Below are 144,179 nucleotides of genomic sequence, written 5' to 3'. Positions count from 1 at the left end.
TCATTGGCTTCATAACTCTGTCTCCTATCCACCAATAAGCTGGTGTGTGATGGGCGTTCTGGCGCAATATGGCTGCCATCGCATCATCCAGGTGGATGCTACACATTGGTGGTGGATGAGGAGATCCCCCCCTTATGTAAAGTGCCTTGAGTGTCAAGAAAAGCGCTATATAAATGTAATGAATTATTATTATTATTTGTTTGCTACCTGCCCTGAACTCTGCTTGTCTTTGGACTTTGTACGTTTGCTGCCTGCCCATTTCTGTTTATGCTGTTGTCTCGTCCTCGCTACTGTCATTGCTGTAGACTGCACCTTTACTGCGTAACTCTGATTTTCAATTTTTGTTAGGTAAATTAAGATATGCATTATACAAGTTAAAAATAGTTTAAAGCTTGAGGTTAATAGTTTAAATTTAAAATTCAGCTGCCAGTCAACTGCAACTTGATCGTACAGAATTAGTCAATTACAGGCCTCGAATCTACCCTTTCTGTCAAAGATACTAGAAAAGGCGGTATCCTCACAACTATGTTCCTTTTTAGAAAGAAATGATATTTGCGAGGATTTTCAGTCAGGATTTAGACCATACCATAGTACTGAGACAGCTCTCATTAGAGTTAGAAATAATTTGCTCTTATCATCCGATCGTGGTTGTATCTCGCTATTAGTGTTACTCGATCTTGGTGCTGCATTTGATACTATTGACCACAACATTCTTTTAAATAGACTCGAAAATTATGTTGGCATTAGTGGAATTGCATTAGCATGGTTTAAATCATACTTATCTGACCGTTATCAGTTTGTAGCAGTAAATGAAGAGATGTCTCATCAATCACAAGTTCAGTATGGCGTACCACAAGGCTCAATACTAGGACTGTTGCCTTTCACTCTGTACATGCCACCCTTGGGAGATATCATTAGGAAGCATGGAATTAGTTTTCACTGTTATGCTGATGATACTCAGCTCTATATTTCTTCACGCCCTGACGAAACTTACCAATTCACAAAATTTACGGAATGCATAGCTGAATAAAAAAGTTGGATGACTAGTAATTTCCTACTACTTAATTCGGAAAAAAAGAGATTCTAATTATTGGACAAAAAAACATGCTCATGTAATAACCTCGAAGAATACTGTCTAACACTTGATGGCTGCTCTGTCAAGTCTTCGTCGTCGGTTAGGAACCGGGGTGCTTTTTGATACCAATCTTTCATTTGAAAGTCACGTGTCTAGTATCTGTAAAACCGCATTTTTCCATCTTAAAAATATATCTAAATTACACCATATGCTCTCATTGACAAATGCGGAACAATTAGTTCATGCGTTCATGACCTCAAGGCTAGATTATTATAATGCTCTACTGGGTGGTTGCCCTGCATGCTTAATAAACAAACTACAGCTAGTTCAAAATGCAGCAGCTCGAGTTCTTACCAGAACCAGGAAGTATGACCATATTAGTCCGGTTCTGTCAACACTGCAAATGCTGGTAGTAAAATACCATGCCAAGGAAAGATTTGATTCTCCGGAGAGAAGGCGTGCACTCATCGTCCTCCATGAGGTCTCGTACTGTCATTTTGGTGATGACCTCCACTTTGGCAGGATCGACGGCCACACCCTCACCATTAATGACATGTCCAAGGAATCCGACTTGTTCTCGAAGCAGATAGCACTTCTTCGGAGCCAGTTTCAAATTATTCTCTCGCAACCTCTGGAATACTGTGCGGAGTCTGGACAGGGCCTCGTCCTCTGACGATGCAAAAACAAGAAGATCGTCAAGATAACACAGGAGTTTTGTGAAGTTCATGTCCCCAAAGATCCCAATCATCATTCTCATGAAGGACGCTGGACTGTTGCACAGTCCCTGTGGCATGCGATTATATTCATGCAGTCCAAGGGGGGTTGTGAAAGCTGTGTACTTCTTGTCGTCTTCGTGCATTGGGATGTTGAAAAAGCCAGAGGTGAGGTCCATCGTACTAAAGAGGCAATTGCCACCAAGAGCAGCCAGACAGTCAGACTGATGCGGTAAGGGATGGGCGTCCTTTAAGGTTCGGGCATTCAGCCACCTGAAATCCGTGCAGATCCGCAACCCACCGTCTTTCTTCCACACCATCACTAATGGCGAAGCATACTCGCTTGAGGACTTCCTGATAATCCCCTTTTCCTCCATATCATTGAGAACCTGCCTCAACTTCTGATAGTGGGCAGGAGGGACTCTCCTGTACGGCAAGCGAAAAGGGCGATTGTCGGTGAGATGAATGCGGTGTGTGTATCCCTTGACCTCACCACAGTCCAATGAATGCTTGGAGAAGATGTCATGATATTCAATTAATAGCTGTGTGAGCCTAGACTTACAGTCTCTACTGACCTGACATGCATCTATGTCAACATCACTTAAGCCCAACTCTGACAGGCTTTTGGCCATCTGATCAGCTAAATAGGCACTGGGCGATGTGTCAGGTTGCTGTTGCAGTATGTCATGTACTTGTTTCTCCGTATGAGATTGCTGTATCTCAATGTCAGGTTGTTTGTTGCCTGCGTCTGTTTTTTTCTCTGAAGCCACATGTAAACCCTGAGAAGCAGCTAGATCCTCGATTGCCAAGCATGGAAACACATCAGCCAATTTGCAATTTCTCTTCAGTGTGACAGCTTTGTCAGATGGGTTAACAACTGTCATTGGCACCCATCTATCACCCCAGAGAGGTGTGACAAGACGGCCCACTAGAACACCTCGTGGCATGGCTTTGGAGTTGGTTGGCTCTACGACAACGGTGCTTCCAGGTGACATCGGCACGCTAGCAGGGAGTCTACCCCAAACCAAGTGTTCATGCCTGGGTAGAAGTATCACTGCTTGGGTGAGCTTGACGGTGCCTATTTTGTCAGGAACCTCACTCCCTCTCCAGCGCTCGACATTGGTGAACATCGATAAGAACTGTTCAACATCTGGATCAGACTGATGCTCAGGTCTGGAAGCCATGCTCCAATAGTCATTATCACCCTTCAGAACACGAATCACGTGTTTGATGACATTGGAGCCCAAGATGAGATCATCATGCTGACCAGGCACAACCAAGGTAGGTACAACACAGCGAGCACCATAAATCTGCATCTCCAAGTCATAAAAACCCTCAGGTCGAGTCTGCAGACCACCACAGCCAATCAAAACGATATTTTCTTCAGGATGCTGCTTCTCGGGCAAAACACCAGCAGAACTGAGTTTCTCTACCGCATGTTCGCTGATGCTACATGCCATAGAGCCAGAGTCCAACATGCCTTTAAGCTGCACACTGTGATTGACAAGGGCAGTAGCATAAAACAACTCACTGAATGCTTCGATCTTCTGTGTGGCTTGAATGACTATTTGGGTCCCTTTAGGTGCTTTGGCACAGTAGTCCTCATATAAGCGAGCTGGGTCGTGTGTATCAGAGAGGGATTTATCCACAATACCCACACCGCCCCTCCCAGGGTGTGGGTTTTCTAGTTTAACTGTTGGTCCTGTCCACCAGCGCTGTTGGCAGGTTGAGAGCGGCGCTGGTTGGTCTGATCAGGGCAGTCCCTCTTCCAGTGGCCAGGCGATAAGCACTTCAAACACCTGTTCTCTCGCCTGCAGTGAGACAATGTGGAATGATCAGAAGCCCTACAAACCCTGCACACCTTTTGAGAAGAGTGAGGCACTGCGGCTTGAGCTCTGGGGTTAGCTGGCACTTGTGTATGCTGTGTAACCAGTCGGTCCAACAAGTTCACCAAACTCCTCATGCAGACATTGTCAACACTCGCAGTAGTCATGGGCACCGGAGATGGCACCGACGGTACAGTGGTGTTTGGGGCTGGTGTATTATCAGCCATAGGCACATGACACTGGGAATGGACTTTGTGCTCTGTTGTGCTCAGCTTAAGTGGCCTACCAGTTGCAGCTTGAGCTTTCTGTCCCTGCATGTGCTCATCAAGCCTCTCTTGGATCTCACATGCCGACCATTTCTCCGCAGACTTGAACTTGAAAACACTTGCAAGAGACTGGTCTGGGCAGTGTTTGATAAACATCATACTGACTTCATGGCCTGGGTCATCAATGCTTCGGCCTTGCCTTTTCAGATACTCATCCGCTACATCAACTGTTTTGTTCAGCCTTATCCAATATTCCATAGCATCTTCACCTGGCATGGGCAATGTATTGTAGAAATCTGCTAAAGGCATGCTTGAGTAAGTCAGTTCGCTAAAGTGTTGTTTCAAGATATCAAAAATCACATGGGGATTTGCAGCATGGTCAATAGATGTGTTGTTACGCAGCTTTATCCTCACCACATCCCCCGCTTTGCCCATTAGCTTTGCCAGGACTTCCTGTGAATGCTCATGAACTGGAATAGCTCGCTTCTTTAGATACAGAGTCATAAGATTTTCCCACTCATGAACTGTGAATTTGTCTGAGCTATCACCCCTGAATATAGGAGGCTCTCTTACATCTGACTGCATGACAACCTTGACATTAGGCAATGTCATCTCTGAGGGCTGTACAGGAGTACTGGTGTTGTGTGTGCACCTGTCAGATTGTAGCTTAGCTGTAATGGACTCACCTAGCTTCTCAGCTAACTGTGTAATGAGTGAGCCTAAATCTGGATTCTGCTCGACTTGGCTTGGCATGGCACGATGTACATAACGTGTAGAGGTAAGCTGTGGAGTGTGTAACGCTGTGACACTAGGCCCTGGTATTCTGGACTCTAAGGGTCGAAAGAACAAACCCCTCCCCACACCAAACTGGTCCTCGATAGAGTCACGCTCAGCATTGTTAACTTCATCCTCAACAAAATATGTGTAACCCTCTGCCATATTTCAGTCACTCCATACACAGAAAAAAAATGAGAATAATAAAAAAAATAGCCAATAAAATAAAAACTTAAACCGGAAGAGCACCAAAAAAACAGATCTACATAATCACATCAATCAGCAATCAATTGCACATCAGTAAAGCACTCTCTTAAATGCTGTTATATTGAAGAAGACAAAAAAATAAACATCAGGTTGCAGTCCAAGGGAATACCTGACCACGGTAAAAGGTGAGTGAATGCAGCTTCCCACGGCGAACGAGCTGACGTCGATCTTCAGACCAATCCTTGAAGAGTCACGGCACCATTGTAACGGGCGTGTCTTGTCTTTAACAGTTTTATGTTAGATTGGATGCACGTCCATTAACTCTTGTATGTTCTGCGTTGTGTTCTTGTTGTGAGTGAAGAAAGGACCCGGACCACGACCAACTGCTGGTTGCTCTTTTATTGAAGGCAGAATGATGGATTTGTCTCTGTACAAATCACAAAAATATTCATAAGGCTGTTATACATGCAGTCTCCTCCACACAGATCTCAAGCTCCTCCTCTCAGCTGGCCTAGCGCAGACTGCACATACATACATGACTGATAAAACTTTTAGTATTATCAACAAAAATACTTTTAAATAAAAATGTGAAAATGAATTAAATAAATGATAAAATGCTCAATGTAATTGACATGAATTTCTTTTACATTCTTAATAAAACCAATGTATGCCAGATGAATAATAATGAACATTATACACATACCTGTACAAATCACAAAAATATTCATAAGGCTGTTATACATGCAGGCTCCTCCACACAGATCTCAAGCTCCTGTTAGCAGATAAACACACAGAAAACCCTGTAGACTAGCACGTGGAAACATGTCTAACTTTACTTTAAAGCCTGCAAAAAGTCTGTTTACAAGGTTTATATTCGATTGACACATTAACTGCATGTTCACAACCTCAAAACTAATATTTATACATGAATAAAACAAGGTTTGTATCGTCCAAAAACTGAAATAAGTGTTTATAACTGACGTGCAAAATAATACATTACCTCCTCTCAGCTGGCCTAGCGCAGACTGAAAGAAGCGCATAAATGACGACACAAGGCCTGCGACCTCTTAAAGTGACAGTACAGGTATTAACACCATGGTCTGAATACAACATTCAGGCATAAATACTGGCAATAAAACAGATCTTAAACAAAGAAAACAATGTTCCTCAGGATTTGGTGACATTTCAACTGTAAAAGTAAAGATATCATTTCAACCTGGTTACAATTACAATGGTAAATTGTAAATTTCTTTCTTTGATGCAAATATGCCAATTACACAAGCCTAGCTCTATCTGTTTGCCATCATTATCGTTCAAACAACTGGTTCTTTTCGTTCACGAACGACATGTCCCAGTTCGTTCAACTCGTTCACGAACGAGAAGAGCTCCTCTCGCTCTCGTTCAGATTCAAAAAGCAACTCGGTCACAGTCAGTGAAGGGCGTATTCGTTCACTACATTCAACAAATCACATGCTTTGTCACATCTCATACTCTAAGGCTATTGGCTTGAGGTTTAGTCATTCTTTGACAGATTGAAAAAGTCAGTAGAGCTACCCGGTTCACTGAGCTGCGCATGAGCTGCCAATAGCGTCACGCTGCTGTGGAGGGAGGGATTTCAGTGAACGAGAAATATGAGTCAATGGATTACGTGAACGAGAACGATTCGTTCACCTAAAAGATTCATTCAAAAAGAACTATTTGTTCACGAATGTAACATCACTACTAAAGCTGAACCTATAGCCGTAATACACATGTGAACTTTAGCTGGACAATAACTTTATTCTAGAGCTGCTATAAATCCAAAACAATCTCTGTTACAATGTTAGAAGCGCTATATAAATGAAGATGACTTGACTTGACTTGACAAGTGTGTTAATGATTAGTTAACTTGAAGTGTGCTATTTTGAAACAACTAATTTTGTACTAAGTATATTTTAGTTGTAATTAAATTGTAGTAAAGCATAACTTTAAGTGTATTTAGGGTATTTTTGTGTACTAAATTGGATCAACTTTTTTAAACTAAAAATAAGAAAGTATACTTTCAGTCTACTTTTTATATAGCCTACTTCTCAGAAATATACTTTATGTACTTCTCAGAAATATACTTCAAATTCCACTTAAGTATACTTGACTTATACTGACAGAAAAGTCTAAGTATATTTGGCCTATACTTGTTGATCGAGATATACTTAAAAGTATAATTAAGTATTCTAAGTATTCTTGGCTTGTGCTTGTGTTTACTATTTTGATTGAGTAGCTTATTAAATACTTTTTTAAAAACATAATATTACACACCGTCTTATAAACTAGCCTAACATTTTCAGCTTTATATAGTAACAAACTTTCGGGTGGAAGAGCTTATAGAGCAAATAAAATAAGCATGGAAAATAAGTTTATTCAATTGTTCTATTAGTATACTTTTCAACTAAAAAGAAGAAAGCATACTTTCAGTCTACATTTTATATACTTCTCAAAAATATACTTGATTACACTTACTTTAAGTGTACTTGACTTATACTGAGAGAAAAGTCCAAGTATATTTGGCCTATACTTGTACTCAATCTTTTGATCGAGATATACTTAAAAGTTTAATTATTCAAAGTATACTTGGCTTGTAGTTGTGTTAACTCTTTTGATCGAGTAGCCTATTAAATATACTTTTTTTACATTGTTTTTTATATACAGTCTTATGAAACTTTGTTTGAAAATATTGATTAAAATATTTATATAAAACAGATATGTTTCTAATTCTGCGTATCTGGATTTTAGTCCACTGGTGTACATAGGAATTTACTTTAATTCAACTTTTCCCCACCATTGCCTGAATTTTCCAGCTACCCATGTTTTCACTGGTATACGGGCGCTATGACACATCTTCTAGTACAGAATCTCCGGATCAAAATAAAGGAGAAGAAGAAGCTGAAACAAGCGATAGAAGATTGCTCACTCAAACATTAAACAGCTTGTAAATCAAAACTGCTTAATGTTTCCAAATGAAATGAAGTGTAAACCATGATGGAAAAACGACTGAAGCTGTGGGGGTGTCGGACTCGATCTACTCCATCTGTGTTTTGATCATCGTTCTGAATCTGATCAAGGCGTGTAGTCTTTGACAAAAATGTGATTTTCTCAACTATTTTGTTTAAAATGTTGCCTTTCTTTATGAAACTTACCGACATTCAAGTGTTGATAAAAAGGATGCAAGCTAATAAAATGTTTTTAAAATTAAAGTAGAGTTAAAGGTATTTTTCAAGTATAAAAAATAACATTTGAACATAGTAGTATAGGCCTACTGCAACTGCAAAAATTTTATATAAATAGTAAACTGTAAGTATAATGTTAAGTTCATTTAAAGAAAACTTGTAGTATAAAACTACTAAACTAGTAGTTTACTGAGGGTACACTAAAAGCAAAAATAATATATAAATAGTAAACTATAAGTATGATGTTAAGTTCACTTAAAGAAAACTTGTAGTATAAAACTACTAAACTAGTAGTTAACTGAGAGTACATTAAAAGAAAACTAGTAGTTTACTGAGAGTATACTTCAAAGTTGCTACAAGTATTACAATAGTAAACTACTAGTATACCCATAAGTTCACTTGCAGTACAAATGAGAAACGTAATTATGAACTAGTTGTGCACTTAAAGTTTACTATAGTCCATGAGCCAGGGGGGTCCATCGGTATCAACGGGGGGGGGGGCAAATGCTATCATTGTTTTTTGGCAAGGTATACACCCCTAGTATTAGAAAAATCACGATAGCAGTGCAGCGGTGGTAGCGAAATCACTTTTTTGAGCTCATGAAGTTACTAACCCCCTAAAATAAATTCCGTTTTTGAAATCTGGTGTATATCTGGTTTAGGCTCATGCTAGGGATATTATCAATATTCTATAATATGGTGCTTGGTATCGTTGGAAAGGGGACCTTTTAGGCTTTCATTTAAGCCCAGTACTGAATCTGTCTGACAAACACAGAGGTCACAAGACTTCTTTAAACCAGAAATAACACACATTTTTTCACAATTTCCGCCTAAACTGTATGCTTTCTTTTATCCCTGTGGCATGAAAGAACAACATGGACACAAAACTCAACAACTTCAATACTCAAGGCACTCTGATGACTCAGAAAATGTATAATATACCCATACTATTTATTTGTGAGAGCCTTAAATTAGACTTGTGCAGCCAGCACAAGTCTTCAAAATAGAATAGAGCCAATAGAATGGACAAATAGAATACCCTATTAGTCCAGGGCCAAATGGCCTATTTATTCATGTACAGTTGTAATAAAAAGTAATTGTTTCAATAGTGTAGTCAATGGTGTTGTAAACATAACACTTGTAAATGGTTTAACAAAATGTTTCTATCATGTATTTTGATATTCAGATATGATGTCAGAAAGTAGCTCATGCACGGAATGTTGATGGATTTTGACAGTTTGACGAGGTTTTGTCAGTTTTGTGAAAAGATTGTTGGTTCAGTTGACTGGTTATAACAACACTACCAACTATGTCATCTTCAAACAACTTCCATTGAGTTCCAGGGGTATTAAATGTAAGTACAAAATACTTTTTCTCTTGTGCTTGTGAATTGGTGGGGAATAGTAGAAGTAGCTAATGTAAGCTTGGTGTTTTTAGCAGGCTAGCTATCTAGCAGGCTAGCTAGCTTGCAGGTTAAACAGTGTAACAGTAACTGCTACAGTGCAGTCAGGGCTTTCAAGTGTCACGTGACAGTCACTCATTTCGGTCTTTTGTCACGCCCTCTCGCCACACATTGTATTTCTAACGCAGAAAAACTATTTATAATATATTTAATATGCCGCAGTGCCCAAAATGTCTCTGGCCGCGCCAGTCTCATTATGGAACCGGCAGGAATCAATCGCTGTAAAAATCTATTATTGTCTATCCATTATAAAAGTGCATCTATCCATTATCCATTATAAAAGTGCATCTATCCACTATAAAAGTGCATCTATCCATTATAAAAGTGCATCTATCCATTATAAAAGAGCATCTATCCATCATAAAAGTGCATCTATCCATCATAAAAGAGCATCTATCCATTATCCATTATAAAAGTGCATCTATCCACTATAAAAGTGCATCTATCCATTATAAAAGTGCGTCTATCCATTATCCATTATAAAAGTGCATCTATCCATTATCCATTATAAAAGTGCATCTATCCATTATCCATTATAAAAGTGCATCTATCCACTATAAAAGTGCATCTATCCATTATAAAAGTGCATCTATCCATTATAAAAGAGCATCTATCCATCATAAAAGTGCATCTATCCATCATAAAAGAGCATCTATCCATCATAAAAGTGCATCTATCCATCATAAAAGAGCATCTATCCATTATAAAAGAGCATCTGTCCATCATAAAAGTGCATCTATCCATCATAAAAGAGCATCTATCCATCATAAAAGAGCATCTATCTAGGCCTGTCACGATAACAAATTTTGCTGGACGATAAATTGTCCAAGAAATTATCGCGATAAACGATAATATTGTCGTTCTGAGACCATTTTCATTTAATATAATTATAATGGCATAATAATGCAGGTACACCTTTTCAACGATCTATAAACTTTTATTTCTAAAGAATATTAAACATTGAAAACGGAAAACATTTTAAATATCCAAAAAAATTAACAAAACAACCAAAAACAATAAAAGCAATGGACTCTTAGTGTCTGTTAACAAAATAAATGTCTGTTAATAAATAAAATGGATGTAAACAAAATTGCACTTCAAAAAATATTAAACATTAGGCTTTAGAATTAGGCATAAATAGTGATACATTCCATAACAGGCAAAACTGCCGGTTAGGACCTTTGTAAACAAATTAAAAAAAGCCTCAACAAGCCATATCACACCATTCTGCACTGTCCTCCTGTTACTTTGTCCTCCTGTTACTTTGTCAAGTGATTGTGTACTGTCGGGAAGACGGAGACGCACTTTATTGCGTGTATGCTACGCACTGAAAATACTTGGTTAGGATTAGGGGTGAGGAGTGCGTGCGTATTACACGCCATAAAGAGCGTATCATATGCACGCAAAAACTATTTTTGGCGTATAAATGGCACGAGAAATAACATTCGTGGTATAGATACGCATTTTCATGTGATCGGGCTCGCTGTCGCAACTCACAACTAGCGTCTTCTCTCTCTCCCGGCAGTAGCCGCAAACAGTCCCGCCGGCGCTTTCCCATACGTGACTGACAAGCGCCGCGCGCCGCCTCCCCACACAAAGACCATGCAACTGACAAGAGACGAAGAGAGTTCACTCCTCCTATACGCTAAAGAACCGAGAGTGGTCATCCAGTCTCTTTGGTAGAGAGAGAGAGAGAGACGAGGAAAACAAACAAGCATGCAAATGGAATTATCGCGGCGGGAAAAATTATCGAGCTCATTTTTTTTTTATGTGCGATTAATTGACTTATCGACTATCGCGACAGGCCTACATCTATCCATCAGAAAAGGGCATCTATCCATCATAAAAGTGCATCTATCCATTATAAAAGTGCATCTGTCCATTATAAAAGTCCATCTATCCATTATAAAAGAGCATCTATCCATCAAAAAAGTACATCTATCCATCATAAAAGGGCATCTGTCCATCATAAAAGTGCATCTATCCATTATAAAAGTCCATCTATTCATTATAAAAGTGCATGTATCCATTATAAAAGTCCATCTATTCATTATAAAAGTGCATGTATCCATTCTAAAAGTGCATCTATCCATTATAAAAGTGCATCTGTCCATTATAAAAGTCCATCTATCCATTATAAAAGTGCCTCTATCCATTATAAAAGAGCATCTGTCCATCATAAAAGTGCATCTGTCCATCATAAAAGTGGATCTATCCATTATAAAAGTGCATCTGTCCATTATAAAAGTCCATCTATCCATTATAAAAGTCCATCTATCCATTATAAAAGTCCATCTATCCATTATAAAAGTGCATCTATCCATTATAAAAGTCCATCTATCCATTATAAAAGTGCATCTATCCATTATAAAAGAGCATCTATCCATCAAAAAAGGGCATCTATCCATCATAAAAGTGCATCTATCCATTATAAAAGAGCATCTGTCCATTATAAAAGTCCATCTATCCATTATAAAAGTGCATCTGTCCATTATAAAAGTCCATCTATCCATTATAAAAGTGCATCTATCCATTATAAAAGTCCATCTATTCATTATAAAAGTGCATGTATCCATTATAAAAGTGCATGTATCCATTATAAAAGTGCATCTGTCCATTATAAAAGTCCATCTATCCATTATAAAAGTCCATCTATCCATTATAAAAGTCCATCTATCCATTATAAAAGTGCATGTATCCATTATAAAAGTGCATCTATCCATTATAAAAGTGCATCTATCCATCATAAGTGTATCTATCCATTATAAAAGAGCATCTGTCCATCATAAAAGTGCATCTATCCATTATAAAAGAGCATCTATCCATCAAAAAAGGGCATCTATCCATCATAAAAGTGCATCTATCTATTATAAAAGAGCATCTATCCATCAAAAAAGGGCATCTATCCATCATAACAGTGCATCTATCCATTATAAAAGTGCATCTGTCCATCATAAAAGTACATCTGTCCATCATAAATGTGCATCTATCCATCATAAAAGTGCATCTATCCATCATAAAAGTGCATGTCTTCATGTTCATTTTATGAAGTATACTTAAGTAATTTTCAAGTATATTTTTTAAGTATACTTTATGTTGTAAGTATACTAATAATGTGTACTTGTAGTAAACGTGTGTACTATTTCAATACTGCTTGGGACTAAATTGGCCCACTTTTAGTATTTTTAGTATTTGTAAGAGTAAACTAAGTACACAACTAGTTTTCTCATTTGTAATGCATCTGTACTACAAGTGAACTTATAAGTATACTAGTAGTTTACTATTTTAATACAAGTAGTACATTTTTTATTTTATGAAAGTACAAACTGATGTGTGCTCTCAGTAAACTACTAGTTTCGTAGTTTATACTACAAGTATACTTGTAAGTTTTCTTTAATTGAACATAACATTATACTTATAGTTTACTATTTATATATTATTTTTGCACTTGAAAAATACCTTTAACTGTTCTTTAATTTTAAAAACATTTTATTAGCTTCATGCATCCTTTTTTAATCAACACTTGAATGTCAGTAAGTTTCATAAAGAAAGGCAACATTTTAAACAAAAAAGTAGAATTAGAGTAAATTGCTATACACTACCAGTGGACTAGCCTACACAAAAATGCAGATATGCAGAATTAGAAACATATCTGTTTTATATCAATATTCTAATCAATATTTTCAAACAATGTAAGTTTCATAAGACTGTATATGAAAAACTATGTAAAAAAAGTATATTTAATTGACTACTCAATCAAAAGAGTTAACACAACTACAAGACAAGTATACTTTGAATTCTTAATTATTCTTTTAAGTATATCTGGATCAAAAGATTGAGTTCAAGTACAGGCCAAATATACCTGGGCCCGTATTCATAAAGAATCTAATGCAAAGAGTAGCTCCTAGTGACAAAATTCTAAGAAAATTCTTAGAAATGTGGGCGTTTACTCTTAAAATTAAAGAAAAAATCCCAGTAAAGAAAAAAGTAATTCAGAAAACATCTTAACCCTTAAAAGAAGTCTTAAGGTCAAAATTGTAAGGAGTACGGACGAGGACTTTTCAGAGGCTGAAGAGATTCTTTAGCAGAGGAGAACATGGCAGAAAGACGAAGAGGGAGAAAAAATGTGTTGCAGACAATGGATGACAGTGAGTTAATAAGACGCTATAGATTCGATCGTGCAGGGATCATGTTTGTGACTGATCTTAGAGACGCGCTAACATCTCCGACACAGTGCAGAAATGCCATAGCGCCAGAAATGAAAGTAATCACTACATTACGATATTTGGCAACTGGGAAAATGCAACAATGCAGCAGTGTGTAATGTACACAGTCGCATGTAATTTCAAAGTGAAGGCTTAGAATAGACCCTATACTTTTCACTCTTTTTTTCCTTCTTGGACAACCAGCCAATCACAGTCTTCAAAAGATTGTGTCATACATAGCAACGGGGTCAGCCCCGCCTCCTCACTAAGATGAAAGTTTTTGTCTTTTCCTTGCTCAGAGTTGCTCTCAGATTGGCCCCGAATCGCTCTTAAGCTAAGACTCTTATGTAAAAGTTTTTAAGCTAAATTAAAGGACAAGTTCGGTATTTTACACTTAAAGGCCTGTTTTCAGATCGTTTCTGATGAAATAGAACAGTTAAGATTTCGGTTTAAAATTTTAAAATTTTAAATTTTCGGTTCCCCCCCCCCCCCCCCCCTCCACAATGGCTGCATAGGTTCACTGGAACAATCCTTCCTAAAACGCATTAAACAAAAATTGCAGCAAAAGATGCATAGTGCACCTATGCAGCCATTGTGGAGGTGGGGGGGTGCTACCATAGAAACCGAAAATTCTCGGGACAGCAACATGTGTCCAAATTTCAATCTTAACCATTCTATTTCATCAGAAACGATCTGTAAACAGGGCTTTAAGTGTAAAATACCGAACTTGTCCTTTAAAAGTTTTCTGAGAGGATTCTTAGAATCTTTATGAATACGGGCCCTGGACTTTTCTCTCAGTATAAATCAAGTAGGCCTACACTGAAGTGTAATTTTAAGTCTATTTCTGAGAAGTACATAAAAAGTAGACTGAAAGTATACTTTCTTATTTTAAGGTTAAAAGAAGTATACTAAGTGTGAAAAACACCAAGCTTACATTAGCTACTGCTACTATTCCCAACCAATTCACAAGCACAAGAGAAAAAGTATTTTGTACTTACATTTAATACCCCTGGAACTCAATGGAAGTTGTTTGAAGATCATAGTTGGTAGTGTTGTTATAACCAGTCAACTGAACCAACAATCTTTTCACAAAACTGACAAAACCTCGTCAAACTGTCAAAATCCATCAACATTCCGTGCATGAGCTACTTTCTGACATCATATCTGAATATCAAAATACATGATAGAAACATTTTGTTAAACCACTTACAAGTGTTATGTTTACAACACCATTTACTACACTATTGAAACAATTACTTTTTATTACAACTGTACATGAATAAATAGGCCATTTGGCCCTGGACTAATAGGGTATTCTATTTGTCCATTCTATTGGCTCTATTCTACTGTATTTTGAAGACTTGTGCTGGCTGCACAAGTCTAATTTAAGGCTCTCACAAATAAATAGTATGGGTATATTATACATTTTCAGAGTCATCAGAGTGCCTTGAGTATTGAAGTTGTTGAGTTTTGTGTCCATGTTGTTCTTTCATGCCACAGGGATAAAAGAAAGCATACAGTTTAGGCGGAAATTGTGAAAAAATGTGTGTTATTTCTGGTTTAAAGAAGTCTTGTGACCTCTGTGTTTGTCAGACAGATTCAGTACTGGGCTTAAATGAAAGCCTAAAAGGTCCCCTTTCCAACGATACCAAGCACCATATTATAGAATATTGATAATATCCCTAGCATGAGCCTAAACCAGATATACACCAGATTTCAAAAACGGAATTTATTTTAGGGGGTTAGTAACTTCATGAGCTCAAAAAAGTGATTTCGCTACCACCGCTGCACTGCTATCGTGATTTTTCTAATACTAGGGGTGTATACCTTGCCAAAAAACAATGATAGCATTTGCCCCCCCCCGTTGATACCGATGGACCAAATTTGGGGCCCTGGCTCATGGACTACTACTGTTACACTTATAGTATACTTAAACATATACTTTTATATACTTCAAGTGGGCCAATTTAGTCCCAAGCGGTATTAAAATAGTACACTTACAAGTTTACTACTAGTACATATTGACATTAGTATACTTACTACATAAAGTATACTTAAAAATATACTTGAACATTAAGTATACTTCATAAAATTAACTTGAAGTATACTATTTTTTCGTAAGGGTTAGTATACTGCACTTTAAGTATATGCCTGTGTAGGGGCTAATTAATGACATATATGATTAGTGATATTAAAGTGTACTTTATTTGTGTTATAAGTACATTACAAATTCATTATGAGTGTCTTCGAAACATACAAGCAATATACCATAAGTGTATTTATATATATATATATATATATATATATATATATATATATATATATATATATATATATTTTTTTTTTTTTTTTTTTTTTTTTTTTTAATTAAAAAATATATATATATTTGGCATTTTCACCTTTTGTTAGGATAGGACAGTAGCTAGACAGAAAGTGAGAGGAGGGACAGGATCAGGAAAGATCCACAAGCCGGGACTTGAACTCGGGTCTCCAAAAGCATACATTGGCACACTTGCCCATGAGGCTATCATGGTATGATATGTTTGAGTAAAAAGTATTGGCTCATTAATACCTTTGGCTTATTCCAAATACTACAAATTGCATACTTTGTCTTCAATAACAAATGTACATTATTAGACAAATAAAACTTAGCTATACTTTGTACAAAATATTATTGTAGCTATAATGTATTTTGAAAGTATACTTTCAATGCATTGTTACAATGATCATTTCCAGCACACAGTTAAAATATACCTAAAATATATTTTTAATAAAGTGCAAATAAATACACACACACACACACACACACACACAAATTTTCACTTAAAGTATATTTTTAGAAAAAATATTTTTAGAAAATACACTAAAGTACAATTATTTTAAAGTGTGTTAAAAGTTGTATTGTGAAAATAGGTAAAAGCATGATACTAATATACTTTTAATATATTTATAGAGTAAAATTTGTGTTAGTATATTTGCAATGTACTATTGAAAAAGGGAATAATCAAATACAATAAAGTATACTTTTGGGGGGTTGAAATTAGCGAAAGTTCTTAATTTTCAAACTTTTCAAAACTTTTCATTTTCAAAAGTCTGACAAGTCAAAGTGATCTGAAAGTGATCTGTGATTCAAACGTAAATAAAATAAAACAGAATAGAATAAAATAAAATGTTAATAAAAGTTGAAAATAAATTTGTAATTTTCTTCTTATTTCTGAAATATAAAGTTTAAAACAATCCACATTTAGTAAAATGTGTGGACAGTGGATCTGTAAAATGAAATCTTATGTCAACATCCAAAAAAAAGTAAATAAGAAGGAAATGAACTACACTGCCACCAGCTGACAGGCCCGTGTAAGTGCTTTATGTTAACGAGAAGTAAAAGGCCTTTTAGATTATCTTAGACTGCTATCTGCTGTTAGACTGAGGTACTGCTACCAATTCAATTGAAATCCTGAAATCAGAATACAATCTATAAAATGTATAAACATATTTCACAAATTAAAATATCAGATTAACAGGTTACACAGAAAAACATTGGAATCATTTATTTGTATAGTATTTAAAAAACGTAAACGGCAAATAAATACAAATAATTAACTTAAGCAGTTTAAATTGTAAAACTGTTAACTCCCCATAATACACGTTTTATTTTTCCAAAACGGGCTATTATTCCGCCAATAATTACTGCTAGACTGCTGAACATAAAGTTATTATAAGCAAAATTACAAAAACACTGCTCCAGGTGAGGCTCGAACTCACAACCTCGGCATTGCTCTGCAACGTACTGCTGTATAAGTACCGCGCGCTAACCGATTGCGCCACTGGAGCGTCGCTCACATTGGCTGCAATCAGATATATCATGACAAACATATGTGCCATTCATACATAATATTTAGTTCATTGCGACATGTTTATGCAATAATTATATTCTGATTGTGCCACTGAGCGTTGTTTTTCATGTGTTTTAACTTGCTGTGAAAGTTAGAAACAGCATACTGAAGTGTGAAGATGTGTAGGCTATATGGATTTAGTATTGTAAACGGCAGTTAAAAATGTCATCGATTTTGTGAACGTTTTGTGAAGAATTAAATTATTTCTGTTGAATGCTAGTATCGTGATATTATCAGAGACTAACAGCAGCATTTTGTACTATTGCAGATGCTATAGCAAGACAGTTAACAGCAGTGGCCTTTTCGAAGCACGATGAGATAACATTATTATAAGAAAGCACTATTAAAATATAGGCCTAAATCAAGCTGCATTTCTTCAATTTCACAATTTGTAATAGATAATGCTTTTGCTTCAGTGATAAAAATCTGTCTGTTACCAACATACTACCAAACAACAGTGAATGAGTTGCTCTGTTACGGTCCCAGCAGAGAAATACAATGTCCTCACTGCGCAAAGATTTATATTATATGGCCAGTAATTCAGTTCTGCAAAACTGTTGGTGAATGGTGACCTGTTGTCTGTGTTGTGTTCAGTACACTTGCCACTTACTCAGAACAATTGTAATGATTACAATAATATGACTCCATAGGTCACTTTCTTCCTGTGAATTGTTTCTCGCCAGTGTTACTTGAAAAGTAGTAATGATTCTAAAAGCAATAATAATGTTATAATTAATGTATTAACAATATTGTATTGGTATATGTTATAAAAAGATATGACGAAGGCCTATCAGTAGAAAATGACAAACAGTTTTAACCCAGGGTCACCCTTAAGCCTATACATAAATTATAAAGCATTTCATCAAAACACATGCACATCAGGTCACATCCCTTCCTAATATTTTAATATGGCCTAATATGTTTACACCTTGAATAGGGGAGAGCAGGTATGGTTGTAACATAGCATATTTCTCCAGTCAGGAATGAGCTAGAGAGATGATATTCATATTACTCGTGCTCAGTTAGCCCCCCTTCCTTCCTGGATTAAAGCAGCATGTGAATATTCCTTCTGCAAAAAAATAAATTTCAAGTTAAAAAAGTGTTTGTTTTTTTATGATCAGATTTTTTGTCATACTGTTTAAACTGTTTGTGTGGAGCATTGTAAAGTCGTATTCTAATCAGGGTTTTCTTAGCTTCTAAGGCATAGCTAGCATGTGTCAAAGCTACTGTGTCAAGCTAACAAAGCAAGTTTTATCATGGCTGTCATGCTATTGCAACTCTTATCACAACATTGATGTAAAAAATTATAACATTAAAAAATTATCATTTTAATTATTAAGAAGCAACCCCTGTTAGTAGTCAGGTATCTCCCCTTTTTTATGTAAAGGGGACCTATTATGCAAAATGCACATACATTTGAACAGTTTGTCCGCTCTGGTCAGTACATACATGGATGTTACCCTTGTGTTTGGATTGCCTAAGGTTTATATTAAAGCCTTGTGAGCCTTCATCATCATATCTGTGCCTTTGTCTACCACGTGGCATAACGAATATACTATATATTACATTTAAATTAATCATTTAATTTTTACAATTTTTACATTGTACTTATATTTAAAAAAAAAAAACTGGGCCCCACTTTATATTAAGTGGATTTAAGTAAAATAAGTACAAAAAATAATTATTGTATACTAATACTTACAATGTACTTATTGTGTTCATGTTGTATTGTAAAACACTTTTGCTGCTATTGAGGTGTGATACCGGTAAGGTTAGGGACAGGTGTGGTGGTATGGGTAGGTTTAAGGGTGGGTTAAGGTGTAAGGGAAGGGTCAGTGTAATTACAAATGTAATTACATGCATTAATTACAGCTGTAATTACATGCAGGTATTTTCAAAATATAAATACAATGTAAAAACATGTAGGCTATGAACACAATAAGTCCATTGTATCAAATTATTCATTTCAATGTAAGTACATACTTAAAGCCACTTAATATGACACTTCCTTTGGATACTTTGGAACGCTGCTCGTGCAACTTGTGACACAAGCTCTATATTTGTTTGTTTTGTTCTTTTTTGTAATAACTATTTTCGTAGTTTTAAATTTATTCACGTACCTATTATGAGATGGTTAACTTTTGGGCAATTCTGTCTCTTTGGGTGTCCATTTTGTAACCAGTCTTGGCTATTTGGACAACGCCGACAATGCCGATTGGAGCATGCACGTTAACTGCGAAAAACTTGGTTTATTCGCGGTGACTACTGCTGGATTTACGCCCGTTTGTTTTTATGCCAACTACCGATTCAACACTTTTGAAAAATGTTCCGAGGTGTCTCTTGGTTGGCTTCAGTCGGAAAAAGATCAATGGAAAACGGAGGAAAAGAGGTTTGAGAGGAGGATTTCAAAGGTCTACGGAGAAGAGGTATTATATTGCCTTTACCTGCCATCATTTTATCAAATGTTAGAACGCTAAGGAATTAAAATTGATGAGCTGTCTGGTTGATCAGATATGATAGGGATTATCGTCACACAAGCCTCTTTTGTTTTATTGAGACGTGGTTCACCCAGGAAATAACGCATGTTCATCTGGATGGTTTTACCAGATGGTTTTTCTGGATCCGATTTGATCGAGATGCTCTTAAAACGAAGAAAAATGTTGGTGGGGGGCTTTGTATGGCTGTGAATAACAGATGGGCAACAAACTTTACATTGAGGGAAACCTTAACTGGCTACTCGCTGTCTCAGATGATGACATCTTTTCCTGTCGGGCACTGTAACTTTTGATGGTTGCAATTTGTAACCTCACCACTAGATGCCGCTAAAAATCACACACTGCACTGGTCTCCCACAGGGATGTGTTTTATCCCCAATTCTTTTTTCTATTTATACAAATGAGATGACGTTTAATAAGGACAATTTGATGCTTATAAAATACGCAGACAACATGGCATTGGTCAGATGTATGAAGGATACTCCAATCATTGGATAATTATTTACATTTTGTTAATTTCTTTACAACCTGGACGGAGGAGAGTTCTTTGCAGCTTAATACTAGTAAAACTAAAGAAATGTGCTGTGGGCCTAATAATGCAAGTATATTTTTTGAGACTTTGTCAATTAATGGAAAGGAAGTTTAGCAGGTATAGGATCTTTTAAATAGCTTGATTTCAAGATGGCGCCGGGCTGTTTGCTGGCTTGCCGTCGGATGTCAATGTTATTTGTTTTATATGTATTGCTATGGGCGATTTGTTGGTCGGTGATTGAAACCACTGCTGTACTCACCTACGATCGTCAAGCCCTTCTTTATTTACGTCTCTCTTCGGCGGACTGCTGCGGACGCATCCCTATTGAGGATTATTTCTTCAATTCACGGGCCTCCTCTATCTTTCCTGCGATCAGCTGTCACTCGACGGGCTGCTGTCTGCATCGTAAAAAGCGTGCCAGAAAACGAGGAAAACGCAGTGGACTTCTTGTTAGGCTAAAAAGACGCGGGGCTTCATCGCCACGGATTATCCGCGCCTGGCCTGGAAGCTATTGGTTGCCTGAATATAACAGCGCCTCGGAGTCACAGCTTATTGGTCCTGTTCCAGTCCTCTCGGACTCATGGACCCCCTTTTGCCAATCGTTAAGACAACGCCGCGTCAACAGAGGTGTCGACATTCAGAACCTTCGCACTCTGGAATACGTCAAACCACCGGCTGTGCTTACGGACACCGGACCACAACAGGTGAAACTGGCGCTGGTAAACGCAAGATCCATCTGTAACAAATCATTTATTTTAAACAATTTTTTTACATCTCATGACCTGGACTTCCTATTTTTGACGGAAACCTGGCTCAATGCTGGTGAGCTGGATTCTCTGACTGATTTATCCCCAGTTGATTGTGTCTATTTTAGCTCTCCTAAGCTAGTGGGCCGCGGCGGAGGCGTGGCTACAGTTTTTAAAAAACGCTTTAGATGTAGACTCTTGCCTGCCACCCAATATCATACATTTGAATTGCAACTATTCATAATTCAGCTATCCAGCCCAGTGACTTGTGCCCTTATTTATAGACCACCAAAATATAATAAGGACTTTATGCAGGAATTTGGGACATTTCTTTCTAATATACTCCCTACTGTGGATAAATTGCTAATCCTGGGCGATTTTAATATTCATGTCTGCTGCCCTTCCCATCACCTGGTAAAGGAATTTCTACAACTCATTGACTCATTCGATCTCATCCAACATATTAATGGCCCTACACACGAACACGGACATACCATTGATCTTGTTATAACTTATGGACTCTCAGTATGTAACAGTGATATTGAGCAAAGTTGCCTGTCGGATCATATGTCTGTCATGTTTAATATAATACTGCCATATCTACCTCCTAACGACGAGAAGGATGTACACTTTTCTCGTGTGATAATTCCCTCTACTGTAATTGAGTTTTCTAATGCCTCCACAGAGTCTTTAACAAGGTCTGTTTTGGAAGCCCCATCGCTTAACCTCAATACTGAGGAAATTACCATGTTGTTTAATGAGACATGTACACATATCTTAGATTTGTTTGCACCACTAAAATCAAAGCGCTTTAAACGCAGCTCTCGCCCTTGGTTTAACCATCATACCCGGGCTCTCTAAAGCAGAACGTAAATGGAAAAAAGATAGGCTACATGTCTCATCTGAGATTTTCAAGAACCACCTGTCTACCTATCAATGCGCTGTCAAAGCAGCTAAAATTGAGTACTTCTCAGATTTTATAAAGAAAAATTCACATAATCCTAAAGTACTGTTTAACACTTTTGATAAAGTGGTTAATCCGAAGCCTTCTTCACATCCAGATGCTACCCCTGAGTTGTGTATACAATTTCTTGATTTCTTTAGGAATAAGATTGAGGTTCTATACTCTTGTATCCCCATCTATCATGCCTCTAATTCTTCCAATTCTAGCCCTAATAATGTCCAGCTAACACATTTTAATCCAATTGATCTTATTAAAATGACTGAGTTAATTTTAAAATTGAAACCGACCACCTCACCAGCGGATATTATGCCAACACGTTTTTTTAGAGAGGTGTTAGGTGTGATTGGTCCATCTGTTTTGACTATCATGAATAGTTCATTATGCACAGGCATTATTCCATCCTGTTTTAAGCATACCGTGATTAGGCCATTTTTGAAGAAGCCAAGTCTTGATCCATCTGAGTTTAATAACTTCCGACCTATCTCCACAATACCTTTTCTGTCTAAAGTGTTGGAGAAGATTGTCTTTCTCCAACTCTCTGCATTCTTAACAGACCAAGATCTTCTTGATAAATTTCAATCGGGATTTAGGACCCGTCATAGCACTGAAACCGCCCTCCTTAAAGTGACAAACGACCTTTTGCTCACTTTGGACTCGGGTAGCTCCGCTATTTTAATTTTGCTCGATCTAACCGCCGCCTTTGATACAATCCATCATAATATTCTTTTAGATCGTCTAAAGCAGGAGGTTGGGCTTAGCGGCATGGTCTTACGCTGGTTCTATTAATATCTTTCAAATAGGTCTGTCTCAGTTAAAATTGGTAATTACTCATCACCTTCAGTTCCATTATCATGTGGACTCCCACAAGGGTCCATACTGAGTCCTATTCTATTTTCCTTATATATGTTACCTTTGGGTTCTATTTTCAGGAAATATGAGATCACATATCACTGTTATGCGGACGACACTCAAATGTATGTCCCACTACATCCTCTTGATAAGTCTTGTTCCAATCTTGTAAAGTGTCTCGATGAGGTAAAGTGCTGGATGGCTAAGAATTTTCTCCACTTAAATGAGAGCAAAACTGATGTTGTTGTTTTTGGCCCTTTTGGTTTTTCACCACTTATTTCTACTTATTTGGGACCACTATCCAGAAATGTTCACCCATGTGCAAAAAATCTGGGTGTATTTTTCGACTCTGAATTAAATTTTACAAAACAAGTGAGTGCTGTGGTGAAAAGTAGTTTCTACTACTTAAGATTAATAGCGAAAATGAAACCTATGCTCTCATCGAGGGATTTGGAGACGATCATCCATGCTTTTATATTATCTAGATTGGACTATTGTAACGTGATATATTTGGGACTCTCTCAGTCATTGCTGAACCGATTGCAGCTGGTTCAAAATGCCGCTGCCAGACTATTGACCAATACGAGGAAGAGTGATAGAATCACCACAATTCTAACATCCCTTCAATGGCTACCTATCAAATTTCAGATCGATTTCAAGACTTTAATATTCATTTTTAAAATTTTAAATGATCTCGCACCCTCTTATCTATCTGATCTTATTATTTTGCACCAGCCAGTAAAGAATCTGAGATCGGCAGATAAATTATTGCTCCGGGTACCGCGGTCCCGACTCAAACGGAAAGGTGATCGAGCCTTTTCGATAGCCGGTCCTAGGTTATGGAATTCCTTACCTCTTGCCATCCGCTCCATCCCCACGTTGCATTCTTTTAAAACGGCTTTAAAGAAGCACTTTTATAGTTTGGCATTTAACTCCGACCTTGGAGAGACCTAAATATATTAATTTTATGTTGTTGTGTTTTGTATTCTCTTTGTTTGGTTTTATTGTTGGAATTGTACAGCACTTTGGGCTGCACTTGAGGCAGTAGAAATGTGCTATATAAAAAACTAAACTAAACTAAACTAAACTAAACTAAACTATATCTAGGTACAGAAATTGACCACAAGTTTACATTTGATAAGCATGCAGATAGTGTTTTTAAGAAGGCTTACCAACGTCTAGGCTTGTTAAGGAGTTTTGATACTGAAAAGGACATTCTGATAGTAGTATATAAATCACTAGTTGAATCTGTGTTCTACACCTATTATATATAATCTACAGCTATTATATCCTGGTTTAACTCTCTCTCTGTTAAAGCTGCAGTCCGTAGTTTTTCCTCTTTGTCGCCATCTCTGTTCTAAATCTGCAATTGCAATTATTCGCGGAATTATCAACTTTACGTGGGTTGTGCCTCGGCACGGCACTGCGCAGATGAATCCAGTGTTTTGAGGAGAATGTGCTGCTGTCAGTCACCACACCGGTGTGGATACTGTCATTCAGAATCACAGATTCTAGTTTGTTTAAACTGTATGACCAACATAAGAATTTTCACCGAAAAATTTCATCTGAACAAGTAACATCCACTTTTGTTCTGACCAACTAAGGGGAAAAAAGCATTGCAGTAAATTGCGCTGATTAAATCTAACGATCGCTTATCATATCACGTCAAACCGTGCAAATTATACTTTGATCTCAAATTGTTAATGTTAACAACATCAGCATTGCGTGACTACATTACATCTGCATTACCCTTGCAGTCCCTTTTTTTCTGTAGCCACTCCAAAGTCCAAAGTCTTTTGCATTTTACAACGGGTAAATCTCCAGTTGTCACTGGTGATTGTCGTTTGAACCTTTCTGGATCCGCCATCAAATAAGTTTAATTATATCAAGTGCTGTGAGAAAAGGCTATAAATCTCCACCTCCAACATCCGCACAAGCATTATAGCCTACTAGCCAAGACACCTTCTTTATGTGTACAGATGTGACGTAATGACGCAAAGACATGCTCGAATTTCCCACGGAAATCCACAAGTACCACTTGAATTAAAAACATTATTACAAGCTTACCGTTTTGAATCGAGCTAAGGCAAGCAGATAGTTTTGAACACTGGCTGGTTATGTACTTGCTCAAAAATTAATTTTGGATAATTTTTAACCCAAAAGAGTTACAGACTGGAGCTTTAAGAGTAAAAACAGACTCTTAAAGATTATAAATTTGGCTAGTAAAATAATTGGGGAAAAACAAGGATTTCTTACGGATCATGGTGGCAGTAAAAAGGAAACCCTCTGTTATTGTGACAGATTCTTCTAATCCCCTGAATAGCACGTCAGTTACTTCCTTCTGGCAGACGGTATAAAGTTTGGTGAAAAAGGCCAAATTTAAGAAGACTTTTATTCCAACTGCTATTGGTATTTTAAATGGGATCTTAAGATGAATCTTATGTTTTTCATAATAATTGTGTAGGTTTTGGTTTTAAAAATTGATGTGTTGTTATTGTATTGTTTGTTGAGCCTTTGTCTAAAGACAATTTTCTAACCCTGTGGGGATAGACAATAACGTTTTTGAATTGAATTGAATTGAATTGAATATGTAATTACTACAACTGTAATCATAGGCGTAATTCTATGGGGGGACAGGGGGACACGTCCCCCCCAATATTCAAAGAAGGACAATTTGTCCCCCCCAATACTTGATCATACTGTATGATTATGCGGGCAATATCAATGTGATTGCAAATACGTCTTTCTTTCCAGCTCCGAAAATATAAAATCCCGGCCGGTCCATTTCCCAAATCCATTCGACTGGCCTTACACTATACATTAACAAAACCTATTTCTCCTGAAATCCATGTCATGTTTTCCCTATACCTTTAGTAGCTTGTGCACCGTCAGTGAGTTTGGAAAAACCAAACAGAAGAAGAGTTAGGAGCGTGAAATCTGACCATACCTGTCAACACTCCCGTTTTTCCCGGGTTTCTCCCGTTTTTTAGCCCTATCTCCCGGACCCCTCCCGGTTTGTTATTTCTCCCGGGAAACTCCCATAATTTGCATGGCCCAAACTCCTTTATGAATAATCGGACCAATATGTTTGTCTAATGTTGACCAGTTGCCAGATCTTGTTTTAAATGCATTATATTCACACAATCCACACACCATATACAATTTCAACCCGTTTGTCACCTCAACCTGGCAACCTATAACCCAGTTGCGCAGTCGTGGAAAGTTTAACCCGAAAGCGAGCTGATAGACATGGCAGGTGACGGCGGTGTCCTCACAAAGAAACCGAAGTACAGTTGTAAAGTTTCCATTTATGGATATTGCCAGAGTTTTTCCTGCATAGAGAATTATGAGGCGGCCGCCTCCGTCAAATTTCGTGCCGCCTCCGGCTCTCGACAAAACTCGGACAGACAGTCTTTTATTTTAAATAAATGTTCATTTTAAATCAGCCTATGTCAGTGTTATATGTTACCATATTATCATGCTTAACACTAAGAATTTGAATAATTGTAATGTGATGATCAGATGCAGATATCTAAATCAGAGAATATCATAGGTTCGGGCGGTTTGCGGGTGGATTATTTATTTTTAACAGTGGATTCGGGTGACTCAAAGTGCACCAGATTAATGAACTTACCTTTAAAATGTACAAAATTTTCTTCCGGGGGAGCATGCCCCCGGACCCCCCTAGAGGTACCAAGTACACTTAAAGAGATACTTCAGGATTTAGCATTAAGCTTTGTATTAGTAGAAAAAATGTAGTATTTTCTAATTACCGTGCTTTCCACCCTCATATCCCCCTGAGACAAGAGATTTATGTATTTTTTTGTCTGGAAAAAATCCTCCGATGACTCAAAAATCGTCATATTGCGTCATGGGAGGATTTTTTGGCCAGAGGCTAAAGACTACAGCCAGTAGTAGGGGCTGTTCCGCATGTTTTCAACCCGCCCATAGAGGGTGGGATCTCACTCACAGAATGTACACACAGTGTCAGCCGTCTTTCTTTGGAAGCTAAGCTAGCAGACTCTTGTTCTGTGGAGAAAGCTGAGTAGTAGGATAAAGCTAAATGGGTTACCATCCTCATTTTCTGGCTTTTCTCAGTCTAGAAAGCTCCAAATTCAAAAATTTCTTCACATTTATTCTACATAAATGACCTATTTTAAATACACATTCATTTTTCCAGAGGTGAAGTATCCCTTTAACAGCATGACTGTTGTATGCTGTTAAGTGTTCGGACTCTGACTTTTATTTTATTTTGATTAAAAAAATGTGTGCATGCGCCAACACAAAAAGTCCCACAGCTGTCCCCCCCAATGTGTGATTGACAATTTCGCCCTTGACTGTAATTCATTTCTGTTATTAAATCTATTACACTGTTGATTCTTCCTTTACACCTTAACCATCCCTTACACCTAACCATATGCCACAAAACCTGTCTGTAACATTACCCGTATCACACAATTGCTGCAAAAGTGTTTTTCAATACAATATGAACACAATAAGTACATTGTACCTAACAAATATTATTCTTAATAGTAAGTACATAGTTAAAACGTGACCCAATATTTGTTCAAAGTTTACACTAATTAAAAACAAATCATAATAAAAAAAAAAAGATTCTGCTATGAATCTTTTGTTGATTGTGTTGCTTTTGCGAGAAATCTCTTCTTGTGTTTTTTTAACACTTTTCAGCTGTTTGAGGGCCTCTCTGCTGAAAGTCTCCTCACAGCTTATATAAAATCTTGGCTCTTCAAAGCCCTTCATTTCTGGTTTTAAGTTATTGCCTTAGAAAGGATTTGATATAAAAGATGACTGACAACGTGATCTCTAATGCATTCCCTGCAAATGAGGAATTCATGCATCAGACAGAACTAAGGTCATATCACTTCCTTTTTGTATACAAAGCTACCACTTCACCCTCAGTTTGGTAAGTTTTTTTAATTTTTCATAATTCAAACAGATAATTCTGACACTCCTGTAGTCACAATTGCAATTTTTGAAAAACGTTTTGCTTATTGAATAAGGGTATACCCTTATAAGGGTTTCAGTGGAAATGATATAACTACTGTAGGAAATCTGTAGATCATGCTTTCCTTTTCATTTCACAATCCTTTTCATGAACACCTAACACAGAAATAGATTTTATATTTTCGACTTCGAATGATGCATTAATAATGTGGTATGGTATTCATAAATGCTACCACATGTCATTTTTGTTTTGTTTCATTAATTCAAATACAGTTGGCTGGACAATACAACATAGCTTCTATGAGGAAACAAGAGGTTATGTAATGTTAATGAGGAAGACACCCGGTTTCACTTCCACCTTTTTATATATGGTTCATGAGCCTTTTTTTTTTTATTACATTCTAATGGCAAGGACATTTTTAAACAGCTCGTTAAAGCTACACTTTGTAATATTTTAAGTTGATTTTTAGCAAAAAACATGTTATTTCAAAATTTTACGTTCTCATTAATGTGTAATCACTTCAACCAACAAATTAAGTATTCTCGTAAGTGTATAATCTGCCATTTAGAATACATACGAGCGAGTCGCTCGAATGGCGGATGCCATGTTGCGCATCCATCTTGAAAATACATTAGACAAAGAGGGACATACAAACTTCGCCTTTCGTGTTTTTACACGCAGTTGCACCGTGACGAATGCGAGAGGGAGATTTGCTCGCGTTTGCTGGCAGATTTGAAATAATACAGCCACCGTAGGAGTTAAAACGCCTTCGGAAAGGGAGGAGCTAGAAAGTAATATTCAGTTGGTATAGCAGTGATGCGCGGGTTGATCCAAAATGAGCGGGTGCCTGCGGTCACCCGCGGTTAGCCGCGGTTACGAGTCATCCAAAAATATTTTTAATGATATTCGGGTCGCGGACGGTCGGGTCAAATTTTAAAGGAGTGTCTTGCAACATGTTATCTACTACTAACATGTACAAGTTCAAATAAAGTTTTGACAAAAGAGTTTTTATAAAAAGATAAACCTCGCATATTTCAGCCTTTAAATCATTTTTATAAAAAGAATGAGTCAAAAAAAGATAAATTACTGACATTTACAATGCACATTAGCTTATCTTGTATTATTAATAGTAGAATTCGGTCCGATTTTCCCGTGGCGTCTGTTATTATTTGAAATAACGAACTTGAGCGCGCAAAAGACGCGATATGTGAACGGCCCTTGGCGAGCTATACCTCCAATGAGGCCACGAGCTACTGGTAGCTCGCGAGCGACGTGTTGGAGAAGTGGGAAATCCTTATTTACCTTTTGAATGTTGAGCGTTATTAACTTTTGAATAAATGCTGACGCGGGACAAAATGCCCGATTTCCCAACACGTTGAACTGAGCAATGCCATGGTACCATTTTAATAGGCTACTTTTAAACGCATATAGCTCAGTAATGTCAGTTTTATGTATTTTCTGAGAGGGGGCGGGATTTTTGTTGGGAAAGTCGGGGGAGAGCCCCCCCCGCACCACTAGTTCCTGCATCTATAGCCCAATGACACTACGATGAGCATTTACTACTTTTAAAAAATGCGGGTCAGGAAGCGGGTCAATCAATTCAATCAATCAATTTTTATTTATAAAGCGCTTTACAACAACCAAAGTTGATCAAAGCGCTGGACAGAGACAAAAGTAAAGACGAAAAATAAATGAGTGAAATACAAAACAATACAATAAAATAAAATACAACACATCTATAAAATCATTATGCTAATCAGTTGTCCATCAGGTGTCAAAGGCCGATCTAAAGAGATGGTGCTTCAGCCTGGCCTTGAACAGGGGCAGGTCCATGATGGAGCGTAATTCCAGGGGCAGAGCGTTCCAGAGTTTTGGCCCCGCTACCGCAAAGGCACGATCACCCCACTTTTTGCACCTGGACCGTGGGACCACCAGCAGATGTAGTTCAGAGGAGCGCAGGGCTCTGCTGGGCTGGTAATGGGTCAGCATGTTACACAGATAGAGAGGTGCAAGGCCATGGATGGAGCAGAAAACAAACAGTAGGATCTTAAACTGGATTCTGAACTCGACCGGGAGCCAGTGGAGAGAGTACAGGACAGGAGTGATGTGGTCATGTTTACGGGTGTTGGTAAGAAGCCGGGCTGCTGCATTCTGCACAAGCTGTAGACGGTGCAGAGAGGCCTGATTTAACCCGATGTAGAGGGCATTGCAGTAGTCCAAGCGTGAACTAATAAAAGCGTGGATTGTTTTCTCGAGGTCACTACAGCTGAGGAATGGTTTGACTTTGGCCAACCGGCGAAGCTGGAAGAAACTTGATCTGATCACAGAGTCTACCTGTTTATCGAGCTTCAGACTGCTGTCCAAAATCACTCCAAGATTCCTGACTACAAAACTAAGGTGGGTGGTCAGAGGTGTAAGATCAGGAGCTGCCTTTGTTGAACTAGAGGCATCAAATAGGATAAATTCAGTCTTTGATTGATTTAGACAGAGGAAATTTTGTGACAGCCAATGTTTAATATCATGCAGACATGTCTGGATGGACTGTGTGTCTGGGGAGTTCTGGGCAACTGGCAGAAAGACTTGTACATCGTCTGCATATAGATGGAAAGAGACATTATGCCGGGATATCACAGAACCTAAGGGGAGCATGTACAAGGAAAATAGAGCAGGGCCGAGGATGGAACCCTGTGGCACACCTGAGGAAAATGGGGCTAGAGAGGAAGAGAGATCATTGATCATCACAGAAAAAGTTCTATCTGCTAGATATGACTTGAACCACTGCAGCACGGGTCCTTGAAGGCCCACCTGCTGGGCCAGACGGGTCAGGAGGATAGAATGGTCCACCGTATCAAATGCTGCAGTAAGGTCCAGCATTACCAACAGCACAGGTTTTTTAGCGTCCAAGGATAGCAAGATGTCGTTCTGCACTTTTAACAGTGCAGATTCTGTGCTGTGGCGTGCCCTGAAACCGGATTGAAATTTTTCAAAAATATGGTTTTGATCCAAGAATGATTGAAGTTGTATGAAGACGAGCTTTTCGAGAACTTTAGAGAGAAAAGGCAGATGGGACACTGGTCTGAAATTTGAGAGAACTGATGGGTCAAGATTAGGTTTTTTGATTAGTGGCCTGACCACAGCCTGCTTAAAAACAGTTGGGACAGACCCTGAGCTAAGGCTGGCGTTGAAAAAAGAGAGAAGACATGGTCCTACTGTGTCAAAAACCTGTTTAACCACTCTAGATGGAACAATGTCCAGGGAACAATTGGTAGATCTCAGCTTCTGGACAACTTTGGAGAGCTGAAAGAGTGACACTGGCTCAAACACATCAAAAACAGCAGGAGGAGAAGGAGGTAATAGGTGCACGTATGAACCAACAGCTATACTGCTGTTTACACTCTGTCTAACTGAGGCCACTTTGTCAATAAAGTAATGGAGAAACTCGTCACAGGTTGATTTAGATACATTTTCAAACACGTTAACAGATGGATTTGTAACAGACTGAATTGTACTAAACAAGACTTGGGGCCGATTACAGCTATTGGAAATGACATATGAGAGGTATTTACATTTGGCTTCTTTAACAGCAATTTGATAATCAGAAAGACAGACTCTCAGAATACCCAGGGACACATGCAGCTTGTCCTTTTTCCACCTCCGTTCAGCCTGTCTGCAGCGCCTCCTCAGGGCGCGTGTGGTGTCATTCAACCAGCAATCTGGTTTAGGTTTGATCAGTCCCTCCAGGATTTCGCGATTTTTTTTGTGTGATTTTTTCTGGTAATTTCCAGAAATTTGCGAAAAAATTTGCGATTTTTATATTTTATAATTAGGACATCACATTTACAATAATAGTATTATGTCAGATGCACAATAGTCATACATGACACAAATCACAAACAAAATGCATAAAACTTGTTTATTTTGGTCTAATCAAATTCTCATCAAATTAAAAACTTTTGAAACAACCTATGGGCAATTTTTTTTACCTGACCTATGTAAATATTAACAGCAGGTGTAGTAATCAGGCATGTGATTGGCGAAGGACAAAAAAGCAGGAAAATATACTGAAATTCAATCAGGCAATCATACATTTCACAATTTTATATTTATATATGAATGTCAAGAATTCAGAAGTGTGTATATTTATATAGCCTACACTACACTACACAGAAATAACATACAATTAAATTATGCTTATTTTAAATGTATTGTGCAGGCTAGGTATACAAAAATATAGGCTTTTAATAATCTTTCAGTGCGCAAAACCATGAAAATATGAAACGCTTCAAAACAGAGCGCACAAAGCGCGTATGCGCATCGCGGGCGCAGAATGATGTGCTCAAAGCAACATGGAGTCACAGTGTGCAGCGCTGCACAAATGCGCATTTATAAGTTCACGGCACAAAGCGAAGAAATGTCGAGTGCACAAATCCTAGTGTCTATCTGTCCAACAGTTTATTGATCATTTGTTTCTTCACAGTTTTAAATTCCAGTTATTGTGCGTGTGATGCCGAGTCCTTGTGATGTGTGTGATCTAACAGGCACACGGTAGCGCGAGTCGTTTAAAAACAGCAACAAACTCCAACAAAATAAAGTCATTTTATGCAAATACACAGCCTTTTCTCTACAGATCAAGCATTATAATGTGAATATCATATTGGAGAGAGTTTTACCGTGCATGTATGCTGCTGTAACCGGACGAGGCGCGCGCGATGTTTGAATACTGAATGGAGAATGATTGACAGCCGCAAAGGAGGGAAAACGAGTTTTCGTAAACTTTAATGATGTAAATAGACTTCTGTCCCTCACATTAAGCTATGAAATAGGCTTCAGATGAATTTGTCACCCAAAAAAAAGCGGGAGGGGCCGAAAAGCGCGCTGTTTGCATCCCTGTACTTGGAAAGGAAGGAAAAATGCATCTCTTTGCCATCTGTAACCATGGTGACGTGCCGCCTGGTGTGGCCCTGTTGCACGGGGACGGCGATTGTGGTTTAAATGCGTTTTACATTACAGGCTTCAGTAAATCGAGGAAAAGGAGTTTCCCCTTTCCCCGCAACATCTGTATCCACGTAAAAATGCATTGAAACTTTAATTAAACTAGAGATATTTCAATTGGGTGATTATAATTTAATGTTTTGTGAGGTATTTTTCATTTTTGTGATTATTTTGCGGTTAAATTAGGAATTATGCAGGATCGCAAAAAAATGCGACAATTTGTTGATTTTGCGTTGTATTCAGCGATCGCGGAATCGCGAAAAACTGGAGGGACTGTTTGATGGACCTCAGCTTTAAGGGTGCAACTGAGTCCAAAATTTCTGAACAGGTGGAATAAAAAGAAGAGATGAATTCCTCAGGGCACAGAGGTGGACTTTCGCAAAGGGCATGAAAACCTGAATTCATAAAGGCAGTAGCAAATTCATCAGCTGTAGTAGAAGTGATGATACGGCGGCTACAAGCTGGGGCAAGGGATCTTGCTGGAGGTGAGGGGGGCGTGAAATCAAATATAATGGGGAAGTGGTCTGAAATGCAAGTGTCCAGTATTTCTGTGTTTAATATTGGGAAGCCATGTGAAATTATGAGGTCTAGCGTGTGACCATGTTTGTGTGTGGGAGCATTCACTGACTGAGTTAGATCAAAGGAGGTTAGCAGGTTTTGAAAATCATTAACTAATTGACTGGATGGACAGCAAACATGAATATTAAAGTCCCCACAAATAAGAAAATTATCATATTTTGGCATTACATCAGCAAGAAAATCAGTAAATTCAGAAATGAAATCCTTATTATATTTAGGAGGGCGATATAGAACAGCACACAGTGTAGGGGGTGTCAATTGTATCAGGAATAACTGCAGTTCAAAGCTACTGTAGTTCTTACATGAGATGGAGCGACAGTTTATGTTTTTCTGATTGTACACTGTGGCAAGCCCGCCTCCACGGCTTGTCACTCTCGGTGCATTCAGGAAAGAATAGCCAGGGGGGAGGAGCTCAGAAAAAGCGCTGTTGTCACCTGGTTTAATCCAGGTCTCCGTCAGAAAGAAGACATCTAACTCGCGAGTGGAGATGAAGTCATTCAGGACAAACGTCTTGTTTGTGACTGAGCGAGCGTTCAACAGAGCTGCACGCACCGGTCTGTTGTTTCCAGTCTGGCGAGGAACTGCACGGCTGAGAGGAAGATTCTCTTTCACGCTGCCCTGCCGGTGCATCCGCGCAGGCCGGCGAAGAGGAAGCGGACAGCAGGTGTCTGGGAGAACCGGTGGGAGCCATCGGCAGCTGTACTGTAGAAAGCGATGTAGATGTAGATCAAACCCTCCATAACCTTCGGATATATTCTTGAAGCAGCCGGAAACACCCATGTTGACGGAACAAGATGCCAGGTATTCTTTGATTTTTACATGAAAACCGCCTCTCTTTCCTCGTCTCCTGCGTCTCCTGTTGCGAGGCGACAAACAAATAGGACGCCACAGATAGGCCGGCACGGAAGCTAGGAATGGCGGTAGATTTGAATCTCCGGCAAATCCAGGCAAGTTGGTGGTCATGTTACCGCGTATTTGTAACAGTGTCAGGCGGTCGTACGCAAATATCGATGACACATTGCGGATGAAAACAGGGATTAGCACAATGATCGCTAGCAAAAATAACAGAAAAGGACGGCGTACCAAACACAAACACAGCGGCGCCATCTTGCTTGCATTGTCGGGTACAATATTTTCGTGGTCCGAGTTGCGGGCGGGTTAGTTGAAAACGTCGTTCAGGTGCGGGTTGTTTATACATTGACCCGCGCATCACTGGTTGGTAGTCATATACAATTTCACCGCTAGATGGGAGTAAATCCTACACAGTGTAGCTTTAAGGCTCTGTCGTGAACTAATTAAGGAGTTGTGCCACTGCATCATCATCATGACTGCAACCCCATGGATTCAGTTGCTTGAAACATTCACAGAAATGCCCAGACATTAAAAATGTGCTTGTTTGTTTGATTGATTGTTTGTTTTTTGTCTGATGGTCCAAACAAAAAGTGCAAATTAAAAACTCCTTTCATATTTCTGCAGACCCACTAACATTTGCAAAAAAAACAAAAAACGAATTGTTTGTTTTTGTTTATTTGTTTTCTTTGTTTCCTTTTGTAGTTTTGTTCATGGTTTTGCATCCAGCATAGCTTTAGCTAGCTTTTACCATGTGACAATATGAATTTGCACCAAAATTTGTTTTTTTGATTGGACATATCTTTAAAATCACTTGTTGGTTCAGGTGTGCTTGATTAGGGTTGGAGTTGCAAGCACGCATGTTGTAATTACTATAATTTCAAGATGACAACACATGATGTTCTTCTTGGAGCTACTGTATATGTACATATATACAGATGTAATCGAAATTATTCAACCCCCATTGCAAATCAGGTTTATTGGGAAAATGTACAGACTTTAAGCTGTTTGCAATGAACAAATCAAACAAAAGTAATTAAAATAGCTCAAGACAAATGTTTCAAGTGGTTTCCCCAAATTCAACTGAAAATGCAAATTTGAATGACTTCTGCAGTCTCAAAATTATTCAACCACCTGAATAGAATCCCTCACAACAGCACAAATCTGCAAAACAGATGTTGTCACATGCCCTTGTTTAGTTGCATCAGGTGTGCCTGAGCTAGAACGCATGGAATATCTGAACAGGCTAGGTTTGTTGAGTGTGACATGTTTGACTGCATGTTAGAAATATGACTAAGTCAAAAGAATGGTCGTCCAAAAAGTTAAGAGAAGATATCATCGGCCTTCTCAAACAAGGAACAGGATATAAAAAGATAGCGAAGGCACTAAATGTTCCTAGAGACACCGTTGGAAGCATAACGTTAGTTCGCAAGTTCAAAGTTAAAGGGATAGTTCACCCAAAAATTGTAATTATGTCACAGGTCGGGGTGGGCTCTTAATGGCCGACCGCCCCTGACTTACACACCACCGTGAGGAGCTAAACCGCAGGACACAGCAGACAGGACAACCAAAAGTAAGTACAAAAGTCTCTTTATTTAATTAAAACATCTCTTTAAAACAATTACTGTAGTAGCTTCCGTTAAACTGCTGACCTTTCTTTGGTGTGAATGTAATACCTTTTTATGTTACCCCCAATCAATGCGCGCCCCAATCGCTGTTCCGCTTAAGGCCTATTTATACTTCTGCGTCGAACTGCCGCCGTAGCTACGTCGTAGGCTGTGTGTAGCGCGCGTACCCTTCGGCGTATCCTGACGTGCACCTCTCCAAAAATGTAACAACGCGTCAATTCTACGAGGACGCAAGCGCTGTGATTGGTCTGCCAGAACCCCTCCCTCAGGGTTTCACATCCCTAGGTGCGCGTCAACGCAGACAAAAACGCAGAAGTATAAATTAAAACCAACACGTTGCCTACGGCGTATAGGCTCCGCCGTAGGTCCGACGCAGAAGTATAATGAGGCCTTTACTCTCCTCCCGCATCTGTTCTCAATCTTTCATAATAATCTCCGTCATTGCCCGGTGTACCCGGAACCGGAGTCTTCGCGGGTCCCACACGGGAAGAGCTCCCCATAGGAAACTCCGGCCGGAATCAAAGGTTCCGCCTCTTTCCTAATCGTCACCCGTGACAATTAGCCCATGATTTACTCACCGTGAAGTCATCCTAGGTGTATATGACATTCTTCTTTCAGACGAAAACAATCGGAGTTATATAAAAAAATGTCCTGGCTCTTCCAAGCTTTATAATGCAGTGAATGGCTATATGTCTTTGGAGGTCCATCTATTCATGATTAAAGTGCTCCACGTGTCTCCGGGGGTTAATAAAGTTACGCCAAAAGAGTAACCCTTGAACTTGACGCACAACGTAATGACAGCAATTGACGCCTCTCGCGGTTCAAACAAACATGGCTGGGCAACTGTGTTCGTCAGTACGTTGTGCGTCAGGTCAAGTGTTACTCTTTTGGCATAAAGCAATGCGCCGTCTGCCGGAAGCTAGTTATTTTAGTCGATAAAGTTTTAAATATGGATATTTTTCTTACACGAACACTTCACTTCACTTCAGGAGGTTTCCATGCCAGAACTCCAAGGCATACACCACTACTGACCCAAAAGCACAAGAAAAGTCCCTCAAAATCATATAAATAACAGGGTTTCCGCGGGGCATTAAAAAGCATTAAAAGTCATTAAATGGATTTTGCGATAAATAAGGCCTTAAATGGCATTAAAAAGCATTAAATTGTAATCCTACAGGCATTAAATTTTTTTATTGTTTTGAAGAAAATGTTATATTATCAATTTATTTGAATATAGCCTTCATAATTAATCATTTTTATTTGCTGTCGCAAAATATGTATGTTAGTGTGATAAACACGTGGAACCAGTTTGGTGATTGCCTCCGGCCGGAGCAAAGTTGCGGAGGTGACGCGAGTCATTTTGAACAGCAGGAAAAACAGGAATAAGACTAGACAAGAAAACTGGTAAAGTGCAAGGAAGACAAACAATTTAAAGGGCACCTATTATGCAAAATTCACTTTTACATGGTGTTTGAACATGTGTTGTGTGTTGGCAGTGTGTGTACACAACCACCCTATAATGATAAAAATCCACCCAGTGCTTTTTTAAAATCTTCATAAATCATAAGCACTGTCTAAGAACAAGCCGTTCTCAGATTCGGGGCAATGTGACGTCACTTTGCACTGGGACCGCCCACGACTGTTGATTGACACTGCAGTTTGAGCATAGACCCGCCCTGAGTGAGCTGGACACAGTCCACCAGAGTTTCGATGCTTGAGCAGCTGTAGACAAGAATGTCTCCTAAGCGATTGAGGTGTTTTGTTGTTGGATGTAAGAATGAACATAGCAGTCTTCATTTACTCCGGTTGTTACTCGAGGATGGATCAGTACCAACTGTTCGTGATCCAGCTTTCAGGCTCCAAAGCGACAGGCCTAACGTGATTGATCACGGCAGAAATTAAGTGAGAGCGCGCACTTTATGACAGCTCATTGAGTCTTTTACGGATATAAAGTTTACCAGTTTATTAAGCACCCACTGAAAAGATGTGTATATTTGTTTACTGTTAGTTGTAACGAGTGTTTTGTGTACTTCGCTGTGTGTATGTTCCATGATAATGAAAGGGAGAGAGAGAGAGTTTATGGATAAGACTTTAATGCGCACTATGTTTATTCAGCTCGTACAGTGATTCTCTGGAGTAAAACTGACGCTTCATCTTTTGTGTGATGTACAATAAACTTCATTGAACTCATCAGTATATTTTTGGCCATCATTCGGGCGGGGTCCGCTACAGCTGGCTTGTATTAATAGTGGATAAAAGCAGATGACAAATAAGTTATATCCGTGATTAAACTAAACTATACCTCCATACAGCGTATGTTCTCTGGCTCTGTGGGCATTATTGTCCGACTCGACTCCGGGTCTAAATGAACACCTACTGAGAGTTTCTGTTTTGATACTATCAGATGAGATTATTGTCCTGGCTATGAGCGCGAGCACGCGAGGCTCCGCCCTATGGGCTGCCAGCAGCAGCTCATTTGCATTTAAAGGGATACACACTAAAACGGTGCGTTTTTCTGAGCCCCAAAAAATGACAATTTAAACATGCTGTAAAAAATTATCTGTTGGGTATTTTGAGCTAAAACTTCACATACACACTTTGGGGACATCAGAGACTTATTTTACATCTTGTGAAAAGGGGCATAATAGGTGCCCTTTAAAACATGGTTGCAGGCCGTTGGTGGTCTTTTGGATTACAATTTGGCCGTTGGATTACAATTTTGCAGCGTTTGTAAAAAGGTATTTAAATTGGGTAGCTACACGGGAATCAACGCCGTAAAATCTCATATGCAGTCTGACAGCCACAAATCGACGGTAAAAGGCAGACAGCAATTAACTATGTGTTGTAACTTTCTCTCATCAGCTTGGCATCCGCTATTGAAGCTCACTTTGCGTTTTTTTAACGCGTTAACGCATGAGATTATTTTTGTCCAGTTTAACGCGTTAAAATATTTAACGCAAAACGCAGCATTCTTTAATTTTTGTCATCCTTTAGGTAGCGTTACATATGGTCCCGCTCTTATTCATGTAAATGCTTTTAAACGCGCTGCCTGTGAATGTCCTGTCTATGTGACACACACACACAGAGAAAGATGCACGCCAGTATCGTGCGCACAGACTGCTTGCCAGAAAACGGACCTCTTTCGCGCTTGAACGAACAATAACACACAATTATGCCAAAATGTCTGTTTTGTGAGTATCCTCATAAAATAAGAGCTGTCTTAAATTAGTGAAATAAACTAAAGTCTTAAATGAACGCAAAGAGGTGTGAGACCTGTGAGAGTTGTGAGTTGTGAGAGGCGCGTGTGAGATGTGTCGTGCAGCAGCGGCTGGTTTTAAAGGGACAGCAGCCAATAAAGCTTTCTGTCAGTAAAGTTAATCACAGAACAAAGGCACCAGAGAAAATTACTCACTGCTATTGACTAAAGAGCTCTTGTAGCTTTAATAAGGATTAGTCTATATTTAATCTATAATTTATGCTGTGCAGGCTGTTTGATAACTTCATTCAATTTTTGTATATGTACTACCTGTTAGACAGGAAGGTCAAAGGTAAATATGACATTTATTATAGGTTTATGTGAGGATTGTTTGTTGAGTTCACTTAGGGACTGTTCGTTATTTATTTAAGGGGCCACCGGAGGAGTTTTGAGATCTGTTGTCAAAAAAGACATGACCCTCCCTTCGCCAGCAATAATTTTTTCTATGACCCTCCAAAATGATTGTGAAAAAAGACATGACCCTCCCCGATAATTTATTGATTAGCCTAATTCTGTACTGGTTTGCGCTTGGCAAAGATGTTCAGATAGCCTTTGTTTGTTTGTTTTTTAAACCATAAACTCTTGCTTTCTCATCTGGCTGTAACGATAGACCAAATACGATTCGGTTCGTATCACGATTTTTTATTTTAGATTTGAAAAAAAATCATGTTTTCGGTGCTGATGTGGTGTGACGCGTTCAACATGTGGGTGGCGTTGCGAATAAAGCATCTAAAAGCTGTCACAAAGAACCGGCAAAAGTAATGATTATTAATATGTCATATATAGCTAGACATTTTAATTGTTTTTAATAAACAAGTGTTTTCTGTGTCTACTGCAAAGATGAAGTTGACGATGCGTCGCGATCTTCTCAGGACGCGCCAGAGAGAAATGCACATTTCATAAGGAGAAAGCAGTCTGTTTTCCTTCGTTTTGAATTGTTCTGCATGTTTAAAAGTATACATTTCAAGCTTTCTATTTCTCAGGTCTATGAGGCAAGTAGCATACCTTACGCTGAGTTTCGGTTCATTTATGAGACAAGAGTCCAGTTCACTCGCCCGCGCCTCCGTGTCATGATTATCTATTTTCTACTATATTTAGACTACTTCTTATTTATTAAATCCAGATGAAACATTGATTAAAATTAAGATAAAATTAATAAAAAAATGTAATTCACTTTAAAGAAAGGCTTTGTGCTTTCTGTTTGAGGTCTCTGTGCAATTTTTAAAGTCGCTTCAGAGCAGTCATGTCCGTGCGTAATGGAGAACTGTCACGTCCGTAAATTTTTTTTTTTTTTTTTCACATAAATGCAAACACGAAAAATAAAATAAAAATAATATAAAATTTAATTTTCTGTGGAGGCCGATCTTTATTCATCCGGTGGGTAGGCCTATATATATTTTGGTTTGCACAGTGTAATTTATAGAATTACTAAAAAATATTTTGCCACCTAAAAGTTAAAGATTTTTTTTGTGTCACGTCACATGTGTATTTCCCTCATATTAAATATAAAACGCATGTGTAGACTGATATTTTTCTAATGTCTTGACTCCTTTCAGACGTTTCAAATAAATGCATTTTCTGAGAATTTTTATTTTAAGTTTTGACTGCAAATGTCACGTCCATTCACTGGAATCGCCCAAATTTAACGAATTTATCCTCAACTAGTTTTTGTGGTGTAGGTCTATGTATTTTATGTTAACTTAAATAATAGCCTGATTTAAAGATGTGGTAGCGCTGCGAAGATCGCGAGTCGTCAACTTCATCTGTCTAGCCGACACTGACATAAAAAATAACTGTTTTATTAGTAAACAATTAAAATGTCTCCTGCTATATTGAACATATTTGCCTGTTCCTTACAAAACACTGACAGTGGGATTTTTGACTTTTTTTGTTTTGTTTTTTTTGAGCAGCTGCGGACAAATTATTTCGACACACACACACACACACAATATTGATAAAAAGGATTTTTTGTTGCTTTTTTAATACAATAAAAATTTCATTTAATTTATTGTTTAATAAAATTAAAAGCCTATTATTTTTAGTTTATTAACAGCAACAACAGCTGTAAAGATGAAGTTGACGATCGCCATCTCCGTAGTAGTGAACACGCCTGCGCTGTAAAAAAGAATACATTGATTTTATTGATATCTAATTAATAAAAATGAGGCAACAGATTACAAGCAATATTATTAATTAAATTTAACAAATTAGAATTGAGTAATAATTAATCAAATTAATTCCTTAAAAGTTAACAATTTAAAATGAGTAAAATTTACAAAATATCTTTTATTGCCAACATTGAAGACACCTGGTGTTAACAAGCAGAATCACTGAAGGAGAAAACCATAATTAAAGTCACCATTGTGGAGATCAGTGTGTGTTTTAGTTGGGCTCTTGACCCTTAAATTATTAACTTTAAGTTTTGTTTGGCTGCTGTACATGAGTTATAACAGCCAGATGAACAAATAGAAAAGGTGATCTGATGGTGTTGGTTGTGTTTTAACATAATCATTAATTCACAATCATTAGACCTGAATCACTGAACCTCATATAGAGTCCAATTTATGAGTTAGGTTTACTTTATTAACTATAGCAGCACTGGCCTTGTACGGCATAATATTTTTTAACTTTTACAATGTAAGGCAAATAATTTCTAAAAAGTTTCTCTGACATAAAAAGGAGACACAGACATCAATAATCAGCCTGTGAATCTCAACAATGGTGACAATAATAAAGCATGTTGCAGTGCATTCTGGGTTCCACCAATCAAAACTCATTCATGGCTCCCATCATGCATTGCTGCATGAATAAATAATGAGCTTATGTTCAGAGGTGATCTGTTTGTCACCATTGCTGAGATGCATACGCAAAATCTTGATGTGTGTTTGTGCCAAAAAAAAAAAAAAAAAACATATATATTTATTTATTTTTTATTATTTATTTGATCATTTGGATTTCATTGAAAAGGCTAAACATATTATACTGCTGTAATTAATAAAGTTAACTTAACTCATAAATTGGACTCTATATGAGGTTCAGTGATTCAGGTCAAATAATTGTGAAATAATGATTATGTTAAAACACAACCAACACCATCAGATCACCTTTTCTATTTGTTCATCTGGCTGTTATAATTCATGTACAGCAGCCAAACAAAACTTAAAGTTAATAATTTAAGGTCAAGAGCCCAACTAAAACACACACTGATCTCCACAATGGTAACTTTAATTATGGTTTTCTCCTTCAGTGATTCTGCTTGTTAACACCAGGTGTCTTCAATGTTGGCAATAAAAGATATTTTGTAAATTTTACTCATTTTAAATGGTTAACTTTTAAGGAATTCATTTGATTAATTATTACTCAATTCTAATTTGTTAAATTTAATTAATAATATTGCTTGTAATCTGTTGCCTCATTTTTATTAATTAGATATAAAATCAATGTATTCTTTTTTACAGTGTGTAGAGAGAAATGCACACCATTACATAACCAGAGAGTAGCCTATTTCTTTTCGTTTTAAATTGTTAAAAAGACATTTCAAGCTTTCTTAAGGTATATTTCATGTATGTGAGGCATATGCTGAGTTTCGTTAAGTTAGGATGAGATGCGCTCCTGTTTACGAGCAGTGCAAGTGACCACGCGGGCGCCTCTATGATTGTGTTGTCTGCTATATTTGGTATTTGGCAATTGGTTGATAAAAAAAAATAAAAAAAATAAAATTAAGATACAATTTATACAAAACGAAATTCACTTAAAAAATCGTTTTCTGCAAAACAAAACTTAATTAAGTGGTCAAAATCATGTCTGACCCGCTCCATGTCTCTCGATATTGCGTATACTCGTGTGTGCGGTTCACTTTTCATAATCAACATAGATGAAAAAATAACATTATTATATTTTAACAAAAATGAAACTAAATGAGCTTATTTAATGGTAACAACACAGTAGGCCTACAGACTCTGTATTTGTACAAATTGCTGCACATTCATTTTATTCTGAATTTTGCACACACAAGTTGAAAGGCATTTGTTTGTGCATGCATGTAAAACATATCTGCAACATTTATCAAGTTCACTGATAATTATGCGTGCATTTATTAATTATTATCTTAATGAATAATGTAACAAGGACGAAGCATGTAAACTGTTTGTTTAGAATTTGGATCGATCATCGCAAATAGATCCGAATGAAGAAACGTACAAAACCATAGGCTATAGAAAATGGGTGGGCCCGGACCTAAATGCCCACCCGGGCCCAATGGTAGCGCCGCGGCTGGTGGTAGCCCTACATCTTACACATCGTGGAAACAAAATAAGAATGGAAACTAAAATATGGTAGTATCGCGCTACAGCGCACATTCTATCAGCTGCAGTTCTGGCGCCTCAGTCCCAATACTGTTAAACTCGACGTACGTTCACATCACATGTTAATGCAGCCGGTAGAGTTACTCACAGGACACTGTGCACTTAACAAAAGTTCATTATTTGCTCGTGCTTTAAAGCTTTGCCGGGTAAACATTTCTTTGGCATTCTGTTCTGACATGATGCACTTTTTCTAAGCTCGTACTGAAGCGCACACTGTCAAACAGCGCCAAACTGGATTTTTGTTGGGTCAGACCCATCTGATATCGAAGGGGGGCTGATAACGCGAGATCAACATGGAGCTAAATGGAAAAAAATAGCACCAAACAAGCCACTTTGAAATGTTGCTGTTTTAATGAATATAAAAGTTGGGTGACCCTCCCCCTAGACTAAAAAAAGTTGGATGACCCTCCCCTCAACAAAGAATAAAAAGACATGACCCTCCCCTATTTTCCTCCGGTGGCCCCTTCCATAAATACCGAACGGTCCCTTAAATTAAAAGTTGTCTTTTTTTTTTAAGCCTAATGTTAAAAAATTGATAGCTTTCAATTACACTGTAATGTTGGATGGCTATAATTAATGTTTAAAATTAGGGGGGAGAAATACGTTTTATCCAGATATCAATAGCTGTATTAGTATCAGTGAGACTGGCCTTTATGTTGCCTCTACATTCATTTGTAGATTTGTATATATATACACACACATATATATATACAGTGCTATGCATAAGTTTAGACACCCATGCTAAAGTTGACTAAAAAGAGGAATAAAAAATCATCTTTTGGAAATTGAACTTTAATGCCTTAATTAAAAAAAAATAGGAAAAATCCAACCTTTAAGGACATCAATTTTCTTTGTGAATGAATAATGTATCATAAATAAATAAATGTTCTTCCTTAAAATACAGGGTGCATAAGTTTGGACACCCCTATGTTAAATTTCCATAGAGGCAGGCAGATTTTTATTTTTAAAGGCCAGTTACTTCATGGATCCAGGATACTATGCATCCTGATAAAGTTCCCTTGGCCTTTGGAATTAAAATAGCCCCACATCATCACATAGCCTTCACCATACCTAGAGATTGGCATGGAGTACTTTCCATAATATCATCTCTCAATGCAAATCAAACCAGCTATTAGGCTAACTGAAATAAAACCATGCCAATCTCTAGGTATGGTGAAGGCTATGTGATGATGTGGGGCTATTTTAATTCCAAAGGCCAAGGGAACTTTATCAGGATGCATAGTATCCTGGATCCATGAAGTAACTGGCCTTTAAAAATAAAAATCTGCCTGCCTCTATGGGAATTTAACATGGGGGTGTCCAGACTTATGCACCCTGTATTTTAAGGAAGAACATTTATTTATTTACGATACATTATTCATTCACAAAGAAAATTGGTGTCCTTAAAGGTTGGATTTTTCCTAATTTTTTAATTAAGGCATTAAGTTCAATTTCCAAAAGATTATTTTTTTTTCCACTTTTTAGTCAACTTTAGCATGGGTGTCTAAACTTATGCATAGCACTGTATATATATATATATATATATATATATATATATATATATATATATATATATATATATATATATATATATATGTATGTATATACTTATACATATAATATCCGTGGTTAGTCATGGGTCGTGTATGGCATTAAAAATGAAAAAAATGGCATTAAAAAGGCATTAAATTTAAATTGAAGATACCTGCAGAAACCCTGAATAAGCCACAGAAGTTTTGGGATTCTGTTCTGTAGAGCGATGAAACAAAACTAGAACTTTCCGGCCCTATGGATCAACGTTATGTCTGGAGGAAGAAGAATGAAGCATATGCCGAAAAGAACAGTCTGAATACAGTTAAGCATGGTGGTGGCTCGGTGATGCTCTGGGGCTGCTTTGCATCCTCTGGCACTGGAAGCCTGCGCCATATGGAATATGACAAAATCTACAACATGCTGTATTCAGATCCTACAGTAGGGAATTGTTGAGAATACAGTATTACTGCGAAAACAACAGAAATCATTTACAGTGAACCTATATTAGATAAAGATAAATAGTAAGATAAATTAATTGCGATTAATCACGATTAATCACAGAAAAAAATGTGATTAATTGAGTAGAAAAAAATTCAGTAGAATCGATTCATCAAATGACAGCACAAAAATAATGCAGCAATAATAACGGAGTAACACGTGCTTACTGTACGACTCTTTACCTTGATTACAATTCACACCCACCAAAACTTTAAAGCGAGAAGCTGGCTTGCTTTATCCAGCCTAGAAACGTGGTTTGCGTATAATCTGGCCATACAGCAGTGGTCTTTCTTTTCATTAGAGGTGTTTTGGACTGATTGTTTGAATGCATTTGCTTACTGGATAATTGGACTATAAACTCAGATCAATGAGGCCTATATATCAGTCCGTTTCAAAAATGTACCTTGAAAAAACTTGCAAAATACTATTTTGTGAGAATCACCCTTCAATCTGATGGTTTACTTTGTTGGATATAGCAATGATGACAAAATGAATATTTTAATCAAGATAAATGGTGTATGCTTAGTTTCACGATAAGTGTGCGATTAATCGCAATTAACAAAATTTATCTATTGACAGCGCTATTTGGTTTATTGATTTTTAGTAGTGGGTAGGCTTATCTTTGGCCCAAAATCAAAACTTTATTTATTCACATATGTCAGGTCTTCAATGTCTAATGGTGAGTCATTTAAATGCAAATGTAAATAATTTATATCACATAAAAACCTGTAAAACAATGGTCTCTATTTTGAAATCCAGGTTTATGCTGCAGTGTCCGCACTGAAAGGTTACTGCTGTGTAAACATGGATTTCAACCTCACAGTCACATACTGCATACATGAACACCACCCCTATTACTAATTAACTCAAAGTCATAAATTCTCTGATGTAGTGATCCAAAGCTCAGTTGCTGCCTAACCGGACAGATTAATTCAAGCATCTCGCTGTATTCCCAAATTAGAGAGAAAAATGACCAACCAATCTCTTCATGTAAACATTGACAAGTGGATTGCTGAGAATGAAAGTTCATTTTCACCACCTGTTTGCAACAAATTAATGTAAGTTGAAATGATCTTTGATCAACAAACAAAAAAATATGTTTTTAAATCACATTTACAAACAATAACACCTATCTTTACATGGTTTTCTAGGTTTTTTTATCAGTTGAATATTATGTATGTTGGTGGTCCAAACGTGAGAAAGGATTATCACATTGAGGAAGGGGAAGAGGTAAGGTGCTACATGTACTACCAATTAAATTACAAATTTACATGACATGACAAGACTAGCTGACTTGATTTTCTCTTGATTAAATTATCTGAATTTTGGGAATCAGACTGCACCGAGAATGCTAACAGTTGATAAGAACAGAATTAGCCATGAGATTTACAAAAGGTTAGTGCTTGAGACTCAGAAGAGAAAATGGACAAGGGGGCAAAACTCATAGCTAAAGATGATCTGAATATTGATAATGCTATTTTTGCAGATTTTCTACAATTGCTTTGAAGCTTGATTGCTCTCCACGTTAATTGTTGCTATAGGATTTACAGCACAAACGTGCACTACATTGCATTCTACTAATACTATTCCGGACTGGAATAGTTTTCCAAGTAAACTTTGCATTTTTTTAATGGGGACAATAGTCTAGGTGAAGATGCAATTACCTGCTTTTAAGAGCATGTTTGTACCTAATATATTTTAGTGTCACTCCACACTGTATTGTCTTTCGTGATTTTACCATTTTTGGCTACAACACCCTGAACTATAATTTTGATTTATTTGCAAGTTTTAGGTAACGCCACTATAAAGTACATAACAACCAGCTTATAATAACATTAAGGCACTAAAAGTGAAATATTAAATCACTATGTGTAATATTATGTTGGTGCTGTGAGCGATTATAGGAATTTTGTTTAAAGCGATTATAAAAAATTTAATCTTTAACTATTTTTCTATCTTCACCCACTCATCACCTCTCCAAAGCCCCGCCCTTCAAAGACATGTTAGCCAACCTTATGTCAGCACTTCCTAACACACAAAATGATTTACAAACATTTCTGATTGGCTAGTTTTAAGGGTGGCAAAAAGAGCACCTGACTTGTGTATTATTATTATTGAATTTATTTTTTTATTTTATTTTTTATTTTTTTTTGACAAATCTCAAGACAATCCTATCTCAACTATTTCTATAGAAAACTGTAACTCATTCTTTCACTAATGTCTTAAACCTTCCTTTCATCTTTTATCTCAGCTCTGGTCTACTTCTCTGAGCAATTTTGAAACTTTAAATTTCAGCATTTCTTATGTTTCGTAGGATAAATATACCTAATGGATTTCTCATTTGTAAGTCACTTTGGATAAAAGCATCTGCTAAGTGAAAAGATTTAAATGTGTAAATTGCAAATAATTCCTTAGTATCTTTCAGGAAGTAGAGAAATTTCCTCAATGGCAATTTTTTTTACAGCACCTTTACAGTGGCCAGCTTTCAAATCAAACCATAGCAGGAATTTAATAGAACTGTCTCTTGCTGAGTCCCTTTCAAAAAATGACATAGTTTAGTGAGCAAGTCAGAACTCTGTTCTTTAGTTAATGTTTTAATTTTGATCACCAGAGGTCAGCGCAAACTATCCAGCTGAGCCATGGCTGTATTTTCTCTAGATATTACAGACATGATAAGAGTGTACTTTACCCCTTTATTTCAAATAAAGGCATATGAGGCTAAAAGATTTGTTATCCACAGTTCACAGAACACTAATATTCCTGTTTCACTTGTCTTTGTGTCTCAGCTCTTTTACCAGGTGAGGGGTGACATGGTTTTGAAAGTGATAGAGAATGGCAAGCATAAAGAAGTACATATTCGAGAAGGAGAGGTGAGAATAATCCAGATTTGTCTGTGTGAGCTGCCTCTTAAATGGCTCTGCTATTGTTATTGTCTGACAGGCTGAATTCATGTAACAAAAGCCAATTTAGTCTATAAAGACATTTTATATGCTCAAAAGCCAGCTTATTGCTGCTGTATTCAGATGTTCCTGCTTCCAGCACGGATTCCCCACTCCCCTCAGAGACAGGCAAACACAGTAGGGCTGGTGGTGGAGAGGAGGAGGCTTCGTTCAGAGACAGATGGCCTCAGGTACGGGATACTACTCCCAGTCACATCCATTCTATGTTACGTCTTCCATTCTCCTGTGACCTTATCTGAACCATGATACTAATGGATGCTAGATATAATAATAAATAAAAGATAAAATATGTGTGATATTTCGTTTCCTTTTACTTTACTCTAGGTACTTTGTGGTTAATAGTACAGATGTCTTGTTTGAACGTTGGTTCTACTGTGAGAACCTTGGAACCCAACTAGTTCCCATCATCAAAGAGTAAGTCACCAGTGTTTCTCTCTCTTTTTTTATATATAATAAAAATAAAAATAAAAAAAAGATATAACTTATATTTAACTATATATTAATATATATAACTTATATTTATAACAGTATATGCATCTACTGAAATGGCAAAATTATTTGTTTAAATTATATGAAAAACGTCTCGGATTACGACTGTAACCCTGGTTCCCTGAGAGCAGGGAACGAGACACTGCGACACTAATGGGGAAGGCCTCAACGTGACTGATGACGGAAACACTGTAAAGCACAGAATGACTCTCAAATTGAGAGGAAACCAAGAAGGATATACTTCCTATTTTAATCTAGCAGAGGGGGCTTGAACCAGAAAGGCCCACGTCTCCAGCTACCGCTAAGCTAGATGTGCTATTGTATATAACTAGGACAAAGTAGCAACAGCGGCCCTGTAACAGCTTCACAAGTAATATAGGGGATTGAGGGAACGGAGGCCGACTAGCCCTTTTTAAAAAAAATTTAAAGGAATTGGCCTAACTATGTTCTACCTCCTAAAGGCTAGCTGGAGGAGGCTAAAGAATGCCAACAACTCTTCCACAATAAAACTATGGAGCTACAGGGAACTGAGATCTCTGTAAAACGATTCTCACTACTGGGAGGAGATCTAACAAAGCTCACACCTGTTATTTGGAGAGCGGAAGCCGCAGACATGTGAACTTTCATATTAAGAAGAGGCCTACCACGCATCTGTTATTATGTTGAAAGGCGTGCTTGCTAACAAAAAGCCCAAGCTGGACCGTCAGACATCATTCCAGCCCTTTCTAGGGCCTGATGTTGCGTGAGGAGGGGGAAGGAAGACGAAGAGGCTAGCTGTAATAACCCTCAAAAGGGGAAGGAGGCGATGTTATTTGCCTCTGCTGGATCACTTCCCTGAGGTCCTGCTTCTCATTGCATGAGGAGGCGCACAAGCAGCAGCACTGTCTCTCTGGCCCCACCTTCAGTCATCAGACCGAGACGGGCCAGGGCGTGGTATACAAGATCTAAAGGTAACTGAACACGCCTTAGCCTCTCTGAATTTCCCGACCACTGCCTTGACGGATATGCCAAACAATTCTAAGGGTGAAACTGGGGCATCGATAAGAAAGGCCTTCTCTTTCTCCTCGATGCTCGCCAAGTTCACCCACAGGTGTCTCTCCGTTGCCACCATAGCCGCCATCGATCTCCCGACCACACCGGTAGTCTGCTTGGTGGCCCGGAGAGCCAGGTCTGTGGTGCGGCGCAACTCAGCGATCGTGTCAGGGGAAAGACCTGGACCCTGGTCCAAGTCTCTCAGCAGGTTGGCTTGATATACATTGCTATTGTGTGCAGTGCAGCACCAGCCTGACCCGCTGCCACATATGCCCTGCCATTTATCCGTGATGTAGTCTTAAGTGGCTTAGATGGCAAGGCCGGAGCTTTCTGCATTGATGTCTCACCCAGTGAGAGATAGCTTGCAAACATCTCTTCAATGGGAGGCATTGACTCACACCCATGCTCGCACATTGCCTCGATATTTGCATTGGCATCAGGGCCGTGCACAGACCTTTTGAGGGGCATGTGCTGAAACTGAAAAAGGGCACCCCCCCCCCTCCCTTTTTTTTATTTCAAGATTATTTTGTAAGCCTACATAAAATGAAGAAATGGTCACATCTTCATGACAAATTCAATAACACAAAATAGTCTCAAAAGCTTTAGATTTATTCATGATTAATAACAACCATAATAATAATATAGATAATATAGATAAACAGGGTTTTAAGGGCTTCTTTAAACCTAATTACAACAGCAACCTTCTGTGAGCCAGCAATGAAAAAAAAAAAAAAAATAGTGTGAAAAGTACAGTTGCAGTGAAAAGCATTTCTTAAAGATCACGTGACACTGAAGAGTACTGGACTGGAGTAATGATGCTGAAAATGCAGCTTTGATCACAGAAATAAATTACATTTTAAAATATATTAAAATAGAAAACAGTTATTTTAAATTGTAAAATTATTTCACAATATTACTGTTTTTGCTGTATTTTGGATCAAATAAATTAAGCCTTGGAATGAATTAAATCATGAATTACATTCCGCATGATAAAATATAAAGATTTTCTGTAATCTGTAATCAGTGATCTTCTGTAACGTTTTTTTTTTAGTTACTACTACAACATTACTGTAGTAAAACCATGTTTTACTACATTTTATACATGTGAGGACTAGAGTATAGAATACTGTAGATAAAAAAAATTAGCTAGATGGCGAATACGTGCATGTTAACAGCCTTGAATTAACCATAATTTACTATTATTACCATAACATGATTAGCCTAAATGTTAATAAATTAAGTGTATCAGCAATCATAAATCAAAGAAGAAATTTCTTAGAAATATATGTTACCTAGGTGACGATGCTATTGTGGATCATCGTCGCTTTGCGTAAGTTCCCGTACGAAACAGCGCGGGGGCGCACCAGTTATGATTTTCCGATGGTAAAAACAAATTATATGTTGTTGTATTACTTATCAATATATAGTTTTTGACCAGCGAATGTGTGCAAATGTGCTTTTTTTTTTTTTTTTTTTTTTGTCCGTCATTAAAACGGTGCCGGCATCACATTACATTTTCATCAACTGGTTACTAGTTGTAGCTATATAAGCTGGGCGCTCATTTTTTCCTGTTGTAAAATACATTTGGCCAAAATCGCATTTTATAAAAGATAAAATGCTACTGTATGCACAGGCTATTTAAGTGTAGGCTATGACTAACGTTAGATGGCAAATGCTAGCCTAGACCTCTCTCTCAGGCGACGTCCCACATGTCTCAGTCAGTGAGTCAGACATCAAATAAATAAAATATGAGCCTTTATAGACATAGTGTTTAGTAGTACTTATTCAGACAACAAGATATTTATTTACCCTTCGCAAAACTTTAAAAATTCAGCTGCTGTCTATACTACTGTGCGGCTGCTGTGGAACTTCAGTTGATTCAATGAATATAGAGGGGGCGGAGTTATCAGCTTACTGACAGCTTGAGGATCGAATAAGATTTACACAAGCTCGTTTTAAGAACTTTCATTGGCTAAATATTTGTAAAACAGACAGACAGACGTAAAGGGTGACCAATAGCATTGATTTAAAAAAAAAAAAAAAAAAAAAACTCCACCAAAAAAGGGCACTTCGGAGTGTAAGGGCAAAAAGGGCATGTGCTCTGCACAGGTTGAGCCCTACCTGTGCACATGCCTGATTGGCATGCTGACATCGATGGTTGCAGGCAGAGTACGGGTTCTTCCATACCTTCTCAATCTTGGAATGCAGATCGGGAAGGAATGGAAGGCTCACAGGAGCTGGTGGATTGTGGCCAGAAAGAAACGGCTCATTCAGCCTTCCCCGAGCGGCCTCTTCCATCCCGCGCTGCCATGGCAACTCGAGCCTGGCGGTAGCGTGCTCCGTTACCTCCAAACAGCTCAGCATATATGGGGCAGGAGGGCTTGAAGCCAGAAGAGCACTGGTTGCTGGACCAGAAGTTATGTTTTCATTCTTCGTAGTAGTATGTAATAAAAGCATGTGAAACTTCAATATTCTGTTCCTTAGTTAAAGCAAATATACACACATATTGCAAATATACCTTGCATATAGGGATGTGCCAAATACCTTATAATTACTTAAAAACAAAATAAATTCTAACAAATAATATAAAGAATAAATAAAAAATAAATAAATAAAGTCAATGGAGTCTCTCAGTTGTCCTCTCAGTTTTTTTTCATATGCATATGCATGTAAGCACAAATAATGACTTGCTTTTATTTAAATCAGGTTTATGGATTCCAAACAGCATAAAACAGGAAAACCTGATCCAGGTAAATAGAGTAGATCCCTTTACTGTTTGTTGTGTGTCATGCACGATGAAACAATGTGAAATACCTTTACATTTAACATGCCATTATTGTATAGTGCTATTGTTCAGGGGTCTCCTGATGACTTGTTCTTCTGTATTTCTGAAGGTTTTGTGTAATATTAAAGGGTTAGTTCACCCAAAAATGAAAGTTCTGTCAATTACTCAGCCTTATGTCATTCCAAACCTGTAAGACCTTCATTCATCTTTCTTCTCTTCCATGTCAGTCTCTGACACTGTTCTCATTGCAAACACAGTGCAGCACTTCCAGGTTCTACGTCAGAACGTTGGCTCAGTATTGACATTCGTTGTGGTGCTCACTTGAACAGTGTCAGAGACTCACGTGGAAGAGAAGAAATTGTTGAATAAAGTTGTTATTTTTGTTTGTTTTTGCGCACAGAAAGTATTCTTGTCGCTTCATAAAATTAAGGTTTAACCACTGTAGTCACATGGACTATTTTAACGGTCTTTACTACCTTTCTGGTCCTTGAAAGTGGTGCAGTCTATGGGGTGGGGGTCAGAAAGCTCTCGGATTTAATCAAATTATCTTCATTTGTGTTCACGAAGATGAACGAAGGTCTCACGGGTTTGGAATGACATGTGGGTGAACTATTCAGTGTATTAATGACACAATTTTATTTTGGGGGGTGATATAACACTTTAAGTGATGTTGGTGCCAGGCCTGACTCACATGGTACCTCAAACCAGACCAAACAGAAAAAAAAAAACTGATGTTGTTAATATCAAGTAGCCGCTATACACTGTGGTAACTTATTTCTTGTACTTAATAATTTGGTTTATCCAGTAACTGTTTAATTTTTGCAGCTGAACCCATCAAGCCAGCCCCATACCCACTTAACACTATGGATGTGATGACACCGTTCTGCTTCAGTGAGTGGGTGGAAAAGCAGAAGCCTGCCTTGGCCTATGGTCAGCCAGTTGATATGTTTGGAGCAAAGTTTGAGACTGAGGTGAGGAGAAGGCGGCTAGCTAAACCAATCAGTCTTACTTCCTGCAGGAGTCAGCCAGATGAGATCCTAATCATTAATCAGAGGTCTGACTATGAGCAATTTCTCATCAGAAAGGTATCGACATAAGCATAAGGTAGAGTCAAGTCAAGTCAATTCACATTTATTTACATAGCGCTTTTTACAATACAGATTGTTTCAAAGCAGCTTTACAGAGATAACAGGAAAATAATGCAAAAAAGTTTGTTTCCAGAATAAAATAGCGTCACAGTCCAGCTTAAGTAAGTTCAGTAATGTTTCATTTTTGTTTTAAAAAAGTTATTAATTTAGTTCATTTATATATATATATATATAGCCACTTTGAAGTAAACCGTGATATCATCGTCCAGCTCAGTTCAGTTCTTGTATAATAATGTCAATGCAGGCAGATCAATTTTATTGTTGAATATTAAATTAAATGTTAAATTTAAAGGATTAGTTCACCTCAAAATGAAAATTTCCTAAAAATGTACTCACCCCAATGCTATCCAAATGTTCATGTCTTTATTAATTTTTTTGAGAAAAACATTTCAGGATTTTTCTCCACACAATGGACTTCAATGGTAACCAAATTGTTGAAGTCTAAATCAATGCAGTTTCAAAGGGCTTTGAAGTGCTTCAAAGGGCTCTGCACGATCCCAGCTGAGGAATAGGGTCTTATCTAGCGAAATGATTTGGATGACGTGCATCATCAACATCATCAACATGTATGTTAGACCCTATACTGACTAAGCTACTGAAAGAAATGCTTCCAGAGATCATAGATCATCTTCTTATGATAAGATGATAAGAGCAAATTAATTGTAACTCTAATGAGAGCAATCTCAGTACATGGTACGGTCTAAATCCTGACTGGAAATCCTCGCAGATACCATTTCTTTCTAAAAAGGAACATTGTTGTGAGGATAATGCTTTTTCTTAGCCTGGCTAACGTCAGACCTCTTTCTCATTGAGACGGGGTCTGGGAACCATGTGTTCATTTTCTCGTATTTGAGGCGTGGTTTACGAATGCCCAGAGCCGTTTATTGGGCGCTACGAATGTCTATCAAATGTGCCTGTACGTAGCTCATAGCCAATCGTTTCAATTATACCAGATGACGTATGTAGAGCGGCAGAAATTCGATGAAGAAGACGACGAAATAAACTTGCGTTCTAATCTACTTAGAACACTATCTAAGGCTGCGAAAGGTAACTTCGCATCTGATGCCATGTTGGATCCATAGATATAAACAAACTGCTTTGGTGTGTCGCATTGACGTCGTCATCGTCAAGTCAAGTCAAGTCATCTTCATTTATATAGCGCTTTTAACAATGTAGATTGTTTCAAAGCAGCTTTACAGAGATAAGCGTATAATTTAAGGTAACAGAGATTGTTTCGGCTTTACAGCAGAGTTAAGTTATTTCCATCTAAAGTTAGTTTTGATTTATTTGCTTCCGTCGCAATGATCATTTGTTATTAAATTAGGGGCCGCTAAGACGACACCATTCCCTCTACACAGACTTTAAACGCGAACCTGTGAGAAACACTGATGGCGTTCACATGCGCATTTAGAATGGGTTCTATAGTTATGTGCGTTTGAATATATGCAGGTTTGGAATTCCCTACAAGCCAAGCCTAAACAAAGTACTTGTCTTTCCCTATAAATTTTGATAAAGAATTTTATTTTATTTTGTTGCTTTGGGGTAGGAACGCGAAACGGATTTTCCCGACAACGCCTTATCTGTAGAGTGGTAGTGGGATCCTCCATAGGGAGAGACTAGTTGGCACTTCAGCACTGCGTTGTCATCGGTCCAGGCGAAGGTCCTTCGTCAGATCTGGATACGGCCTGGATCCGGCAGGCTGCAGGAAAACCTCGGGATAAACACAGACACTAAAATTAGCGTAGATGCCATTCTTCTCATGATGTAACGAGTACATCAGGATTTTTGGGAAGTGTTCCCGGTTCCGGCTGACCTAATCTATGCAGCCTAACATTAAATTATAGAAGTCTATAATGTATTATAAGAAAGCTAGGTCAAAGAGATGTGTCTTTAATCTGGCTTTGAACTGACAGAGTGTGTCTGCTTCCCGGACAATGGTAGGAAGACTGTTCCAGAGTTTTGGTGCTAAATAGGAAAAGGATCTACCGCCAGCAGTCGATTTTGATATTCTAGGTATTATCAACTGGCCGGAATTTTGAGATCGCAATAGACGTGACGGACTATAATGCGTTAAGAGCTCGCTCAAGTACTGCGGAGCTAAACCATTTAGTGCTTTGTAAGTGATCAGCAATATTTTAAAATTGATGCGATGTTTAATAGGGAGCCAATGCAGTTTTGACAGAACCGGGCTAATATGGTCATACTTCCTGGTTCTGGTAAGAACTCGAGCTGCTGCGTTTTGAACCAGCTGTAGTTTGTTTATTAAGCGTGCAGGGCAACCACCCAGTAGAGCATTACAATAATCTAGCCTTGAGGTCATGAACGCATGAACTAATTGTTCCGCATTTGTCAATGAGAGCATATGGCGTAATTTAGATATATTTTTAAGATGGAAAAATGCAGTTTTACAGATACTAGACACGTGACTTTCAAATGAAAGATTGGTATCAAATAGCACACCCAGGTTCCTAACCGACGACGAAGACTTAACAGAGCAGCCATCGAGTGTTAGACAGTATTCTATATTATTACGTGAGGAAGTTTTTTTGTCCAATAATTAGAAACTCTGTTTTTTCAGAATTTAGAAGTAGGAAATTACAAGTCATCCAATTTTTTATATCCGCTATGCATTCCGTTAATTTTGTGAATTGATAAGTTTCGTTAGGTTTTGAAGAAATATAGAGCTGAGTATCATCGGCATAACAGTGAAAGCTAATGCCATGTTTCCTAATGATATCTCCTAAGGGTAGCATGTACAGAGTGAACAGCAACGGTCCTAGTACTGAGCCTTGTGGTACGCCATACTGAACTTGTGATCGATGAGACATCTCATCATTTACTGCTACAAACTGATAACGGTCAGATAAGTATGATTTAAACCATGCTAGTGCAATTCCACTAATGCCAACATAATGTTCTAATCTATTTAAAAGAACGTTGTGGTCAATGGTGTCAAATGCAGCACTAAGATCGAGTAACACTAATAGAGAGATACAACCACGATCGGATGATAAGAGCAAATCATTTGTGACTCTAACGAGAGCTGTCTCGGTACTATGGTACGGTCTAAATCCTGACTGGAAATCCTCGCAGATATCATTTCTTTCAAGAAAGGAACACAGTTGTGAGGATACTGCCTTTTCTAATATCTTTGACAGAAAAGGTAGATTCGAGATCGGCCTGTAATTGACTAATTCTGTAGGATCAAGTTGCGTTTTTTTAACAAGCGGTTTAATCATAGCCAGCTTAAAGTTTTTTGGTACGTATCCTAGAGACAAAGACGAATTAATGATATTAAGAAGAGGATCTATGACCTCTGGAAGTATTTCTTTCAGTAGCTCGGTATAGGGTCTAACATACATGTTGTAGATTTAGATGATTTAATGAGTTTAGTAAATTCTTCCTCTCCTATAGCAACGAATGAATCAAATTTTTCCTCAGGGAGACTACAATGCACTGCCTGATGCGATACTGTAGTAGACGGTTGCATAGTTATAATTTTGTCCCTGATATTATCAATCTTATAATTGAAGAAGTTCATAAAGTCATTACTGCTGTGTTGCTTGGAAACTTCTGGGCTTGAAGCTTTATTTTTCGTTAGTTTAGCCACCGTTTCAAATAAATACCTAGGATTATGTTTATTTTCTTCTAATAGGGTTGAAAAATAAGCAGATCTAGCAGCTTTTAAAGCCTCTCTGTAAGCAATATAGCTCTCCTTCCATGAAATGCGAAATACCTCTAGTTTTGTTTTCTTCCAGTTGCGCTCCATTTTTCTAGCTGCTCTCTTAAGGGCCCGAGTGTGCTCATTGTACCACGGCGTTGGACTATTTTCTTTAATCTTCTTTAAGCGCAACGGAGCAACTGTGTCTAAAGTGCTGGAAAAGAGAGAGTTAAACGTTTCTGTTGTAATATCTAGTTCTTCTAAGCTATCTGAGATGCTGAGATGATGAAACTGATTAGGAAGATTATTAATAAAGCAATCTTTAGTAGCAGAAGTGATAGGTCTAACATATTTGTAACACGGAGTCGGCTTTGCAGCTTTGGCTAAATGAAGTTTACACGAGACTAGATAATGATCTGAGATGTCATCGCTCTGCTGCAGAATTTCAACGGCATCAACATCTATTCCGTGTGATAATATTAGATCTAGAGTATGATTACGACGATGAGTAGGTCCTGACACGTGTTGTCTAACTCCAATTGAATTTACAATGTCTTTAAATGCCAATCCCAATGCATCTTTTTCATTATCGATGTGTATATTAAAATCACCAACAATTAGTACTTTATCTGCAGTCAATATTAATTCTGATAGAAAGTCCGCAAATTCTTTGATAAAGTCAGTATGGTGCCCTGGTGGCCTGTATACAGTAGCCAACACAAATCTCAAACGTGATTTATCGTTTACACTATATATTTTTACATTAAGCACCAATGCTTCAAAAGAATTATATTTAAAACTTGATTTCTTAGTGGTTTTGAAACTATTACTATAAATTACAGCAACACCACCCCCTTTGCGTTTCAGACAAGGCTCATGTTTATAACAGTAATCGTGCGGGGTTGATTCATTTAAAGTAATGTAATCGTTTGGTTTTAGCCAGGTTTCTGTCAAACACAGCAAATCTAGGTTATTATCTGAAATCATATCGTTAACAACGAGTGCTTTTGAAGTAAGCGATCGAATATTCAGCAACCCAAGCTTTAGCATTTGCTCATCTGTAATATAGCTGTTTTTTATTTGTTGAACATCAATTAAATTTTTAACCTTAGATGGGTTTAAACGTTTTTTGGATTTCCAAATTCGGGGAACAGACACAGTCTCTATATGATGATAGCTAGGTGAAAGAGGCTCTATGTGATAGGATTTATCTGACCTTGGTGACGCGAGGCCGCTAGCAGACGGTCGGTTTAGCCAGTCTGTCTGCTTCCTGACCTGAGCCCCAGATTGTCATGTTTGAGCTCTAAGACTATGAGCCATATTACTAGAGAGAAGAGCAGCACCATCCCAGGAGGGATGAATACCATCTCTTTTCAACAGGTCAGGTTTGCCCCAAAAACTTTTCCAATTGTCTATGAATTCTATATTATTAAGCGGACACCACCTAGACAGCCAACCGTTAAGCGAACACAATCTACTAACTATCTCATCACTCCTGCGAACAGGAAGGGGGCCAGAGCAAATTACAGTCCTTGACATCGTACTTGCAAGTTCACACACCTCTTTAATATTAATTTTGGTGATCTCCGACTGGCGGAGTCGAACATCATTAGTGCCGACATGAATAATGATCTTAGAGAATTTATGATTAGCATTAGCCAGCACTTTTAAATTTGCTTTGATGTCAGGCGCTCTGGCTCCCGGCAAACATGTGACTATGGTGGTTGGTGTCTCTATTTTCACGTTCCGTGTGATAGAATCGCCAATAACTAGGGCACAATCATTCTCAGTGGGTGTTTCACTGAGCGGGGCAAATCGATTTGTTATGGTAATCGGAACGGAAGAGTGGTTTTTAGATCCGCGACTAGAGCGATCCCTCACTGTCACCCATTTGCCCGGCTGCACGGGCTCTACTTCAGCCGGAACCACGGCATGTAAAGTGTTCTCTATTCTATGCGCATCCAAAACATCTAAAGCACTAGCACTCTTACTATCCTCAATTAAAGTTTGGATGCGTGTTTCTAATTCTGAAATCTTCTCTGTCAACCTAACTGTCTCCTTACATTTATCACATATAAATCCTATATTGTCGACAGAGAAGGCTATACTAAACATGTGACATGAAGTGCAAGTGACAATAACAGGACAAGACATTACTCACCGTGTTTGTTGACTGATTCTTACTCACCTGAGCTTTTATGAACTCAAAGGCGCGGACGCGCGAGAGAAAAAGAAATAAATAAAAATAGCTGAGCGCACGGGTGGCGCGTTAACAGGCTAGCGAATTACTAGCGTTTTGTGCTAGTAGTACTAATAACAAAAGCTAGCGATGTCAGGTTAATCTGAGATGTTGGGTAAAATGTAGTAGTATAAACAACTAGAAATGGTAGTAAAATGATGGTTCAAAACAAAGAAATATAAGGCTAAGACGGAGCTTACAGCACCGAAGCACACAAACACACTCACAGCAGGCAGCGAGGCAGACAGGAGCAATCGATCGGCAGACAGGAGCAATCGATCGGCAGACCTTCGATCGTCTTGCTGCTCCCTCCCCATTCTGTGATTGGTTCCCTTTTTGAGGGGAAAATCTGGTCCATGGTATCCAGGCTGCCTAGCAGCGTGAATAAAACCGCGCTGCGTGCAAGGCAACATGGGGAAACCCAGGCTAGCTTTTTCTAGTATCTTTGACAAAAAGGGTAGATTTGAAATCGGCCTGTAATTAACTAATTCTGTACGATCAAGTTAGGTTTTTTTAATAAAAGGTTCAATAATAGCCAGCTTAAAAGTTTTCAGTACATATCCTAGTGACAAAAATGAATTAATGATATTAAGAAGATGATCTATGACCTCTGGAAGCATTTATTTCAGTAGCTTAGTCAGTATAGGGTCTAACATACATGTTGATGATTTAGATGATTTAACGAGTTTAGACAATTCTTCCTCTCCTATTGCAACAAATGAATGGATTTTTCTTCAGGGACACTACAATGCACTGCCTGATGTGATAATGTAGTAGATGGTTGCATAGTTATAATTTTCTCTCTAATATTATCAATCTTGTAAGTAAATAAGTTCATAAAGTCATTTCTGCTATGCTCTTTGGAAACCTCAGAAGTAGGAGCTTTATTTCTTGTTAATTTAGCCACTGTGTCAAATAAATACCTAGGGTTGTGTTTGTATTCTTCTAAGAGAGTCGAAAAATAAGCAGATCTAGCAGTTTTTAAGGCTTTTCTGTACGCAATCGTGCTCTCTCTCCACGAAATTTGTAAAAATGTCTAGTTTTGTTTTCTTGCAGTTGTGTTCCATTTTTTCTGGCTGCTCTCTTAAGGGCCCGAGTGTGCTGTACCACGGCATTGGACTATTTTCTTTAAAAAAAATCTTCTTTAAGCGCAAAGGAGCAACTGTGTCTAAAGTGCTGGAAAAGAGAGAGTCAAAAGTCGCAATATCGAGTTCTTCTTAGCTATCTGGGATGTTAAGGAGATGAAACTGATCAGGAATATTATAGCCTAGTCGGCTTTTTAACCTTGGCTAAATGGAGTATACATAAGACTAGATAATGATCTGAGATGTCATCGCTCTGCTGCAGAATTTCATTGGCATTAACATTGATTCCATGTGACAATATTAGATCTAAAGTATGATTATGACAGTGAGTGGGTCCTGACACGTTTTGTCTAACTCCAATAGAGTTCAGAATGTCTCTAAATGCCAATCCCAATGTGACTTTTATGTTATCTTTATGTATATTAAAATCACCAACAATTAGTGCTTTTAGTGCTTTTGAAGTAAGGTATTCAGCAACCCAAGCTTTATCATTTGTTCATCTGTATTATATCTATTTTTTATTTGTTGAAAATCGATAAAATGATTACCCTTAAATGGGTTTGGAGGAACAGACACAGTCTCTATATGATGATATCTAGGTGAAAGAGTCTCTATGTGATGGGATTTATCTGACCTCAGTGACGTGAGACAGGTAGCAGATGGTCGGTTTAGCCAGTCTGTCTGCTTCCTGACCTGAGCCCCAATTCATGTTTGAGCTCTAAGACTATGTGCCATATTACTAGAGAGAAGAGCAGCCCCATCCCAGGAGGGATGAATACCATCTCTTTTCAACAGGTCAGGTCTGCCCCAAAAACCTTTCCAATAGTCTATGAACCCTATATTATTTTGCGGACACCACTTAGACAGCCAGCCATTGAGTGAGGACAGTCTACTAAGTATCTCATCACTCTGGCGAACAGGAAGGGGGCCAGAGCAAATTACAGTGCATGACATCGTACTTGCGAGTTCACACACCTCTTTAATGTTAATTTTAGTGATCTCTGACTGGCGAAGTCAAACGTCATTATTGCCGACGTGAATAATAATCTTAGAGAATTTACGATTAGCATTAGCCAGTACTTTTAAATTTACTTTGATGTCAGGTGCTCTGGCTCCTGGCAAACGTGACTATGGTGGCTGGTGTCTCTATTTTCACGTTCCATGTAATAGAATCACCAATAACTAGGGCACTTTCAGCAGGATTCTCAGTGGGTGTTTCACTGAGTGGGGAGAATCTATTTGTTATTGTAATCGGAATGGAAGAGCAGTGTTTTTTCCCGCGACTACAGCGTCTCACGGTCACCCAGTTGCCTTGCTGCAGGGGCTCTACAGCCGTAACCGAACAATGTACAGAGTTCACTAAGCTAGTCGCATCCAAAGCAGTATCCAATGACCTTGCATTCTTACTATCCTCGATTAAAGTTTGGATGTGTGTCTCTAGTTCTGAAATCTTCTCTATCAGCCTGACTATCTCCCTGCATTTATCACATGAAAAGCCGACAGAGAAGGCTATGCTATACATGTGACACGAAGTGCAAGTGACAATAACAGGAAAAGACATTATTCACTGTGTTTGTTGACTGATCCTACTCACCACAGTTGTTTGATGGACTTGTAAAAGGCGCGGGTGCACATGAGACGGCAAGCACGGATGTCAGGTTAACAGGCTAGCGATATACTAGCGTGTTGTGCAAGCGATAACGATTTAGATAAAAGCTAGCGATGTCAGATTAATAATAATCTAATAATCTAATCCCTAATAAACAAAAGTACAACAAGAAGGTAGAGCTGTGGTTCTCATCTACTGTGGTTCTCATCTCACACTCAGAACTCAATAACGTCATCACGCACAGAGCACGTCATGAATGATGTGATCAGTCTCTTAAAGGGCACACCAGGGCCGTTTGAAGGAATTTGGGGGCCCCAAGCAAAATGGACATGGAGGTCCCCCCCCCCCCCAAAAAAAAACATATTATAATATGTAACCATATTCCGTCCGTTCGAAAAAAAAGTTGCACTAACTGTTTGTTACAAGCAGCATTTGCCGTCAGGCAGGTAGCTAACATAAACATATTTTTTCTAGCCTACCTGCTGCAAAATTTCACCATTTGTACAAGACAAGTGGAGCTATTTTATCCAGTGTAATTTATCACTTACCACTATCTTTAGGGGTGTAACAAAATTCACGGTTCGGTTCAATACGATACTCATGTGTTACGGTTTGGTATGTTTTCGATACAGCAAAAAGAAAGAAATGCCAATTTCCTTGATTTATTTATTTTTCTTCTTTTTTTAATTAAAACTAGCATCATAAAATATGATTTCTTTTTACTTTGAGCAATTCTGGAGCTATAATTGACTCTTCTTAGGAGCATATAAAACAAAACAGCTCCTTGGAAAAAATTAAATGTAATTGTATTTATGTATTGTAGTAGTTATAAACAAATGTTTATTTTAGTTAAGATTAACATTTGCATTGTATTTATAATGTCAAAATAAAACCGACGTAATGTTACTTGAAGGCATTATAGCCTACTATTCCTGCCAAAGTATGTGAATGTTTCTCACTAGATCTCGCAGCGATGTTATTACTTCTGTGGCGAATTCAAATGCTTTCTTTACTGGATCTCTTATTAGCGCTGTGTAGTAACAGTGGCGCATGATCACGATCGGCTCGCGCTGGTCCAAACTGATAAACAACGGTCCGTCAACCACACAATAATAACGAGTAGCTCAGTTTCGTTCCGCTTACATTACGTTTGCCATTTGATGTTGGGCAATGTTGTGGTCGCGCCGGCGTCTCTACATTATGAGCGCGCTTGCCACGCGCAACGCGCCTACATTTGAAATAACAAAATTTTGGTCGGCAGGAAAAATGATCCAACGGTTCGGTTTGAAAATGCGTACCGAACACCGAACCGAAAGCATCGTACCGAACGGTTCAATACGAATACGTGTATCGTTACACCCCTACTTACCACTATCTTGTTTTTTCTTATCCTCCTCTTCCTTTCTCTTCATTATTTTCTGGCTTCCTGAAGCATAATTCCGCTTCATGATGACTGCCGAGGAGTTTTTGTATTTAGCCGGCAGCAGAGATCACGTGATTGGCTGGCTGCTGTCAGCGACTACTGAGGGGGGCCCCCTTGAGGGGGATCCCGATAACAGTGTCATTGCACTTTACTGCATTGACTATCAAAGGGGCGCTCACACAGTTTGTCGTTGCATTTTATTCTTAACCAGTCGTTGTCTTGGGGCCCCAGGCCAGCTAGGGGCCCCAAGCAATTGCTTGGTTTGCCTGCCTTGTCGCGACGGGCCTGGGGCACACCGCACAATAATGTGATGCATGTAAATACACAGTTTCGTTCGTTACAGGATGACTCTACCGTTTACTATCTCTATTATAATAAGGTATAGTTGGCACGTTTTGAGTTTGTTTTTGATCTGTTTTTCTGTTCTGTTCATGTCTGTGTTTCTTAGGGTACGTTTACACGACAACGATATGCTTAAAATGGGAAAAAAGTTTTATGTTTTTAGTTGAAAACAGTGTCGTGTTTCAAACAGTGTCAAACAGCCCCTAAATTAGTTTTCTAGTTTGTTTCAGTCATCCTCCGTTCCCTGTCTGTTTGTCACCATAGTTACGGATTGATTTGAGTATTCAGTTCAGGTGTTCCTCGTTTTAGTTACCCTTTGTTTGCTGTGTATATAAGCCCTCAGTTGTAGGGTATGTTTACAATGATATGCTTAAAATGGAGAAGTATTTCCTTTGAGTTGTCAGTGTACAGGTGTGTAGGATTTGAGGGCAAATCAAACACAAATGAATCTTCCAGGTGATTTGTTCAAACATAATTCCAGCACACCACGTGATTGGCCGCCCCAGACATCTGCCCAAGCACGAGGAAGCCACGAACCCGGAAAACCCCTTTTACGCTGACAAAGGGAATCCCAAGGAACGCAAAGACAAAAGTAGCCTCCAGACTCTTAAGCTAAACTGGTGCATTGATATATATTTAATAATCTGTCCAAATCTGTGAAAAAAAATATATTTAATTGATCTGTCAGAATCACACATTTATCTTACATTAAAGCTACGAGTGGTGTCCCTTATGTGTACAGTTTTGAAATGCGCCGACATCTCACGTAATATGATCGTCTGTACGTGCATATTCTTTAAACAGTGTTGAAATGTGGCGACATTTCATGTAACATGCATAACTGTTTACAAACTGCAATTCACATGTTTGCCCACTAGCGTTTGTTTTGTCGCCATAGTTACAATCGTGACACAGAAGTCTTAACCACCGCTTCCGGGTGAACTCTGATCAACGCATGAACAGTGTAAACAAACTGAAACAAACCATATGGCTAAGCTAAGCTAAGCAGTTGTTTACATTGAGGCTATATGCTAAAGCCTTAAGCATTATTTATGGTTATCATTAGTATTAACATCAGTGGTTAAATACACTGTCTGTTTGAACAAACGTTAAAGTGATTTAACCATTTAAACACCTTTACTTTTACACCTGTTGGTCTTTTTGTCACGAGGTGACGAAATTCCAGCTTTTTCCCCTTGCAAGGCGGAACTAATGTTCGCCGAGATTGCCTCCCGCCGGACCCATAACAACGGAACACCGGGCTAGTTCCGGGGTAGCGCAAAATCCCCGCGAATGGGGTGAGTAGCCAAAATCGCTGGCAGCTGTGCACGAGGAGATTGAAGCCCCGCAATTGGGACACGTTGCTATTAGGGGAGGATAAAAGGAAGTATTTTTTGGGACCTTGAGAGGGAGAGGAAGCGTGAGCGGCGGAGAAGAGGAAGCGGGGCTGGCAAACGGGCACGACATTGTGAGTTTGGGAGAAAGAGCACATTGACTCAACCGGAAGGAGGAAATCACTAGGCAGTAAGATCGTTTGTGAGATACTGTGAGTAGTCCAATCGATCTCCATCCTCTCTCTCGTCTATGGGACTCCCCGATGTGAATGCCAGGTCAGGAAATGGGCGACGGCCATTTATATATGTATTTTCCACTGAGTGTTGAATTGCAGTGATGAAGTGATGTGATGCACTGTCTTAATGTGTGAAGTGTGAACTTAAACCCGCTGTATGTCCATCACTTACCTGAGTTTTCTATCATGTTCTAAGACGTAAGAAGGTTAACACTGTTGTACTCCACAGATATTTGAGTGTACTATCTGATAGCCCATTGTGAAGAGGGACACGTAGGTGAATATTCAACTGACTGCTTTGCAGTAAAATCCTCTAGCCGTAAGTTCTCTGTCTGTCATTACTGAAGAGGAGGATTACGTGCCTGTATATTCACCTGTCTGCTTCGCAGCAACTTCTCCCTGTCGTAAGCTCTGTGTCTGCCAGCCCTTCAAGAGGATTTCATACCTGAATATTCATCTGACTGCTTTGCAGTGAAGATCCTCCAGCCGTAAGTTCTCGGTCTGTCATTACTGAAGAGGAGGATTACGTGCCTGTACACTTACCTGTCTGCTTTGCAGTGAAGCCCTTCAGCCGTAAGTTCTCTGTCTGTCGCCTGTAAGAGAGGAGGATTACGTGTCTGTACACTTACCTGTCTGCTTTGCAGTGAAGCCCTTCAGCCGCAAGTTCTCTGTTTGTCATCTGTAGGAGAGGAGGATTACGTACCTGTACACTCACCTGGTCGCTCTACAGTGAAGTTCTCCAGCTGTAAGTTCCCTGCCTGTCATCTGCAGAAGAGTACGTACCCGAAACACGCACCTTAACTGTTCCACCACAGTCCCTCCGGTCGTAAGTCCCGACCCGTCCTCCCCCCTGGGAAGCAGGGAGTACGTCACCCGAAATACGCACCTGAGCGGTCCTACAGGAGCCTCCTCCCAGTCGTGAGCCCCGACTCGTCCCTCCCATCGGAAGACAGCGAAGCTACTCACCAGAGCACCCCCTCTTCATCGTACTCTGTGGGCCTCCGGCGGGTCTGCAGGACGGAACGACCCTGCCCAAAAGACTCACCATTTTAGATTATTTTATCCATTTTTATACTCAATAAAATACTGTGTTACTCGAAGTCTGTTGTCTGTCGTCCTTGCCTGGCTTCTGTCCGACTCCCCAAGGGTGGTACGGGTCTTAGGGGTGGGTGCAGCCTGATTGGCCCGCCCCGACCTGTGACATTTTCTTCTTTCTTATTTTAACTTTCTTATATTTTACTTTACCCATATTTTCCGTGAAAAGGAAAACGTCGGTTTGCAATTATCAATTACTTTACCTGCATTTTACTTGAAAAAGAAAATACTGGTTTACGATTGTCAAATTCTAATTTGATTTAATATATAATTAAATTAAAATATTAAATTAACTGAAATTCTATTTTCTAAACCGGTAATTTCTAATGATTTCTAGATTTATTTTTAATTCTAATTTCATAATTTTCCTAATTTCTAAATTTCTCTTTTAGATCTAATCACTTCAGGTGAATAAGTCGTGAACTTTGAAAATAAGTTAAGTAAACTTATTACACCAACATTTTCCCTATTACAAGTATTGTTAGACTCATAATTGCTCCTTATTGTTATTGCGTTGTATCCTCCTTTTCTCATTTCTTTCAGTTGTGGTTATAAACTTAACCATTCTATTTTACTTATTCATTTACCTCTTTATTTAATTTCCCTTTTTCTTATTTTGTCCATTATCATTTTCTTTCTTCTTTATTACCTTTTCCTGACTTTTTTTTTATTCTAGCTTGGGAGTGACACACCTGAGCCTCAATAGGAGACATTACTATCTCACTACGAGTTTCAAATAAATCAGAGATAATCCTCTTACAAAAGTTTTATTCTTGGGTGTTTAGTTGTTCATCAACTAACAATTCTATACTCGTAGTTCGACTCAAAGGCTTCAGAGCCATTTGAAAGTGAAAGTGAAAGTGAAAGTGACACGTGACGGCCAAGTATGGTAACCCATACTTGGAATTTGACCTCTGCATTTAACCCATCCAAGTTAATGCACACACATTAGGAGCAGAGTAGTGAGTAGTTAACACACACACACACTGCAAACGTGGATACACACCCAGAGCAGCGGGCAGCCTTTGTGTGGCGCCCGGGGAGCGATTAGGGGTTAGGTGCCTTGCTCAAGGGCACCTCAGTCATTTCCCACCAGTTCTGGAATCGAACCAGCAACCTTTGGGTTACCAGTCCAACTCCCTAACCACTAGGCCATGACTGCCCCCTATTTGTGGACCTAATCTCCTTCCTCTCCTTCCTCCTTCACACGTCTTTCCTGTTCTGTCCTGCTTTATTCCATCCCATTCTTCACATTTGTAGGGAACAAACCTGGAGAACCATCAATCGATTCTAAAAGGAAGAGAAAGATAATCTTTCCAAAGAAATCATTAGGTATTTGATTTTTAATCAAACTCTCTCTTGTTCTCCATACTCTCCTGCATCTGTAAATGCAATTTACAATTTGACATCTTATCCAAGATCAATTAACAGAGACAAGTGTTGAGCATCCGTCGCTTCAAAGCATCCCAGCTGTAAGCGGTCCAACTGAATCGCACGTACCTGTGTGGTGTCAATCCTGTCAAACTCAGAAAAGAGGTATCAGCATTATTACTGTATTATTTTTCCTTGTAAACATAAACAATAATATTGTTTACCTTTCTGGAAACAGATTCTCATTGATACGAAGCATTTACGATGAAAAATAATATTTATCCTGGTTAAGAATTTTCTTTCTTGTTTTTCACTGAAATTTAGTTTGAACCTTTTTCTCTCTCTTTCCCTCACTCAGTTGAGTGACGAAGTTTCCACATCACTAGCCTACCTGTCTACACTGAGACCAACACTTAGACATTACGACACTTCACTATTGGTGTACAGTCACTGAAACGACACTTAGCTTCAACCACATATAGGCTTACACCCCACACAGATCTGTGTCAGTCTCTTCACCCCAGCGTGCCAACATGTTGTGGACGACAAACCCCACTGCCCAAAGGGACGACGTGGACGCCTGGCTCAGAGGCATTACAGACTGCCTCACACCAAAGACAATTGAACTGTTATTATTTGTAGTAATAATCATAATTCTGAGAAGATTCCTGACACATGATTCAAGCCAGAACCACAACCACGTGGAACTAACCAAGATTATCTGTTCCCTAAGCAATGCCTTCACAGCCCAGCTGACACTAAGTGACAAGTACATCACCCACCTTCAGGAGGATCTGACTCGTGACCAGAGCCCCATAGACAAGCTCGAAGTGAAAGTCCAGGACGACTTCAAGCGTCAGACCACTGAGTTCCTGAGAGAGCTGATGCACACTCAATGCTGCACAGACCAGCTCAAAGCGAAAGCTCAAGACAAACTCAAAGTGCCTGATGAAGTGGAGCAAGAAACAAAGAAACAAGTTGACAAGCTCCAAGAAGCCCTTGCAGTCACTGAACGTGACAAACAAGAATTAAAGACTGTCCAGAAGCACCTGGTAAACCAACTCCAGTCTGCTGAACATCAGCTAGAGAAAGCTAAAGCTGACATTAAAGACAAGAACTCTAAAATCAATGCTCTGAAAGACCACCTGGAAAGGTGCAGCACTGAAATGGACCATCTGACCCAACAGCGAGATGACACCAACGACGAGCTCTATGCGGTCAGAGATGAACTCCAGCATGTTTTCAAACAGAAACCAGAGGCAAGAAGGGAGAGACCTCCCTCAGCATTACCACTGCTGAGCAGAACAGAGTCCCCCATCTAAGAGCTGCCATACAACAGAAGAGGTGAATGGCCACAACCCAAAACGTCACCAACCTTCACCACAAAACTGCTCACTGCCAACAAACGAAGAGAGCTCATCCAGGCAGACTCCAAAGCTGCACAGGGGATGACCTTTAAAGATCTCGACAAGCTGGTTAAGAATATCACTCAGTTCAACCCGAACTCCATGGAGGGCCACGACATCCAGGCCTACATCTGAGATATCGACTTCCACCTATACTAGAGGTGAGACCGCATGTGACTGACAGAGACAGGTTATACCTCCTCAGATCCACATCCAGTCCAGAGGTACGAAGCTTCCTAGACAGACAACCTGCTCAGGTAAAGTCAAACTACCAGCTACTATGTGAGACACTGATAAAAGAATTCACAGGCCCAGAGTCGGAACATGGTGTGTTAATCGCCTTGGAAACCAAACAAGGTCAACAAGAAACTCCTCAAGCCTACTACCACCATTTTCGACAAGCCTACTTTGGTGCACATAACGAACCTGAACATGAAGAGGATGTGAACTTCAAAACCCTCTTCCTGAGAAACCTGCACCCCGGATTGAGTCATCATCTTGGTGTCATGGCCTGCCCAGACACAATGACAATCCAACAGCTACGTGACCTGACACACAAGGCCTACATCAAACAAAAGATGGCCTCAAAGAAAGGTTTGAAAACATCCACAGTGTCAAACTCCATCAGCCAAGACACAAGCCTTGCACTGGAAGACACCCAGTGGCATGACAACACCACAGTCCTTTGCAAGGTGCACAGAGAACGTGACTCCCATGACAATGATAGCTACCACACCAACCGCATGGAAAAGCCATGGGACCAGCCATGCTTCTCAAGAAACCCACAAGAAGGAAACAACTGGAATCCTAACTGGACATCCAAAGGCTATCAACCAACGCATCCAAAAGCATTCGATGTGAGTAATTGACGAGGAAACCCACCTCGTCACCACTCAGTCAAACACAACACTGAGTGTGCCCAAGAACAAGACAGTTTACCCTCAGAAGACATGGAGCAACTAATGAGGCAACTGAAAGTGTTCCTAGAAAATGAGCTGAACACGGATGACCAACAAGATGAGTCAAATTCGCTATGACTAGCGATGGAACGGAAGACCAGTGATCATCTGGTACACCTTCATGATGAAGATGACGACCACCTGTGCTACAACAACACAGAACAAAGGGGTCTCTCACAGCCAACCACTGACAAACACCCAGAGGTACCAGAAAACACCACACTGGTTTCCCATCACTCACAAAGAAACCATCAAACGAGCTCCAAACTCAAGCACCATGTGTGTGCTACCGTAACCACAGTAAGCACAGAAGGTCAGAAAGTCTGTCACAACCAGAAGGCATCATAAGAGGAATGCAACAACGGAGACAAAGTTTTGCACCACAGCTTCACAGATCCATGCCAAACTGCCTCCCAATGTCTGCCAGAGAACTTCCTGCCTTACTGGACTGACCCCCAGCAGATCACAGATCCCTTTCCTAAGGCAAAGATGCAACAAGCCAATCTTCATCTAAGCTCATCAAAGCTAAGCCAACAGTATAGCAACAGCAACAGTAGTTATAAGCCATACCAGGCACACTCAACTGCTTTGTTTTGTTTTACCTCTTCCTTGCCTTTCCTTCTTCTTTTATTAGTTAAAATGCCTGTGTACCCCATAAGGGTCAAGGTCATGATATTAGGATTGACGCACCACGCCTTATACTTGTAAGCCACCTTAAAATGTATGTGAGCCAGAGAGCTCCATGCATGACGGGTCACATAATTTTTAACACAAATTATGTCACCAGAAAATGAAAGGTAAAACGTCTTAACCTAGAACAACTTAGAAGAGAAGATAACAAACAAAACAAACGTAATCACAGAATTTGATCAAAGAATCACCATACCGAAACAAATTAGAATAACAATACCAAAATTTGAACTATATTCAATGTAATAGACTATATTGAGAGAATGAACTTGAACTTTTAATACTTAAGTAATCTAATGCACTGCACCAGTACAGTGGCCAGTCATGGAGGTGTTGTCTTGTTGTTTGCTGTGTATGTGTCTGCTTCTTCTACCCGTGTTTCTCCAGTGTTTACCGATGTCTTCATCTCAACACATCGCCGAACAAAGGGGGGATATGTAAGATTTGAGTGCAAATCAAACACAAATGAATCTTCCAGGTGATTTGTTCAAACATAATTCCACACAGAACTCAACATTCCTGACCCTAAATCACCAATCCAGAACCATAAAAGAAGGCTCCAGCCAGTCTACCTAAGAACTTTTACGGCCATGCAAACAGAAGAACTTATCAATGTTAGATGGTTTTGAAAAGACTGATTGGTTCAGAGATGGCACAGCTTGGTGCTCGATCAAGATAACAGCAGAAGTTGCTCGAGCCCACGACAGATATACAAAACAGACCCCCTTCTTCTTAAGGACCTCTGAATGACCCAGGGTAAAATCTCTTCAAGCCACAGAGAACTGAGATTGTACCTATAACAATACATAAAATCATCCCAGAACAATTTTCGATGGACTTATAATCAAACATCATGCAACTACATAATTCTATATTGTGTCTACCACTTATGTGTGTGTCTAATATGCTTAGATCCCATATATAAGTCATGATTTGTTATAACTGTTAGATGTTTGAATGAAAGTGTGTCGTGTTTCCTATCAGTATAATAATGTAGGGGTGTAACCCCGGCATCCTGGCCAAATTTGCCCCTTGGCCTCTGTCCATCATGGCCTCCTAATCATCCCCATATACTGATTGACTTCATCACTGTCTCCTCTCCACCAGTAAGCTGGTGTGTGGTGGGCGTTCTGGCGCAATATGGCTGCCGTCGCATCATCCAAGTGGATGCTACACATTGGTGGTGGTTGAGGAGATTCCCCCTTTCATGTAAAGCGCTTTGAGTACCTAGAAAAGCGCTATATAAATGTAATGAATTATTATTATTATTATTAATCGTATGTTCTTGATTCAAAATATGGCTTGATTGAAATCTGTGTAAAATGTTTTGTATTCTTAAAATAGTAATAATGTCTAAACTGTGGCCTCTTTTCTCTCTGCTAGTGCTGGAGAATAAGGGGATCACAGATAAGCATGATTTACGATAAGAAGTGAAGAGAACGCCACCTCCTAAATTAAGCCAGTGTCTAATTGGTCAGATCTCTCCTAGGAGGTTGGACAAACATTTGAGTTTAAAATCTTAGACCTGAACAAAGCTTTGTGACAACAAGGTTAAAAAAGTGCGCGAAGGGAGAAGAAACCAGACAGACTAGCAACTATGTAGACGCGCAGAGACGAAAGAACCCAAATCAAGATCAGAAGACCGGGTTAAACAGCTTCATTCAAGTCATCTAACTACTCTTGTCTCAATTTTCTTTCTTTTCTGAATTTTCCTTTATTTTCCGTTGTGAGTCTCAGTTCTAAGTTAAGTTTTGCAGCAAAGTTTCGGTCCACGATTCGACTGCAAAGCCAGCTTCAAACAAAGACTTTCCATCCATCCGCCAGCACACCATGTGATTGGCCGCCCCAGACATCTATCCAAGCACGAGGAAGACGCCAGCCACGAACCCGGAAAACCCCTTTTACGCCAACAAAGGGAATCCCGAAAAGGAACGCAAAGACAAGCAAGTAGCCTCCAGACTCTTAAGCTGAACTGGTGCATTGATATATATTTAATAACCCGCCTAAGAAACGAGAGAAGGGTTCAATTAATGAGTCATGGTTCGTTAAGGTCAGGTCTTATAAGTGCATATAGAAACTTGGGATTTCATCATCTCACTCTTAAAACTCATTCTTTCCTCACTCTCTCTTTTTTTCTGCAACTCGTATGAATGTGTGTGCGTGTGTTTGTGTTAGATATTAGTTTTATGTGTTAAAATAATCAATAAAGTATTGTTTGTATTTTAAAGAGAAGTGTTACTTGTGTTATGTGCTTATGAATTTAATGTCTTAAACTGCTGATCTAAGTTACCTTGCTAACAAATAGTATTTAACTATAGTTTGGATATTTATATCCGCTGCAGAGCTGATAGCTACAGCCGATTCAAATCATTCGAGTCATTTGCACGGTTGTAATAAGTGATTCTTCAAATTCCCTATAAAATTAATTCATAATTCCTTTGAGCTAAATTGATCTGTCAGAATCACACATTTATCTTACAGGTGACACCATTGTCAAAACGATCCCAATCCACACGGATCCACGAAAACGACTAAAAACGCTGTATTCTGCTGCCAGGCCATTAGATGGCGATTAAACACTATAGACTTAATCTCTGAAGACGAAGACATCAAGTCTATAGTGTTTAATCGCCATCTAATGGCCATCTAACTAAAAACATAATAAATGTTATGCGTTTTTGCTGTTTACATGGAGACCGTTTTCAAAAACTTGCACTTTGAAAGTGTACTTGTACTTTTCAGGCACCCAAAACGCCATTGTCATGTAAATGAACAGCCAAAACGCATAACATTTATTATGTTTTTAGTTGAAAACGGTGTCGTGCAAACAGCCCCTGAGTTAGTTATTGGTTCTCTTATTAGTCTAGGTTAAATGCTATATAGTCTGTTTGATGCTGGGCTGCCTGGGTTTTCCTGAGTTTCTTGGTTTTGAATTTAAAATAAAAGTTTTTCCTCGGTTCTGCACTCCTTCATCAAGAGACTCTTTAAGATGCAACATGAAAATAACAATATAAAGGTTTGGTCAAGAATCAAGCAATGGCAGTGCTGCATATGCTGACTTAGATTTTCTCTCTGTTAGACGCTACTCTTTGGTCCTGGGATATCTGAATCCTCTAGAAGACGAACTGATGGCTGGATTTGGCAGCTGGTAACATCTATTCTTTATATTGTTACAGAATTTCTTCATTACATTTTTTTTTTGTTTAATCTTTATGTTCCCTCTGTTTTATATTTATTTTAGATTTATACTTTTATTCTCTTTTCCTACTTTGGATTGTGTTTTATTTAGGAGGGGTCCTCCAATGTCTTCATGAATGGCAAGGAGTACATCCTGTCTGCAAGGGATTGTCTTCTTATTTTTGGAGAGACAGAGTAAGTGTGATGAGCATTTGTGTTACTGTTGTGTGTAAAAGAGGTCATAAAATGCAGTTTCAGATTTTGCACCAAAAGCGGTCCATTATTTGTAAAAAAAAATATATAATTTTCCATCCTTATTTACACTCTCTGGGAAAGGGGCGTTACCTCAGCAGAAACGGAAGTAAATGCCGAGTGCTGTGATTGCATCATATCCATGCCAAAAGACAATAGAACCATTATAATCTGTGATGCTGTCAACACTGGATGCACTCGACAGTAAACTGATGCCTCGTTCAATTTCTGACGTACTCCAAGCTGACTGAACAATGACTGAGTTTGATGGTCTTACTCCAAAGTTGACCCAATAATAAATAAATGCATAAATAAATATATGAAGAAAAAAAAAAAAAAAAATACATAAATATATATACGTAGATAAATATTTAAAGAAATGTATAAATAAATAAATGTGTATTTAAACTTTTATTTCCTTATTTATGTATAATTGTATTCATTTATTTTTTTCATTTATTTATTTCCACATTTATTTATGTGTCTTTGCATTTGTCTACATTTATTTATTTATACATTTCTTTGTCCGTATGGTAATGAGTTGGGCATGTTTTACCTCAGACTAGGGCTGTCACGATGTTAGATTTTTCACACCACGGTTATTGTGGCCAAAAGAATTCACGATATCGATATATCGCAATATCTATAGAATCTATGGGGGGGGGGGGTAGTAGTTATCAGTCAAATTAATTTTTACTTTGTTTATATTGTTTTTCTTTTTTACCCAACAAACATAAGGATACTGATAAACACAAGGCACATGCATTTTTACTTCTTGCGTAGGCTACTCCATCTATGGCAAATTTTTGTGAAGGAAGACAAGCATGTGAAGTTTATCTGGTTTTAAACTGAAGCCAAACACTGTCTGAAGGTTTCCTGAAGAACTGAAAAGCTCTTAAACCTGTTGTTACACTGGCGCCAATAAAGTCATGCAGATAGCAGATTTGAATAAAAAAATCAAGTGCAAATACAAAAATAAGATGAGTAAAGAAAACGGGGTTCTTAATTTTAATAATCACCCTTTATTAAATATATAAACACAGAAACCCCCTGTTAAGTTAATGTCACGTTTCCCATTCCATGATGACTAGTAAAATAATAGCCGCGTCGCGTCTATGACAACTCGAGGTATTGCACACCGGACACGCACTTTCTCAGTTTATGGCCAGCAATATCATTATGTTTAAGGACATTATGGAATTGAGATAATGTCTGTACTATGTTATGATTATACTGTACAATTAAATACAATAGTTGCTGCTGAGTCTGTGATCTGAACAGTGATTTTTCTGCGCTCTGTGTCGCGGCTGGATTTTGAACAAGGTCCTGAGCCGTTGCTGGGCGCCGCGGAGGCGCGGACACACGCCGAATAGAACCGCGCTGTGCTTCTCGTCCGGTGTGTGTACACTGACACTCATACAGAATGTGTTCGAATTTTAAAGACGTGGCGCTGCGCTTCTCGTCCGGTGTGCGACCACCTCTAAGGTGCTGTTTTCTTTGAAGCCGAAGAACTCTGTTGTTAATACTGGCGAGCTCAGCTTACTTTTTTCGGGTGTGGACAGAGTGTTTCACTCTAGCTGCGCGGGCGCGGACGAGCGCTGCGTCTAGAAAACGCCAATATCGCCAATACCGGTATATTGTATTGCTCTAAATTAACACGATGTCGATATTTCATGCTTTGAATATCACGATTATCGTCAATACCGGTATATTGCGACACCCCTACCTCAGACATAGCAATTGAGCTCAGTGTGGCAGTGCTGAAGGCCTTTGAGGTCACAGTGACACCTTTTGGTTTGACCAAACTAAACGTAAGCCTTTGCAAGTCACACAGAATGAATGACTTCGAGATGGGCAATATGGCCAAAATCTTATATCACGGTTTAAGTCATTTAATATCACCCTAACTGTATGTACAGTTGTGGTCAGAATTAATGGCACCCCTGGTAAATATTATCAAAAATGGCTGTAAAAAAATAAATCTGCATTGTTTGTCCTTTTGATCTTTCATTCAAAAAATTCACAAAAATTGAACCTTTCATTGAAGTAAAAGAATTGAAACTGGGGGGTAAATCACATTATAAAATAAATGCTTTTCTCCAAATTTCGCAGTAGTGCCTTATTAACTGAATTGATCAGTTAAAATTAAGAATTTATAGGCTACATGAAAATGCATATAGCCTACTATTTGATAAGGTTTTCAAAAATGCCCCAGGAAATCAGTTTATAGCGGAAATATCTCCTCTTTATGGAAAAGTTTGTTTCTGTTGTTGTCAACATCGGCTTTGGAAGATACATTAAAAATGCAGTTTAGGAGGGCGCTAGAGAGCCCGAACAAGATGGCAGCATAGCGTGACGGCTCCCTACAACCTCGCACATGAAACAGCCCCAGACCTTTGCAAACCTGGTCAACTACATAATACAAATAATGCCTAAACCCCCAGTAGCAAAGGAGTGTGACATCTTCTCGAACGCTCAAAAAACAAGCTCACGAAGCGCGAAGACATCATCTCCGGTCGAGAGTGTCGAAGCTAATAGCATGGCTAGTGTAGCCGACGTGCTAACTGAGCTTAAATCACTCCGCTCCGAGTTCAGCTCGAAGCTGGACGGAATAAACAACCAACTGGGGGAGCTGACGAACTCTGTCTCGGTGATGGAGAATTATTTAGGTGAAATTAAACGAGATGTAACAGCGAATGAACAACGAATCGAGAAGGCTGAAGCCGCTACAGAGGACATGTTGGACAAGGCCGAGAGGGCTCTGGTTAAAGCAACAAAGCGGCTCACATACCTGGAGGAAAAGACCGAGGACCTGGAAAACCATGGGAGGAGGAAAAATGTCCGGCTGTTTGGGCTTAAGGAGGGAGCTGAGGGTAAGCGTCCTCTTTTGGACTTTATAACCGATATGCTACCCCAGTGGCTGGGCAGCGAACCCGACAGAGTATTCATACTGGAAAGAGCCCACCGTACCCTGGCCTCAGCAGTTCCCAACCAGAACCGAGCCGTCCTCCTTCGCTTTCTCAACTATCAGGATAAAGAATTCGTCCTACACTCTACAAGACAATGGGACATTACACACGATGGATCAAAACTCGCATTCGTCGCAAAACCTCATGCTCTACCTATGTTATATATTTTTTTTTTATTAGTTTGTTAGTCATATTGTTTTTCCTATTACTTTTACTCTATCATGGTCACAAGAAACCAATGTAGCAGGCATGTCTAGTACACTTAATGTAATAACGTTTAATGTCAGAGGCCTTGGCCACCCAATAAAGCGGAAGAGAGTTCTTACATTCTTAAAAAAAGAAAAAGTAGACATAGCTTTCCTTCAGGAAACTCATTTGTCCAATGAGGAGCACAAAAAACTCAAGAGAGATTGGGTCAGGCAAGCTTATTTCTCTAGCTTTACTAGCAATAAAAGGGGAACAGCAATACTTATTCATAAAAAATTACCTTTCATACTTAAGGAGCAATATAGCGACTATGATGGCAGACACATACTAATTAGGGGGATGCTATATGGACAAGAACTGACATTACTAAACGTATTTGCACCAAACGAAGATAACCCTAAATTCATGATGGATACGATCACCCTATTTAATCAATATATTACAGACTTTTGAATAGTTGCCGGAGATTTTAATTGTCATATGGATAGTAACTTAGACAAATCCTCAACCACACTGTCTAACCCCAGTGTTTCTAAGACTCTGAGGTTAGCCTCGGCTGATGTAGGCCTGGTCGATGTTTGGAGAGAACTTAATCCTACAAGGAAAGACTAAACTTTCTATTCGGCTAGACACAAATCATACTCCCGATTAGATTTTTTTTTTTTTTACCACAGGATCATCTCTCATCCATAGTTTCATGTGATATAGGGCCCATTCTTATATCAGACCACTCACCAGTCTACCTGCGGTTATCCCTCCCCAGCAGAAAAATCAAACCAAACAATGGAGATTTAATGCCTCCCTCCTCACAGACTTTGAGTCTTGTAATAATATTAGAAAATGGTTAGAGCAGTACAGACAGGATAATGCGTTCTCCCCCGTTACTCCGGCAGTGATGTGGGATGCAGCTAAAGCTGTATTTAGGGGCCAGTTGATCTCTTACGCATCTGCAAAAAAAAAAAAAACTATTATTAAACAAACAGAACAACTTAAGAAAGAGTTAATCAATTTGGAACAATGCCATAAACGCTCTCCTACAGAGGAAAACTTGAGAAAACTAAATGCAGCAAGAACTAATCTTAATCTCATTCAAACAGAACATATAAAAAAAAATTATATTCTTTACCAAACAGCAATATCATGAATATGGTAACAAGCCAAGTAGACTTTTAGCCTATCAACTAAAAAAAGAACGTGCAGAAAGCATAATAAAGTGTACATGTAATGCGGCAGGCCAGTTGAAATATGATACACAATCAATTAAGTCCTCATTTCTTGATTGTTATACACAGCTTTACGCGTCAGAAAATCCCTCCGCAACAGATATCCACAGATTTTTGGAAAAAGTATCCCTACCCTCTATCTCAGAGGATGAGAAGGAGCAGTTGAGTGCTCCATTCACCCAGAGGAGGTGCTACAAGCAATCAAGTCAATGCCCTTCGGAAAAACTCCAGGTTTGGACGGATATTCTGTAGAATTCTATAAGGCTTTCTGGGTGCAAATCGAGCCACTTTTCATGCCCATGGTTACTGATTTTTTTGAAAATGGCGTTCTTCCTGACACTATGAAGACAGCAATAATATCTTTAATACACAAGAAGGACAAGGATGCTGCTGAATGCGCATCATTTCACCCAATTTCATTACTTCCAGTTGACTTTAAGATATTATCAAAATTAACTGCACGCAGACTGGAAGACCTGTTGCCCCAGATTATTAATCCTGATCAGTCCGGTTTTGTGAAGGCACGCTATGCATCTGACAATATCCGGAGACTATTAAATATAATTGACCACTCGGCCCTACACAACAGAACAGCCCTACTACTTTCGCTTGACGCAGAAAAAGCATTTGATAGGGTCGAGTGGTCATATTTGTTTGCCATTCTGAAGAAATTTAATCTTGGTGAAAAATGTATTGGGTGGGTCAGAATTATGTATAGCAACCCACAAGCCCAAATATGTATAAATGGTACCCTCACTGAAAAATTCGATTTGTTTAGAGGCTGCCGGCAGGGGTGCCCTCTATCTCCATTTTTATTTAACTTTGTAATTGAACCACTCGCATAAGCCATACGGGCTAATGAAGAGATTGCTGGTATCAATATCGGGAAAACACAGAACAAAATTTCATTATATGCGGATGACATAATCCTATACTTAACCAGCCCCGAGCGATCAATCCCAGCAGTATTAGACCTTATCACTAAATTTGGAACAATATCAGGCTATAAAATCAATTTGACAAAATCCAATGCATTATTAATTAACGTGTCAGTTTCTAATAGACTCACCTTGCAATCTCACCTTTCACCTGGGCCCAAAGCAGCTTCAAATATCTTGGGGTGAATGTGGCTCTAAAACTCAAGGATCTTTACCTCATAAATTATGTTCCATTGCTTAAAAAGATTAAGGAGGAATTAGAACATTGGAAAATGCTCCCCATCTCATTTCTCGGACGGATTAATGTAATTAAAATGAATGTTTTGCCCCGTTTTAGCTACTTATTTCAGTCACTGCCCTGTTACTTGGATAAAACATTCTTTAAATCTATAAACAAAATGTTAACCTCTTTCATCTGGAAAAAATCCTTACCAAGAATAGAACATTTTTAAAACTTTAACAAAATCTAGAGAGAAAGGGGGACTGGCATTACCAGACTTACAGATGTACTATTGGGCCGCCCAGACAAAGGGCCTGATTAGCTGGGTGCAAAGACGTAATAATGCACACTGGATAGACATTGAAGAAGAACTTTGTACTCCTATTTCTACAACCTTGCTACCATTCATTAACAACATATAGTAAATGCAATACATCAAATAACAAAAACATATGTAGTTTACAACACTCTTCGGGCTTGGCAAGATATAAATAAGTTCTGCGGGAATTTTGGCAAAATCTCCAGGCTTTCCCCCTTATCCTTAAACCCAGATCTGCCACAATCTATTGGTGGTTCCTTGTTCAAGTGGAGAGGAAATGGTGTACATCAATTCCAACAATTGTTTGACGGGGATACACTCAAGTCCTTTGCTGTTTTAATGTCAGAATATGAAATTCCGAAACAGGACTTTTATAAATACTTACAAATTCGCCATCTAATAAACACCCTAAAAGGGGAAAAACGCCTGTCTTTTGGGGCTAACAAATCTTGAGGAGATTTTGGTAAAATCAACATCATTAAAAGGAAAAATCTCTGAAATTTATAGTGCTTTGTTGGACCATTACAGCTTTTCCTTGACCTCACTTAGGAACATATGGCAGAAGGATATGGGGCGTGCTTTTGGTGAAGATCAGTGGGACACGATATGTCAGAATGTTTTTCCCTCACTGTCCTGTAATAAAATAATCAAACAAAATTATAAATTCATGCACAGGATGTACCCTACTTAAGGAAGTACCGCTTAAGTAAAATGTTCCCTAACTCATCCCCCAGATGTCATCGTTGTAAAACGTGTAAAGGGTCAATTATGCATGTTTTTTGGGAATGCAGGAAATTAAAACATTTCTGGAAGGCGGTACATGATCTAACTGTTAAGATTATGAAAACCCCACTGGACATTACACCAACACGGTACCTCTTTGGTACGGAATTGGACAAGACACTGGACACCACATGCAGGAAAAGGATTATCATAATGTCCTATATAGCAAAGAAATGCATCTTGCTCAATTGGAATCAACAAAGACCCCCATCATTTAATCTGTTTAAACAAATCCTAAATGAAACTTTAAGACTGGAACAACACACATACGCCCTAAAAAATAAGGGAGATGTCTTCCGAAGGATATGGAAACCGCTTATGGACCTCTGACACTGCCATGTCATAACAGGGTTAGGCATGTTTACATAACATTCACAAAGGATGAACCGTGATCTGTGACCATGGACTGACTTGATTTAATTTGCTGTAATTTTCATTTTTATTATTATTATTATTATTTTTCTTTCTCTTTTCTGTCTGTTATGTTGATAAAATGTTAAAAAGCAAAAAAAAAAAAAAAAAAAAAGGCAGTTTGCTTCTGTGTACGGGTCTACAATGCATGGCATAAAATGTGGTTAATAGTGGATAATTGACGTGCTTCCGTGTCAAAGTGTCTGTTATCAGCGGATTATGTTCATGTGTGCCCAGACATTTGAGAAATCCCAACCAGCTGATGTTTTACGGCCATGTCCGGAATAAAGAGTAGGCCTATGTATGGTAAACCTATAGTTAGGGTGAAATTAAAGGACATAAACCGTGATATAATATTTTGGCCATATTGCCCATCTCTAAGTCATTTATTATAGTGGAAAAAAAAAATACAAATATACATAAATAAGGAAATACAAGTATAAATACTAATTTATTTTAGTTTTTTTTTTTTTAGTTTTTTTTTTTTTTACATTTCATTGTACATTTATTTATTTATAGTTATTTATTATTATGTCAACTTTGGAATTCCATATTACTCAACATCTTTATCCAACAGCAGTATCACTCTTGTGATTGGACTAACATGAGTTGCTCAGAATACCTTCTTGGTTACATACGACAGTGACACATTTTTAGGGGCGTCGAGGAAAATAGTGATTCTCCCGATTTCAAATCCTGGTTCTCTTCTGAATAGAAGGGTAGAAAATGGATTCCATTACTGGAGAGTTAGTTTTGAGTTCTGAAACTTGCAGTAAGTTCCCTTTCGAGGGAACTCGCATTGCTTCGATGACGCTTTGGGAACACCTCCACGCGATTGCGTCTGAAGCACGTATGTCAACTAGTCCGATGGCGAGAGGGAACGTCGTGGGCGAGCAGTTTCAGAGACTGTTGGGTCTGATGGCAGCTGCGTCAAACGTGATTCCTTTTGGCTAAATGAGACACATGCAGTAGTGGCTCAGGACCAAAGGGTTTTCCCCGAGGGGGAATCCACTTCGTATGATCAAGATCACGCGGCGTGTCTCCACGCCTTGGTTACATGGAGGAAACCTTGGTTCCTGTCCCAGGGTCCTGTGTTAGGAGTTCATTATCAAGTCACTCTCACGACAGACGCCTCTCTCACAGGCTTGGGAGCGGTAATGGAAGGCTGCATAGCTCAGGGTTTATGGAGGAGTCATCATCTTTAGAGGCACATAAACTGCCTGGAGATGATGACTGTCTTCGTGGCATTGGGGCACTTCCTCCCAAACCTAAGAGACCATTATGTGGAGGTCCGTTCAGACAACACGTCGGTGGTCTCTTATATAAATCACCAGAGGGTCTGCGTTCACATCCACTATGCAAACTGGCCCACCGGATCCTCCTGTGGTCCCTAGAGAAGATTCTCTCCCTGAGAGCAGTATACATACCGGGGTACCAAAACATTGGACCAAACATCCTGTCGAGACAGGGGCTGAGGTTGGTTTAGTGCTTGAGTTTCTACAAGATCGCTTTTCGGCAGGGCTATCCCCTTCTACCTTAAAGGTTTATGTGGCTGCCATAGCGGCTTACCATGGCCCTGTGGATAAGGCATCTTTTGGGAGGAACCCTCTAATAACTTGTTTCCTTCGTGGTACTTTGAGGCTGAGGTCTGCAATTCGAACCAGGGTTCCTGCTTGGGACCTGGCTGACCTTTGAGCCCCTTGAAACTGTTTCAGAAAAGTTTCTGATGTAAAAAGCAGTCTTCCTTCTAGCTATTTCTTTTCTTAAAATGAGTAGGATATCTTCAGGACTTATCGGTATTCGCCACACGCCCTGAGTTCGCATTGCGGCCTATCGTTTTGCAAGTTCTGCCCTCCTCCTTTCAGAGATCAGGACCAGGAAAAGCTGAACCTCCTCTGTCTAGGAAGAGTGCTGGATACATATGTCCACAGAGCTTCCCTGTGGAGGATATCGGATCAGCTGTTTGTCTGTTTTGGATCCCCTAAGAAAAGTATTCCTGCTTTTAAGGAGACAGTCAGCACGTGGATAGTCGAGGCTATCTCTTACTTGCGTGGTTTCTGGTCAGCCTTCACCTTTGGCTGTCAGAGCTCATTCAACCAGGAGTATGGCGGCCTCCAAGGCCTTAATTTCGTGTGTATCCTTTCAAGAGGTTTGTGATGCGGTGTGTTGGTCTTCCCCGATCACATTCGTGAGGTTTTATAGCCTGGACCTGGACACTGCCCGAGGTACTCAGGTCCTTATGTCTTAGTTGTGCCACAGTTTCACACAGACAGGCACTTGTAAGTACGGCGTTTGGGTATTATCATTCCCAAAGCGTCATCGACGCAGCGTGAGTTCCCTTGATAGGGAACGTCTCAGGTTACGACTGTAACCCTAATTCCCTGAGAAGGGAATGAGATGCTACGTCGCCCTGCCATGCTTCCTTCATCCCTGTGATCGACTTGCTTCGGCTAATGGAAGCTAACGCCAGTCATTCCGGATGTGCTTTTATTCTTTCCTGGTTGTGAGATCACCCACCTGTGACGCCACTGGACATTCATACTTCAGACGCAATAATTTGGAGGCGTGCCCAAAGCATCATCGACACAGCGTATCATTCCCTTCTCAGGGAACTAGGGTCACAGTCGTAACCTGAGACATTTTTATTCTAGCGTATCCTCTTACAGTATGTGTAAATATCAAGATTCTCCATTTCATGACCCCTTTAAGTGAAAGAATTGTTTGCAAGGGATGGGAAATTTCAGTGAAAAGAAACCAAATCAACAAGTATTTATGTCAGTGTGAATGATAACAACTGTTTGGTTAACACCACTGTGTTTGTGTGTGGGCTTCTTTAGGTATCAGTGGAAACGGTCACAGGATTGTGTTGCTTTGTATGTTGCCCAAGACCCAGACAGGAAGAGACCTTTCTGAGAGACATAAAGAAGTTAGATCACTTGTTTAGGACAAAATGTATGACCTTTAAAACTTCATATTCTTTCCAATGTACAGCTTTTATTGTAAACACTTATGTAACCACCACAGTATCATATTCACAATCAGTCATCATATTCAGACATTAGACAAATAAACATACATTCCTTGTATTAAGCCATAAATAATAATAAAAATCTTAAGAAACATCTCTCAAATCTTCTAATCAATTTAAACACTCTATACGTGCAAAGGTGCAAGTCGATAATAAACTCTCAAAAAGTTTCTTGAATATAATTTTTGTAATTAAGTCTCCATCATAATCCGTATTATTCTTTCATTTCATTTAATTTTCATTTTCCAACACCTATGGACCTAAAAATACCAACTGCGTAATATTTCCTATTCTATCAATCCAATATTAATTTCACACAACGGATTATAATTAATTATGAACATATAGATTGGCTAGATCAGCTTTCGGAATACCTTTTAACAGAATTAACTTCAAATCGACTGATCTGTTGTCCACCGAACCGACAGTACAATCTTCTTTTCAACTCTCAAAAAAGATTATTTAACGATAATCTTTGGTTCTGAGCAAGGATGCACGTGTGTGTTTAGATCATCGGTGCGTCGTTCGTGAACTCGAAGCGTTCTTTGGGTTTTTCCGGAGGGCGTTTGCAGGAAAATTTGAACGAGGTAAACTCAAGAGTCAGTTTTGCCCAAAAATCAGGAAGATGCTGTCTCATCCGAAGGAAAAGAAAATGAGCCAGCAGGGAAGAAATGAGCAGGGAAGAAATAAATTAGGGAAGATGAGCTATTGACGTCGTCCTTTAAGGATATATCAGTCCACACCTATTTTGGGTGAAATGACCAATAGTAGTTAGTAACTTTTAGCGGAAGAAGAGTTTTTGTCTGCTTTTGACATCCTAATTTGCATGTTTTATGATGGTGTCAGAATTGGACATTTTTACTCCCAAAGGATGGTAAAAATAGTATAACATATTTTATCGTAATATACTATACATGGTTTGAGCTGTACGAGAGGAATATTTCGATACCAAGGAAGATATGGCTGGAAGATATTAAAGTAGAGATACATTCTTACACTTGAATATCAGCACTTAAGAGTTTATATATGGTGGGGGACATACATACACAGGGATATATCCATTATATACATTTACATATACATTCTGGGATGACTTAATTATGAGTTAAATGGAAAGAATGTATATTGGGTGCGTTTCTCCAATGTCCATGCCACATGGCCTTTTGTGCTTGCCGTGGGAAGGAAGTTGAGTTGATTAAGATATTTTTGAACCTCACGAAGTAGCTTCGAGGTGTCTCTGTTTAGCATCTGCAAAACAACTAAAGTGACAATGGGGGCAATTTCGATCCAGACTCATCGGCACTAGGCCTGTGACATACATGAAGAAGTCCAAAAGGTTAAAAGCTTCTGAAGCTTAGAGCTGGGTCGGTCATCGTGATTCAGTCCAGACGCTACAACTGCGGTAACAGAAATCTTAATGGCATGTTGGTAGGCCTACCTGACAACAATGTGCTGCTATTCAGAACAGTGTTTCATAAAGCATAAAAGCAAAGGTAGGTAAGGTTAGGTAATGTGAGGTTTAAGTTAGCTAAACAGCTAGCCAACACACTTGTCCACATTGTGGTAGAAATGGTGGATAATACTGCATCATGTAAGATGCAGTTCAATGGCCTCAAGCCAGAAAAACAGGGCTGTATAAGTAAAATACAGCATAACAAACCAAGTGAAAAAAGGGAAGCTGTTGACCTGACAGTTTTATGTCAATGGTTGTGTGAGGCTGTTTATTTGTTACCTAAGGTAACAATGCTGATGTATTAGAGCTGGTTTCATTCCAAAGACAGAATTTTTGTATTGAGCCAACCATTCTTACCTATATTGGACTTTATTATACATATAATTTGTATACATGCATATTATTATTTGCAATTTCCTGACATTCAAATTGAGATTTATCTTTGCATTTTTATGGAGTGCAATAGAGTTCTCAAAACAGTGTCTTTTTTTAAAAAGTCTTCATTCCCGTTAACCGTTGCCAGTGCGCCCGGGCACTGAAGCGTTTTTTTTTTTTTTTTTTTTTAGTTCAAAGTTACTATCAGATTTAATGTTATACCATGACATATATCATTAAAAAGATATAAGACTCAAGTTTCAGTATTTGACCACTATTGTATTCTGAGAAACTCATAGTGACAGTTATGTCTTAATTTGTGTCAGGAGTTATGAAATGAAAAATTGAGTCGATACCTTTATTATGAATTATGCGCGTCAGCCGCTCCCAATCATAAAAAAACTCAGTGCGGTCGTCATGACAGCGATTCACAAAACAACGTCCCTCATATCAGGGCTTTAGCTCAAAGATGTGGAGATTTGGAGAAATATTGATAGATTCTCAAAGATTTACATCATATTTCTATAGACAGGAATAATATTTATTGAATTTATACCCAAATGCGTCGATGTAATCTTTATGAGCGTTTGGTACTCTGATTTACTGTGTTTTCAATTCATACCAATAGCCTGAGGGCGCTATATGCACAGTAATAGTCCATAGCAGTTCCGCATCACAATCCGTACAATGGCGCTTCCGTAACATGAATCTGTACAGTGACCAGAGCCCGTCTACGGAGAGCCTTGGCACTCCCTATTAAGTCCTATTATACCGAATTTTGGTTGTAGTTCCACCAGAGCTCCACTGGGGGCGCTCGCAGGCGAGTGCAGAATGAATGGGAGTCTATGAGGCTAGACGGCTAAATTTGTCTGTTTCACCCGATTGCCGTTGAGAAATCTCAGATTTTATTGTAAGTTTTGCAAGTTCAACATGGGTTATAGGACGAAAGTTGAATGAACGAGTACTTATGTCCTTTCGATTTCTTACAGGTTGAGTTGTTGTTGCCCATAACACGCTAGCATTCTGCTAATGAATGCTGATTGGTCAGTGAAGGACTGATTACGACCAGAGATACCGCTTGATGGCATCGTAGCATCCGAAGCGGGACCAGAAACAAACAAAACAAAAACTCTTCTAGCACATGTGTTTACCTGTGTCAGCTGTGTTGTCGATGCCTCGAGAGAAAAGAAAGTGCAGAGCTGAAAGCACCAGTGACTGAAGGATTGCCGTAAAGCAGTATCTCTGGTCGTACGATGTGTATGACATCATTGACACTTTAAAAGACTTTTTAAAGCAAATAAGTGACTCTAAAAAGTGACTCTCCTTTCGAATACAACATTCAAATTACTAGACAAAAAATTATATCCTGAGAAAAGTGGATTTTGATGGGTATAACGCCATAGATCTCCATTCATTCTGCACTCGCCTGCGAGCGCCCCCGCATGGACAGAGACGTGTTACTGCAGCCAGTCCAGAAACCGGAAGTAACCAGAGAGTGCCAATTCTCTTCATATTAGACATTCTCTGACAGTGAAGGAAACAAATGTCAATGAATCATTTGAATCAAATGTACAATGAATCACTTCCAGGTCAAATCAAGTTATATATACCTTTGGAAACTGTGTTTTGTCCTCTTTAATCTTCTTCACGCATTGTCGAAGTCCACGCCCTTTGAAAACGACATTTGTCCGGTAAGTACAATGACACCCGAGTGGCATTTTAAAATGGCGGTGGACGGGGATCTCGCGTTGACTCCGGCGAAGGAGGGAAGAGAGTCCGCGAATGAAATGAATGAAGTTTGGTCATGTGGTCTATAGTATTGAAGTTAAATGTAATGGTTATTGGTGTTGAACATTTTTAACCTAAAATGTGTGTTATATGGTTAATAAAACCCCATTTTAAACGGCGGTTTAAAAACTATGTTCACGAGGTCTTGGAAACGACCTGCGGTGACTGAACGTGCCATTTTTCGTAATGAACAATATTTTGCAGATCAGCGATATAAGGTCTTTAAAGTCAACCAAAGAGTCAAATGTGAAGTAAATTGTGTCATAATGAAATCTAACTACTATAAGACACCCTGCACGATGAGGCAGGGTGTCCATAAATGAAGTAAGTAGCTAGCTACTGCTAGCAGCTTAAGCAGAAGAAACTGCACTTTGGCGCGCACTTTGACGTGCGCTAGAAACAGCTTTTGAACACTTGAATGAACAGCGCTAGCAGCTAAACGCTTTTTACTAGCCTCCCCCCGCCCCCTACAATAATGTAAGTCCCCCAGGACAAATGTAAACATTTTGCTTCAACCCAGTGATCTCAAAGAACTAGCTAATGAATACATGAATGAACAGTGTTATACCCATTTTATTAAGTTTATATACATAGCTGCTAGTTATAATGTAAGCCACCCAGGACAAATGTAAACATTTTGCTTCAACCCAGTGATCTCAAAGAACTAATCGACTGCTGGCGGTAGATCCTTTTCATATTTAGCACCAAAACTCTGGAACAGTCTTCCTACCATTGTCCGGGAAGCAGACACACTCTGTCAGTTCAAAGCCAGATTAAAGACACATCTCTTTGACCTAGCATTCACATAATACATTATAGACTTCTATAATTTAATGTTAGGCTGCATAGATTAGGTCAGCCGGAACCGGGAACACTTCCCATAAATCCTGATGTACTCGTTACATCATGAGAAGAATGGCATCTACGCTAATTTTAGTGTCTGTGTTTATCCCAAGGTTTTCCTGCAGCCTGCCGGATCCGGGCCGTATCCAGATCTGACGAAGGACCTTCGCCTGGACCCGATGACAACGCAGTGCTGAAGTGCCAACTAGTCTCTCCCTATGGAGGATCCCTCTACCGCCCAGATAAGGCGTTGTCGGGAAAATTCGTTTCGCGTTCCTACCCCAAAGCAACAAAATAAAATAAAATTCTTTATCAAAATTTATAAGGAAAGACAAGTACTTTGTTTAGGCTTGGCTTGTAGGGAATTCCAAACCTGCGTATTTTCAAATGCACATAACTATAGAACCCATTCTAAATGCGCATGTGAACGCCATCAGCGTTTCTCACAGGTTCGCGTTTAAAGTCTGTGTAGAGGGAATGGTGTCGTCTTAGCGGCCCCTAATTTAATAACAAATGATCGTTGCGACGGAAGCAAATCAATCAAAACTAACTTTAGATGGAAAATAACTTAACTCTGCTATAAAGCCAAAACAATCTCTGTTACCTTAAATTATACGCTTATCTCTGTGAAGCTGCTTTGAAACAATCTACGTTGTTAAAAGCGCTATATAAATGAAGATGACTTGACTTGACTTGACTAATGAACAGGTGAATGAATGAACCATTTATTCTTTATTTTTTAAAATCAAACAAAACAGAAAACTCAAAGTCTTTTGTGTTTTTAGAAAATGCCAAAAACAAAACAAAGCCTATAAAAAATGGTCCGAAGAGGACATGAAGGCGGCCCTGGAGGAAGGGGGGAGCCTGAGAACGGTGGGGGCCCGCTACGGCATCCCCCACAACACTCTTCAGGACCATCGGCGAGGCCCCTACGCCTACCAGCCCCACCCCAGCCGTGCCCTCCTCCCGGAGGAAGAGGCATCTTTAGTTGCTTATATAATTTGGATGGGCAGGCACGGCTTCCCCGTGACAAGGGCCGTAGCGACGTTGATGGCCACTGGTATTGTCAAGGCCTCGGGACGCCAGATAATGGTGAACTTTGAACATGGGTATGTGGTGGTGCCGTTTCCGGGAACGCCACCCGGAGCTGTCGGCCTGGACCCCCGACCCCCTGGACCGGCAGAGGGTCTTCGGTGTGACGGTGCCTCGGGTGGAGGCACTCTTCAACATATTGGAGCCCATGTTAGCCGGGAAGAGCTGGCATGATCGTCCTCACCTGGTGTTCAATTGCGATGAAACAGGCTTTGGGGATAAACAAAAAAGCAGGAAGGAGAAGGTATATGCACAGAGGGGACAAAAACACGTGTATCGCCAAACTGTGGTAACAAGGGAGCACATCAGCATCCACTGCTGTGCTAGGGCGGCAGGTGTGACCATCCCCCCCATGATTATATATGCCCAATGCCTGCCCAGTAACAGTTATGCGCTAGGTGCCCCCCCCAACACCCTGTACGCCATCAGTGAGAAGGGCTACATGGATGGGCCCCTGTTCGTGAGGTGGATCGAACATTTCCTGAAGCATGCTCCGGCAGAGCGTCCACTCCTGCTAACTTGTGACCAACACGAGACCCATATGTCCAAGGACGTGGTGGACCTCTGTCGGGGCAATGGTGTGGAGGTGGTGTGCCGGCCAAGCCACACCACCCATGCCCTTCAGCCCCTCGATGTGTCCCTCTTCGGGCCACTGAAAGAGGCCTTCACCAAGCTGGCTACAAATATGGGCCTGGTTAGGGGAGACCTTGTCCTAGGGAAAAAGCATTTTTCATCCATCTTAAAATTTGCTTACCCAAAGGCGGCCACCGTGGAGAACATAATGAAGGGGTTCCAGCTGACTAGCTTGTTCCCCCTGAACAGGCACGCACTGGAGAAACAAAACAACAAAAAATGCACTGCATAAATACAATAGAAACAATGCAAACAATAATTTACTAAAAGATATTAAAGATCTTTTAATATTTGGCAGGTAAATACTAATATTTAATATATAAATATTTAATATTTTAATAATTTAATATTAAAGATAATATATCTTTATATTATATAAATAGGCCCAGATCTTTATCTCCTCTAATTAACATTTCAGATGATGATCCAGCCCCTCCTGGCACCACCATCGCCACGGCCCGGATCCACCCAGCCCCTCCTGGCACCACCATCGCCACGGCCCAGATCCACCCAGCCCCTCCTGGCACCACCATCGCCACGGCCCAGATCCACCCAGCCCCTCCTGGCACCACCATCGCCACGGCTCCTCCCAACATCATATCAGTGCCAGTTGTTGCTGACTGTGTAGAGTGCCCCACCTGCCATCGGCCGCCAAATCCTATAGTCTCGGCTGGAATTATCCCGGCGGGGCTCGCCCACATCCTGGTCCCGCCACGCCTTGACCAGTCGGCCCGGAGGAGGCGGCGGCAGCAGGTTCCTGCCGGAGCACGCTGCATTACCAGTGACGAGTTTGCATCTCACCAAGCTGAGAAGGAGAGGGAAGAGAGGGAGAAGCAGGAGGCGAAGAGAAGGAGGATGGAGGAAGTCAAGGAAAGGAGAGCATTGATGGAGGAAGAGAAGAAGAGGAAGCAGAGAGAGAAGGAGCAGAGAGAGAGGGAGAAGGCGCAGAGAGAGAGGGAGAGAGAGAGGGGGAAGGAGCAGAGAGAGAGAGAGAGACAGAGGGAGAGGGAACAAGAGAGAGAAAGACTACAGAGAGAGAGGGAGCAGGAGCGGCTCCAAAATGACATCTGTGCCGCTTGCAAGCAGCCAAGCCCCCCAGGATCTGCAACAGAGACAGTGGAGTGGGTGCAATGTGAAAATTGCACCCTCTGGTACCACACTGAGTGTGTCACTCATGTGGTACCAGAGGAGGCATGGCTGTGCAGGGAGTGTGCCATGAGTCGCGATCTGTAAATATGTTTATCAATAGTTTTGTATATAGTTTTGTATATATATATATATCAATAACATGTTCTAATTTATATATGTACTGCATTCTTTATTTATTTGTTTTAATAAATATGTTCATGTTCCTAAAACATTTATCAAAATCAAAAGTGCATCAGTGTTTTCTTGTAGCACACAGTTTCCTAAAACCTAAAGCCATGTTTGATACAGTGACCGTTATTGACGGGTTTACCTCAGTGATTTAAAAAAAAAAGTATACTGAAACTAAATGATGATCTAAATGAAGGACTTTTGGTGGAGGATACAAGCTTTCATAATACACACAGCCTATCAAATAATAAATAGCAGAAGCTAAGTTTATCAATTAAAACATTACCTACACACCGTTGAAAACACGTGAAGTTTATACTGAAACTAAATACACATCCAAATCGGTTATTTCGGCCTGACACACAGATAATATACATAGCATATGAAGTAACAAACAGCAAAAGTTAAGGTAATTCACATAAATTTATATAGAAACGATACCTTCACGTCGTCGAAATCATGATGCCCCGTTGTATGGTTTCATGTTACGCTGCCAACAATGACTGTACGGAATCTTGTGACACGTAACATAGTTCCCCACCCAGCGCCGCCTCAAGCAAATCGCCATTTACGAGCATTCCCTCCCCCAGTAAATGACACATCAAAAGTTCATTGGTCTAATCCGTTAAGGGTCGCTCTGACGTTTTTACGTGCCCGGAAGCGAGTTTTCGTGTACGGATTGTGATGCGGAACTGCTATATGGAACATGAAGAAGAGCCATGATCATGTGACATTCCAGGAAGCCTCGAACACACACAAAGCTATCAGATCGCTGTAACATGCAGATAAAGATGTTTTGAAGACAACAAACATGATTGCAATGATATTTGATTTGCCTGTGTTCTTCGAGCCATGCCAGGTATTTTCATAATAATAGATTATATTTATAATGTAATGCTAATCTATATAGACTTTATCATCGTGCAGAATACTATAAAATAATATATTTTCTGTCAGATTTTTTTATCTGAAGCCAAATTAGATCACAGAAGATTATTTAAAACACTCAGCTTGCGTTATAAAGTAAGTTTGGAGCACAAACATGGTTTTAATCTCATATATTGTTGTGTATTGATGGTGTGCTAAGCTAACATGCTAGCTAGCTCTGGGTGCACCTGCTACCTAACTGTTATTCTTTTATGATTTTTTCTAAATAGGAATGCTTACTGAAATGTTTCTTTATTCCAGAAGGGCATTTGATACAGTTAGATACAGTGAGAACTTGGATAAAAGAAATTAGGGATTGAAACCCTATGAATAGCCTGTGAATAGCCAGTCGTTAGTAACTATAATGCAGACAAAAGAAATGCATATTTAGAGCCATAACCAGACTGGAGAGGTGTGAATGTGTGCAGGAGAGACAGACTGAATGGGGCTCGTTTGCACCACAAAACAATAGAGACAAAAGACTGACTAAACATCAGTAGCATTTTAGAGTCTAATCAAAATAAAGGCATATGACATGATCTTGAAAAACATTTAACTAAATATAGAGTTTTAGACGTACCATCTTCAGATTTTAAATATAAAATGTTTAGACATGTGGCTTTAGCTGTAGTGCATTTCTAGATTGCTACAGTGCATTTTATTTTCATGAGGATGTTTCATAAAAATAAATTTCTAATAACTTTACAAAACTTTGAAGCTATTTATAACAATTTTTTTCATTTTGACAATAATTAATTCTACATTTACAATAAACTGCCAGGTGTCAGCTTTCAAATGAGATCATACTTGTGCTTTTAGTACAAAGGGTTCATGAACTGTATCTGTTTCAGTTTGGGTATGTCATTTCTGGGGATTTTTCAAAAGTGGGGTTGCAGGTTAACAGGTTTTAAGTTTTAAGCCATGAACCAAACCAAACAGCCACAAAATAACACTACAAACTTTGATTTGAAGCAAAAAATATTTAAAAAAGAGGGTAAAATCTACATGCATCCCAAGCATTGCAAATTACATAATGAAATATAAAATAACATAAATATAAAACTATTAATTAAAATATGTTGATAGTGTATATATAAATAACATATTGCATTGCAAAATATGCATATACAAATGGTTAAGCAGAGTGTACATAGTGTCTTTCACACTGCTTTATGTGAGTGGGTGGGCACTAAAGAGATCTTTTGCTACAATTACCTTATTTCAGTTCTCTGATTAGTGGAGATTTCTTTGAAGAAAGAATTCTGCTGTTAAAAATTATTTAAAAAATAAGTTGAAATAATGCGAACTGCGAGAATAAATGGGATTTTTGCTTCCGGAACCCGACTGTTGCACTCTGTAAACATTGTAGGATTTCCAGGCCTGCTAAACACTTTATCCCAATACAAAATCAAAGATTTGTAAAAGGTTTCTGTTCAACAGTTTATGTGTACAGTGGGTTATTTTTTTTTATACAGTCAGTTTATAGCCTCATCTTCAGAGTGTTCCTAATAACGTGCTTTTCAGCTACAAGCGCCGCCAACGCCCAAGGAACAGCATATTCAAGTGTCACCAGGCCTATGAAGTTATACCTAAATTCTGAGTAGTCCCAAGGACATGCTCCGAAAAGCCTAAGCAGATACCCCCAGCTGAACTCCCATAGATAGATGAAGAGAGTGTAGACAGTCAGCCTGACTGGTAGTGGGCAGTGTTTCTTCTGCAGTGTCACACTTAGACCTTCCATGTAGAAGATGGCAGAGCTGTATATAAGGAGCGCCCAAAGGCTTGTGTGGCCTGCTAGTCTGTGATCATGGGTGTAGTACCAATCCCAGGATGCTGTGAATGCCACCTCACAGAGGCACCCATGTAGGGCGTAAATGTACAGTCGGGCGAGAGGGGAGAGGGGGGAGGATGTGATCTGCTCAGAGACGTCTGTGGCATCAGTGTCTGCAACAGAAAAAAAGTCTATTGTTAGCACAAGTAGATGTACCAGTGGCGAGGCCACATAAGGGCCAGGGTGGCTCTGGCCCACCCAAATTGATGGCTGGCCCACCCAATCAAAGGTGCCAGAATATACTACCAATGGTTTGGAAATAAAACAAAACTGCAAAATAATCATATGTTGTGTATATATCATTTGTAAAGTGTAGCCTATTATTAAAAATACATATAACATCATGTTTTTATTTCGCGCCGGCTCAATGAGCTTTCCAGAGTCACAACATCGGCTATGCAGCGGATGATTTGAGCTGATAATACTGTGCCGCTTTGTTTCATTTTTACAGTAATTATTTATTCTAAGGTAACAACAACATAGTCATCTGTGAGTAAACAATTTCTACAAAATGAAGTGATGATTAGAAATTAAATCGAGTTTTAGTGTATCCTTCCCGCACTCCACTATGATGGTGTCACACCAAACACTTAAAGCTTTGAGAAGAGCTCTGCTTTCAAAACAAGCTTTTCCAGTAAAGAGCTACTTTTCCCAACGAGCAACGCGGCAATCTCTGTTTTTATGTCACATTTGTATAGGCATACTGACGAGCGAGTGGAGGTAAACCACACTGTCAGCTCTATCTTGTATATAGCGCTGTTAAATCCGATTTATTCTATTGAATCGGTTAAAGGTCCCGTTCTTCGTGATCCCATGTTTCAAACTTTAGTTAGTGTGTAATGTTGTTGTTAGAGTATAAATAATATCTGTAAAATTATAAAGCTCAAAGTTCAATGCCAAGCGAGATATTTTATTTAACAGAAGTCGCCTACAAAAAACGGCTGGATTGGACTACATCCCTCTACTTCCTTCTTTAATGACATCATTAAAACCGTGTTTTGACTAACCTCCGCCCACAGGAATACAGGCGTATTGATGGCGAACGACAGACATGGTTGATGTTTATCTATAATCGGATACCGCAAAAGTTTAATTTGAAGTTGTTAGTTTGCTCTGTCCATTTCACCACGGACTGTTTTTCTAACCTGGGATAATATCAAGCAGGCTTCTCTCAGCGTTTCATACTGACGAAGAGGACAATTTCAACTATATTCCAGCAAGCGGTAAGTAGTGATTAACTATGGAAGTAGCGATCAACTTCACATCGTTTCTCTTAGTAGGATGAAAATAATCTTACTTAAACTGTGATTAATATACAGAAAGCGATCAAAGAACAATCCCTTTCCAATCGCCCAAGCTGTCAATCACACAGCGCGAGTTTATCTGGACACTTGCCAAAACTCGTTATGAAATCAATGACGCTGTTACACTGCACAACGAATCTCTTACTGTATTTATATACCTCATGTTTGCATTGGTGAAATCATTAGTGAGTGCAGAAACTGCGTTGCAATGATAAGATCTTTTTTCACGCGATCAACAGACTGTCATCTGCTCAATGCTCATCACTGCAACCTTTTATGTGATTGAAATAGATCTAAATACTTAAAAAACTTCTCACGATTCGTTAATCCCGATAGCTGTAATAGTAAAAACGTATAATAGCTGTAATAGTAAAAGTTTTCCAGATAGTTCCACATGTAATGCCAGATATTTCATATGCAAGCATGTCAGCCAATCACAGCAGAGGGCGTTTACATTGAAGTCTCACAGCAGACACGCCCCTTCAAACAGAGCGTTCAAATCAGGTGATGAAATCAGGCTAGGAAAAATGCCTTTTATTTCTAAATTATAAAAAAATTTGATCTAAAAAACACTAACATTATAAGGGCACCCCAGGAAACATTATAAAATAATAAAATAATCCATGGAATGGGACCTTTAATCTAAAATGGTACTCCTCTCATGTGTAGCTTTGGAAAATCTGGTTCATTCTAGCAAATCGGTTCATCTAAACTAGGGATGTCCAATCCTGCTCCTGGAGGGCCACTGTCCTGCAGAGTTTAGCACCAACCCCAATTAAACACACCTGAACCAGATAATCAAGGTCTTACTAGGCATTCTAGAAACTTCCAGGTAGGTGTGTTGAGGCAGGCTAGAGCTAAACTCTGCAGGACAGTGGCCCTCCAAGGACTGAGTTTGGACACCCCTGATCTAAACGGTCCTAGTGAATCACTTCGTTTGGAAGGTTCCCATATTTGAGTCCCATATGGCATTTCAGATCTTTTTTTTCAGCTTATTTATGTCTAATTAAATATTCCAGTTAAATAATATAGCAGTATTCTAGTTTATTATTATTATTATTTGTATTTAGCCTAGTATAGGCAAAATGTGTAAAAAAAAAAGAAGTATTTTCAACATTGTCTAACAAACAGTCTAATTATTGGATATAATATAATTGGATAAAAGTTTATTGTGGCGAACAGGACGAGGCCGAGGGTCGTGAGAGAATGGCGCGAGGCCAGTGGTGTGATTGATGATGAGCGACACCTGCGCGACACACCAGTCTCGTATCTCTCACGGAGGAGCGGAAGCATAAAAGGTGGAGTGATGACAGTGGAGGTCGAGAGAGACCAGGCCTGGAGTTTATGTTGTGTTTTGTTATATGTGACAGCAGTCGTCCGTGAGGGGCTGCTGTCTTTACTTTAATTTTGTATTTGTTTATTATATTATTGAAGTATTTGAATGTTCGCCGGTTCCTGCCTCCTTCTTCCCACAACAACGAACTGATTTACAATTATATTTCGGATATAAACACTGATGTCAACGGTAGCGGTCAAAATAAAGTAGGCCTAAATCCTTTTGAAAGTAACTAGATGCTTCAAATAGCCTGAAGATTGTAACAATTACATTGTTACACCAGTAGGTGGCAACAAGTGACAGTTAAAAATGTATTTTCATTTAACCATTTATTCAAGATATTCGTTCAAAAATGCTCATTCGACCAGTAATGAAACAATTGAAGTCTATATGAGTGAATCATTGAATCATTCATTCAATCCATTTTTTTTTTTTTTTTTTTTTTTTTATTAATTCAAATTTTAAATAGACTGCAGCAATTATCATTTTGCTGTGGTGTAATGTAACAAAGTAATAATACTTTGTTACAGTACTTGAATATTTTTTGGGAGAATCTGTACTTGAGTTTTTATATTTCTGACTGTCAACTTTTACTTTTAATCCACTACATTTCCTAAATAAAATGTATACTTTTACTTCAATACATTACAATACAATACAATACAATACATTTCCACAAAGCATATTTTTTACTTACTACAAAATAAATTTGGAAAAACACAAACTGCATGCAAGCATGTGCAAACAAGTGCTTGCACAAATGTGGCTGATTTCATTTTCCGGATTGCATCCGTTGCTGGAGTGGCTGGGAAGGGTCTGCTGTCATTATACATTAGGAGAGCGGCATCTAGAGGCAAAACAAAAACTATCACTGATGCCTAGTAGCCTACAGTTTGTTTTGACTCGTGAGGTTGCGTGCAGCACAGAGTGGGACACTTCAAAAACGGATTTAAAACATAGAAAACAAAATGGTATGTTATACAGTACACTACAGTACATGTGTTCATATCACTATAAAGTAATTAATTTGTAGACTAGATGCCGCATTAATGCTGTCGAGGCTGAGAGGACACTAATGCTAGTACCTCAAGTGGTTAAAACAATGTGACAAAAACACACGCAAGTCTGACCCAAATGTTTCATGTCACGATGGTAACAAACCATTGTTTTAACCACTTGAGGTACTAGCGTTAGCGTCCTCTCAGCCTCGACAGCATTAATGCGGCATCTAGTCTACAAATTAATTACTTTTGCATTAGTTTATATCCAGCTGGACGCTTTTATGCATTCCTTATCCAGGGAAGTGGCATATTTAAAGCTAGTGACATGAGAAAGCAAACTCCTCATGCAGCATACAGAAACATAAATTAGAAATGCATTCGACTTCAGGTTTTTTTTCGTCACTGTAACATATTTTGATTAGATAATCATCAGGTGTTCTAAAATAGAAGCAAATAACGTGTGAAAGTATACATATAATATACATATGTGTCTAATTTCAATGCCTGTTTGGATTTATAATAGTCTCTTACATTAGTTAAAGTTTGAATCACATTAAAGGGATCATTTCTGCATAACCGTCGATGGTTGGCTGTCCCCGTTGTTTTGTTGCACTTTTCCAAACATGATAGAAATAAGGTTACCAACCAACATAATTAATGTTCCAGCATTGTATAATTTAATATGCTTTTGCTTTAATTAAAATTGTAAAGTGATGCACCCTACACAAAGGGGTCCTAATGCTGAAAAAGTTTGAGAACCACTGCCCTGGTCATCATAAAAACTTTTGAAAAATTCAGTTAAATTATCGGTAAAAAACAGGCAGCTGTGGTTCCCAGAAATTTACCGTAAAAAATACGGTAGACACATTTTAGATTTTTATAGATTTAACTTAAAGGAGTAGTTCACTTTAAAGTAAAAATAACCCCATGATTTACTCAACCTCAAGCCATCCTTGGTGCATATGACTTTCTTCTTTCAGACGAATACAATCATAGTTATATTAATAAACACCCTGACACTTCAGCTTTATAATGGCAGTGGATTGCAACCATCAGTTTGAAGCTAAAAAAAGTGCATCCATCCATTATAAAAGAACTCCACACGGCACCAGGGGGATAATAAAGGCCTTCTAAAGTTGTGCTTTAGACTTTAGAATCTGTGGGCCCTATCTTGCACCCAGCGCAATTGACTTTGTACACCGACGCATGTATCATTCCTATTTTGCACCCGCGCACAGCGGACTTTTCCCTCCACAGACGCACGTCGGTTAACTAAGAAATACACTTGCGCTCCCCAGGGCGGTTCAGCGCAAAGAGGAGGCGTGTTCCGGCGCAAACGTTCCCTCATGCTATTTTGCAGGTTTAGAAAACAATTCCGCCACTGACCGGAAAAAACTAGTTTAAAGTCAGTGGCGCGTTGCGCATGTTATTCATATGCTATTTCAAGGGCGCATGCTTGGCCATAATCAATGTAGCGTGTGCACAACGCGCATACACTTTGATTCTCTCATCTACACAGAGACGCAGCAGGTTTCATTTTTGCAAATCATAGCCTACATTATTACGATAGATAGATAGATAGATAGATAGATAGATAGATAAACAGTTTATTATAAAAGCATACATCTAGCTTACACGTTTACCCAAATTATCATACGCCTGTTTAACCAAAGTTAATTTGGGTGTGTTTCTCCATCCTCAACGTCCCTGATGAGAACGTCGGTCTCCTCGGCTGTGAACCGCTCCTGGCGTGCGTCTGGCAAATCCGCCGTTATAATAGGAATCCGCTATAGAACAAGCGCGCCTGCTCTTAAAGGGAATGTGAGATGTCGCTCTGATTGGTTTATTTCACGTTACGCCCAAACCACACCTATGAATAATGGAGCTACTTCAGACCAACCCATTTTAGATTTGCGTCGGGCGCAAGAGTCATTTATCCCGCCGGTATAATAGCAACAGCGCCCAAGACCCGCCCACAAAGTTACTTGCGTTTTGCGCTTGATACTTGCGTTTCAGATCGTTAAAATAGGGCCCTGTATGTTCATGTGGTCGGTAGATAGTTATTTTACCTTATAAAGTTTTAAATATTGATATTTTTCTTACACAAACTCATAGCTTTGCTTCAGAAGGCCTTTATTAGCCACACACGAGTCCCGGGGGATATAAAGGAATGAGAACAGTTCATGCTATCGAACTACCTGCAAGTGCTGAATTACTACTCATACAGGTCAATTTATTTGACAAATTAAAATTTTAAGGTAACGCAGCGCTGTTTCACTTGGTCTACACCCACGGTTGTCAAACTGGGGTACGCGTACCCCCAGGGGTACGTGGACTGATTTCAGGGGGTAGGGGAGCGCGGGGCACAACCTAACGCAGGGCTAGTTGTAACACGATTGTTTTAAATACTTCCGCACATGCTTGGATGACGAAACTTTGTGTATTTACTAGTTGCCATATCAACACTATATATAAAAAAAAAAAATCCGCCAAAGTATTTTTTTTTTTTTTGGAAGATATCCATAGACATTTATTAAACCATAGCAAAAGTAAATTTCTTACTTAAGTTAATTTTTCATCTCTATTTTTTTGTGTTTATTTAAAATAAGACAAATCTGATATTATTTTAATCTCCAAGATGTTATTTAACAGGTGAGATAGTTCTTTAATGCTTCGCTAACTAGCAGAAGACACTAGCAGGGTTTAAATCCCAGTTGTGCAGGCGGGGCATGTTGTCACACTGCGTTACAATGTGCCCCTATTAGAAATATGCTATTATATTCTATACTTTTATTAATTTTATTGAGAAAATGTGAGAAAAAGGTGAATAAAGACTGAGAGTCAATGTTCAGAAATTACTAATTATTTATTTGTTTTGAACTATGTTGTATAGCTGTGTTTTCATGTGTTCGTAGTCAAAACTCAAAAATGAGTTTATATTTAATTATTAAAAATTGCCATTATTTTATATGAAAAAGTTTTTTAATTGTATTTTATTTAGAAAATATTTTTTTTTGTTTTGTATATTTTTTTTATTAGATCAGATAACATTTTAAGCTGTCATATGTTATGTTACAATGTGCCCCACACATGTTACAATGTACCCCACCTATGGGGCATGTTGTCACATTTCACTTCCATCCTTTCTGGGTATATCAAGAAAAAAGTAAATACTGTATTAATAAAACAAAAACACATAATTGTACTAGACGTGGGAAATTAATGTGGGAAAAAATAAATACTCTGAACCATAAGTAGATTTACACAAACTGAGAAAGTCAAAAAGCGTTACTTTGTACCCCGCTCTCCCCTACGCGAAAAAAGATCATATGCCTTTTCAAACGTTTTCATACGTATTTTCTCCGCATTAACAAAATATTCGAGAGTGGAGACAGAGAGGGTAAAAGTAGAGCTTTTATGATGATCTTTGCAATGATCTTTGCAGCCTGCTGCAGTGCTGATTACAGCTCTGCGTCTAGGATTGTGCCAGTAAACTTGACAACCGCGCCACTGCGGTGGCTGAGTAGCACCGGCGGTGGTCCGCCAAAACATTTTTTTTGCATGTGAATGCTGTTTTACATTAATATTATGACACAAGTGAAGCACAAAGCTTTGTTTACAAAATAAATAATAGGTTAGCAATTAAATGTTACATCGCAGCCATGCAAAAGTTTGAATTCATGACGAATGAGAGTTGTGCGTGAGCCCATAAATTTAAGCTTTGTTGGCTTTGAATTCTGGTTTGCGATCTGATCACCCGATTATCAGCGAATTAAAAAATATTCCATTAGTTATTCCATATAGAAAGCTTGTCTACTTTTAAACAAAACGATTCAAAACGAAAATAAACCGACTAGCATATATGCTTATGTATGAAGTGTGCATTTCTCACGCGCGTTCACTGCGAAGATGAGTCAGCATTGTCAACTTCATCTTTGCAGCCCTACACTGACACAAAACACTTTAATAATAAACAATTCAAATGTCTCCTTGCTATATTTGACACATTCATAATCATTACTTTTGCCGGTTCTTTGTGACAGATGTTATGTGCGTTATTGGCAGCGTCACCATCTGGTTACATGAACACGTCACCACCGCAATATCACCAGAACATGGAGATTTTATTTTAGAGAATAATCGCACAACCTATTAGATATTCTATAATTAAATCAACTAATCGAATATTCATAAATCATGACTCATCCCTGCATGGAATCTCGTTTCTTTTCCCATATCGTCACTCATGTCTCTCTATCGGGCAGGTGTAGAAGTCAGGCCACTCAACCGTTGGTAGCGTTAACGTTAAAGGGTTAGTTCACCCAAAAATGAAAATTCTGTCAGTAATTACTCACCCTCATGTTGTTCCAACCCGCGTAAGACCTTCGTTCATCTTCGGAACATAAATTAAGATATTTTTGATGAAATCTGAGAGCTGGATCACTCCTCCATAGGCTGCTAGGTGACCGAAACTTGCTGGCCCAGAAAAGTTATTAAAGAGATCGTTAATATAGTCCAAGTGACTACAGTGGCTTAATCTTAAGTATATCAAGCGACGAGAATACTTTTTATGCGCAAAAACAAACAAAAATAACGACTTTATTACACTTTTCATTTCCTTCTCTCTGGGCCTCTAGTTGGTTCACGTAGTGTTTTAGCGTAGCGCGTCTGTGTTACACTTCACCACGTAGGCTCACAATTGGCCGAAGCTGGTCATGTGTGTGATGCGTGTTGACGTGCAACACAGACGCGCAGCGCAAAAACACTATGAGGCCCAGAGAGAAGGAAATGAATAGTGGAATAAAGTCGTTATTTTTGTTTGTTTTTGCGCACAAAAAGTATTCTCGTCGCTTGATATACTTAAGATTAAGCCACTGTAGTCACTTGGACTATATTAACGATCTCTTTAACCCTCTGGGGTCTAAGGTGTTTTTGGGGTCCTTGAGATGTTCTGACATGCCCTGACATTTGTGCTTTTTTCAGTTGCTTCTAAACATATTAATGGCAAAAAAAAAATTACACACTATTTAGCACAAACAGGGCTACCATAATATGTGAGCAACAAGAATGTACATGTCTGCATTTTTGAGAGAATTATGTTTATGCATGGTTATTGAAAAAACTAAAAACTAAAGTTTCTGAAATAAGGCCATAAAACACATTCTAAATATGTGCCAATAAGACTTTTGTCTAATGGATGTCATCACCTAGTGTTTTTTCTTCAAAATGATGTGAAAATCACCCTGCCTTATCATTCACATAACACAATACATTGATTTGAATTTTGCAAAGCACTTTCTGTTTGGAAAGGCAATATGCGGAGTGGGCGTCAACGATCATGCATATTTAGTGGTTCGCACCTGGAGACAATGGGGCCTGCATACTTAAATAGCCATTCATTCAGGTGAGTCAGTGAGCCACAAGAATGCAAGAGCAACAGTTGGAAACATCTCAATTCTTTTTTATTTTTCCACATATTGTGCTTGCAAATTGGCCTATAATATCCAAGGAAAACATGTCTAGTAATTGTGCAGTTAATTCTCATACTGTATTTTCAGTTTTGGAATATTTATCCTCTCCCCAAATTTGTCACTAATAAAACACAATAAAAATTATTTAAAGAAAAGGCTTATATTTACCTTTTAATAGTTTGTTTACATCTACCTTGTAAATATATTTTTTTATTAAAAAAGTTACAATTACAACAACAATTCAAGTGTAATCTTTCTTTGTAAAAACTAAAGTATACATTTTATCATACATATTTCAAAGTTAAGGATTTGATTGATTATTTGATTACTTTATTTTTGACAAAACATGCTATATTTAACATGAGCAAATATTGGCAAACAAAAGCTTATTTGAGGTGGCAGATATTTTACAGTAAAAATGTATAATCTATCCAAAACTAATCAACGAAATGTTGTCTTTCATATGTCTGTAACATAGGTCTTTCATTTTTATTATAAGAAATATAAATGTTAATTTGCAGTTTAATACGTTGCTTATACAAATACATTTTATTTCAACATATTTCAGTCGATTTTTACTCAGTATAGCAATACAGTTTGCTAAAACCGAAACATTCATTCACAAACAGAAACGCCTGACTGTAACGTTGTTTTTATGAAATATTAGGGCATATAAATGTTAATTTTCAGTTTAATACGTTGCTTACAAATAGCCTAGATTTTATTTCAACATATTTCTGTCGATTTTTACTCAACTCAGTATAGCAATACAGTTTGCTAAAACATCATCATTCATTCACACAGAGACGCAATTTAAATTTAAACTGTCTTTTTGCGAGATGTGATAAACAGCGCGCATCTCTGTGGCTGCCGTTCATTTATTCACAGAAACGCGATTAACTTGAGAAGGAAAAAAAACTTACTACATATTCGGATCCTCTCTCCTGCAATACCCGCACTCTGAGGTAGATTTTCCATTATTATTATTCCTCACAGCGCTGCCAGATGGTGTAAATAAACTTGTGTTTTCTCGAGCTGATATGGGGGTGTTCACAGGTTTGCTTGGATTGCCTCAGTAATTTGCGTTTGAATAGCACGCGCTCTCCGTGGGCGTGTTCACATTACATTTGAATGAGCTCTAATTAGCTCGACTGGAATCACTCTCTTTTAATACAGATTTCACAAGATGAGAATATTTGTTTTTTATATAAATTACCTCATTTAAAAGAAGAGAATTCAAGCGTCATGCCTGTGTGTCTGTATGCCTGTTTGACTGAGTATTCACTGAGTTACAGTTCATTTTCGGACGCGTTTCAGAATGGTCTTCACTGACAGAGAGAAGGCAGAACTCGCATCACGTTTATTTTTCTTTATTTGGCAAAAAGCACAACACTTTGTTTTTATTGTGAGTATACACAAAAATAATACACATTTAACAGAATCGATTGATGTATGAAACTTGCTTGTAATATCAAAGTCAACAGAGCAAAATTAATTTCTTTTGAACTGAACTGAAAAAAGCGAGCCTATCGCGCCGGCGCGATTGTCGACCTCAGGGGGTTAATAACTTTTCTGGGCCAGCAAGTTTCGGTCACCTAGCAGCCTATGGAGAAGTGATCCAGCTCTCAGATTTAATCAAAAATATCTTAATTTGTGTTCCGAAGATGAACGAAGGTCTTACGCGGTTGGAACAACATGAGGGTGAGTAATTACTGACAGAATTTTCATTTTTGGGTGAACTAACCCTTTAATCCTGTCAGATCGTCCATCCATTGACTGAGCGTGTACGGGTCGGCCAGTCTGGTTCCGTCCGTTAAAATTAACTTTTGCAAATAACAATCATGGTCCTGGACAGTGAGTGACCTTGCACATTAAGATAAAACTGGATTTTCTCCAGTCATTGTTAAAAAACTGGCAAACTAGCGTTAGTGAAGCGGCCAGAGGGATCTTTCTGCCTCCAGCTAAGCCCCGCCCACACAAATACCTCACCATGTTTACCAACTGTAAAAGGGTCTATATCACGCGTCTTTATGTGGAAATATTAAACTGAAGTTTTTTTTTTGCGACTTTATTATATTATTTAGTTACCAGTATTTACTGATATTTATTTCAATGCTTTACAGACTTTAGTGTGTTGTTTCTTTGACGGAATTGCTCAAATAAACAAATAAATTTTTTTATTTCAAAACAACCCCCCAACCACCGCACCACCGCCGGTAGTTGGTCCATTATCACCGCGGTGGTGAAAAACTGCCGCGGTGGTGAAAACCGTCACAGCCCTATCTGCAATAAACGTTGCTATGACGACAGATATATATTATTTGTCGTGCGCAAATGAAAAAAAAAATCCTGTCAGAAATCATCCCAGTTACGTCTATTTGACAAAAAAATAATTTCAATCGATGGATAAATGGCTGAAATGGGTTCAGGCCATACCCAGAACGACAACAGAAACTTCAAAGGAGTCACCTGCTGCTCACAAGCTTTTCAGGTCAAGACACTATCATAGCAAATCCTAACTCTGACGAGAGGCCTGATGCTAGCCAAACCATTAACATGGACAGTGATGGAGACAGGGAGACACAGACTCTTCCCTCGAGACAACAAGACGATGGTAGGGAGGCACACTCAAAGATAAGAAGATATAACGAAGATTATATAACTCTGGGCTTCACATACACAGGCAATGCGAATTTCCCTCAGCCACAGTGTGTCATATGTGCGCAGGTTCTGTCTAATAACTCATTGAAGCCTTCACTCTTACAAAGACATTTAGAGACGAAACATGGCAATTTGAAAAATAAGCCAAAGGAGTTTTTTGAGCGACAATTGAGACTGCTTTCTAACACCAAGAAATGTCTGATCGCGCCAGATGCTGTAAATAAGGCAGGAGTAGAAGCGTCTTACATGGTCAGTTACAGACTGGCTAAGGCAGGTAAGCCTCATACTATTGTGAAGGAACTGATTGTCCCTGCTGCTATGGACATGGCTGAGAAAATGTTGGGGGAAAAGGCTAAACATACTTTCCAGAAAATGTCTTCATCAGACAATACCGTGTCCCGACGGATCAGTGATATGTCAGCAGACGTTTTGAGACAATTACTATGTCGCATACATGCCAGTGAATTCTATGCATTACAGCTAGATGAGTCAACAGATGTAGCAGGCCTGGCTCAGTTGTTGGTGTACGTCAGGTACATATATGGAGGGTCAATCCATGAGGACATCCTCTTTTGCAAACCGTTACCGACGAGGACAATGGGGCAGGACATTTTTGGACTCATAGACAGTTTCATACGATCACACGGAATAACCTGGACTAAATGTGTTGGTATATGCACAGATGGTGCCAAATCAATGACGGGGAGGCACAGCGGAGTGGTCACCAGTGTACAAGCAGTGGCTCCAGATGCCACTTGGGTCCACTGTAGCATACATAGACGACAATAGTGGCCGCCAAAGGAATGTCAGACAGGCTTGCACAGGTGTTGGACAACACAGTAAAGATGGTTAACTTTGTCAAATCAAGACCCCTAAACTCGCGCATTTTTTCCACCTTATGCAGTGAGATGGGCAGTGACCATTTGATGCTTTTGCTCCACACTGAAGTGCGATGGTTATCCAGAGGGAAAGTTTTAGCACGCTTTTTTGAACTGAAAGACGAGCTGAAACTGTTTTTCATCGACAATCCTTTTCGCTTGTCAGATAGGTTGCATGACAATGAGTGGCTCACAAGACTGGCCTATTTGGGAGATATCTTTGGTCGTCTAAATGAGCTCAATCTCGGGCTGCAAGGTCGCTCTGTGACAATATTCAATGTGCGAGACAAGGTAGAGGCCACGATTAAAAAGCTGAACTTCTGGTCTGAGTGTGTCAAAGACAACGACATTGGCGCATTCCCATCACTGCAGGATTTTCTGTGTGAAAACAAACTACGGCTTGCCGACAGTGTCAGATGTGACATACGGAAACACCTTGGCGACTTGGCAGCGCAATTACGCAAATACTTCCCCGAAACAGACGACCACGACACATGGATTCGTAATCCTTTTTCGTCACCCAACACATGCCAGCTTCCTATGCTCGAGAGAGAGAGCCTCATTGAAATATCCACAAACGGGTCGGTCAGAATCGAGTTCGGTCAGAAGACACTGACAGATTTCTGGATTAGTTTGCGGGCAGAGTATCCGGACCTGGCAAACCGAGCAATTAAGACGTTGATGCCATTTGCTACAACGTATTTATGTGAGACTGGATTCTCAGCTTTGGTCTGCCTTAAGACCAAGTATAGGTACAGACTGAATCTGTCCCCAATTCGGCCTAACATCGCTGCATTATGTAAGAACATCCAGGCACATCCCTCACATTGATTAAACTGGTGATGTGGATGGAGAGGTGGTAGGCCTATTCTGTGTGGTTTACTACAATTTAGTTTACTGTTAACTATTTAGTTTACTATTGTTAATGTGTTCTCTTTTTTATTATTATTTTACAGCAGAGAAGTTAAGAAAATATACAATGTTATCATATGTGAAAACTGAAAAGCAATACTTATCAGCATGTGAAAAGTTAACAATAGCTTTAATGAGATGTTGGATATGTGTTGTAGGCCTATTGTGTGTGAGATTGGGTGCATATCTGTTTAAAATCATTATATTCAGCACATTTGTATCATATGTTGACTTTTGATGAGATTCGTATCATATGTTTATGATTCTATTCACTATTCTCGACAAAATTTATAAAAATAAATATTAATAAATAAAAAAAAACTTGTTGTTAACAATTGGTGGTGTTGTGGGTACTCCGGAAGATCTATAATGTCTCAGGGGGTACATGCCTGTTAAAAGTTTGGGAACCACTGGTCTACACTATCATACTAAACTGCATTTGAGTGTGTTGAAAGTTATAATGTTATTCTATTTGTTAGTCTGTTGGCTATGGATACTAGAAGTAACATTAGAATATCATACTGATCATATTCTAACATTTCATCATGTTGAGCTATATAACATTGATTCGTTTTATGTCAAGTCAAGTCAAGTCATCTTCATTTATATAGCGCTTTTAACAATGTAGATTGTTTCAAAGCAGCTTTACAGAGATAAGCGTATAATTTAAGGTAGCATAGATTGTTTTGGCTTTATAGCAGAGTTAAGTTATTTTCCATCTAAAGTTAGTTTTGATTGATTTGCTTCCGTCGCAACGATCATTTGTTATTAAATTAGGGGCCGCTAAGATGACACCATTCCCTCTACACAGACTTTAAACGCGAACCTGTGAGAAACACTGATGGCGTTCACATGCGCATTTAGAATGGGTTCTATAGTTATGTGCGTTTGAATATACGCAGGTTTGGAATTCCCTACAAGCCAAGCCTAAACAAAGTACTTGTCTTTCCTTATTAATTTTGATAAAGAATTTTATTTTATTTTGTTGCTTTGGGGTAGGAACGCGAAACGAATTTTCCCGACAACGCCTTATCTGTATAGTGGTAGAGGGATCCTCCATAGGGAGAGACTAGTTGGCACTTCAGCACTGCGTTGTCATCGGTCCAGGCGAAGGTCCTTCGTCAGATCTGGATACGGCCTGGATCCGGCAGGCTGCAGGAAAACCTCGGGATAAACACAGACACTAAAATTAGCGTAGATGCCATTCTTCTCATGATGTAACTGTCACATTCACCGTCTGTCATCGTCCTGTCTGCACTACAGTTCCCAGAATCCTCCTTGTTTCCACACCTGAACTCACTCCCTTCATTACCCACCTGTTCGTCATCATCATCATCTGCATCACCTGTCTTGTGTTCATCTGTCTGTGTATTTAAGTTCCTTCTGTTCACTCCTTCACCGGTCGGTCAATGTTTATGTTAGGTTATCTATGTTCTGAGCACACGCTCCCTTTTTGTTTGTATTTGCTTATGTTAGAATTAAAATCTTGGAATTCATCATCTTCGTGTTCGTCTCCTACTTCATCCACCCAGGAAACCTGACAGATTGACCGACCTTAAATAAAAAGAAAAGAAGATGGAGATCTGGAAGCAGGCCTTTGTGGGAACCCGCCAAGCTGTGTTCAGGGGGATCCGTGGAAGTCACAGGGGAGGATATGGGCGATATGGGGCCAGACACTTTTTTCAGCACCAACATCCCCACGTCCAACCAGAACCTGAGCCAGTCGTCTGCAGAATCAAACACATCTCCAGAGATGATGACTTCTCTGATCTCCCTCCTCTCATCAGTCCAGCCGAGCCTGCACTTCACGCCAGTCCAGCCGAGCCTGCACTTCACGCCAGTCCAGCCGAGCCAGCACTTCACGCCAGTCCAGCCGAGCCTGCACTTCACGCCAGATCTGCCGAAGCCAAGGCAGTATGCGTCATGCCCGCCGCGCCTGAGACAGTGAGCTTCATGCCCGCCGAGCTAAAGACTGACAGCGTCATGCCCGCAGAGATTTTGTTTTCTTTTATTCCGCCGAGCTTGAAGCTCCCTTCGCCGCTGGTCCTGCCCAGCTCAGAGCCCTCTTCGCCGCTGGTTCCGCCCAGCTCAGAGCCCTCTTCGCCGCTGGTTCCGCCCAGCTCAGAGCCCTCTTCGCCGCTGGTCCTGCCCAGCTCAGAGCCCTCTTCGCCGCTGGTCCTGCCCAGCTCAGAGCCCTCTTCGCCGCTGGTTCTGCCCAGCTCAGAGCCCTCTTCGCCGCTGGTCCCGCCCAGCTCAAAGCCCTCTTCGCCGCTGGTCCCGTCCAGCCCAGAGCCTTCTTCGCCGCTGGTCCCGTCCAGCCCAGAGCCTTCACCGCTGGTCCCGTCCAGCCCAGAGGCTTCACCGCTGGTCCCGTCCAGCACAGAGCCTTCACCGCTGGTCCCGTCCAGCACAGAGCCTTCTTCACCGCTGGTTCCGCCCAGCACAAAGCCCTCGTCGCTGGATCTGCCCAGCACCGAGCCCTCGTCGCTGGATCTGCCCAGCACCGAGCCCTCGTCGCTGGATCTGCCCAGCACCGAGCCCTCGTCGCTGGATCTGCCCAGCACCGAGCCCTCGTCGCTGGATCTGCCCAGCACCGAGCCCTCGTCGCTGGATCTGCCCAGCACCGAGCCCTCGTCGCTGGATCTGCCCAGCACCGAGCCCTCGTCGCTGGATCTGCCCAGCACCGAGCCCTCGTCGCTGGATCTGCCCAGCACCGAGCCCTCGTCGCTGCCCAGCACCGAGCCCTCTCTGGTACCCGGGACTTTTCCCAAGTATTTTTTTGGGGGGGGGCCATAGGGCTCCGTCCTGGCCACTCGAGGGGCCATGGCCACCTGAGGGGTCCTCACCACCATGGCCACCTGAAGGGTCTTCTCCGCCATGGCCACCTGAAGGGTCTTCACCGCCGTGGCCACCTGAAGGGTCTTCTCCGCCGTGGCCACCTGAAGGGTCTTCTCCGCCATGGCCACCTGAAGGGTCTTCTCCGCCATGGCCACCTGAAGGGTCTTCACCGCCGTGGCCACCTGAAGGGTCTTCTCCGCCATGGCCACCTGAAGGGTCTTCTCCGCCATGGCCACCTGAAGGGTCTTCACCGCCGTGGCCACCTGAAGGGTCTTCTCCGCCTTGGCCACCCGAAGGGTCCGGACCGCCATGGCCACCCGAAGGGTCCTCACTGCCGTGGTCGCCTGAGGGGACATCACCGCCCTGGCCACCCGAAGGGTCCTCTCCGCCGTGGCCACCCGAAGGGTCCTCACCGCCGTGGCCGCCCGAGGGGTCATCTCCGTCCTGGCCACGCCCACAGCCTGCTCCACCGTGACCACACCCACAGTCTGCTCCGCCCTGGAGGCTTCCTGCCTTGTCTCCCTTGCCTTGTCTTCCCCGTCAGCCTCCAGGGCGCCCACCCTCCCACCCTCCCACCCCCCCACCCCTTTGGTCTTTCTACGGCGCGAGGACGCGCCTACCGGGAGGGGGGAGTAATGTCACATTCACCGTCTGTCATCGTCCTGTCTGCACTACAGTTCCCAGAATCCTCCTTGTTTCCACACCTGAACTCACTCCCTTCATTACCCACCTGTTCGTCATCATCATCATCTGCATCACCTGTCTTGTGTTCATCTGTCTGTGTATTTAAGTTCCTTCTGTTCACTCCTTCACCGGTCGGTCAATGTTTATGTTAGGTTATCTATGTTCTGAGCACACGCTCCCTTTTTGTTTGTATTTGCTTATGTTAGAATTAAAATCTTGGAATTCATCATCTTCGTGTTCGTCTCCTACTTCATCCACCCAGAAGCCTGACAGTAACGAGTACATCAGGATTTATGGGAAGTGTTCCCGGTTCCGGCTGACCTAATCTATGCAGCCTAACATTAAATTATAGAAGTCTATAAAGTATTATGTGAATGCTAGGTCAAAGAGATGTGTCTTTAATCTGGCTTTGAACTGACAGAGTGTGTCTGCTTCCCGGACAATGGTAGGAAGACTGTTCCAGAGTTTTGGTGCTAAATAAGAAAAGGATCTACCGCCAGCAGTCGATTTTGATATTCTAGGTATTAGTAACTGGCCGGAATTTTGAGATCGCAATAGACGTGACGGACTATAATGTGTTAAGAGCTCGCTCAAGTACTGCGGAGCTAAACCATTTAGTGCTTTGTAAGTAATCAGCAATATTTTAAAATTTATGCGATGTTTAATAGGGAGCCAATGCAGTTTTGACAGAACCGGGCTAATATGGTCATACTTCCTGGTTCTGGTAAGAACTCGAGCTGCTGCGTTTTTAACCAGCTGTAGTTTGTTTATTAAGCATGCAGGGCAACCACCCAGTAGAGCATTACAACAATCTAGCCTTGAGGTCATGAACGCATGAACTAATTGTTCCGCATTTGTCAATGAGAGCATATGGCGTAATTTAGATATATTTTTAAGATGGAAAAAATGCAGTTTTACAGATACTAGACACGTGACTTTCAAATGAAAGATTGGTATCAAAGAGCACACCCAGGTTCCTAACCGACGACGAAGACTTAACAGAGCAGCCATCGAGTGTTAGACAGTATTCTAGGTTATTACGTGAGGACGTTTTTTGTCCAATAATTAGAAACTCTGTTTTTTCAGAATTTAGAAGTAGGAAATTCAGTCATTTCAATTTCCAATTTCCAATTTTCCAGAGTCATCCAATTTTTTATATCCGCTATGCATTCCGTTAATTTTGTGAATTGATAAATTTTGTTAGATTTTGAAGAAATATACAGCTGAGTATCGTCAGCATAACAGTGAAAGCTAATCCCATGTTTCCTAATGATATCTCCTAATGGTAGCATGTACAGAGTGAACAGCAGCGGTCCTAGTACTGAGCCTTGTGGTACGCCATACTGAACTTGTGATCGATGAGACATCTCATCATTTACTGCTACAAACTGATAACGGTCAGATAAGTATGATTTAAACCATGCTAGTGCATTTCCCGTAATGCCAACATAATGTTCTAATCTATTTAAAAGAACGTTGTGGTCAATGGTGTCAAATGCAGCACTAAGATCGAGTAACACTAATAGCGAGATACAACCATGATCGGATGATAGAGCAAATCATTTGTGACTCTAACGAGAGCTGTCTCGGTACTATGGTACGGTCTAAATCCGGACTGGAAATCCTCGCAGATATCATTTCTTTCAATAAAGGAACACAGTTGTGAGGATACTGCCTTTTCTAATATCTTTGACAGAAAAGGTAGATTCGAGATCGGCCTGTAATTGACTAATTCTGTAGGATCAAGTTGCGTTTTTTTAACAAGCGGTTTAATCATAGCCAGCTTAAAGTTTTTTGGTACGTATCCTAGAGACAAAGATGAATTAATGATATTAAGAAGAGGATCTATGACCTCTGGAAGCATCTCTTTCAGTAGCTTAGTTGGTATAGGGTCTAACATAAGTTTAGTAAATTCTTCCTCTCCTATAGCAACGAATGAATCAAATTTTTCCTCAGGGAGACTGCAATGCACTGCCTGATGCGATACTGTAGTAGACGGTTGCATAGTTATAATTGTGTCCAGTGGCGGTCTTAACATAGAGGCATAGGTAGGCGGCTGCTTGGGGCCCCCGTAGTAGGGGGGGCCCCAACCAGCCTCAAAAAAAAAAAAAAAAAGCCCCTTATCATCATGAACGCTTCAAAAGAATAGTACATTGTATTAATATTCTTAAGAAATACGTTGAAAAGTAGTAGTTAAAATGTCCAGTTCATGGTTATCCGTTTCTACACACCCCCGACTTTCACTATGAGATGGACTAGTCCGTAACTGTGCGCGGCGCGAAAGATAAACACGCAGTGACAGGAGGACTGGGAAGTACACAAAAACAGAGACGAAGCAAGATGAGTCTAAACGCGAAAATGAAACCAAGTTACCCAAGTGGCTCAAATAAAAGAAAAAAAGACGTTGATAAGTATTTGTCAACGCTGCCAAAGATGACAAACTTTTTTACAGCTACTGTTGGGGATTCAGACAGGAACAACAACGTCCAAAGTGTTGAACATGCCGCTACAGCAGCAGCTGCTAGCTGTGAAGTGGCGCTAGGTGAGGATAACGTTAACACACTCACATGGATATAGGTGGATTTGCTTAGAGCCAAATGCAACATCACCTCTCCCCAGTTCGCCCCTCTTACCCCCCTCTCAATTACTTACTATAAATACTGTTTTGGCGCTTGTAAATGTGACGTGAAAGATCCCTAGCGCACGTGAACTGATCATCTCTAACGTAGCCTAACTAACGTTAGCTAATAGTGAATAAACACGAATGACTATTGAAAGATACAGTACAACTTACCAATGTATATTCCTCATACATAATACCGATCAATCAGTGTTTTTCAACAGCGGAAAGGGTCAATAAAACAGCTGGAGAACAATTATGTCACATAAAATTTACCTCAGGAAAGCCGTTTAATGACCATAATATATGTTAGGCTATAGCACGTTAGTTGGCTAGAAAAAAAGAGCTATAGAGAGTATTTTGCTAAATATGTGTACTATATTACATATTTAGTATATTTTTGACTTATATTATTAAAGTTGTTATTATAATAAAAACGCATTATGTTTAATTTGAGTTATTTTTAACCTTAAATAATACTACCAGCTGATAGGGCTCTATGTATGTTTACAGCATTATGTGAGTTTTTTTTTTCTTGAGAAAATTAACCCTATCTTGTGTACCTAATATTTATCCAAATGAGTCAATATTGAATCAAATCACAAGAATTGAATTGAAATCGTGAAATTTGTCAAGCAATAATAAAAAACAGTAGCTTACCAGAAATTGTACCATGTAAACATTGTAACATGTTTCTGTTTAGTTACTAAATGTTTTGACAATCACAATACACTTATTGTGATGCAAGATTTTTCAGGTGTTATCTGAAACCTTCTCTGTTGGGTTCCATCGTGACTATTAGTTTGTGTAGTGCTACACTTTGTGTGTTCTCTGCTTTCCATCTTCATTTTGGAGTAAAGAAATGTATGCAGGGTTTAAAGGGAAAGTTGTTTTTTTCTCCTCTCCAACCTATACTTCCCCGTAGATTAGCTTTACCTGGCTATCCATCATTCAGTCTGTAATTTTTTTTCGTTATCTTTTAAAAATCGGATGGGGGGGCCCCCATACATACTTTCGCCTTGGGCCCCCAATTTGCTAAATCCGCCACTGATTGTGTCCCTGATATTATCAATCTTATAAGTGAAGAAGTTCATAAAATCATTACTGCTGTGTTGCTTGGAAACTTCTGGGCTTGAAGCTTTATTTTTCGTTAGTTTAGCCACCGTTTCAAATAAATACCTAGGATTATGTTTATTTTCTTCTAATAGGGTTGAAAAATAAGCAGATCTAGCAGCTTTTAAAGCCTCTCTGTAAGTAATTGAGCTCTCCTTCCATGAAATGCGAAATACCTCTAGTTTTGTTTTCTTCCAGTTGCGCTCCATTTTTCTGGCTGCTCTCTTAAGGGCCTGAGTGTGCTCGTTGTACCACGGCGTTGGACTATTTTCTTTAATCTTCTTTAAGCGCAACAGAGCAACTGTGTCTAAAGTGCTGGAAAAGAGAGAGTTAAACGTTTCTGTTGTAATATCTAGTTCTTCTAAGCTATCCGGGATGCTGAGATGATGAAACTGATCAGGAAGATTATTAATAAAGCAATCTTTAGTGGCAGAAGTGATAGGTCTCACATATTTGAAACACGGAGTCGGCTTTGCAGCCTTGGCTAAATGCAAATTACACGAGACTAGGTAATGATCTGAGATGTCATCGCTCTGCTGCAGAATTTCAACGGCATCAACATCTATTCCGTGTGATAATATTAGATCTAGAGTATGATTACGACGATGAGTAGGTCCTGACACGTGTTGTCTAACTCCAATTGAATTTACAATGTCTTTAAATGCCAATCCCAATGCATCTTTTTCATTATCGATGTGTATATTAAAATCACCAACAATTAGTACTTTATCTGCAGTCAATATTAATTCTGATAGAAAGTCCGCATATTCTTTGATAAAGTCTGTATGGTGCCCTGGTGGCCTGTATACAGTAGCCAGCACAAATCTCAAACGTGATTTATCGTTTACACTATATATTTTTACATTAAGCACCAATGCTTCAAAAGAATTATATTTAAAACTTGATTTCTTAGTGGTTTTGAAGCTATTACTATAAATTACAGCAACACCACCCCCTTTGCGTTTCAGACGAGGCTCATGTTTATAACAGTAATCTTGCGGGGTTGATTCATTTAAAGTAATGTAATAGTTTGGTTTTAGCCAGGTTTCTGTCAAACACAGCACATCTAGGTTATTATCTGAAATCATATCATTAACAACGAGTGCTTTTGAAGTAAGCGATCGAATATTCAGCAACCCAAGCTTTAGCATTTGCTCATCTGTATTAAAGCTGTTTTTTATTTGTTGAACATCAATTAAATTTTTAACCTTAGATGGGTTTAAACGTTTTTTGGATTTCCAAGTTCGGGGAACAGACACAGTCTCTATATGATGATAGCTAGGTGAAAGAGGCTCTATGTGATGGGATTTATCTGACCTTGGTGACGCGAGGCCGCTAGCAGACGGTCGGTTAAGCCAGTCTGTCTGCTTCCTGACCTGAGCCCCAGATTGTCATGTTTGAGCTCTAAGACTATGAGCCATATTACTAGAGAGAAGAGCAGCACCATCCCAGGAGGGATGAATACCATCTCTTTTCAACAGGTCAGGCTTGCCCCAAAAACTTTTCCAATTGTCTATGAATTCTATATTATTAAGCGGACACCACTTAGACAACTAACCGTTAAGCGAACACAATCTACTAACTATCTCATCACTCCTGCGAACAGGAAGGGGGCCAGAGCAAATTACAGTCCTTGACATCGTACTTGCAAGTTCACACACCTCTTTAATATTAATTTTGGTGATCTCCGACTGGCGGAGTCGAACATCATTAGTGCCGACATGAATAATGATCTTAGAGAATTTACGATTAGCATTAGCCAGCACTTTTAAATTTGCTTTGATGTCAGGCACTCTGGCTCCCGGCAAACATGTGACTATGGTGGCTGGTGTCTCTATTTTCACGTTCCGTGTAATAGAATCGCCAATAACTAGGGCACAATCATTCTCAGTGGGTGTTTCACTGAGCGGGGCAAATCGATTTGTTATGGTAATCGGAACGGAAGAGTGGTTTTTAGATCCGCGACTAGAGCGATCCCTCACTGTCACCCATTTGCCTGGCTGCACAGGCTCTACTTCAGCCGGATCCGACTCATGTAAAGAGTTCACTATGCTATGCGCATCCAAAACATCTAAAGCACTAGCACTCTTACTATCCTCAATTAAAGTTTGGATGCGTGTTTCTAATTCTGAAATCTTCTCTGTCAACCTAACTGTCTCCTTACATTTATCACATATAAATCCTATATTGCCGACAGAGAAGGCTATGCTAAACATGTGACATGAAGTGCAGGTGACAATAACAGGACAAGACATTACTCACCGTGTTTGTTGACTGATTCTTACTCACCTGAGCTTTTTATGAACTCAAAGTCACGGACGCGCGAGAGAAAAATAAATAAATAAAAATAGCTGAGCGCATGGGTGGCGCGTTAACAGGCTAGCGAATTACTAGCGTTTTGTGCTAGTAGTACTAATAACAGAAGCTAGCGATGTCAGGTTAATCTGAGATGTTGGGTATAATGGGTATGGGTATAATATGTACATTTGTTCACCTGTCTAATAAAGCACATGCAAGAGCCACTCTTCGACTCTCAAGTCGAAGTTTGTCGTGAAGTTCTCTGCATCTCGAAAACGGCACACCGATATTGATCCTCGTTTTATTTGTCACAAAGTCTGCTTGCCTTGGTCAAAGAGTATAGAAGTACCAAGAGGCGAAACTCAATAGAACGTTCCATAGCAACAAACGCACCCATGCGCAGAGCTGCAGCTCCGCCATCTTGGACTGAACGCAACACAGCTGTCATAGAATTGAATGATACCGGTTCCAATTCAAAAGCGGTTAAGGGAATTAAGTAGTAGTTTCTAGTTTTTAATATCTCTATAGCAGACATCCCAAGTCTCCCGGAAGTTCCGGGAGTCTCCTGCATATTGATAGCGGCTCCCTGATGCCCGCAAATTAGCTAAAATCTACCAGAATCTAGAGCGAGCGAGCAATAGCACGCAGCTCCAAACCGTGTATAGGAACCGGGAACACTTCCCATAAATCCTGATGTACTCGTTACAGAAGAATGGCATCTACGCTAATTTTAGTGTCTTTGTTTATCCCGAGGTTTTCCCGCAGCCTGCCGGATCCAGGCCGTATCCAGATCTGATGAAGGCCCTTCGCCTGGACCCGATGACAATGCAGTGCTGAAGTGCCAACTAGTCTCTCCCTATGGAGGATCCCTTTACCACTCTACAGATAAAGCGTTGTCGGGAAACTCAATTCGCGTATCTACCCCGAATTTGATAAAATAAAATAAAATTCTGTATCAAAAATTATAAGGAAACACCAGTACTTTGTTTAGGCTTGGTTTGTAGGGAATTACAAACCTGCGTACATATATTCAAATGCACATAACTATAGAACCAATTCTTAATGCGCATGTGAACGCCATCAGCGTTTCTCACAGGTTCGTGTTTAAAGTTTGTGTAAAGAGAATGGTGTCGTCTTAGCGGCCCCTAATTTAATAACAAATGATTGTTACGACGGAAGCGAATCAATCATAACTAACCTTAGCTGGAAAATAACTTTACCAAAGAACCGCTATAAAGCCAAAACAATCTCCGTTACCATAAATTATACGTTTATCTCTGTAAAGCTGCTTTGAAACAATCTACATTGTTAAAAGCGCTATATAAATGAAGATGACTTGACTTGACTATAGAGCACACGGCAGAAAGGGTGAGGGAGCGAGAGACCTTGCCTGTGTGTGCTGGTGTGCGCGTGTGTGCCTCAACCATAGACTGTAAAAAAAAAAACAAGGGCATGTAAGATAGACTCAGAGCACACGGCAGAAAGGGTGAGGGAGCGAGAGACCTTGCGTGTGTGTGCCTCAACCATAGACTGTAAAAAAACAACAAGCGCATGTAAGATAGAGAGCCTCCTGATTGGCCTGTTTCGGTAAGTCAACCACTCAATTGTCATTGTGGGCGGGATTTTATCTCTTCCCCCCAACCTAATTTAACTGTATCCATCAGTTAACTGTATCTAAAAACAGGAGCGCCATGGCAGAGGTAGAGTGTCGAAACGAAAACGAAAGTAAAAGACACATTCTTTGACTTTACAGGGGGTGGAGGGGATACCTCCCAGAAATGACCTTTTGCAGGTTGGGATGTCTGCTACAGCCTAAAGACTAAAACGGCGTTTTGAATAATGTACAACAAAATAATGCTCATGGATCGGTTTATAATTAAACAATTTCATCATAGAGCATGAAGCTGTCAAATGGGCTACTTATTTAACCCAATAACTTTGGGATAACTCCCATTTTCATACACAGCACAATTTTACCAACACCAGTAACAACAGCTCATGTTCCTCATGAAATGATTGACAAATTCCTTAAAAAAGCCAAAAACACAATGAACAGTGAGTAGGTGAAAGGGACAACATATTAGTCAAGAGAGAATATTTAATAGTAATAGAAGATCATCACAAAATTAACTAGTAAAATTGGTGATGGTAAGATCACCATATAATTTCTGCCTGCATTACACACAACAAATCAAACATCGTGCAAGTAAAGTGCACACATTTACTACAAACAGAATGACAATGGAAGTATATTAGCTATTCTATATGTTTTAGTCTTTAGTTTTATTATAATTTAATTAATCTTGACTGATAAAAACTTTGTACAACACGTTACATTTGATACAGAAAGAGAGAGTTAAAGAGCATCTTGCAGGTAAAAAAAAAAATCTAAATGAATATATAACCGTGTATGAAAATACCATATGAAAAGATAATGCAGGATTTAAAATGTTTTAAAACGACATAAGGACACCAATTTAGTAGATAAAGTGAGTTTTTCTTTGACTGCTCGTACAAACCGCTTTTTTTCAACATCGCGTCATTTTACGTCACAAGAGGGAGATGTGTGCTGTGCTCTGCCGCAGCTCAGTGCAGAGTAGGTTGGTATTCAGTAAGAGCGGTCGTGAGTCAGTGTGTTTTCAGTAGTTTTTATATTTCAATTTATCATCGTCATGGTAAATGTATGTGTTTGTGGAGCTTGCAAAAACTCCAGCCTGTCAGGACATCGAGTCCACCGGTTTCCTAACAAGAAAAAGGACGGTGCTATCTTTCGTGCCTGGGTGCGGTTTGTGCAGGTGAAGAGACAGGATTTCTCTTCCGCGTTGGCTTCAGAAAACGCGGTCGTGTGTAGCATTCACTTCAGATCAGAGGATTATCGTCCCGGCGATATAATGGAGTTCAACATGGGATACCGAAGTAAGAACCGGGTGAGACTCAGAGCTGGTGCGGTTCCTTCATTGCACGCATCTTCGGGTTCTCCCGCCGGATGTAGGCACGAGCACAACGCAATGTAAGTGGAACGAAACTGAGCTACTCGTTATTGTGTTTGTGTGGACCGTTTATCAGTTTGGACCAGTGCAGCACGAGCCTGATCAAGCAACACTGTAACTGCGAGATCCAGTAAATAAAGCATTTGAATTTGCCACTGAAGTAATAACATCGCTGCGAGATCTAGTGAGAAATATTTGTCACGGGGTGACGAAGGCGGAACTAAAAACTCAGCGCATGATTCCCTTGGGGAGCGTTTCCGGTGTGACACCAGGTCGGTTCCGGTTTACTGTCATGGCCGACCGGGAAGATAAACAAGGAAATTTGCGGCAGCTGCATCAAATTGGAGCTGATTATGGTGGCGGTTGGGATGCACCTTACTAGAGGGGATATAAAAGCAGAGAGTTGAGAATCTAGAGCGGGGCAGTTCAGGGGAGAAGTAGGACATGAAGGACAGAGTGCGGTGGGGGAAGTGGAGTGCAGCAATGACGGGTGACCGAGGGCAGAGGGACACGCAGAGGTAACGGAGAGAAGCTGCGAGAAGAGAGAAGTGTGATGTGGGACGGGCAGCGCTGGAAATTACTGTTCTATTTCAGCATACAAATGAGCCATCTGTCAACTTTCCATCTGGACCCGAGCAACTGCCTTATTCATATTGAGGTTTGTGGATTGCAGTGCTGATTCATCGTATCACGTGTGAAGAATTGTGCGACTTGCACGAGTGTGGGACGTTGCAGACCGCGCGGGTGATGGAACTGTGACAAAGCTGTGCTGGCCAGGGAACATCGCGTTAAAACAAAGAAGGTGCTGAAGCTGCTGCTGATGAGAATGCTGAAGGAAACGTAAGCCTTGAATTATGTTCATGTCTCTCCCTGTCTGCTGCTGAAGAGAATGCTGAAGGAAACGTAAGCCTTGAATTATGTTCATGTCTCTCAATGTCTGCTGCTGAAGAGAATGCTGAAGGAAACGTAAGCCTTGAATTATGTTCATGTCTCTCCCTGTCTGTTGCTGAAGTCTGCTGCTGAAGAGAATGCTGAAGGAAACGTAAGCCTTGAATTATGTTCATGTCTCTCCCTGTCTGCTGCTGATGAGAATGCTGAAGGAAACGTAAGCCTTGAATTATGTTCATGTCTCTCCCTGTCTGCTGCTGAAGAGAATGCTGAAGGAAGCGTAAGCCTTGAATTATGTTCATGTCTCTCCCTGTCTGCTGCTGAAGAGAATGCTGAAGGAAACAAGAAGAATGCTGAGGGAAACGTAAGCCTTGAGTTATGTTCATGTCTCTCCCTGTCTGCTGCTGATGAGAATGCTGAAGGAAACGTAAGCCTTGAATTATGTTCATGTCTCTCCCTGTCTGCTGCTGATGAGAATGCTGAAGGAAACGTAAGCCTTGAATTATGTTCAGGTCTCTCCCTGTCTGCGGCTGATGAGAATGCTGAAGGAAACGTAAGTCGTGGATTATGTTCATGTCTCTCCCTGCCCGTTGCTGAAGGGAATGCTGCGGCTGGAGAACGCGGAGGCTGAGCCAGCGTTTAAAGACTGTTTTTATTTAATAAAGAATAATATTGTTTCATTTTTAAATTGGTGTCATGCCTCTCTCTTGTGGTTCACGGTCCGCTCCTCGGGGCGGTGCGGTGGTTCAGGGGTGGGCGGCCCGCTGGCGCTCCACCCCGACCTGTGACATATTCACATTTCTCCGTTATTAACGGATCGAACAGCGCTGACGTGGAAACCAGGAATAAACATTGTGCAATGAATGAACGAACTATCCAGTGTCCACAGATCAGCAACATTCACCATGGCTTTACTGTAGTAACACTAACTGCAACCATGGAAGTTTGGCATTTTCCACTAAGGCCCAGTATGCATCCACCTCCCTGCAACACCTGCCTCAGCTGTAAACATTGCCTCGCATTTCCCACACAAGCACCTATGGAACAAAAAATGTATCAGGAATAAATATCTCTCTGTCTCTCGATGAGAAACCGCTAAGTTATATCACGTAACGTTAGTCTGGGCGGATATTAATGAGCATGACAAACGCCTGATCAAAGCTTAGTTTCTGTTATTGTAAGTTCCAATATGTTCTGTCTAACATTAATCCTGGCCTGTCCCTGCTCTCTTGGCAGCCTAGCAGGCTCATAATTGTATGGCTGTGGTCCGTCAACAATTTCCTCAGCGTCCGAAATGTCATTGCGATCCATTTTTCCCTGTTGCTTGAATCGACCGCTCTCCCTCGTGCTACGTCACGCCCGTCACGCCCATTTTCAGATGCGGAAGTAAAATTTTCTCACAAAAACGACTCCAGAAGCCACTGTAGCGTATTTATACGTTTTTTTTAAAGAAAATCTAGTTCCTACATTATTTTTCTATACATTGACTTGTTGGGTCTTCTAACCTGCAAGATGCTCTTTAATGTACAGATTTACAGATGACTTAGCTTTAAAAAATTTCTGTTGCGCTTCTGTTTGGGCTGTGAGAGTTGTCAATTTTGGGTCCGTAATATATGATGGATTCTGACTCTATTAAATAGTTTCACCATGTATACAAGAGTGTTTTTGCACTTTTCCTTGTCACACACAACTTCCCTGCACTCACTGTTGTACACCTCCATGCCGCTATTAAATAGCTTCCTTCCCAGACCAACTGTGTGGATGACTGACCTGATTTTTCTCCTAAAGTTTGACTCCAGGGCTATGATGAAATCTACCAGTTCAGTGCTGGGCACTTTTAGGCCTTTCTCCCCCAAAGTGTCAGTGTATTGTTTTTCTTTCAAAAAAGTGTATCTCAAATCCGGGATAGTGGAAACAGCTGTAGTGAAAAGTGGACATTCATTACAGTCACCAAATTTTCCCACCACCTTGCTGCCAATGTAACCAGCCATGTACACCAGCACATTTTCATTGTGTTGAAAGGCAGGCACTGATGACATTTGTGTGTTGCTCAGTACGTCCAGGACATCTTCAGGAGGGTCGTCAAGCTCCAGGACAGCATTGCTGCTCTAAGAACAAAAACGATAACAATATTAGCCAAATCTACTGATATAAGTGTGCATATTACACAAGTTGTTTTCCCCTACATCTAGTTTTGTTAACCAAAGCGATTTTTTTTTTCATAAACCAGTTCTGATTCTGAGTTGCCAAGACCTCATGTTCTTGGAGATAGCTGGTCCTGACTGAGCCCTTTCCTTGAATTTTGAGATCCTGAGCATTACTAGAGGTAGTTGGCTTGTCCTGGCTGAGCATTCTCTCTGGCCTCTCTGATTCATTGATCAAGGGAACCTCTCTCTCCCTGACCTCAGTGTAATTCATCGTATCTTCTTTATGTATAATAAAATATAAGCAAACATTAATAGTTAATTAGCAATGTTAATATACAAAGTAAAAAAAAAAAAAACATTACTTACCATGGTCTCCATAGCATGGTTTTGTTTGATGGGGATAACACTGTATGTGTATTGAAGGGGGGCCTCTCTCAGCCACCCCACTATCTGCAGCCACTCTACTGTAGTCATGTTCTTTCAGAACCATCTCTGTGTCATTGGTGACCTGGGGACTCTCCTGGGAGGCATATCTGTGCTGAACTGCAGTAGGAAGGTGTCAAGATCTTGCTCACAGTTGGTCTTTTCAGAGTTGTTGAACATAAGTCCTGTGGCCACGGCCCGATATTCACATTAAAACTGGATAGAATCAGGATTGTCACGAGCTGAAACAAACATACACACCACCATGCTAAATACAATAATTACAATTACACCTTTTTATTACAATTACAACAATTTTAAATTTTAAAGTGTTTTAAAAAAGGTGTGCCCCAATTCAAACTAATACCAACATTGTACATTAAATTTGGTACTGAGAGCAATTTATATATATTTTTTAATATAAATATATATATATATATATATTTTTTTTTTTTTTTTTTTTTTTTTTTACCGAATACACTTAAATCTTAATGTGTTGTTTTTTGTTGTTGTTGTTTTTTTTTGAAGAACATCCCCGATTACAAGTAAATAACGTGTAAGGCAAGGTGAATACAATACACTGATATATAGTATATATTGAGTACAACATTGATGTTATATACCTCTAATGGATGAGTATGCATTTTCAAGGAAGTCTTGATTCAGCCGATTGGTCAACAGGTAAGACACCTGATGACGTTCACGGATATCCCTCCAGAGCATTTTGAGGCACAAGATGTTATGTTGCCATCCTTCCACACATGGGAGCTGCTTGGTTCCGGGGGGAGCACCAATAAGCATCAGACGGGGGAGCCACTCCATACATTGATCAAAGAATGGAAAATGTGCGGATACATCAGAGAGGGCAGATTTAAGCTTGCGAGAATCCTTGAGGCGCTGGGAGTTGAAGCAGTCAAAGAGGCCATCAAAGTTCTTGCAGAATTTGGCAGCGGCCATGTAGTTTCTCTATGGTTGACCTTTGAGCTGCTTTATCTGTGCCAGTGTCTTGATTCCTACAGCAACTGAATGACTCAAGACCTATGTAGCGAACTTTACTTTCATGGAGGCAAAAGGAGGGAGATAAACATGCTTCTTTGTGAGACGGCAACACAATCGGATCTCCTGTCTGCTGTCGTAAGCATATAGATCTTCCAGAACAGCCCAGGTGATTTCATCTCCATCCAATGCAAAGCCGCAGTTGTGCCAGTTGTTGAGTATGTTTTTTATCAAATGAGGTGGATCCCACAGGCAAAACACTTTGATATTATCAACCTCAAAGTATGGCGGCTCCTTTGTCACCCCAAGGCGAGCAAGCATTGCACGATTACCAGCACCCTGGTCACAAATGAAGACTATGCACTCCATTCCAGCCTTCCTCAGCTCACGAATTCCCTCAAGCAGCAATGACTGAAGCCGGGAATGTGTTATGGGCCCACTTGTGAAGCAATATCCAAACAGTTGCTTCCACTTCTGGAAAAGGCTTCTTACCATAAATGCTGAGGCATAGTTGGCCACAAATGAACTACGATGACTTTTTCCAAGCTCCTCAAAGCCTTTAACTCTATCTGCAGGCTCATCATAATGGACTGCCTGTTTGAGGGACATCTCATCGGTGATGATGGCACATACCTTGTCCCTGGGCGTCATGGTCTCCATTGCCTTCTTTATGGTGGACAGAATGCTTTGATTAAAACCAGGTTTGAAATCAGGAGACTTAATGACGTTCTGGAGTGTGCGGACAGATGGCATCGAAAAGACTTTGCAGAGTAGCCTATAACACTTAGGACTGGCATGCAGGAGAGACAAGAAAAAGGATTTGTCTTGAATGGTCCAACGGAAACCATTAGCCTTGCGCTGGCACATCCGTAACTGAGTGCTGAAAAAAGCATAAGACTTGGCTGGTAACAGTCTCTTCAGTTCATTCATCACATCCGTCTTGCTGGTCTTCTGGCGAGTGAGGTGCCTTACTTTTGCCTTCAGCTTGCATATCTGTGACTTCAGAGACCTGATATTCATAGAATGTTTTTTAGTAGCGCCTGTCAGGTCTGGTTGCATTGGTGGTGGTAATAAAGGTCCTGCGACAGCATTATTATCTGGTGATGATGGTGGCGACGAAGGACCTGCGACAGCATCATCATCAGGCAAGCTATGTTCCTCAAAAAATGGACCAGTGGTGTGACTTCCAGTGGTTTCCCTGTAAAAAATAAAAAGCACAATATTTGTAACTTAAATCATAATTGAATAATTTTACAGCAAAAAAAACATTAAATTATTCAACAGCAGAACAAGATGTTGATACTATTTGATAGACATTAAGACTGAGAATAAGTCAACCTGTAACATAATATAGACTCTTACGTTTCTTTGGTGGCAACTCCTGGCGTGTCTTTGGTGGTTTTCTCTTGTGCACTATGTCCAGTGGTGGTGGTGGGTTAGGGGCATTAACCATAGTGGGCACTGCATTCCAGTTCAATCCTGCATGGCTGTTTTTATAATAAAATCTTTGATGTTTATAAAATACATTTCAGTATCAGTATTCTATGATTATACTATTACTATATTTTCAATTATACATACACATTTGATGGCCTTTTAAACTGGCTAGGGTGGAAATGTGCACTGCACACCCTGTAGCTCTGATGGAGCTGCTGGGAGCTTATCCCTGTTAATGTAGCATTCCTCAGGTTCTGCACCCATCTGGCACACCTTCAAAATGTTGTACATAATTTGATTAATTTCACTTTTCGGAGGTGCACCTAACTAACTGTCGGTAACGTTAACGTTAACTTTAACTTTACTGGAGCTGAAGAAACTTCAACGGGATCATAAATCAGATTATCATTAAGTTGTCAGAGTGGATATTGCACATATGTGCTCTTTTTATGTGTTTATTAGAGGTTGAATTCAAATCAAATACTGCCAAACCACCCATACTACCTCTGAATAGGATGTCTACTTCATAAATTGTATGAAAATTATGGAAATACATGGTTCAGATCACTCAAAACATATGAAAATAGAGGAGCCCTTATATGGTCATTAAGAAAGCTTGGCTGTCCATCTAGTGAAAAAGTTTTGGTACTATGCCCAAAAAAAATCTTACTGAAAGCTAATTTTTTGAGATATCAACCTAAAATGTGAAACACAACTTGTTCAGATTATTTGCTTTCATTTTCTTGCAGTTATAGAGTAAAATATATTTTGTAATATATATTTTATATAAAATATAAATAATTATATTTTTAAATTTGAACATTTTAATAAACTCAAACTTATATAACTTTTTTTCTGTTTCACTTTCATAATTTATTTAACTTCAACACTAATCTGGCAAATGTCTTCTTTAAAACAAGACCAACCATAGGTCTATATTCCAAAGCATTCTTGAATTACAACCATTTAAGTTTGGATAGTGATTTTCATGTTTATGCGGAAAAAAAAGGGTGACAGTTAACGTTAAAGGGTTAATTTAGTGATAACAATGAATTAATAAAGCAGTCATTTGCCAGGTTAGGTGTTCATATATCTCCAGGGCCGGAGTGGGGCCACTTTTCAGCCCGGGAGTTTCAGGCCCAAGACCGGCCCACTTTTTCCATGGTGGAATTCCAAATTAGCACTTTTTCTAAATTGGATAAATGAAGCAACAGTTCGGCTCTTACTATTGTGTAGTTTGTATTAATACCATGGGTTAACAAATAATGTAAAGGTTAAATAATAATTCACTTAGACTTTATAAGAAGCAATTGCGACTTTATTTCACACAATTCTGACTTTATATTTCGCAATTCTGACTTTATAACGCGACTTTATATCACAATTCTGACTCTATATCTTGCAGTACTGACTTTATAAGCAACTGCAACTTTATTTCACGCAGTTCTGACTTTATATCTTGCAATTCTGACTTTATAAGAAGCAATTGCAACTTTATTTCACACAATTCTGACTTTATATCTCGCAATTCTGACTTTATAACACACAATTGCGACTTTATATCACACAATTCTGACTATATATCTTGCAGTTCTGATTTTATAAGCAATTGCGACTTTATTTCACGCAGTTCTGACTTTATAAGAAGCAATTGCGACTTTATTTCATACAATTCTGAATTTATATCTCGCAATTCTGACTTTATAACACGCAATTGCAACTCTATTTCACGCAATTTTGACTTTATATATCGCAATTCTGAGAAATAAAGTCAGAATTGCGAGATGTAAACTCGCAATTGTGAGATAAAAAGTCGCAATTATCTTTTAAAATGTTTTATTCTGTGGCGGAAACAAAGCTTCCATACCTCCTGGCCTCTTCCTCCCATCCATCCTCCCTGACGTGTACTGTTACGGTAGGGCCGGCCCAGCTTTCGGTAGGCGCCGGTGGTGCCGCGGTAGCCTACCTGAGAAAACGTTTTGGAAAAGACGGACTAACCCAACCAACTCTATCGGAGGGGAGGGGAGAACTCCCTCACATGGTACAACCCATGCAGAGGCTGCGCGCTGTGGTGTCAGAATGCGAAACGTGTGTAGCCCATGTAACTAACGTGACATTGAAATGTGACAAAAAAAAAAAAAAAAAATTTCCTCGACCGGCCCAAAAGTGAAGCGGCCCACCGGGAATTCTCCCGATTCTCCCGATTACCCACTCCGGGCCTGTATATCTCTGAAAATATGCGATTTAAAAAGCCCATTTCGAGTTTTGACCCAATTTCGACCAAATACATAACGTTAGCAAACTGTTACTGCGGTTATGGGATAGCTTACATTAACGTTACAACACCTGTTATCGTTGACGTTAGCTCACTTTGACGTTAATAAAAACCTTTTCTACTTTACCTCTCTGAATCTTTGGGGAATCTATGAAATGCTAGTTGCTTGGTTGTACACTGGTAGTTGTTACAGTTGATGGCAGAACACTGTTTTCTTTGTTTCCAATTTGCAGACATAATGTTACAATGTTAATGCTGTAGTGTATACGGTAGTTCTGCCAACGGTAAAGCCGTTGGTTCAGTCCAAAATGGCGGCAGCGCGACAGCAGCGCCATCTAGTGATTGCTACTTATATACTCTTTGCCTTGGTCCGTAATGTTTTAGAGCGAAACAACAACAGCATACCGCTAGATGTTACGCAGTTGTCCATGTCTGTTGCCATGGTTACTATTGCAGTACAAGCGGAAACCACGCAGATTTTACGCCACTGACAAGTGACGGACACTATTTAAAATTGTGAATTTCTCTGTATTTACAAATTCTTGGAAATATTTAGTATAAGTTCACAATTGAACGAAATATATAACACTGTGCAAGTGGTTTTTGGATATTTTAATACAAAAATCGGAAACACTTTATTTTACAGTGTCCTTGTTACATATGTTACATGATGTACTCACCATATTAAAAACAGTAAATTATGCATAATTACATGCAACTAACCCTCAACCAAATCTTAATCCTACCCTAACCCTATAGTAAGTACATGTAGTTGCTTAATATTACTCAGGACTTCAATATGTAATTACACTGTAACAATGACACCTTAAAATAAAGTGTAAGCCAAAAATCTTACAAATTGTCCCTTTATATTTACAGTAAAATACCGTATTTCATTAACTGATATAATGTTAATTTACCAATCTATTGAAGAACTAATATCTGTTATGTACCTCTATAATATACTGACAACCACCAAACATGGTGGTGATGAGAGTCGCATGATGAGTCTAAGCTCATCACAAGCAGCTTTTCCACAAGCTGAGAAGGTCAATACTAATATGTACAGATGGTGGACAACCAGAATGCCTATTACCGCCGCGCCAGCCGCCGCGGCGAAATTACCGCGGCGAAAATAAACCAGCCGCATTTCAAAGTCGTTCCCGAAATGACCGCCAGGTGGCGCAAAGGGACATTGTGCAAAACAGCAGCAATTGCCGTATTTTTTAAAATGTAAGTGGGTTAAATATAAAACCCTAAGCCTAATAGGCATATTTTTCATATATATAAATAGGCCTATTAGGCTACAACAGAATAGAACCAAAGATAGAATCAATTTTAGAACTGAAAAAATAGAATCAAAAGTTAAAAAATAGAGACGATATTAGGAGCAATGACGCTGAATATTTTTACTATTCTATTGAGGAATTAGATAAATGAAGAGCTCTCGTGAGCGATACAATTGCATAGTAATTTATAGTGATTTCAAAAGCAGTCCTTAAAAAAAAAATACATGGAGTAGTGTGGCATAATTTTTGAGAGATTACGCGGAACGCGTTTTAGTTAAGATCCTGGTTTCAATGCCCATATAGGCTAGGCTACTGCTTTAAAAAATGTCACAACCAGTGCTTTAAGTGGGCCGGTACGCGCCGGTACTCAGTACCGCCACTTCCAAATATAGCTCTTGAGCGTACCGCCACCTGTCCGTGCGCCCAGAACGTGCTTTTAGCGTACCGGTACGCTCGTTTGCACATCTGTTTTAATCCTTTGTCTGCGCTGCCGCTTAACTTCACAATGCACGCTTCCTCCTTGTTTATACTTTCGCCTGGCTCCGCAGCGCGAGTCTCCGCAGACTGCGCGCGCAATCCGCGCACCTCCCCAAACGGACGAGGTGTTTATACTTGACGCGCTCGCCGTTGTACTAATCTTTGAAACGATAGGGGCGACTCGAGTAATTGTCCTCTAAACCATCAGGAATCAGCGGTGAGAAGATGAAAGCTATACACACGTGACAATGTTTATTTTAGTACACCACCACCAATAACACACTACAAACAGAATCGTGTAAAACCCAGTAAACCCTGAGATTATTACTCGTGACAATAAAACAAAATATATGGATATGAGAATGTGTATACAAAATAAATTAACAATATCTTATATTTTCTAATTTCACTAAATATTTCATTAAGTTTCGGGAAGATTTTTACTAAACATGGACCTTTATGTTCATTAAAAATACTTTTTATGCTATTGTATGCTCATTTTTTAAATGTAAGCAACGAATTTAGACTTGCAAACTGGGTGCCGGTGTGGTGAGAAGTTCGAGCTCGTTATTTATGTTCAGTAGCTCTTTCTACAGTAGCTCTTTCTAAGGGTATTTTTTCAATACCATTTTGCACATTTTATTTATGTTCAGTAGCTCTTTCTAGCTCAAACAAATCCACAAACTAATAAAAGGATTTATTATTTTTTATAAGGTCGTCTGTTGACTGCTGTATATAAAACCCCTTCAGTTGTTGTTACCTCAGGGGAGGAGAGGAGTCAGCAAAAAAAAAAAAAAAAAAAAAAAAAAAAAAAATTTTTTATAGAGTACCGGCACCTCTTTTGGGCCACTTAAAGCACTGGTCACAACGCGTTTTGAGATTGTTTTGAATTAAACATTGAAGTTTAAAATGTAGTGTTTTGGCACACCAGGCCGAGTGGCGTTACGCATTGTTCAAAAATCAGGTTTTATTCTGGCATGTTGAATTGGCATTAGAATTTTTTTTTTAGATTTATTAGATTTAGATTTTAGATTTCGTTAGATTTATTTTTCTCATAACAGCTAAAATAACTTAATATATGCCTTGTCTTAATATGACCTACTTAATATAGGCAATAGGCATATAATAGCCTATATAATAAATTAGCAAAACTTGGCCACTAAATATTTAATTTTCAATTATTTTAATTATCACAAAGTTTTAATTTTATTAAATTGAACAAGCGCAACAATCAGCATTTAATCAAATATTCTAAAAGATGTATTATTAATAATAATGTTATTTCAACATAATATTTCGTTTTTTCGACATAATATGTGTGCGTGCAACAAGCAAGATGTGCATTTGTAAATCCGGTGATGCGTGCATTGATTTTTATCAATAAACCAGTGTTTTCTGACAGTGTCGACTGCAAAGATGAAGTTGACGATCGCCATATTTGTAGTGAACGCACCTAGAGAGAAATGCACATAAAGACATAATCAGAGAGTAGCCTTTTTCTTTTCGTTTTGAATTTTTTCGTTTGAAGACATTTTAAGCTTTGTGTATTTGATGTATTTATCATGTCTGTGTGAGGCATACGCTGAGTTTCGTTAAGTTAGGAGGATGAGATGCGCTCCAGCTGACGTGCAATGCAAGTGACCGCGCGGGCACCTCCATGATTAGTGTCTGTTATATTTGCTTCTCTTACTTATTAAATCCAGGCAATTATTTGATGAAAAATTGATTAAAATTAAGATACAATTTATAGAAAACGAAATTCACTTTAAAGAAAGGTTTTTTACTAAACAAAACTTAATGAAGTGGTCAAAATCATGTCTGACCCACTCCATATCCATCTCTCGATATAATGCATCCTATCTTACTCGTGCTGTTCACTTTTCATATTCAACATAGATGGAAAAAAATAACATTATAATATTTTAACAAATATGCTACTAAATGAGATTATTTAATGGCTACAACAGTATAGTAGGCCTATAGACTCTATTTGTACAAATTGCTGCACATTAATTTAATTAAATGAAACCTTGTAACGAATTCACACTGTAGGGTAGACTGTGTACAGTTGAGACACCTTAAATAACTTGCGTTCGCAGCAAGCACAAGTTGTTATTTTTGCTGTGCACTTGCATATTAGTGTCAGCTGGGAAGGAAATATAGAGACCAGACCTCTTGGAACTTTAATTGAATACATTGCGTTGGTAAAGCATACTGAAATTACATCCCTACAAATTTATTAGGCCCTACTGAAAATAAATGTATCGAATTTAAGCAAAGTGGCCTAAATGTTAAGACTGTAAGCCCTTTGCTTTTTTACGTAGCCTATAAAGGACTCTTATAGCCGACTTTGTGTTAATTTAATTTGTAGAGGATTTTTTTAACTCAAACACTGAAATAAATGAAACTAAATTATTGTAATTTTTTTGGCACACCACGACGAGTGGCGCTATGCATTGTTCTAAAGCCAGGTTTTATTCTGGCATGTTGAATAGTGTTCGACAAACGCGGCGGCGCGTTCATTTGAATGAAGAGCGTTTCTCGCTCGTGCGAGCGAACACACACTGGAACGTTAGGCGATGTCGCAACGTGTGAATCGTGGCCGAGTGGTTGAACTTACGTTACGATCATTCAGATGACACGGGTTCGAATCCCGAACTAACTTGGACTACTGATATTTTTATATTAGCCTATTAATGCATTTTATAGTCTATTGTTGATGCAGAGAGATTTGTCTAGTTCTAAAACATAGTTTTTTTGCTTATAGCCTATTTACAAAATAAAATCACCATGCATTTCCATTTTACACTAAGGAACAAATAGTAGGCTATACAATGACTTTACTTCTGTAACCTATAATAATTCCAATCGTAATTTCAAAAGCAGTTCTGTTAAAAAAATTATATATATATATATATATATATATATATATATATATATAATTTTTTTAACAGAACTGCTTTTGAAATTACGATTGGAATTATTATAGGCTACAGAAGTAAAGTCATAACGTAAGTTCAACCACTCGGCCACGATTCACACGTTGCGACATGGCCTAACGTTCCAGTGTGTGTTCGCTATATATATATATATATATATATATATATATATATATATATATATATATATATATGACGTTTAAACGACAAACAATAAAATCAGAACCAGTATTATGTTGCGTTCATGGTTCCAGTGGCAGTAATCCATCCACGGCTTTTCAAAATGTCACAAAGCGATTGTTTTGAATGAAATATTGAAGTTTATAATTAAGTGTTTTGGCACACCACGACGAGTGGCAAACTCTTTGTTTTGCAAACTCAGCTAGCCTGTGGGGGGTTTGGAGAAGGCAATAGTTTTATCTGCTTTAAATGCTTTATCGTGGGGGTGCAGGACAGAGGTGTTAATGTTCAGTCTTTCATATGGAGAGTGTCGGAGCCAGCCTGATGAGCAGGCATAGGCAAAATTATTTTAAGGATTAATCTCAAAATCTCCAAATGTCCATAGCCTATGTACAGTAGGCCCTATAACTTATTAAATTATATATTGTAGTTTTATTGATTGTATTTAAAGGTTTTCCACACACAATTTCAATTTAGCAGATACAGAGCTCTTTAATTCGCGACCCACCTCGTTTTACAAGGTGAATTCAGCAAGGCATGTTGTATCTTTGAAGGAACAAAAGCTATTTGTTACAGTTTTTTTCTTTCGTGATTTGTGTGGATGACACACAGCGACATATACAGTATTATCAGCTGTATGGTGTTTTTTTTTTACGCTGAAATGCTTAATTTCGAGAAAGAACCGCCGCGCGCAGTGAGGGAGACCAAACTTACTAAAAAAATATCCAGCGCGAGAGGCAAAGAAAAACGCCTGTTCTTAATTTATGTTGCTTTTAACTTTTTTCGTTTTGTACCGTTTTAATTTTTTTATTTAGCTGCAATTTCTTTGACAATAGAAATTTAAAATGTTGCAAGAATAAGATTCTGTGTTTCTTATTTTGCATCACAAAGGGAATAAACTCTATCGGTGCAACCCTGTTTAAATAAATAAACTGTCCCGACACTTTATTCATACCTTGAAATGTGCGATGGGTTTTCAAACTTAATTAATTTTCTTTTTCTTTTACATTTTCATTGTTTATTTTTTACTTGAAAGCAATAGCCTACTGTATTGAAAGTATTTTTCTGATTTGTTCGATCTATTTTGAAAAATGTCTTCCGTTGCTATGGCCGGGTATCACTGTCACTCATCTCAATCTCGTGAATGATTCACACACACAAAAAAAATAATTTAGCAGATTAAAGACGAGCTTCATCATCTTCATTTTCTGGTGCAATCGGCTGACAGTCTTCCTTCATCAGATGTGTCGTCTTTGCAGCGGCTCAACTGGAATGTAGCAAATTTATGTTGTAATGTACAATTGATAATTAAACAAGATGATTGACTTTAATAAACAGATGCATATTTAAGCATCAAGAACGGAAAAACATAAACACTGTCGGCTACACTGAGATTCGATCTCAGATCGTTTGAAGCTCTGCGAGGCTGTTGTTAATGCATTGACCACAGAGCTATCGTCTGAATAGCCTAGGTCTACTATTTTTACAAGATCTTGCGCCATGTTTTTTAAAAAAAAATTTTTAAATAAACAGATAGGAAACTTACCTTTTAAAATGCCGCAGTTGCTGCTGTTTTGCCCTGTCACTTGCGCCACCCGGTATAGTAGGCTAGTCATTTCGCGAACGACTTTGAAATTCAACTGGTTTATTTTTGCTGCGGCAGTAATAGGCATTGTGGTTGATTATTTATTAAAGAATTCAATTTATAATCATAACAACATGTAAGCCTATTTAATTCTGAATATAACAAAGAATGCTTAAACCGACTAACATCGGTTAGTAACTGCAAGTCCTGAAAATGTTTTAATTTTACGGTAAATTATTTTAATTTATTTCACTGTTATGTTTCAGTTAATAAATCTACAAACACATTAAAATAACACGAAGTAAATGACAAGTAACCTATTGACATAGCCTTTCTAAATTATAGAAAAACTGGGCAAACGTGTGTCTACTTTGTTTAAATTTAATGAATTTGAATTCGTTTAACCACAATATTTATCTTGAATTTATCTGTGACCTCAACTCAGATTACTGCCGCGGCAGATTACGTCATAAAGAGAATAAACTGACATTTTTCAAAGTCTGTGATTACAGCGCCACTCAGCGGTAAAAGGCAGCAAATACACATCCCAATTTTGCCGCCGCGGGAACGGCGGCGGTAAAAGTCTCATTCTGGTTGTCCACCATCTGTAGAAGATGCACAGTCATTCACACAAAAATTAAACACCATCATGAAAAAAATGGAGCGCAACTGGAAGTTTTTTTGCATTTCATGAAAAGAGAGCACAATTGCGTACAGAGAGGCCTTAAAAACAGCTAGATCCGCTTATTTTTCAACCCTCTTAGAAGAAAATAAACATAACCCTAGGTATTTATTTGAAACAGTGGCTAAATTAAAGCTACACTGTGTAGGATTTTCTCCCATCTAGCGGTGAAATTGTATATGACTACCAACTGAATATTACTTTCTAGCCCCTCCCATTCCGAGGGCGTTTTAACTTCTACGGTGGCCGTATTATTTCAAATCTGCGGCAGTCGCGAGTAATCTCCCCCTCGCATTCGTCACGGTGCCACTGAGTGTAAAAACGCGAAGGGTGAAGCTTGAATTTCCAGGTATGTCCCTCTTTGGCTAATGTATTTTCAAGATGGAGGCTTCCATCTTGAAAATACAATGGCTTTCCCCATTCGATACAAAATACAATGGCTTTTGACAATGGCAATGACAAAATACAATACAATTCCCCAAAATACAATGGCTTCTGCCATTCGAGCAACTCGCTCGTATGTATTCTAAATGGCAGATTCTATGCTCACGAGAATACTTGATTAGTTGTTAGAAGTAATTACACATTAATGAGCACATATCATTTTGAAAGAACAAAGTGTTTTTTGCTAAGAATCAACTTAAAAAATTACACAGTGTAGCTTAAACAAAAAATAAAGCTTCAACCCCAGACATTTCCAAGCAGCACAGCAGACACAGACTTTATGCACTTCTTTACTTACAAGGTTGATAATATCAGGGAGAAAATTATAACTATGCAACCATCCACTACAGTATAGCATCAGACAGTGAATTGTAGTTTACCTGAGGAAAAAATCAATTCTTTCATTGCTATAGGAGAGGAAGAATTTTCTAAACTCGTTAAATCATCTAAATCGACAACATGTATCTTAGACCCTATTCTGACTAAGCTATTGAAAGAGATGCTTCCAGAGGTCATAGATCCTCTTCTTAATATAATTAATTAATCTGTGTCATTAGGATACGTACCTAAAACTTTTAAACTGGCTATGATTAAACCGCTTGTTATAAAAACGCAACTTGATTCTACAGACTTAGTCAATTACAGGCCAATCTCGAATCTACCTTTTCTGTCAAAGATACTTTTCTGTCAAAGAAAAGCCAGTATCCTCACAACTATGTTACTTTTTAGAAAGAGTACTAGGAGTACTCAGTACTAGGACCATTGCTGTTCACTCTGTACATGCCACCCTTGGGAGATATCATTAGGAAGGATGGAATTAGTTTTCACTGTTATGCTGATGATACTCAGCTCTATAATTCTTCACGCCCTGACGAAACTTACCGATTCACTAAATTAACGGAATGCATAGCTGATATAAAAAACTGGATGACTAGTAATTTCCTACTACTTAACTCTGAAAAAACAGAGATTCACATTTTTGGACAAAAACCTTCCTCATGTAATAACCTAGAATACTTTCTAACACTTGATGGCTGCTCTGTCAAACCTTCATTGTTGGTTAGGAACCTGGGTGTGCTCTTTGATACCAATCTTTCATTTGAAAGTCACGTTTATAGTATCTGTAAAACAGCATTCTTCCATCTTAAAAATATATCTAAATTACGTCATATGTTCTCAATGACAAATGCGGAACAATTAGTTCATGCGTTCATGACATCAAGGCTAGATTATTGTAATACTTTTATGGGTGGTTGCCCTGCACGCTTATTAATAAATAAACTACAGCTGGTCCAAAACGCAGCAACTAGAGTTCTTACTAGAACCAGGAAGTATGACCATATTAGCCCGGTTCTATCAACACTGCATTGGCTCCCTATTAAACATCATATACATTTTAAAATATTGCTGATTACTTACAAAGCACTAAATGGTTTAGCTCCCCAGTATTTGAGCAAGCTCTTAACACATTATAGTCCTTCACGTCTATTGCAATCTCAAAATTCCGGCCAGTTGATAATACCTAGAATATCAAAATCAACTGCTGGTGGTAGATCCTTTTCCTATTTGGAACCAAAACTCTGGAACAGTCTTCCTAACATTGTCCGGGAAGCAAACACACTCTGTCAGTTCAAATCTAGACTAAAAACACACCTCTTTGACCTAGCATACACATAACACATTATAAACTTCTATAATTCAATGTTAGGCTGCATAGATTAGGTCAGCCGGAACCGGGAACACTCCCCATAAATCCTGATGTACTTGTTACATCATAAGAAGAATGGTGTCTACCAGAGGTGGGAGTAAGTCACACATGTGCAAGTCACAAGCAAGTCTCAAGTCTTAACCTTCGAGTCTCAAGCAAGTCCAAGTTATTTTTTTATAAAAGCAAGTCAAGTCAAGTCAAGTCACTGCTTTATGTCAAGCAAGTCAAGTCAAGTCGTAGCTTGGGTCACAAGTCACTGGCAAGTCATACAAACGTTTGATGATTTCATTGAATTTAGAGAAACGATGCTGGGAGATGTTTTTGTATTTAGCGCGCTCACCGCGATGTATGTTTTTTCTGGGCTTGTGCAGTGTCACGTAATCACGCAGAATCTGATGACTGGTGTCAATGGTTCCGTTGCTTTCATTTTGTTCATTTATTGATGTTGCGATGATTTATATAAAAATGTATATCAAGTCATTCTCGAGTTCAGTTACACATACAGTTCAAGTCAAGTCAAGTCTCGAGTCATTGGATCTCAAGTCAAAGTCAAGTCGAGTCATTTTCTTAATTTAGTCAAGCAATTCTCAAGTCCTTAAATTTGCGACTCGAGTCTGACTCGAGTCAAGTCATGTGATTCGAGTCCCCCATCTCTGGCGTCTACGCTAATATTAGTCTCTCTGTTTATCCCGAGGTTTACCGCAGTCCACCGGATCCAGGCCGTATCCAGATCTGATGAAGGACCTGCGCCTGGACACGACGACATCGCAGTCCTGAAGTGTCAACTAGTCTCTCCCCTGTGAATGCCCCTTCTCCTTCCCTTTACCTCTGTACAGATAAAACGTTGTCAAATTAGTTCTGGTTCACATGGCTAATCGGAAGCAATAAATAATTCTGCAAATGAGTGGGCCGGAGCGCGTTAAGGGTTTTCTGTTAGAACGGTGTTGTGTAAGCGGCCCCTAAGTTAATAACTAATGATCTTTGCAACAGAAGTGAATCGATCAAAACTAACTTTAGCTGGACAATAACTTTATTCTAGAGCTGCTGTAAAGCCAAAACAATCTCTGTTACTTTAATTTCCTATTATCACTGTAAAGCTGCTTTGAAACAGTCCATATTGTTAAAAGCGCTATATAAATGAAGGTGACTTGACTTGACTTGACATTATGGTAACACACATGACATAGATAAAATGCAATAAAAATCAATGTACCAACATTAAATGTAACATAACTGATTGGAAAAACTAAGAAGAAACAGTTAAATCAACAAAAATACATCAAATGTGAAATGTCACGCAGGGAATTCAGGGAATGTCAATTTATGGTTTCTCACGGTAAATTATACAGCGACTTGTTCTTTTTCACGTTCAAAAACTGTAAATTTAAAGGTATTTTTAATTATTAATTACTTTAAATGTACAGTTCGGCCTATTACCCCTATTCATATAGTATGGAAAATTTATGTTAAAGAGGTGGTTGATTATGATTTCACTTTTCTAACTTTGGTTAGTGTGTAATGTTGCTGTTTAAGCATAAACAACATATGCAAAGTTACAACGCTCAAAGTTCAAAGCAAAGGGAGATTTTTTTCTTTAAAAGAAATTGCTTTTTAAGGACTACAACAAACGGCTGGTAGGGACTACAGGACATTCCTCCCGGGTTAGTGACATCACTAACCCTAAAATTTACATAAACCCTTCCCCCGGGAACGTGATTTATAGATTATCATGACAGAATATGCTAATCAATGACTAGAAGATAACTACACATAAGGTACATAAATTCATCAACTAACCATTCAGAAATGTCCTGTTCCATTCTACATATTGTCACTACTTCTTGAGTCTCTCCATCTTTGTCCGACTCCGAACATAAAAGGCTAAAAGTTTTTGAAATTTTCAGTGCATGTCTGTGTGAGGTAAAAGGACACAAACTGTTGTAGCTCCGCCCCCTGTGCTGGGAGCAGCAGCTAATTTGCATTTAAAGGGACAGACACAAAAACGGTACGTTTTTGCTCACCCTCAAAAAGTGACAATTTTAACATGCTATATAAAAATATATGTGGGGTATTTTGAGCTTAAACTTCATATACACACTCTGGGGACATCAGAGACTTATTTTACATCTTGTGAAAAGGGCATTATACCACCCCTTTAACCAATTAATTGTTCACTGTAGCATTTGTACATTTACCTTTAAAATCACCACAGTTTTTTACAGAGTATTAATCTGACACAGTATACAGACATAGACAAAACACCCACTGGCCAACGGTTGCAGCCCAGAAACATCCCGAACACAGCAAAAGAAGAATAGAATAAGAAAATACAGGGAGAGGACAATGTCTCTGTAGACAAACTTGTTGTGGATCATTAGTAATGATCCTGTATAAAGTATCCTGTATATATAGCACTTCATACAATAGACTGATTTTTCTACGAAACTATACTTTATTTTTTTGGATCTATTTAAAAATATAATAATTGTAATAATATTCATATTTGTTAATGACATACATGTACTATTCTATGCTCAGAGCAGGGGTGAGAGGTCGGCAACCTTTTTGTCATGAAGTGCCATTTTCCTTGTTAATCGTTGTGCCAGGTTTTGCTTTGGTTGGGATACTGCCTAAGAATTCAGCTGCTTATGCTTATGTTGATAGCAAAACTCACTTGGCTATGAGTGATATTTGGTACAAGGCAATTTTAATACTCGTGCAAATGAGTAAATGACCCAGATGTACTTTTTTTATATTATTGTTTTTAAATGCATCTTTTTGCATATACAGTAAGCAGTCATGTAGAATCAACCACCTGCTTAATTCTTTTAAAACTAAACTCTAAGATCAACTGCACACTGTAGTTTAGGTGTAAAATGCTTGTTCAGAGGAAATACTTTCTGATATGAAATAAACTTGAAGTGTTAAACCATAGTGGAGATAATAACTGCGATAAGAAGCACACATCTGCTCACCAAAATGGCACGAGGGATAGATAATGATCTTTTAGCTTTCATTCTGTGTATGTTCCATGAGAGCATTTTGACAAAGTGCAAATGTGTTATGTGCTTCTGATGTTTGTTTTTGTCATGTCATAAAATAGGTTAGGTTGATATGTTTGCACAAGCTCTGCAATTCGTCACCCCAGTAGTCACGTCACATTTATATAGCACTTTATACAATAGATTGCTTAAATCAATCTAATTCAGTTTTGTTAGAGCTTCCAAAGGCTTAATTGTGTTTTAACACAATTTTGTACTATACCATACAACTAAGTGACTTAAAAACAGCAGCGTTGAATAGGGGTTGAATAATTAGGACATAGCTGTATTACAAAAAAAATCCTATAACTCATAAGCATTACAATTTAAGGCCACTAAACTGTTATAGAAAAATGTTAAAAATTCTGGAGTCCACTGGAGGCAAGTTGCAGAACCCAAGTGCAGTTTATTTAATATCCAAAAACAAGATCAAACATAAAACAAAGGCATGGCATGAAACTCAAAGGCATGAAACTCAAAACCATGAACATAGACATAGCACTTTCCACCAGTGGTTGCAGGAAAACAATACTTGACAAAGTTCCAAGGCAAACATGAGGGCTTAAATATACAAGGACTAATGACTAGACAAGGGACAACTGTCCACAATCAAGACAATTAACCAATCAGAACATGACACAAGACAAGGGAACACATGGCAGGATCACATGACTATAACTGGGAATCACATGACAAGACATGAAACATGACTGACATGAAACATGAACCAAAACAAGATGTGACAAAAGCTTACATTTGTCAATTATTACAGTCTCCAGGGGCTTGAATCATTGTGATTGCAACTGTACTTTTTCCACTGTATGTAAAAAGAAAATAATAGTTGTAAATGTTGAAATTTTGTTGTATAAATATATTTGTATTTAAATTCAAAAGTGCCAGAATCTTTAAAACTAGAAAATGTATTAATATTATGACATTGATCTGAGAATAACTTTATTATGTGTCATATATTACACATTCAGAGACTACTAGCTAGTGTTTGGTGTAGCAAGTTTTTTTTCAAGAAAAAAATTCAAACAAAATGTAATTACCATCTCACACAACATTAAATGTACTCATCACACTTTACACAAACTTTCAGAAATCAAAGGCTAATCAAGGCTATAGTCCAATCTTTATGTGGTATGTTTTAACATAAATCCAGTAAAGTTTACAGAAGTTTCATTTTTCAAAATGTCAAGTAGTCAAAAGTGCCCCTAATAAAAGCTCTGTTAAGAACATGCATGTTTATGAAGCTTTATGACCTATAAATAATATTGAATTAATGTTTGTAGTGTATCAATGATCATCATTGTGTTCTTCAGAACAAAATGACAGAGAATAACAACAGTACAGGTTGCAAAATTCTGATTTGATTGTGAATATTATTTCATTCATTGCCAGAGGGATAACCCTGTTTTAAATCTTCATAAGGTTAGATAACAGAAGAACATAGCAATACATCATTGACATTGCAGATGATTTGTTTAAGAATCTTCTATTTGAAATCCTGAAATCATTCAGGTATTCTGGGATTTTTGCTTTCACTGTGCAAGTGGAACCTTAAATTTGTGGGGATTTTAATTTGTAGATTATCTTTGTTTGTACATTTATATAAAAAACATAATAATAATCACTGGAAACACATGAAAAAACAATGGAATTACAGCAACATTTTTCATCAGTCTTTGACTTTATCATAAGTTACGACCAGACAGCAGACAGTGCACAACCAGAGAACATGTATGTGTCCCATAGTTAGAACAGGAAAGCCAACACATGGATAAACCACTTTACAATAATATTACTCGAGTACTGATCGTGCACATCCCTATTTATTAATAATCTCCAAATATGATTATCCAAGGTTGCTATGGTTCATTTACGCATTAAGTCAAATAAAAATATAACGCTTCCTCAACACAGAATAGTGATTTGTTCCACATTTTCATTTCACATTTGGTGTGAATAGACTTTTTGGCTATCCAATGGCATTTTACTAACCCAATGATATTTCTAGTCTATCTTTCATGAAAT

The 144,179-nt window shown here is 39.2% G+C and overlaps 1 protein-coding gene and 1 long non-coding RNA gene across 2 annotated transcripts; one reads left to right on the top strand and one right to left on the bottom strand.

Moving 5' to 3' along the window:
- Positions 1-28,086: 28,086 nt before the first annotated feature.
- Positions 28,087-85,441, top strand: haao (3-hydroxyanthranilate 3,4-dioxygenase). Its single transcript, XM_079855534.1, has 12 exons — positions 28,087-28,134; positions 36,078-36,169; positions 46,837-46,933; positions 47,027-47,105; positions 48,662-48,745; positions 48,899-49,005; positions 49,160-49,249; positions 53,063-53,106; positions 53,967-54,112; positions 74,819-74,887; positions 75,029-75,111; positions 85,076-85,441. Exons 3-12 carry the CDS (start codon positions 46,845-46,847, stop codon positions 85,149-85,151), a joined length of 867 nt encoding a protein of 288 aa, XP_079711660.1. The 5' UTR covers positions 28,087-28,134; positions 36,078-36,169; positions 46,837-46,844; the 3' UTR covers positions 85,152-85,441.
- A 10,124-nt stretch (positions 85,442-95,565) lies between these two features.
- On the bottom strand, positions 95,566-125,142 carry LOC307149390. The gene is made up of 3 exons (XR_013819554.1): positions 125,033-125,142; positions 124,487-124,627; positions 95,566-95,638 (listed from the first exon to the last, which is right to left on the bottom strand). It is a non-coding gene; the product is annotated as an uncharacterized lncRNA (long non-coding RNA).
- Positions 125,143-144,179: the final 19,037 nt, after the last annotated feature.

This window comes from Squalius cephalus (assembly GCF_949319135.1).
Source record: "Squalius cephalus genome assembly, chromosome: 21".
Classification (NCBI taxonomy): Eukaryota; Metazoa; Chordata; class Actinopteri; order Cypriniformes; family Leuciscidae; genus Squalius; species Squalius cephalus.
The sequence above is the reverse complement of the archived record's forward strand: the minus strand, read 5'-3'. Positions and strand labels throughout refer to the sequence as shown.

Coding starts and splice junctions, on each gene's coding strand:
- haao (XM_079855534.1), top strand. CDS start 46,845: ATGACCAACCAATCTCTTCATGTAAACATTGACAAGTGGATTGCTGAG. Junction 46,934..47,026: donor CCTGTTTGCAACAAATTAAT/GTAAGTTGAAAT, acceptor ATGGTTTTCTAG/GTTTTTTTATCAGTTGAATA. Junction 53,107..53,966: donor AACAGGAAAACCTGATCCAG/GTAAATAGAGTA, acceptor TAATTTTTGCAG/CTGAACCCATCAAGCCAGCC.